General features: G+C 39.3%; 19 protein-coding genes across 31 annotated transcripts; 9 read left to right on the forward strand and 10 right to left on the reverse strand.

Annotated features, from left to right (window-relative positions):
- Window positions 1-3,909: 3,909 nt before the first annotated feature.
- Window positions 3,910-16,034, forward strand: RB195_009012 (uncharacterized protein; the record flags this gene model as incomplete). 4 transcript variants are annotated; one of them, XM_064195808.1, is made up of 19 exons in its annotated part: window positions 3,919-4,032; window positions 5,529-5,643; window positions 5,774-5,889; window positions 6,154-6,241; window positions 7,261-7,410; window positions 7,479-7,594; window positions 7,682-7,776; window positions 8,870-8,977; window positions 9,062-9,124; window positions 9,213-9,330; window positions 9,676-9,780; window positions 10,024-10,102; window positions 10,582-10,724; window positions 10,809-10,922; window positions 10,963-11,076; window positions 11,225-11,374; window positions 12,016-12,138; window positions 13,525-13,538; window positions 15,137-16,034. In XM_064195808.1, 19 exons carry the CDS (start codon window positions 3,919-3,921, stop codon window positions 16,032-16,034), a joined length of 2,823 nt encoding a protein of 940 aa, XP_064046951.1. The 4 variants fall into 4 exon arrangements, with proteins under 4 accessions (XP_064046950.1, XP_064046951.1, XP_064046952.1 ...); XM_064195807.1 differs by lacking the exon at window positions 10,963-11,076; XM_064195806.1 differs by lacking the exon at window positions 10,809-10,922.
- An 845-nt stretch (window positions 16,035-16,879) lies between these two features.
- On the reverse strand, window positions 16,880-27,815 carry RB195_009013 (uncharacterized protein; the record flags this gene model as incomplete). Its single annotated transcript, XM_064195809.1, has 12 exons — window positions 16,880-17,037; window positions 17,117-17,270; window positions 18,935-19,035; window positions 19,126-19,261; window positions 19,540-19,649; window positions 19,791-19,962; window positions 21,251-21,425; window positions 21,485-21,711; window positions 23,849-23,946; window positions 24,044-24,154; window positions 24,213-24,303; window positions 27,696-27,815. 12 exons carry the CDS (start codon window positions 27,813-27,815, stop codon window positions 16,880-16,882), a joined length of 1,653 nt encoding a protein of 550 aa, XP_064046954.1.
- A 780-nt stretch (window positions 27,816-28,595) lies between these two features.
- Window positions 28,596-42,513, forward strand: RB195_009014 (uncharacterized protein; the record flags this gene model as incomplete). Its single annotated transcript, XM_064195810.1, has 6 exons — window positions 28,596-28,618; window positions 37,994-38,044; window positions 38,329-38,449; window positions 38,588-38,689; window positions 41,319-41,556; window positions 42,476-42,513. The coding sequence occupies 6 exons, from the start codon at window positions 28,596-28,598 to the stop codon at window positions 42,511-42,513; spliced, it is 573 nt and encodes a 190-aa protein (XP_064046955.1).
- Window positions 42,514-44,145: 1,632 nt separating this feature from the next.
- RB195_009015 (uncharacterized protein) lies at window positions 44,146-49,673 on the reverse strand (the record flags this gene model as incomplete). The annotated part of the gene is made up of 4 exons (XM_064195811.1): window positions 44,146-44,245; window positions 44,374-44,459; window positions 45,876-45,960; window positions 49,657-49,673. The coding sequence occupies 4 exons, from the start codon at window positions 49,671-49,673 to the stop codon at window positions 44,146-44,148; spliced, it is 288 nt and encodes a 95-aa protein (XP_064046956.1).
- Window positions 49,674-50,516: 843 nt separating this feature from the next.
- Window positions 50,517-51,593, forward strand: RB195_009016 (uncharacterized protein; the record flags this gene model as incomplete). 3 transcript variants are annotated; one of them, XM_064195812.1, is made up of 2 exons in its annotated part: window positions 50,517-50,585; window positions 50,816-50,974. In XM_064195812.1, 2 exons carry the CDS (start codon window positions 50,517-50,519, stop codon window positions 50,972-50,974), a joined length of 228 nt encoding a protein of 75 aa, XP_064046957.1. The 3 variants fall into 3 exon arrangements, with proteins under 3 accessions (XP_064046957.1, XP_064046958.1, XP_064046959.1); XM_064195813.1 differs by lacking the exon at window positions 50,816-50,974 and adding an exon at window positions 50,645-50,812; XM_064195814.1 differs by lacking the exon at window positions 50,517-50,585 and adding an exon at window positions 51,120-51,593 and having other exon boundaries at window positions 50,816-50,929.
- RB195_009017 (uncharacterized protein) lies at window positions 51,286-51,996 on the forward strand (the record flags this gene model as incomplete). Of its 2 annotated transcripts, none has more annotated exons than XM_064195815.1 (1): window positions 51,286-51,996. In XM_064195815.1, the coding sequence occupies one exon, from the start codon at window positions 51,286-51,288 to the stop codon at window positions 51,994-51,996; it is 711 nt and encodes a 236-aa protein (XP_064046960.1). The 2 variants fall into 2 exon arrangements, with proteins under 2 accessions (XP_064046960.1, XP_064046961.1); XM_064195816.1 differs by having other exon boundaries at window positions 51,658-51,996.
- An 84-nt stretch (window positions 51,997-52,080) lies between these two features.
- RB195_009018 (uncharacterized protein) lies at window positions 52,081-52,902 on the forward strand (the record flags this gene model as incomplete). Its single annotated transcript, XM_064195817.1, has 1 exon — window positions 52,081-52,902. The coding sequence occupies one exon, from the start codon at window positions 52,081-52,083 to the stop codon at window positions 52,900-52,902; it is 822 nt and encodes a 273-aa protein (XP_064046962.1).
- A 21-nt stretch (window positions 52,903-52,923) lies between these two features.
- RB195_009019 (uncharacterized protein) lies at window positions 52,924-53,460 on the forward strand (the record flags this gene model as incomplete). 3 transcript variants are annotated; one of them, XM_064195819.1, is made up of 2 exons in its annotated part: window positions 52,927-53,306; window positions 53,381-53,444. In XM_064195819.1, 2 exons carry the CDS (start codon window positions 52,927-52,929, stop codon window positions 53,442-53,444), a joined length of 444 nt encoding a protein of 147 aa, XP_064046964.1. The 3 variants fall into 3 exon arrangements, with proteins under 3 accessions (XP_064046963.1, XP_064046964.1, XP_064046965.1); XM_064195820.1 differs by having other exon boundaries at window positions 52,924-53,460; XM_064195818.1 differs by having other exon boundaries at window positions 53,083-53,460.
- Window positions 53,461-54,721: 1,261 nt separating this feature from the next.
- On the reverse strand, window positions 54,722-55,135 carry RB195_009020 (uncharacterized protein; the record flags this gene model as incomplete). The annotated part of the gene is made up of 2 exons (XM_064195821.1): window positions 54,722-54,817; window positions 55,019-55,135. The coding sequence occupies 2 exons, from the start codon at window positions 55,133-55,135 to the stop codon at window positions 54,722-54,724; spliced, it is 213 nt and encodes a 70-aa protein (XP_064046966.1).
- Window positions 55,136-55,580: 445 nt separating this feature from the next.
- On the forward strand, window positions 55,581-55,880 carry RB195_009021 (uncharacterized protein; the record flags this gene model as incomplete). The annotated part of the gene is made up of 1 exon (XM_064195822.1): window positions 55,581-55,880. The coding sequence occupies one exon, from the start codon at window positions 55,581-55,583 to the stop codon at window positions 55,878-55,880; it is 300 nt and encodes a 99-aa protein (XP_064046967.1).
- Window positions 55,881-56,201: 321 nt separating this feature from the next.
- Window positions 56,202-57,934, reverse strand: RB195_009022 (uncharacterized protein; the record flags this gene model as incomplete). Its single annotated transcript, XM_064195823.1, has 5 exons — window positions 56,202-56,319; window positions 56,962-57,059; window positions 57,498-57,646; window positions 57,802-57,853; window positions 57,914-57,934. 5 exons carry the CDS (start codon window positions 57,932-57,934, stop codon window positions 56,202-56,204), a joined length of 438 nt encoding a protein of 145 aa, XP_064046968.1.
- Window positions 57,935-61,466: 3,532 nt separating this feature from the next.
- Window positions 61,467-68,818, reverse strand: RB195_009023 (uncharacterized protein; the record flags this gene model as incomplete). The annotated part of the gene is made up of 13 exons (XM_064195824.1): window positions 61,467-61,566; window positions 61,665-61,750; window positions 61,808-61,915; window positions 62,003-62,152; window positions 63,053-63,137; window positions 63,702-63,786; window positions 63,994-64,130; window positions 65,030-65,121; window positions 65,342-65,477; window positions 67,841-67,938; window positions 68,379-68,530; window positions 68,686-68,737; window positions 68,798-68,818. The coding sequence occupies 13 exons, from the start codon at window positions 68,816-68,818 to the stop codon at window positions 61,467-61,469; spliced, it is 1,302 nt and encodes a 433-aa protein (XP_064046969.1).
- A 6,827-nt stretch (window positions 68,819-75,645) lies between these two features.
- Window positions 75,646-80,006, forward strand: RB195_009024 (uncharacterized protein; the record flags this gene model as incomplete). Of its 2 annotated transcripts, XM_064195826.1 has the most annotated exons (7): window positions 75,646-75,718; window positions 76,743-76,794; window positions 77,382-77,502; window positions 77,909-78,010; window positions 79,075-79,158; window positions 79,244-79,291; window positions 79,969-79,980. In XM_064195826.1, 7 exons carry the CDS (start codon window positions 75,646-75,648, stop codon window positions 79,978-79,980), a joined length of 492 nt encoding a protein of 163 aa, XP_064046970.1. The 2 variants fall into 2 exon arrangements, with proteins under 2 accessions (XP_064046970.1, XP_064046971.1); XM_064195825.1 differs by lacking the exon at window positions 75,646-75,718 and adding an exon at window positions 76,640-76,661 and having other exon boundaries at window positions 79,075-79,291; window positions 79,969-80,006.
- A 76-nt stretch (window positions 80,007-80,082) lies between these two features.
- Window positions 80,083-84,589, forward strand: RB195_009025 (uncharacterized protein; the record flags this gene model as incomplete). 2 transcript variants are annotated; one of them, XM_064195827.1, is made up of 8 exons in its annotated part: window positions 80,083-80,183; window positions 82,263-82,344; window positions 82,568-82,637; window positions 82,945-82,993; window positions 83,172-83,292; window positions 83,404-83,505; window positions 83,605-83,851; window positions 84,546-84,589. In XM_064195827.1, the coding sequence occupies 8 exons, from the start codon at window positions 80,083-80,085 to the stop codon at window positions 84,587-84,589; spliced, it is 816 nt and encodes a 271-aa protein (XP_064046972.1). The 2 variants fall into 2 exon arrangements, with proteins under 2 accessions (XP_064046972.1, XP_064046973.1); XM_064195828.1 differs by lacking the exons at window positions 80,083-80,183; window positions 82,263-82,344 and adding exons at window positions 80,379-80,456; window positions 81,936-81,953.
- A 2,035-nt stretch (window positions 84,590-86,624) lies between these two features.
- Window positions 86,625-95,002, reverse strand: RB195_009026 (uncharacterized protein; the record flags this gene model as incomplete). The annotated part of the gene is made up of 20 exons (XM_064195829.1): window positions 86,625-86,696; window positions 87,397-87,591; window positions 87,672-87,809; window positions 87,895-88,093; window positions 88,178-88,269; window positions 88,725-88,862; window positions 88,917-89,043; window positions 89,323-89,441; window positions 89,533-89,703; window positions 89,830-89,958; window positions 90,059-90,173; window positions 90,616-90,773; window positions 90,850-91,018; window positions 91,077-91,130; window positions 91,659-91,765; window positions 92,175-92,297; window positions 92,356-92,418; window positions 92,515-92,631; window positions 92,688-92,779; window positions 94,963-95,002. The coding sequence occupies 20 exons, from the start codon at window positions 95,000-95,002 to the stop codon at window positions 86,625-86,627; spliced, it is 2,418 nt and encodes an 805-aa protein (XP_064046974.1).
- Window positions 95,003-114,960: 19,958 nt separating this feature from the next.
- Window positions 114,961-118,808, reverse strand: RB195_009027 (uncharacterized protein; the record flags this gene model as incomplete). Of its 2 annotated transcripts, XM_064195830.1 has the most annotated exons (3): window positions 114,961-115,047; window positions 116,383-116,904; window positions 116,994-118,808. In XM_064195830.1, the coding sequence occupies 3 exons, from the start codon at window positions 118,806-118,808 to the stop codon at window positions 114,961-114,963; spliced, it is 2,424 nt and encodes an 807-aa protein (XP_064046975.1). The 2 variants fall into 2 exon arrangements, with proteins under 2 accessions (XP_064046975.1, XP_064046976.1); XM_064195831.1 differs by lacking the exon at window positions 114,961-115,047 and having other exon boundaries at window positions 116,332-116,873; window positions 116,975-118,808.
- Window positions 118,809-123,484: 4,676 nt separating this feature from the next.
- On the reverse strand, window positions 123,485-123,874 carry RB195_009028 (uncharacterized protein; the record flags this gene model as incomplete). The annotated part of the gene is made up of 1 exon (XM_064195832.1): window positions 123,485-123,874. One exon carries the CDS (start codon window positions 123,872-123,874, stop codon window positions 123,485-123,487), a length of 390 nt encoding a protein of 129 aa, XP_064046977.1.
- Window positions 123,875-123,912: 38 nt separating this feature from the next.
- On the reverse strand, window positions 123,913-124,920 carry RB195_009029 (uncharacterized protein; the record flags this gene model as incomplete). The annotated part of the gene is made up of 1 exon (XM_064195833.1): window positions 123,913-124,920. The coding sequence occupies one exon, from the start codon at window positions 124,918-124,920 to the stop codon at window positions 123,913-123,915; it is 1,008 nt and encodes a 335-aa protein (XP_064046978.1).
- A 63-nt stretch (window positions 124,921-124,983) lies between these two features.
- Window positions 124,984-131,914, reverse strand: RB195_009030 (uncharacterized protein; the record flags this gene model as incomplete). Of its 2 annotated transcripts, XM_064195835.1 has the most annotated exons (5): window positions 124,984-125,397; window positions 125,482-125,795; window positions 126,653-126,723; window positions 127,262-127,421; window positions 131,845-131,914. In XM_064195835.1, the coding sequence occupies 5 exons, from the start codon at window positions 131,912-131,914 to the stop codon at window positions 124,984-124,986; spliced, it is 1,029 nt and encodes a 342-aa protein (XP_064046980.1). The 2 variants fall into 2 exon arrangements, with proteins under 2 accessions (XP_064046980.1, XP_064046979.1); XM_064195834.1 differs by lacking the exon at window positions 126,653-126,723 and having other exon boundaries at window positions 125,482-125,662.
- Between the last annotated feature and the right edge of the window lie 11,435 nt (window positions 131,915-143,349).

The following is a 143,349-nucleotide window of genomic DNA, read 5'->3' on the forward strand; positions in this document are numbered from 1 at the left end:
GTTATTTCTTGAAAAATACGAAGATACAGCATCTAGAAAGTACAGAGGTCACAAATAAAATCTTCTTTCAGGTAATTAGATTTGCTTTTCTTTCTAGTTCACTTGTAGTGAATTAATGCGCAAATTCAACAGTTTTTTTTTTCAAATCAATTCCATTTTCTTGGAGCAGGTGTAGCGCAGTCGGTTAGAGGTTCCGTTGTTTGCACGATCGATTGGAGGTTCGAATTCGCCATAGCGCTTCTACCAAATCTTTCATCCCTTCGGGGTCAATGAATTGGTCTAAGAACTGTCTGTGAGAATAAAAACACTGACTTGACCCATCGGCTAGGCCCAGCAAGCCATTGCATAGGCCAGTTACACGTTCGTAAACCTCAAATGGTTCTGAAATGAAGGGAACGTGGAGGCACATCCCAAGCGGAATGATTAACGCCAGGCACTTACACTTTACACTTTAATTCGATTTTTTATTCTTATCATAACGTTTTAAAATCCATTTTATGCTACAATTACAGTTATTTAAGTAAAGCACACCATCACCTACTTTTTCTTCAATTTCTTCGATTTTTAAAGTTTCTTCCAAAGTTTTTAGAATATTTTCCATTTCACTCGGTGAACTTTATCCTATAAGAAAGTATCTTCAGTTCATCGCACTAGAAACACTACGCTTCACATTATTAGAGTGGGCAGAGCTTAAGCATAACCGGTACGTTGATGTGTCGACGTTGTGTCACGTGGGCAGTCGCCGCAGGCAATGCCGTGTTAGTTACACCTATTTAGTGCTGGTTCCTCTCTAACTCTTCTTCCTGCTGTTTGTTTGTGTGTGCTTTTGATGTTGTCATTTTGTTGCTGGCTGTATAGTCAGAGCTTCACACCATATCCTTGGTTACGGTACCGTGAAGTTTGCTCGATCACTTTCTCTGATTTTCTTTCCCCCTTTCCGCGCATAGATATATCCTTCGTTATAGATGTGGGGATATAGTGTAGGTATGTCATTAGTTTCTTCGTAGAAAGAAAATCGACGAATAACGAAAAACGAAAAACGAACAAATATGACGAAAAACTACCAAAATTCGACATTGAAATTTCTTTAACGAGTTTTTGCCCGAGTTTTCTTTCAGTCTTAGCGCATTAACTTACTACGACTTACCAAATATGAATTATACTTTATTTTGGACGGTGTTGCACGACTCTACACGATCTCGACCAGTACTGCACGTTCCTAGATGATCTGGACCGGTACTGCACGATTCTATTCCTATCCAGACACGATTTGCATCGGATTCACAATTTTGCTTGCCGTTTTTATTTAGTACGTTGCAGGAATCAGCGCACAAGGTTCGGAGCGAGTAAGGTGATAAAAAATGAAGTGGAAACAAAAGTCACACATTTCACCGAAAATCTCTGCATTTGTTAAAAATATGATTAATTGTACAGAAACTGTGAATTGTGCTCTGTTGTGCTGATTGATAACTTCCACATCCATTCCAGAAAACTATGTGAAACTACAGTTAGGTGTAAAAAAAAATTCCTTGGTTTTTTCTTTGCTCACTTTATAATCGTGCCAAAGAAAAAAATTTGGGATGAGACTCTCTCCTCCATGAAGATATTCCCAGAAAAAAAATTAGGCAAAGAGAAACCAAGGAATTGTTTGTACTATGCTGTAGTTTAACTTTCTAAAATCCTAAAATCCTTTTGTTAATCCTAGAATGGATCGTCTAGGTAGAGGCAAAACGATCCATTTTTCAATTTTTTCCTCTATTTTATTTATTTTGCCTTTTTGTTACCGGATTCTGCTATCGCAGAGGAAATACTAGTATGATAAGGTGTGAAGTTTATTCTTGAATCGTATAAGAACAAAATTAGTTTCTTCTCTCCATACAACCACGCAAAGATTAACGTCATCGGAAAACATGGACATAGAAGAGGTCTCCTATTCTCTCGGTTTCCATTCTTAATGGAAACCACCAAGATGGGCAATTGCGAATTGTCGCCACAATCGCACATACATGCATGCATACATACACACACAGACAGACACAGACACACACACATACACATAGACGTCCTTGGATTCTCGGTCACCACACGGGAGAGCGCATTCTATTCGACAACCATCCGACTACCACTTCACATTGCTCCGCCGAAGAAATTCTATTTGAACGCTCTTCGATTGAATGTTTCTGCTAAGATGGATTTTTTTTCTCGTTATTCTGTTGTATTTTTGAGTGAGTTTGATCAATCCGTTATCATCCCAAATTAAACACGAATAAGTGGAACTACGTTTGATCATCCACAATATCCATAAGAGAATTATTTTGCGACGATAGGAGCAGTCAAATTCTAACCATGTAATGAATACATGTGTAAATAAGCAAAATAACGAGGTTTACCATCACTTTACTTTAACTTTTTTTACTTAGTAGTCTCTAGCATGAGCTAATAAAAATAACAAATAAATGAATCAACCCCCGGCTGATGTGAGTAAAACATGACGCCGTAAACCCTCTCCACCGTAAAAAAATTCTGTACAGATTATTGAGTAGGAGTTAAAATATTACGAATCTCTCTAAAATGAATGACTCAATACGTGGAGTATTGCAGCCTTCACCGCTTGAATTCAGGTTGATTTTTTTTTCTTCGTATAGGGCACTGTTATCAATGAAAGTGAAGTTTTTCTGAGGAAAAACTTACAACTATCTTTAATTGAGTAGTTATTGGCGGCAAATTTTTAACACAACGCCCAAGAATTATTTTGTATTAAGCAATAAAGCAAAAAAGCAACAAAGCATAGCAAAAACAAATTATACTAGTTACTTCAGCATTTACACTTTGCTGGGAAGCGATTTTACAAAGGGCATTCTACCTGCAAACTCTCCTCTTTTTCAAAGACAAGGCACGCCACTCGAGAGTTCCGTTCTTCAAGAGTGTTTTGGTTGTTTTTTGTGGAAATTTCCTCATAAGAATTACTGCAGTAGATATTTCTAAAATTTTATTAGATACTTTATTGGGCTGATTTTTATTGCTACGGTATCGTCCACCTTTATTCAAAATGTGTCATTTAGAAGGTTCTTTTCTTTTAGAGACTTTTTTTTAGAAGTTTAGTAAACGAAAGTATAAATCTATTAGCGTTTTCAACATTGCAAATTTAACTCAATAATCGATAAAACATCTCCAATCGATTTCACATAATAATTCCACTGTTACGTCTGCATGTTTTTTTTTTAAAAAAAAAAAAAAAAAAAAGCTTTGGTTTTTATTTACGTCTCCTATTTTTTTAGAGCTAGAGCGGGTGTAGCGCAGTCCGTTAGAGGTCCGTTGTTTGCGCAGTAAAGTCGATGGTTTGAAACCGCCTCAGTGCCAACCAAGTCTTTCATCCTTTCGAAGTCGACAAATCGTTAGCAGAATTGTCTGGAAGGATAAAACAACGATGTGACATACCGACTCGCACTCGCAAGTCATTGCATAGGCCAGTTACACGTTCGTAAACCTCAGACGATTCTGAATCGAGGTGAACGTGGTGGGCATTCGAAGCAGATTGATCAACGCCAGACCCTTTTTCCTTTATTTCTTATCGTAGTTACTGTACATGTTTCATGATTTAGCAAACAAAATCTAAAATTCGTTCCAAATAGGTTAGCGAGAACGGCTTTAATTCTGCACCTTTATTCTATTTCAAAAAATCATCGCAAGCTTTTTTTTTACGGACAGTACAGGTTTTTCATTTTATTCTCAGTGTCCTCCTACTTTTCTCCCTCTTTTTTTTTTCGTTGCTAACCGCCACGATTTCATGACCATGAACGACTTCAAGTTGTAGCATTTTTGTTTCAGATGTCTACATAACGGTCCATTCCCCGGCTTCTAAGCTGGGTTTCGTAGATAGCCTGCAATCGATCCGTCATTCTCACAAAAATGCTTCCGATGTACAAAAATAGGCGGAAATTACGGAAATTTCTCCACTATCTGCTATTCCTGCTTACATTTCTGTTGATATGGTGTACACTGACGATAATCATACTATATATACAGGATGCGGTTAGTTTTTTTCCTTGTTATATGATTTTTTCGGCCTCATCGGATCAATAATTATCTACAGTACTACATTTGCTTGCTGACAGTTTACAGTTTCTAAAAATACTTCCATATCAGCAAAATTTATTAATTTACTCTACAGTTTTGGCTAGCCCTTAAGTTCCACTCTGGGCTAACGTTAGGATGGTTTTGATTACACGAGCAAATTTTACTAATGTAGCAAACTGTAGTTGACTTGTACCAAATTTTTGGGAACCACAAAGCGGGATTTGAAAAAAAAAGATCCTCAAGTCATATTTTCAATTCTTTTGAAGCAAAATCTTACCTTTCTTTCATTCCTCCTAAAGTTTTTTTTCTTTTAAATATACTTTCTGGATTTAATTGAGCTCAGTACCAAAGATCTTTAGAATCTACCTATTCATGAAAAGTATTTGTGATGCTCCATTAGAGACCTGAGCGTATACATAGAGAAGCGTTCTAGCGTATCTCGTAAGAAATAAAGCAGTTCTCACGCCGTGTCTTACGACGATTAGGGAAAGATGAGCGGAACCACCCCTGATCCCGCAATCTATGACCCCATCTCTGGCTTTTCCTTTTCCCTCACCACGTCGGATTCGTCATATGCTGCCTTTAACGAAGAAACTGAACGCCTGATATTGTTTACAAAAAAAAAACAAAGCAAACTAGGTAGAACACAATAAATAATACAATAAATAATATAATAATAGGGAAGAGAAAGAGAAGGAAATGAGAATACACATACATGTTGTAGCCCTCTTTACACAATTTTTACTTCTTCAATTGAAAAGTCTTGGATTTTTGTGAAATGAAGAGCATTAGGCGGTTAACGGCAAATGTTTAAAGCAGAAGGCTATGCTGTTGGAATTGATTTGAAATGATTTTGCATAATACACCCATAATCGAACAGGGTACTAAAAATTATGTGAAAAATTTCCATTTATACGTAAATTCTTGCAAAAAATAACCAACTACAGTTCTTTCACTATTCTTCTTAATTCATTCATAAGTAATATAAGTAGATCAAAGTAGCCACAAGATTTCTAAAAATGATGTATTTTGGCTTTTTCAATATTAAGACAATTTTTATAGCTTACTGGCTAGTACTTAGTCATTTAGTACCACTAAGGATCTTAACAATTGAGCCGTCCATCCCAACAATTACCAAAAATGTCCCCGAGAACAGTTTTTCTTCCAACTGAGGAAAATTTTGTCCTTCAGGGGACACTTTCGAATTTAATTTTTCCAAAAAAAAAATTGAGTTGTAGAGTTGACCTACAAGTATAATATGCATGGTTACTATTATTCACAATGTACTAGTACTGTTAGTATCATTGCTATTATTGTCAGCATTATTATTATTATTATTATTATTATTATTATTATTATTATTATTATTATTATTATTATTATTATTATTATTATTATTATTATTATTATTATTATTATTCACAATGTATTTTCACTATTAGTTCCGTCAGGTGATCGAGCCCTCACCGCCGGTAGCAGAGCATCGAAACAGTAGAGCTGTGCAAGTAGTAGTCGGACATTACAACGGGAATTTACCGCAGGAGAAATTGAGAAATTTGACTAGCGGTCAGTTTTAAATTATTAAATCTTTCAGGCATTTCTTAGTTACTAATTACATAGGAATTTAAAGATTGACTCTATGTGAAGAAGTGCTCTAATGAGAAAATACAAACTCTATGAAATTAGCATTTTTAAGAGGAGATCAACGCTAACAACTATAACCCTATTCATGGTTGGGGTGAAGGTGGAAAAGCTGTTCGATTGACGAAGGAAGAGGAAATTCTTTCCGATGAAACATTCTCTATTAATCAGGTTGGTACAGTACACGAATTTCCGGCACAAGACCAATTTTACACATGTGCTAGGCGCAGAACGTTAAGAATAAGTGTTTATTTTTGAGATTTGATGCAGTTCATCTAAAAGTGTTTATCATTCCATGGTTATGAGGCGAATTCTCTAATTCATAAGTAATTTAATAAATTATAATTTTAATCCAATATTTGAAGTCCTTGGAAACTAAACAGAATGAACTTTTCTCATTCTTCCGAGAGATTTCGAACTGCTCTCCGATTTCAGTTCAGCATTTTCGTCAGTGATCGCATCGCTCTGAATAGAACATTGGGCGACTATCGGAAACCATCTTGTCGTACCAAGAAATACAGAAGTAAGTCACTGGATTCTTCTCTTTTCAACATTTTTTTCCAGAAAAAAAAATGTGTTGAACGAACGAATTCGATAAATCAATTCTTGAAAGCGTTTCCATTCTATGTATATGGTGTAGTTGGTTCAAAACGACATGAAGCACGGACAGCTGCGTAAGCGGCTGCGCTCGAAGCGTTGCGGTGGAGAATGCGGTTGGAATCGAGGTGGGACCATGACGAACTGCAGACATGGGTGACGGTAGCGAGGATCCTTACACGATCCCAACCGCTACGCTCTACTGCTCCGCTTCGAGCGCAGCCGCTTACGCAACTGTCCGTGCTTCATGTCGTTTTGACACAACTACACGCGCCTTTTGAATCCGTGCATAAACCACATGCTTGACGCGATATTTCACTTTTAAAAAGGCGAATCGCCTAATAGTCTTCATTCTAGGACCTTTTTCAATGTTTGGCTGCAAAATCCGGAGTAGGTACATAAGTAAGAGCCGTTAATACTGGAACGGTCTAAACGTTCTACAGCTTTATTATAATAAATGTCATTTTCCCTTCACAGCTTCTGTTTCACTAAGACTGAACCCTCCAAAAAATAATTTAGTTGCTTCAAATGCAGTGTGAAGGAACACTTTTCTTCGCGAAAAGTGAATTTTTGAAAAGAAGGATTTAAACTCTTTCATAAAGAACAGAGGAAATCGTTGAGATTGAATTAGGGTGTATTTTAGGCTTTAAAAAAGTTCTCTTCTCTTCAACTCCTAAAAAGATTGTGAGATATCGTTCCCTTTATGAGATGATCTAATACTTCCTCATTCGAAAATGAACTTATCCATCAAAATGAGAAAAAGTGAAACCAAGCAATCCACAGTCAAATAAGAACAAATCCAATAAATCAAAGGCAAAACGAGCAAGTGACTGAGAAACTTTTTCAAGTTTTCGGATTACGTATTCATTTGTGTTTCCTATATGTTTACTAATAAATGTAAACAATAAGAGTTTAACGTATATCACGTTATTAGTAAATTCTTAGATGTCACCGAATTACCCTCAACATCTGTAATTATCGTCTACCATAATGAAGCATATTCCACGCTTCTCCGCACGGTTCAAAGTGTCATCGATCGATCGCCGCGAATCCTTCTTGAAGAAGTCATCCTTGTTGACGATTTTTCGAACAGAAGTATGAGAAGTGTTTACAACAAATGTTTACAACTGGTTTGTCGTTTTTTACTAACGCTAAAATTTTAGCTTTTCTAAAATATCCTGTTCTGGATGAAGCTGTTCGTACCTATTCGGTGCCGGTGAAAATAATAAGAACCAAGGATCGTGTAGGATTAATCAGAGCGAGATTAATGGGAGCTCAGGTTTGTTTAGCATAACAATGAGTGTAAATTTTCCATTATCCCGTTATTTAAGTGTAAGAATAGTTCTTCGAGCTATTTTAATTCCAGGAAGCCACAGGAGATGTTCTCACGTTTCTTGATTCTCATTGTGAATGCACTGAAGGATGGTTAGAGCCGATGTTGGATAGGATAAAAGAAAACCGGTAAGTCTCGACGTCTTTTATTGTTTAATCCTGAGGGTTCAAGAAGGGAGGACTTGGAAATTGTTCATTTAGCGTTGTTTTTTTCTTCGTATTACCCATCAAATGCCCTCAATAAGCTTTCAAATTTGACTTACATCGGGCCACACCAGTCTATGTATCGTATCCTCAGTCGTAGTCCTTCTATCTGCGCATAGTTGTCGCCGGTTGCGTTCATCCGCGCTGACGCGACGCAATCTAGAGCGTGCTCTATAGCAACCTCTTATGGCCACCTGCGAGCAATCAATAACCGTTTCAGCTCGAGTTTTACGTCTAGTTACGCCACAAATCTGATTGCTTTGATCATACCATAACTTCAGGAAAAAGTTCTTGGCAGAAATTTCTCAGAATCATGTTGTTGTCGTTTTCGCGCTCTCTCTCCCTCTACAAATTCACAACTTTCCAGGCAATAAAATTGATTAGCTCCTTTTATCTTATTCTTATTTATCTTATCCTACTTTTTACGGAAAATTATTACTGTGTCAAAAGTTCTACTGTCTAAGAAGGTCTTAACAGCATCGAAAATACTCAAAGAGTTTCGTTTCTTCTTCTGAAAACGGTTTTCTGAAGGAAAAGCGACCTTTTGGGGATTTTCAGTGCTGTTTTCTTTCGATATATGTCTGAAAGAATTCGATTGAGCTGTCCATAATCGTGGAATAATCTACACCTGAAGCGTATTCAAGCGCTAGCGATGAACAGTCATTATTTCCAGTGAAAAAAATGCCGAATCCAACTAAATAAGCTGGAAAATTTTTAAAATATGAAGAACAGGATTTTTAGGAACATTTTTTTTAAACAGAGCGTAAAGCAGTTAAGCCCATGTTATTGATTTTAATCACTTCTAGGTGAAATCTCAATATCATCTGTGTACCTAGCACATGTTGTTATGAAAAATATTGTCGTTATAAGGCATTTATGTATATTTTCATTTTTTTTTCAAATGTAGTAAAATATAGCGTACGGTAATTTCCATTGAACATTTTGTTGTTTTTCACCAACACCATTTGCAAATCGGAATTAGAAAAACATGGAAAACTCGTTCTTTTCTTTTTTTAAGAAAAGCTGTCGTTTGCCCGGTTATCGACGTAATAAACGATCGCACCTTTCAATATCAAAAAGGTCTCGACATGTTCCGCGGTGGTTTTAACTGGAACCTACAATTCAGGTTAGAGCAGCGTAACAGTGAAGGGATTTGCTGGACACATTTAATTTTTCTTTCTTTCTTTTTTTTCGAATTCTGTGATTACAGATGGTACGCATTGCCAACCGAAATGGCTAAGAAGCGACTACAAGATCCAAGTTCTCCAATAGCGTATGTACTTTTCTGTGGTTTCTTCCTGGAGTTAATAATAACCAGCTGAAAAGAACCTTCCCTAATAGATCTCTTGACGTTCTTTCAGATCTCCAACAATGGCTGGCGGCCTGTTTAGTATAGATCGTCATTATTTTGAAGAACTAGGAACGTACGATCATGGAATGGATATATGGGGTGGTGAGAATCTGGAAATTTCATTCCGAGTGAGTGCATTCATCCTGTTCTATGCTATAATTTAACTGTATTTGTATAGTTGGAACTGGAAACGCTGGGAAAATGCGCCAACATGGCAAGGGATACGGTATTTAAAGATTTACTGCTGGCTGTTCTACATGTTTTTCTCCTTATTCTTGCTAGGATTTCTAATTGTCCAGAGACTAACGATATAAATAAAACGTTCGTAGTAATACGGCCCTTAGGAAGCTACGAGAAGAACACATATCAAAATTGCTAGCCATTTTTTTTTCTGTGAAAATCAAAATAACAAAACAATTATGTTTTTTTACAAAATTATTCCTGAATTTTTTGGAGCTACTGGGATTTTTCAGATATGGCAATGCGGTGGCAGAGTTGAGATTCTCCCCTGTTCACATGTGGGGCACATTTTTCGTCACGTTTCTCCGCATGATGTCCCGGGGAAATCCACAGGAAAGGTGAGCCTACTTGTATGTACTTGACGCCCGTTTCGTCGGATAGTCTAGTACACAGGAAAAAAATAGTGTAGAAAGTGAAGAGATGATGAGATGAATTATAAAATAGATAAAGATAACAAAATTTTAGAAAAAAAAAACAATGTAAAAAGTGGTACAATTGTGAAATGTTAAAGTTGTTTGTGACCACATGAAAAGTAAAGTCTTTACTATAATTTTTTTTACTATAAATCCATTGCTGCTCAGGTCCTTGATGGAAATATGATTCGAGTCGCTGAAGTATGGATGGACGAGTGGAAATATTTATTCTACAAATTAGCCCCACGTAAGCATGTATTTTTGATATTCAAATAAATTTCAACAGATGTATAGATCGCAAAAAATTATCATTGTGCGATAAGCACATGATACTATTTGTTATTCTTCGTGAAAATTGAGAAATTTAAGTTTACTCTCTAAGTATTTTAAGTATTTTTGCATTAAGTATTTTTAATTATTTTAAGTATTTTATTTAAGTATTTAGGTACATTAAGTATTTTTGCATTTGGAATTATAGGAATAAATGAATATTAAGTTGTTCAAATAATTTACTTTGAATTTTTTAAGCAATACTAGGACTAATTGAATTATTCTTGGATTTTGAGGGGTAAAATATCCAACGAGGATGAACCTCGTTAGTTTAACATCTTTCTTTCGATTTTTTGGTTTTTTTTTGCAATCCATATCTTCAACACAAAAAAAGAAAATGTTGTATGATGCTTTCAGAATCGTTCCAAGAACCTCATAGATATCTTTTTTTTTAAGAAACGGCAAAACTCCGTACATTAGTGGATATGAGTGAACGGATGGAACTCCGACGTCGATTGCAATGTAAGAGCTTCAAATGGTATCTAGCTAACGTCTTCACCGATCATCATATGCCTATGGACGGGGATTTTTTCGGCAGGGTATGATCTATGTATAGCACGTATTGTTGGTCTTCCTAAAGATTTTCCTAGATCTCTTAATATTTTTCCTAGAATTTTTTTTAGATTTATTTTACCGGTGAAGGAATCAATTCTACTTGCTTAGCATGGGCGCTTAACTCGTCCGGCATTAAAAAAAGCACCCAAAAGCCGTGTAGCGAAAAAGCAGACAAAACACAGGTGATACATCTCAACAGTACTTTATCCTTATTTTTTTCAGATCTCTGTAGGAAAAACGAAACCTTACTGTATAGTGAATCGACCTGGTGAACCTGGAACAAAGAAAAATCGCCTAAATATGTCTCCTTGCACGTTAGGATCCGATCATTGGCAGGTTGGTTGTGAACGTTTTGAGCGAAATCCTAGGGACCCCAACGTGCAGGGATCATATTTACGTGATATTCGCCGCACCCGTCATCTTTTTATTATTACTATTTCAATGTCATCATTCAATTAGCGATTTCAAAACATGAAAATTTTAGTTCTGGATATATACAGCAGAGGGACGACTGAAATCAGATGAACATATGTGTCTTTCGGCAAATCAGGTCATTCATACGAACGGTGAATGGGCTGTGCAGTTGAAGGAATGTGCTGGTTATGAAAACGAAGGTTGGGACTATAATCGACGGGTACGTTGACATTTTGTTATTTATTTATTTGTTTATTTATTTGTCTATCTATCTATTAACCGCACACGAAGGTGCACCGACACATCTTCATGAAGGAAACTACATATGTTAGCGTTCCTAAATTTCGAACAAATGAAAATCTCGAGTTAAGACAAAGAAAGAGCTCAGACAAGCATGAATAACGCATGAATGAATGAAAAAACAAATAAATAAATAAACGAATGGGAGGTGAGTGAGCGGATAAATGATACAGGTGAATGCATGCATAAATTAGTGAATGAATGGGTACTGGTGAATGTATGAATGAGTGATTGATCATGTGGATGAATGAACGAGCGAATGAATGAATAAGCGGATGATTGAATGAATGAATATATAAATAAATAAATAAATAAATAAATAAATAAATAAATAGAGAGCTAGCTTCTCCGATGTTTTAGGAACTAGAGCAGATGAGTGAGGGAACAAAAATTTAACTAATCTTAATTACGGATCATCACGCTATTACATATTTGTTTTTTTTTATGAGCATACGATGATTTATGATTTTATAGCATTTAGAAAATATAGGAGATAAATTTTCATCCGCCGACGGTTTCCTTTCCTTCTTCACTCTGTTTGCTGTAAACTTCTTTTTTCAGAGAAAAACCTTTAAACATCGTAAGAGCGGCATGTGTCTTACCCAAGGAGTCCTTGAGCTGGAAAAGCAGGATAATTTATCACCGCCAACTCTGTCATACTGTAGTCGCGGCGTCCAAGAACAGGTAGTTCATATTTGTTTTATTCTCATTTTAGACAAATACCGTAATCACTGAGCTTAGTTGGACTTCCTTTAAAAACAGCACATCCCTAAACATCTAGGGGCGTATAAATATATCGCTGTGTTCAAAAATCTTTAAAGGCATCACCCCACGAATCTGAGGTGGTGCAGATTTCAGGTGGAGTATTCGTATACGGGATGGGAGACTACGGAGAGGAAGGTGAATCCATCCATTTCTTCCTAATTGCCGTAAAAAACGGATCGGCGCCGCACAAGACTGGCGCGCTCCATCACCTTTGTAAAATGGTGCGCCAAACGAATGAGCTTTTCTGGGTTTTCGGATTAGGGAAATGGACGAAATGTCCTCTCCGTTCTCCCTCCTTTATCAATTTTGAATCTGCCCCCTTTGCTTTAAACATCGCAAGAGCGGTACGTGTCTTAACCAAAGAGTCTTTGAGCTGAAAAAGCAGGACAATTTATCACCGGCTGATCCAGGATGCATTTTCGGTTGGAGCAAGTCGAATTGGAGGAGGAAGTGGCTGAACCACAGAAAAGTAGTGGATTCCTGGGGATGCATCGCGCTCAGCCGACTGAACACATCTGATGCTGACTTTTCGTTTAATATTACAAATATTTTAATTCCAACCTAATTTATTTCGTACATTTCGCCCCAATATTTCATCCTGTTATCTTAACTTTTTATATAATTTGAGTGTGAGCAACATAACCTAGAGAGCAATTACGAGCACTTTTTGAAGCGCACGTTATGCAGCTGTCATCCTACTAATTACTAATTAAATTTTACTAATTTTTGTGAAAACCTCACCATAGCAAATTCATCTGGGTTGACGCGATGTGTCTGCTGCTCCTGTGGCATCAGCTTGCTTGAACACATTCCGAGTTGAGTACAAAAAACTTGGGGCTTCTTCTCGTCGGGCTAATGTTGTTCAAATAGTATTTTATTATTATGAGGATGTAGGATAAAGTTTCTGGCGTTGATCAATCCTCTTGGGATGTGCCCTCACGTTCAATTCAATTTAGAATAGTTTGAGGTTCACGAAAGTGTAACTGGTCTATACAATGACTTGCGGTGGCTAGCCGATGTCTTAAGTCAGAGTTTTTATCCCCCTGAACAAGTCTGGTACCAATTTATACACCGCTACACTACGCCCACTTTTATTTAATTATTAATTATCTATAATTATCTTTTTAAATTATCATTTATTAGTATTGATATTTGAGTGGTTGCTGAATTTTGTCCAGGAGGTAAAGGAAGATCGCTCATAGACTTAAAATTTGATATTTACTTGTAAATCTTTTAATTTATATCACAAAAAATGGTTATAATCATTGGAAGATATTCGTGTCTTCTATATGTTTTCATGCTTAGATGTGGTCATTGAAGTCGGTGGAGTGGAAGCCGGAACACTTATAAAGACATCATCAAGAGAATTTTTGTTGGACTTTTATATTGTACCTTCTTTTTTTGCACCTTTTTTTTGTTGTTTATACTTAAATATTTTAAGCAAATGCATAGCGTCTTTAATTGTCAGCTAGTACACAACGATTCTTTATCAACAGCATTAACTACTTGCCATTAAATGCAACTTTAAGTACCTAGCCATGGCTTGCCTTATTATCGTGGGTTTAATTTATCGGTGGTGTATCGATATATGTGATCATGTTCTTTTTTTTGTGTTGCGTGTCGAGCTATCAGAGATCCATAAATGCCTATCCGTGAAATCGTAAATTTCCCCTATCCTGACCTCTGATCGTTCATCCGAACATAACTTTGCCTTGAGGAATTGTGCCTTTGAGGGCTCAAATCAACTTTTGAAATTTCGCCACGTTCACGCTTTCATTCATTTGTTGCTGACGTTGTAAATTTCCCAAAGTTGTTTTGAATCCTTCAGTCACTCAGCCATAACACTGAACAATGTACTTGTAATTGTGATTTCTTTTTTCACCTTTTTTTCTTTTGCCTCCTTTTCCTTCCTTAATGTTGCCCATCCAACTACTTAGGCCCTTGGAAATGTTGACAGATCGAGTTGTAACCTGCTCTAGATCTGACCTCTGAAACGTTTTTTCGAATAGTCTTACTATGTTGATCTTCTTTTTTTCTCTTTTTTTTATCTGTTTTGGCAATTATTAGAGCATTATCTCAATTTATGGAAGATGTAGCAGCAGGCTACATAGAGAAACGCTTTATTCTGACGCCAACATTGACATTTGAACATCTAAATGTGAATAAATATTTTATTTGATAACTCCTCGCACATTGTTGGAAAAGATATCATCCAATCATGCAGTACCTGGTCGGAATTGCACTACTGCACTCCAGAGCTCCACAAAATTTCACAAATGATTTTGTACTTCCTAGTAACTTCCTGTTTTCCATGTTCGATTTGTTCTTTGATGGAAAATCGCTTTTGATGGTAATTTAAATTGTTTTCTTGGCCATACTTGACGATGCGTGAGCACAATTGAAACAGTACTACAACAACAGCATTCAGGACAATTGGTCCTCAACCAGTTAGACTAGATTATGAGATCAGAAAAGGTCAAGCCAGAAAAGGGAGCGGAAATACGAAATTTTTGAACAGACATGAAATATCTTCCAAGAAAATAATTGCTTTAGACTGAAAGAAGGCAGTAAAATATACATCTTCCTCGTATGCTGCGGCATTTTTCCTTATTTCTTTATGAAAAGTTTTCTTCACAACTTGTTCCACTATGCATCATAGCATCATTAAAGGGAAAGAGAAAATTTTAATTTTAAAGAACAGTTCGATTTCCCATATGACGTCGGAATTGGAAACATACAGGTTTTGTAACAATTAAAGGGAATTTTCCTACCATCATGTGAGGTCGGTTTTACATATTAACATTTTTTAAATTTTGAAGAGGGGCGGAAATCCGAAGTTTGTCGCTGGCTGAGTTCAGTTAAGAATAAAAGGAATAGTTACATGAAATATTGGAAGTTATTATAGTTGATATCATAGCAGCAATCAATTCTCCATTATTTTCATTATTATTATTATTATTATTATTATTTTCATTATTATTATTATTATTATTATTATTATTATTATTATTATTATTATTTTCATTATTATTATTATTATTATTATTATTATTATTATTATTATTATTATTATTATTATTTTCATTATTATTATTATTATTATTATTATTTTCATTATTATTATTATTATTATTATTATTATTATTATTATTATTATTATTATTATTATTATTTTCTTATTATTATTATTATTATTATTATTATTATTATTATTATTATTATTATTATTATTATTATTATTATTATTATTTTCATTATTATTATTATTATTATTATTATTTTCATTATTATTATTATTATTATTATTATTATTATTATTATTATTATTATTATTATTATTATTATTATTATTATTATTATTATTATTATTATTATTATTATTATTATTATTATTATTATTATTATTATTATTATTATTATTATTATTATTATTATTATTATTATTATTATTATTATTATTATTATTTTATTATTATTATTATTATTATTATTATTATTATTATTATTATTATTATTTTATTATTATTATTATTATTATTATTATTATTATTATTATTATTATTATTATTATTATTATTATTATTATTATTATTATTATTATTATTATTATTATTATTATTTTATTATTATTATTATTATTATTATTATTATTATTATTATTATTATTATTATTATTATTATTATTATTATTATTATTATTATTATTATTATTATTATTATTATTATTATTATTATTATTATTATTATTATTATTATTATTATTATTATTATTATTATTATTACTCATTTTTCCATTATTAAGAAATCCTAAATGAAATATGTAAGTCGTGTGCAAGAAATAACAGGGTCATCGTGGCCAGCTACGAAGATTGCTGCGTGGCGCAACGCGTCTGCCGGCTGTTATCGCACAAAGGATCGAGAGATCGATGCCGTCGCGATATGTTTGCATCCAAATGATGATTCCGAATAGCGTGAGCTGGCAGCTAAGATCGCTAAACGTCATAGTTACACTGATGGGTGCTAAATTAAATCTGTTACTTCCATTAAGGATCGAATAAATTTCGTGGATATTTCACTATGTATGTGCAAAAAGAGGGGACATTTAAGGGGGAACTTAAACATGAGACTTAAATAGGCACTTTTATTTAGGTACATTCGTAATTTTCCTACGAATTAAGGATTATTTTCGGAGTTTTTTTTTCAGTTCTAGCTTGGAAAAAATGAAAAAAAAGGGTTTTCTGATTTTTGATAACCAATTTTTAGCTAATTTTCTATGGTTTCGCTAATATTAGTGCAACTATAGCACAAAAATTGTTGTATTTTGTCAGGTGAACTCTATCGTCACACTTTCTCGAATATCAAAAAGAAAATATCTTTTTTTAAAAAGTCGATTTGAAATATTAAAAGGAAAAACTGTAGGGATTTTTGATACCAGTCCTACTTTTGACTTCAGAGGGAATGCGGATCAAGTTTTTGCACCGCAAAAAATTGTTTCTATTCGTTTTCGAAGTTGATTAACTAAAAATTGCTAAAAATTACACATTTATGATGGATCCACGAACTACAAACATTTAATCTAATATAGATGCCATAGCTGTCATTAAATTGGAATAAACAACACATTTTTTAATGTTGGCGCAATAAATTCTCGTAATGAGAATCAATCAATCAAAGGGAATGAGACCGAAGAATTCGAGGGATTCTGTTTAGCGTAACGTTTACGTAATTCGCTACGCTTTATTTTACCGCTACTTGTCTTCGGCAGTTCATTGCAGACTTCTACTCCTCCACGTAACTGCCTTGAAAACGACAATTTTTCTGCAAATTGTCAAAATTGGTTTTTTTCTCTTAAGATTAATTTCTGCACTTTATATTTCACAAGAAATATTTCACAAACCTTTGACAAGAGCTTGTATGCTCATTTTTGCAAGTTCCTCATCAACACCATCCTGTAGCACAACGAAAGCTTTCGGGACTTCACCACATTCTGGATGTTCGACTCCAATCACGCCAACTTCTTTCACCGATGGATGAGTAAGAATTATGTCCTCCTGAAGGCAGCTAGGTATCGTCTATATTGTCCAGTAATATACCTGTATCCATTAAAACAGAAAAATCAGAACAAGAACCTACATATATCCATTAGAACAGATGTTATAGATGATAAATAAGATATGGATAAAGTGAAACTACCTATATCCAGAGAAAAAGGAACCAGAAAAGAATTTTAAAAAGAAGAGGAAGATCCTATATCCATTAGAACAGAAGTTATGAACGATACATAGGATATGGATAAAGGGAAACAGGTCACGGGTAAAGTCCACGACGTTGATCGGTCCCTGTGAGGATGCGTCTACGCGTTCAATTTCAATCCAGAATTTTTTGAGGCCTATGTGGGTATGCAGCTTTGTAATGATCTCTAGCCAGTGTTTCAAGTCAGTGTTCTATCACCCTAGATATTTATCGACTCTAGAGGAAGAAAAGCTTGGTTGACATTAGGGCGGTTTCAAACCATCGATCGTACAGTCTAATATTCTATTTTGCAGATCGCACATTCTAATATTTCCTACTTTTTTTTCTAGAAACTTACCAAATCACACCAAACATTCCAAACTATACATTATCATGCTTTTGAATAAAACGTTGGGCTGAGCCGGGGATCGATCCCGGGACCTCTCGCACCCTAAGCGAGAATCATACCACTAGACCACTCAGCCATGATTAGAAGCCGGACGCATCATTTTTGATCCGAATCGTTAGTTCATTCGTGGATAGGACATCGGAACGGAAGCAGTTGTGAAATCTATTGGCAATAAACGCTCCGTTACTGAGTATATAGGGTATACAGGGATGTTTTTTTGAGTAGCTGCCAAAACTTCACAATCAATAACTCACCGTTCCGTAATCTTGACCTGGACAAAATATGGTTGGTTACCTTCGTTCGACGCCAACGGTGTTAGTACGTGAATAAATGAGTAAATAAATAAAATAACACCACTAATGACTCCCTTCAATATGACATCCGTCAATAATAACCAATTATTGACGTCAGGTACATTCTTCACTAAAACACTGAACGCCACTTTCAGGGATGCAATCCGAGGATTGAAAAAAACGTTCGAACGAACGCTATTTTCTACAAGGAGTTCGATTGGGGCGCCCCAGCCATGTTCACAAGCCGCATCTTTCGGGCCTTGTTTTACGCCGATTAGCAAGAAATGGACGGAACTACTCACTTCTCCATAATCCACGACCCCGTATACGAATACTCCACTTGAAATCCGTGGCACTTCAGATTCGTGGGGTGATGCCTTTAATGTGTTGAAAAAGACCATAAAGCATTCCCCTTCTTCATCAACCATTCTTTTTGCCTTCACCTACAGTTGAAAGACCCTCAGCAACTATTCATTAGTTTTGCTTGAGTAGACCGCTGAGACACTATTCATGGACCGCTCGCAGTTGGGTTTGGCGCGAGCACAAGCCTGACGCAATTCAACTAGGATCGCCGTAAAAAACGACGTTTTCCACGCCGTTCTTTTTATCACGAGCGGGAACCACTCTTGGTTATATATACTACCTGAACTCTAAGCTATACTACCTGAACTCTAAGCTTTCGCTGTGGCTTCCGCACCACGCCAGTTACGGTCCTCTTAGATTAACTGATTAATAATAAATAATAATAAAACTTAAATTGAGTTTCAATAAAACACATTACCAACTGTGACGGTGCTACTTGGACCCCGTTCACTTTAATGATGTCCTTGACTCGGCCAACCACATAGTAAAAACCGTACTCATCGTAGTATAAGATATCTCCTAGAAGAAAAAAATACTTTCAAATAGGAAACCCTATACCTTATCCTCCTGTTTTCCCTTTACAGATCTCTGCTGAAATTCTAAACATACCAGTTCTGTACCATCCATCCACAATAACATCTTCACCTTCGTAGTTCAAATATCCAAGCATAATCGAGGGAGATTTGATGTAAAGTTCTCCTGGTTTGTACGGGCCATCGACGACACGGCCACTTTCGTCTTTTAACTGAATCACACTGATCATTAGTTCCAGGAAGAGAAGGAGGAAAAAGATATCACCAACAACCAGAGCTATGTAGGTGAACTGACGAAAGAATAGTGCGAATAAAAAGACTATCAGAATTAGTTCCAGCGGGATTTTTTAAGGAAAGGAAATTGAAGTTCTCAATTCTTATGAGAAAGGTAAAAAGAGAAATTTTCCTGATATCTCTACTGAAAAAATGAAACAGAACATAAAATTACTTATATGTATATTTAATTATGTATCTCATCTTTGGTTCATACCATAGCTTCGAATCCCGGTATCAGCTTCCCACAACTGCCCAGATGTTTCTCGTCTGGTAGTCCAAGTGGACTGATGTGAGAAAGTACCACAGCTTCGGTCATACCGTAACCTGAACAACAGGCTAAAGAGGATTCTTGGACGGATCAGTTCACATTAGTAAAAAGAAATAGCAAATTTTTTGAAAATTCTTGAAAATAAAAGGATCTCCGAGTTAGTCTTGTAGCAATATTCCCTACTAAAGAAAATATACCCTGAATCAAATGATGAACTGAAGGGAATCGATCCAGAAACGTTTTGCACAGCTCTTTTCCGAGAGAGTTCGATCCGCAAAGCACAATTTTGAGTGAAGAGAGGTTGAAGCGTCCAGTATCGATGCGACAAAGGAATTGAATAATAGAAGGGACCACATTCAATGTATCCACCTGCAACAAAATCACACTTGGCTTCACTTAACAGGAATGAAATTAATTAGATTGGGAAAATGAATTGAACAAAATTCAAAAAAACCAATAAGATTAAATTCATAATAAAAAGTAAATTAGCATCTTTCTTGTGATGGTTAAAGTTGTTTTACTGCTATATTTCGATATTGACAATGACCGCAACTGCCAGTGACAATTTTATCGCCAATGGCTGTTAAAAGCATCACCCCACGAATCTGAGGTAGTACGGATTTTAGGTGGATTTTTTTTCTTATACGGCATAGTAGATTATGAGAAAGAGGGGTGATTCTGTCCATTTCTTCCTAATTGCCGTAAAAGACGGCCCGGAAGATCCGTTTCGAAGAGCGTTCCGGCGCGCTATTTTTTACAAGGAGTTCGATTGGAGCGTGACAGCCTTGTGCACGCACCACATCTTTCGCGCCATTTTTTACAGCAATTAGGAAGAAATGGACGGAATCACCCCCTCTCCATAATCCACTATGCCGTATACGAATACTCCACTTGAAATCCGCACCACCCCAGATTCGTGGGGTGATGCCTTTAAGCGAAGACATGAGAAATGCACCGATCCACAAATCATCGGCCATCCCAAAATTAGGAGAAACTACCGTTTTACTTTTTTTGTTCATTTTAAGTAGACAAGTCTGTTTGAGAAAAAGCGTCACGGAAATTTTCCTTGTTAGCATAGTCTTACTGTCGAAAGTAGACTTTGGACCCACCAATAAGTAAAAACCCAAGAACTCGCCAAAAAGAATCAGTGTAGTTGAAGTCAGAAGTTGCAATTCTCCCAACGAAACAAATTTTTACATTCAAACGAGAAGCAAAATGGAAGGATATCAAGGAGACTAATAAAGCAACTAATTTAAAAACTAAATTGAAGGAACTCTTTACAATGAATCGGAATTAAATTGAAGCAAATTTTTACATTCCATTATAAAATCCGCTCTTACGAGCTTTCATTTCGTTACTCCCACGGTGTTAGGAGTTGCTTCGTCCGAAAAATGGAAATTGATTCTCGAATTTTTGTAAAAAAAAAAACTTATTTAACTGTGATATATGAATCAGTGCAAACTCTCAAATTACTCTGGCTAGTAATTTCTAATTCTAATTCCAAAATTACTTACAATTACTTAAATTACAATTTACTCACAAATTTCTTATTCTGCAGAAACTCTTCAGATTTGAAACAACACACTTCACAAAGACGGATTTTACCTCAGCTTAATATTCGTATAGTAATATCCTTGAATAAGTTAGCTGAACTAACCTCATATTTTTCAATCATCTCTAACATTGGAATTGGATGAAAAGATTTCATTATTATGGTATGACATCCTTCCAAAAGGCAGTAAAGTAGCGCCCAAAATCCAGAAACATGGTAGAATGGAAGAACAGCTATCGTTTTCCGTCTGGTCTCAGGCAAAAGTTTATCGAACAAAGCCCTGTTTGAATAGATTTGAGGAGTTTCCCACATTAAAATACGTTTTAGATGTGAACGAACCTTTTCAGCATTGAGGTTGCCGCACTAAAATTGCGATGTGTCAGAAGCACACATCGTGGTGAGCCGCCGGTACCGCTAGAAAACGGCATCAACAGTACATCGTCAAAGAGTACGCTGAACTCGGACAGTTTCTTGATTGTTTTCGCATTTAATTCCGGCAAATCACGTGGTATTATAGGTGATTGTGGATATTCCTTGCTAACATCTGACGTGGAAAAAAGCAGTATCTGCAAAGATGGGTTTTTAGCGTTTGATTTGCTTTCACTTACTTAGCAAGTTGTTCTTATGACCTTAGGCATGCATTTCTCGCATCTTCGCTGAGGTAAGCCATGATGGAACGTAGTTCTGCTTAATATCCTCGATCTCCAGCGATAAATAGAATAAAAACGCTGATCCTTATCGTGCTAAGCTTAAAGGCATCACTCCACGAATCTGAGGTGGTGAGGATTTCAGGTGGAGTATCCATATACACGGTCATGGATTATGGAGACGGCGGTAGTTCCGCTCATCTCTACCTGCATCACTGTAAACAGCCGCCTCCAGAATGCTGTTTTGTACGACGCCATCTATTGCAACGCTCCACCCCTTGCGCCGCCTCCGCCCTACGATTCGTCGAAAATCGGTTCGGACTGCCCCTATAGGCAGTAAGGGACGCTGTGCGTGCAAGGGTGGCGCGTTGCAATAGAAGGCATCGTACAAAACAGCATTCAGGGGCCGGCTGCTCACAGTGATTCAGGGAGAGATGAGCGGAACCACGCCGATCTCCATAATCTACGGCCGCGTATACGGCACCTGAAATCCGTACCACCCAGAAATTCGTGGTATGCTGCCTTTAACGTCTCGCTCGAATACTTATGGACTTATCAGAAGTTCCGTTATCACCTCAATCCAAAGCTGTCGTTTTCGGCCATGTGGTTTTTTCTAATTCAGATCCAAAAGACTGCTCAGGCGAGGAATAGAGCAATCCGTTATTCTCTCCCCCTGTGACAGAAGAAACGAAGAAGACCGTCTCTGACAACGACGAAGGGAGAAAAATAATCTTTTCAGCTGCCGTACCATCGTGTTCATCTCCTTGTGAGGTTCTTCACTATAGTATACTTCAGGCTTGGCACCTAACTCAGAGGAACCCCGTACTGAACTGAGACTTTCATTACCAAGCGTAATTTTCTTCAAACGTAAAGAGTTTGCCAAAAACAAGTACGTAAACGTAATAGAATGTAACGTAAAGCAATGAATGTAATAATGGCTGCATCACGATCTTACTGCAGTGACCAAGGGAACAAAATTGGAAAGAAGTCTATGCCTCAACTTCAGATGAAGCCGGAAAATCTTGATGCACATCCTCACAAAATGTTGTATAGTACACCATTTTGTAAGAATCAGCATCAAGAGTACCGTATAGTATGGTCAAAACGATACGAAACACGGTGCAGTTACGTGAACGGCTGCGCTCGAAGCGTGAGAGTGAGAGGTGAGAGTAGCGGTTGGGATCGAGTGAGGACCCTTGCTGGCAGCATTATTCGCTACCGTTCGCGATTGTCCCACTTCGAATCCAACTGCAGTCTCTACAGCGCTGCTTCGGGGACATCCGCTCAAGCAACCGCGACGTACTTTTTCTCGTTTTGACCAATTTTCCCCATTCTGATTATTTTACTTTCTTCTGAAGACTAGAAAATTTTCGTGTTCCGATGCGAAAACATGAATCGTAACGGCTGCGTACAAAACGCCACCGTTTTCAGCCGCTTGAAGGTAACAGCGCGCACATCATTGCAGCGCACCTTGTAGCTGGCTTCCAGTCGAAGGGCAAAACTCAGAGGCGGTACCGCCGCACATATCAAGTGCACTGCAGACTCAAGCACGACGTAATGGAACGCTATAAATTCGTGAATGCGTGTTGTTTGTGCAGTAAGCAAATGAGTTGCACGCTGTGAAAGAGGAAGATGACGCCTAAAAAAAAGAGAGAAGTCTTATGCTTGGCTAGCAAAAGAGAATCACAACGAGAAAACTTCAAAAATAGTCTCCAGATGACAAATGATTGTGGGAAGGTTTCCAATGAAGGATAAAATACGCGGCGTTCATCACTCTCTATTGGGATACGCTCCTAAGCGTTCAACTTGAACTCAGGTTTATGCACGCACATTTGCAGCTTTACAATGACTTGCGGACACTAGCCGATGTGTCATGTCAGTGTTTTTAACCTCCTAGACAAGTCTGTTACCAATTTGTCGAACCCGGAGAGATGAAAGTCTTGGTTCACCCTAGGGCTGATTCAAACTTCCGATCGATTATAGCCAAAGTAGAACCTCGTACCGACTCCGCTACACCGCCCCACGATTTAAAATAATCAGAAAAATGTAAGTAAACCTTGTCAGCAGTAAAGATGTCCTTCAACTTCGACACGTGCTGCGCTTCGCATAGCACTGCATCGGCACCACATTTCTTCGCATAGTATCGTATTTCATCTGGAAAAAAATAAGCATTATTGCATCCTCCTTGCAAAAATTAGTATCTTTCACACGGCTTTTTTTCGAGACATCGAAGAATCTTTGGGATGCCTACCTGTGGAGGATTCCGGATTAATCCCGGATATACAACAACCAATCAGAGCGCCACCCAAGAAAATTATGGGGTACCATGACGAATTTGGAAGCATCATGAGAATTGTGTCGCCTGTAACGTGGGAATACGCAGTAATTTCGAATTTGAACATAGTTGTTATGAGACAAACCTTCACCGAAGTGAAGCGTGTCTAAGAAAGCTGCAACACGATGCGACAGTTCGTCGACTTCATAGAAGCTACGATTGACATTTTCATCAGTCTAAACATAAAGAATAAAATAATTGATGTTGACCGGCCGTCCTTTAGGGTTAACCATTCAGTTCAGAATTGCATAAACGCACTGTGCGACTTATACAATGACTTGTTGGGACCATTTTCTTACCACACCAAACGACTTTGTTGGCATATATATATATATATATATCGTAGCAATCAGTAGCTTTTTTGACATGACACGGTTTTGAACCATCGACCGCACAAACGTAACCTGGTGACCTTTTATCGTTGCACCGGCAGCACTCGGCAGTGCTGTTCATATTATTAAAAAGAGTAAACGATACGAGGTTAAGAAATCCATAATATCTGAGTGGAGCGAATGCAGTGTTCACCATTACTAGTAGCGATTCCTCATAGGATCATTTCCACAAAATAAAACATTGGAAAACGCTCAATTTCAAAGAAAAAAAACACGACTATTTAATTTTATGAAAAATTGACTATAATTTAATAATATTCGTTTTGTAATGTTTTATTTGTATTTTCGTATTTCTGAGAACATGGACAATTACTTATAAATTAGTCAGAACGTCCAACTAAGGCCGAATTTCAGACTTTTTGCGATAATCCCTTCTTGCCTTCAGTGATCAACAGAAATTTAGAGAAGAGACATTTTTTGTGAAGTTAGAATTATCTTTCTTCTATCGGTGCTTTCTTCCTTTTTCTTCTTTTTTCCTAAACACATTAGTTCTAAATCTGGAGAACATTTAAACTTGATTATACATATTTATATATTTCTTTAAAACATCCACACTTTGAGAATATTATTTAAAGTAGTGAGTTTTCTCCCTTTTTCCTCATTAATTAACACAGATTGATGTGATATCATGAAATGACATGAGCATCATTATCGAACCGATAAAGATAATGTCAGATCACGTAAACTGTTGGCTTCTATTTAAGCAGCCGTTTGCATAGGTGTTCCCACTTTCTGGAGAAAGCACGTCACCTACTTGGGGCAAACGTAGATACGCGGAGGAGACATAGAGGTGAGACGTAACACGTGCAGCGTCCATGGCTATGAAACGGTTCACAACGTCTCATTTACTTTCTGCCAAATCCACATGAATTAATTGCACGATACTACAGTACAACGGCACACCAATTACATGCAACCGGGTCCATCCCAACCGAATGTACCGCTTAGCGGGGCTGGCGCACCAATCCTAGTCCGTGAGACTCCTTCGGCACCACTTCTTACGTTTTTATACTATACATGACGCCTTGGGACCCGTCTCCTTCTCTTTTTCTTGACAAAAACTCTTGACTGACAAACACACACGTGACAGAATAAACCCGTTATTATGTACCATGATGCTTTGCAAATTTGGAAGTATACATTCACATAGAAGGATATTTGCACTCACCACCATACGACAGAAACCAACTTATCTTAACAATGACACCATACAAAGCCATATAAAATAGATCTAGGACAATAGTCCAATGGTAGAGTGCTCGCCTACCAAATGCGTACCAATGGTACGGTTCTCACAGTTATACAGTTTTGCTTCATTACGGAGTATTTTCGGGACACGCAGGCACACGGACAAAGCGTGTTGTCATATGACATGATTCTAGTAAACATTAACATCGCTATGTTAGTAAATGCTTGAATATTGGCTTTATTTATACATGTACGCGCGAAAACAGTTGAAACACATTTGAAACCTGCAGCTGATAGGTAACTAACACATTTGTGATAGGAGAGGGAAGTAAATGGAAGGATTGTGAGTTAAATGATGTACTTATATCATGCTGTATAATAACGCGCTTGGTCCGTGTGTTTGTTTGTTTGTTTGTTTGTTTGTTTGTTTGTTTGTGCATACATGTCACGAAAATACTCCATAATGATGCAAAACTCTGCACCGTTGAGGTCCTCAGCCACCGCCATGCACCTGAAAGGCCAGCAATCTGCCTGTTCACCATTTTCCAAAGCTATCTAACTAAGTCCTAAGTAGCTGTTGTCTTTGATGAGACAAATTACTTTCTCTCATATGTTCATAGTGGACGTAAACAAACTTTTATGTGAATGTTTACTTCCAAATTTTGAAACCATCATGTTGTATAGTAAAGGGCGTATTCTGTCACGTGTATGCGTCTGTGTATGTGTGTGTCTCAGTCAAGAAATCTCAAAAAAAAAAAAAGAGGGAGACGGATACGATGGTGTCGGTTTGGTGCGCTGGAGAATCAATGCGGTAAAATTGGGTAAGGCGGATTCTACAGCGTCGATTTCGTGCCCCGGAGCCAGATAGCTGTAAAATGGGGTGGGGTGGGTCCCTCAAGGTCGGAATGGTGCCAGGAAGAGAGTGGGGAGAGATGGGTTTCACTGCGTCCGTTATCTATTTCCCAGCATGTCTCCATGATGCTCTTGGGCTCTTAACATCTTTTCTTCAAAAAGAGGAAACACACGTGCGAACGGCTGATCAGATACAATGCCTAGAACCCAACAGTTTGTGCGATCTGACGTAGAACGTTATTTTTGTCACTACGATAGTGATATTCACGTCTTCATGTTAGCACATCATTTTTTGCTAATAGCTGAGAACGGGGGAAACTCAGACTTCGATCTATTTTTCCAAATTGTGAAAGTTTGAGAGAAACACAGATGTAAAATCAAGATTCATTGTTCTCCAAATATAGAACTGAGCATTTAGGGAGAACCTTTCATCTACATTTAAATTTCCAGATAAAAAAAATTGATAGAAAAAACAATTGTAATTTTACAAAAATGTCACCGGTGTTATTTCTTATTGATCGGCGAAAGCGAGCGACGCGAACAGGAAAAAACCTGAAGTCTGGCTTTAGCGGGACGTTCAGGCCGGTATATATATTTATTTATTTATAGAAAAAATAAGCACCCCTATGTAACGGTATTTATTGAGAAAATTTTTAAAATTTGAAACATTTACAGCGACCCAGAGACCGTTTACGTTAAAAAAAGTTTGCAAAAATTAACGTTGCAACCAGCAGAAACGGATTAGTTGCGAAAAGCCTGACTTTGTTTATTTATTCGTATAGCTATTTTTATATCCACACATATTTCAAATGAAACTATAGCTCTAAAAAAAGGATCAGAACAATAAGAATAGCTAGAAAAAGTTTTTGAAGATTATAAAAACAATCAAAATGACAAGGAAATGGAAATGGATCCACAAGTAGAGAAAAGAAAAGAGAGAAGAAAAATTACGATAATTCCTTGCTCGACGAGAAGGTTTAGAGCGATTTGTAGTTTTCCTTTACCATTCAGATTTCACGTACATGCATAAGGGCATACAATGTGATCCAACATAGGTAATATAAATATTTATATTGACCGTATAAATCACAAATTTGCTCATTTCTAGCCGAAAATGAATGGAGAAGAATATTCACCAGAGCTATTTGATTCCCATATTCACGACATTTGTCCAGAATTTGACGATGAAAGAGCACAGTAGGATAGTCGACCATATCAGCGCCCGCTGTGCATGTGCGAAATGCTTTGAATGACATGGCAGAAAAATTAGCTGCTATCTGAAAACAAATTCTCTGTCATGTTGCAAATTGAAGGCAATGCTTGCAAAATTTTCCTATGCTAGATTTTTTCTAGTAGTAGTCATTGTTCGGTATGTGGCTTGTAAGTTTCATAACACTAAAGACCTCATAGCAATCCATGAAGCATAGAGACTAATCCGTTTCACCGATAAACGAAGCGCTGATGAACCAAAAGAAAGTAACACAGAGAGTGAATCACATTTCCTCACTTTTGCGACTATGTAGGATTGTTTCATATGGTAATTCCATCCACTTTATGTGCCTTCAGTTTATCAAAAAGTGCTTTCTCACCTGAATTGACTAATATGGATAACTGTATACAATTTGGATTTTTTTGTTTCGTGTCCTGACTGAACTCTCCTACTGCAACTGACCAAATACCAGACATTACCTCGAACTTTGCCTTTGAGGGGAAGAGGACATTCACCTTCAAGAAGACTTTGTTAGACAGAACTGAATGGCACTGAAAAAAAAGTACTTAATGTCGCACTTTCTTCACCCAACCAGCTTCCTGTTGGTGTGCAAATCTAGCGTATAGTAGGGTCGAAAGGACGTGAGACACTGCAGTAACGTAAGCGGCTGCGCTTGAAGCGATGCGGTGGAGCACAGCGGTTAGGATACAGGAGGATCTTCATTAGCAACATCCATCACTGCAGTTGGCTATGCTCCCACGATTCGAACCGCGATTTCCACCACGCATCTTCGAGCGCAGCCGCTTACGCAACAGCACCGTGCTTCATGTCGTTTTGGCCCGACTATAGGTTAGTGATTATACATCAATCTTTTAGTTAGTGAGCTTTTTACTATGTTCATTTACTCAAGAACTTTTATCAGCTCATGCTGTTCACATGTTCGATTTTCGTTTTGATTTCATTTTTCATTGACTGCGAACATGCGCTTATCAACCTCTCTGTGTTTACGCTTTCTTTTTTTCTTATCATTGAACTTCATTTCTTCATGTTTTGCTTATACTTATTCATCCTATTCCTCATTGTTCTAATTCGTTTCCTTTTTCACGCGTATTGTTTCTGTTCACGTCTCGCGTCCACTTTTCCATGTTTTTCTGCTGCAAACCCTTACTATTGATTATCGATATCGCGTCTGGATCCACTCAGCGCACTCCTCGCAGTTCTTCCTCCTCCAACTCCACTACTGAACGCTTCAAAGATCCATTGAAAAGTTGTGACTTATTCCAAAATATTGAAGGTCCCACTTGTTTACATGCCATCCTCAACCTCGTTCTTTCTTCCATATCAGTGGTGTCAAAATTCTGCTCCCTTTTCCCACTTCTGATCATAGTTTTGTTCTGTCATTCATATTCGACTTTAGCACCGAAGAATTCCTCTACGTACCCTTGCTAGTTATGTACACTACTCCAAATCAAAGAAACGTACTCCTGTATGAACTGGCAGAAAGTCTTCGACAATTATCACTCGTTGCAGAAATGTATCACCGTTTTTGCCTGGTGATGTACAACAGTTTGGCTAAAATTTCGTCCAGTTGGAGTTTAGTAAGAATTCTCCAGCGTCTTATCCTTTGCGTATACGGAGCCTATTTGATCTAAAGAATCGACCCTTCTATCAGCTCGATAGCCCTTTGAACAACACCCTCTGTAGAAAACGCTACGGTGATCTTGACTATCATAAGAAAAAAATAGCTTCCATATCGTATGATGCGTTTTAATAAACTGCGTTTGTCTAGAACATTTTGAAAATGTTTCATAACTTTCTTGCTAAAAGAATTAAACAAGCACAGAAACTGCCTGTCTGAGGACCGACAATGTAATTTTGACTAAATCGGGTCTCAAAAAGCTATCGCGCTCGCTGAATTCTTTGTTTGTGATTATTCACTAAGTTTGGATGACAGCTGTCACAATCTTCAACTGTTAACTACTGTTTTACCTGGTTTTCACATTGCTTAAAGATCTTTTGACTTTGTTATCCATCCAAATGAAGTTCTTAACATTCTCAAGCGTTTAAATCCTTCTTTCTCATGTCTCATTGGTAGAATACTGATAAGCAGAAAGTTAGAGAGGGAGAGAGAGGAAGAGCGTTAGAATTGCTTCCTACAATGGCATTCTCTAACTAGTTTATCAAAAATGTAATGTTTTGTGTTTCCTGCTTTCCAGCTCATATTTTCGCTTATCTTCAGTAAAGTTCTAAATATTTGGAAAGAGGCCATTAGTACCGCAATTTCCAAGGAAACAATTCTAATGCTTTCCCTCTCTCTCTCCCTCTCTAACTTTCTGCTTATCAGTATTCTACCAATTCTAGCGCTTACTCTCCACAAGCGAAGTTTTAGGAACTGTAATCAACGAAGGTCAAGTGAGTGACTTTCAAAAAGAGATGTCATTCCTTTCGAGTAACACTGCTTCCAATCTGGGTCCTCCACTACTCTATCGTTTGCTTCAGTTCGCGATTGGATGACCGAAATAAACAAAGGGAAATCAGTTGATCTAATATTATTCTATCTGAAGCGTTTGACATGGTAAACCACAAAAAGCTGATCTTCAAACTCAAAAGCTATGGAATTCGTGGACAGCCGCTCAACTGTTTGAAATCGTATCTTCAAGAACGACACATGACTGCAGAGGTAGTTATTCCAAGCGTTATGCATTGTGAACCAAAGTTCTGCAGCGATTTTTTTTACTCTCATGATTTCTCTTCCTGACATACCTTCGCAACTATCTAAAAACCCATCCTGACATGAAAGTTCGAATATTTGCAGGCGACATCAAAATACACATTTCGTATCGATCTAACGAACAAACTTCCGGTAATACGGTTTCCCAAATAATCAAGAGAATATCCTCATAATCAAGAAAATGGGATTTGCCTTTAAATCTTTCCACAACAATGGCGTTGCATTTCGAAGAAGCCCCTCCTATCCCCTTGTTATGTGATTCAACTACTGTTCAACATCACAAGCACGTTCAAGATCTTGGGGTAATAACTGATAAATCGTTCAACTTCTCCAATCATTCTGACTTGGTCACCAAAAAAGGTGGACGATGGATACTCTGGCCTACTAATATTTTTTACAATCCATATGTTTTGCCACATCTACAATTCACCTCGCCATTCTTGAGTCCGTTCCTGAGGAGGGGTATCAAAAAGATGGAAAAAGTACAACAAATTTTTACTAGGGTGGTTTACTATCGATGCTTTTCCGATCCGGGTCACCCTGAAACACTACCTTACCATGAACCTTGCGATCTGAATTTAAAGAGTTTGAAGTGCAGTGGAGTAGTCGGCGATTTAGTTTTGGGTTTTCGTATTTTACGCATTGAAGCTAAGCTGAAGGCGAGCAAGCACTGGATTCTCTGACCAACATGCGGAAGAAGTATCTTCATATTGCACTACTCTAAACTCACGCGAAGAATCTCGTCTATGTTCAACTCCGTTTTCTGCAGAGCTGCACGTTGTCTTAGTTTACTTCCTGCTGCAGTTATCTTTAGCCCAAATTCGAAGATATTCGGAAAAAAGGCTATCGAAATTAAATGACTTGACTTATTTGACTTAATCGGCGAGCTGATTTCATCGCCTGACGCGATGACCCGCATCTTCGCCGAAGTGTGCCGTCCTTGAACACAGCTCTGCCCAACCTTCTCGATCTTCTGCGAGTTTGCAGAGAATCAATCCATTCGTTATTCGTTCCATTCTTAATATTGTAGGTATGAACGAAGCCTCAGGTTCATTTTTTTAAGAGATCGCAAGCAAATTACTTCTCTAACAACGACCACAATAGGCATTGGTTGGTCCGTCTTCGTAGCTCACAGTTCTAGCTTCTTTCTTCTTTCTGTTTTCCTTTATGACAGTTTGTAACTGGAATTCTGCCTTGATAAGGACCTTTCCTTTTTTTCAAGCTCGTTCCCATAATTGGTCCTCATACTCTTCTCTAGTGGAGGTTAGCCTTTTAAGAGTAGTAAAGTTACTAAGCTCTTCTGCTTGAGGTCCACCACCCATGAATCCAAACGAGCTCGTCAGTTCTGGATTAAGTTGGTCCCCTAAACCCTGACTACCGTTTATTTGTAGCATTCTGGATTCGGAAAAAAGGTCTCACGTAAAGATTTCTTAACTTCTGTAGCACGAGAATGACCTGCCAACCCATCACGTAATGTGTTATGAAGAGCCAACCTTACTGTATATAACTTTTGGCGAAAATTTAGTGAGCTCTGCTGTTTCTTTTTTCTGTTTCCTATTTTCCATTTAATGGGACACTTAGGTGCGTTTTCAAATATAAAAGTTAAAGTTAAGGCTTCTGGCGTTAATCAGTCCGCTTGGGATGCGCCCCCACGTTCATATCAAATCAGAATCGTTTGAGGTTTACGAATGTGTAACTGGCCTCCACAATGACTTGCGGTGGCTAGCCGAGGTGTCAAGTCAGTGTTTTTATCCTCCCGGACAAGTCTGGTACCAATTTGTCGATCCCGGAGGGATGAAAGGCTTGGTTGGCACTGAGGCGGTTTCAAACCTCCGATCGATCGTGCAGGAGGCTCTAACCGCTACACCACATCCGCCCCCGTTTTCAAATATATATATTATAAATTACAGCCGACTCAAGAGGACTTGGAGCTCGGTGCAGTTGCAGAGGCGGCTGCGCACGAAGCAGGGCTGTAGGGCTGGCGGCGGGGACCGAAATGGAACTATTGCTAGACTCACTCAGACTATAGTGATAATTATAATGTTAAAGAACAATCAAACAAGTGTACTGTAGCATAGGTTGACAAGAAATTGTCGAGAAGAGACTTTATGTGTGCCTCTTCTCAGGCAAGGAAAGCAACTTTCTTCAGTCAGAGTCAGTCAAAACGTCTTGGTCGTGATCTGCATGCTGCGTTCCAATGCGCTTGTGACGGATCTACAGTAGACGTCTGCACGGAGAAAACCTCTTTCTCTTTTAACTCTGTGCTAATCCCAATGGCCACGATGTTAAGCTGTTAATCACCTGCTAGCAGATAGAAACTACGCCGTCTTGTACGTAATCGAATGCGCAGCGTTGGACGTCATCAGGTGAATCCTTTTAGGCGGACTATGGTTATCGACTATGTGCATCAAATTTTCAGAAGTTGAACTGAATTATCTTGCGAATATTCGACGAAAGACAATTTGCAAAAAAAAATGCGAACGCATCCCGTTGTAATAAATAGACGTGACTCACTGGGTGATCATTTTGTCATCAATACATTAAAACGACGGCCACGTGAGCAACGCAAGATCCCATCAGTCATATCTTTGCGGTGATGGTATTCTTTTCGTTCTATATTTTTATTTCCAATATTCTTTGAGTGTTTCAGTGAAAAAAAATCATACCCTAATCCCTTAAAAAAACCATTATCTCTCTATTTTCATACGTGCATAAATATGGAAGTATGGAAATATGGAGAGCACTAGATACCTAGCATCATGTGATTGCACTTTAACGCTGTTCATCATCGTTTTACATTTAATTTTTTTCCACATAGGTGCGGTTCCTAGTGTGTCTGATGAAATCCATCTCTAAAACCCAAAATCTAGCAATGCGGGCCAGAGTGTAAAGTGATTGATCAATAACAATTTAAATTTTCTTCCATTTGTTTCCACGTTTCATTATGGATGCGCTTACGCATTCGAGTTCAATCCATAGTGAAGTAGCCGTATTTGGATATGTCTCTCCAAAGTTCCTTTTCAGATTCTTTTAAATTTTTGAAACATAACGAAAAAAAGAAGCCACTGGCTGTCGGGTGCTTTTGAGAGGACTCTTACGGTTTCTTCTGCTTGCTTGGCAAATATTTTTGTGCGAATATTTTGATTATTACTATGATTATAATTTACTATGCTCTTCCGTTTTTAGTTCTTAGGAAAACGTCACAAAAATATAATCAATTGAAATCCTCTATATGGAACACTGCAGTATTCATTAGAGCTGGATAGACGTGAGGTTACCGCACATAGTCAGGTAGACGAAAAATTATGCACTTTTCTCCTGGAATAATTTTATGAAACTCAAAAATCATCGTGGTTCGATGAACATCAAGAAATTTTTGAATAGCTGAGCATTATGGGATGAATACACAACAGCAAATTTAAACCTCCCAGTCAATTCAGCTCCAATCCCGCTCACCCTAACTTACCAACAATTCGGAAATTTTTTTTCTTTGATCATCATAACACTTTACGATTGTGCGCAATCGTATAACTATTCCTGATTTCGTGTTCATGATCGTGATCCCTGGAGGTGATCCGTCATTTAGAACTTTCTATGAATGTCCGTGTTTCTGTCGATAGATATAATGTTTCAGTGGAAAGAGTTTTTGTTACCCAACATGCATTTATGTAGCGTTCTCGTTTAGTGCGATGAGCTCTGCGATGCCAGCACCGCTATCGATCGCCATTCATTACAGCTTCTTGCTGCGATGGCTAACACACCACTTTTTTCTTTTCTTTTTTTTCCTGTAGACTCCATCTCTTCTTTGAACTTAAGGACTAGAGCGGACCTATCTGTCGATGATGAGAATCGGCTGGATCGAGGACAATCATCCAAGTATAATGCGGTCATTTGAATCGGTGAATGGCTAGTATTAACTGGTTCGAATTCGAACGCATTCCTAGTCCAAAAAAACTCTTCGACCGACTTGCTTTGCTCCTCTGTCAATGTGGAATCGCACCGCGACCCCTCTACTGCTGAATAATTGCCTTCATTCTGTCCCACCGGAGCTATCCATGCGTGCTCTCGGTTTCTTCCCTCCATATTTTCTTCTTTCCGTGTTTACTCTCTTTTTCTTCACGTTCCTCGTAGGGAAACTACATTTGCATAGGGAATTTCGTACGTTTTCGTGTCTCCTCATGGCTGCTAATTAATTCATTAATGTGATGTTATTAATTTGGATCAATTCTCGTACTTTCTCTTGTATTTCAAAGTGTTACTAACCAACACCAAAGATTTGGTGCAGCCCGTACCAGACCGTTCCACCCGTCGTCTTCGAATTCTCATTTTTTGCCTTTGTACTTTTTCCCCAGTCCTTGGACTTTTTCTCCAGCCCTTGCACTTTTTCTCCAGTCCTTGCACTTTTTGCTGGCTTTAAATAGCCCTCTCATTTATGCTTTTCATTTTCTTCGTACCCCCTATACTTCCTACAAACTACACTTCAATTCTACGTCAAATTACTCAAAGAGAACAACCAAGAAATTTTAGATTTAGAGTAGTAATAGTTAAAGTTAGTAGAATTAGTTAGGAGGGAAATAGGAGATCTTGAAATCTCCCTAGCAATGTCCTTCCAAGCGACAAAAATCCAATATATGGTGTTTTCGATTTCAAGTCCTATCAATTATATGGATTCTGGAACCCAAAAAACCTTCAACAATCCTTCATACCGTCTATGGGATGACTCATTTCGCGGTGAATGCGCAAAGTAAAACCCAAATTTTGCGCAACCTGAAATTAATAGTTTTCTGGGAACATATTAAATTTTCTCGAAATATTGCCTAAGCTCTTTTCATAGCTGTAGAGATGCAGCTGTCTCGAAAAAAAATATGATTTATGGTGATAAGATCACTAATGGGTGATCCCTGGGGGTACAGTTATTTCCAAATCGATAAGTGGGCATTTTCCAACTTTAGCAACCGTCTACATACGTTGATCATATTGGACAAATGCGCCACTTATCCAAAATGTTTGCTCTGAATGCTTGAATACTCGGATAAAATCATATCTATTTTGAATTGAACGTAAAATCCCTCCCAGCGAGCAGCAATTCCGGAAGGGAACGATCGATCCTCTTTCCCTTGTCAGTAATTGAAATTTTGTTCCATACTTTGTATTCTAGTGATTCGAAGAGAATTGTTGTTAAATATTATTAAGCTTTCACTTAGACTTCATTTAGAGCACTTTAGAGTCTAAGCATCAGTCTAACTTGTCCAAAATCATCTTCCTCATTCACGTATACTTATTACCTCAAATCTTTTTCCAATCAAGTCGATCTAAACTTTTGTATTACATGATAAAGGAAGATTAGGGAAGTGACTTTCATGATTTGGTACGAATTTTCTACAGTATTCTGAAATACCCATTTTCGTAGCGCTATTGCGCTATCTTATCGAACTCTCTCGGAGAATTATGAGATTAATAATAGTAGTAGTGGTGATAACAATTTTTTGCTATTGTCGACAAAAAATTGTTTGCGCTCATAATTATTTGAATTTGTGAAGGTCCTGTGTTTGTTTAATGCAATACTGAGAGCAAACTACCTTTAGAAACAAAATATCACTAAATATTCTACAATATGAGGAAAATGCTTTTTTGTTACGGAGTAACGCAATGGTAAATTGTCACCGTTATGTCCGCGCGGTCAAAGGTACAAAACCGCCTTAGGCCAATCAAGCCTTCTGCTGCTTACTGGTCGATAAATTAGTGCTGCATTTTTCTAGAAGGACAAAAAAAACTAACCTGATAAATCTTATTTATTTCCCGGCAGATTTTTCTACTATTTTCTCCCGCATTCGTGTTCGCTGACCTCAAACGATTCTGAATTGAAGTCGAACGTGTTGGTGAACCTTAAAGGAATAGATCTACGCCAATCATTCGAGCCTTTGTCCTTATCTTTACACCTTATTAATTTCATCTAAGTTTAGCTGCAGCGGAGGAAAAAAGGAGTTCATTTATGTGGAGAAAGAAATTATTTTAGCATCAAAATTTCGCAATTTTTTTCCTGCACCTGCACGAATTATTTACGGTGCAGCTGTACGGATGAACTCATTTTGCACTTCGTCGATGACGCTTTTTCGACGAGAAACAAATCGTTCGTGAATTGAACGCTGCCACGTCGAGCGATGAGCAAAAAGTGGTCTGGTAGAGGACACACGGCGTACCAGTGATGCGGCCTTAGTTTCGTCTTCTGATTTTGTCCCTGTACTACTGTAGCTGAACTGAACGCTAGCGTGATCCATCTGTTGATTGTTGAATAAACCCGATAAGAAATCAATGCAGAAATGCTTAGGCTCCTTTCTATGTACAGGAATCGAACTCACAGATTTTTTAGAGCTTTTCAAACGCACCGCCATCTGTACGTACGACAGAAGCCAATCGTTTTTCACAGTTCCTTTTGTATAGGTTAGAAAACATCATCTGCATTTTCATTTCATCTATTTTTACATAATTGAAAGTCAAATTTTTCAAAACCTTTGGGAATTTCTCTCAGAAATGCTTGATCCACTGATGTGACCATCATTTGTTTTCTTTTTCATTTTGCATCTCCGGAACTTCATGCCCTCATACGTAGAATATACATATATCAGGCTGAGTCATAAATTACTTCCGTTTTGTTTCTTCTCTTTCTCTAACTTTCTTTAACTTTCTCTAACTTCTCTTTTTCTCTAAGTGGCGGCAAACAGCTGACTTCTCTTTTTCTCTAACTGGCGGAAAAAGTCTCTTCTAACTTTCTCGTTTTTTTCCACGTGGATTTTGTTCCAATATTGGCCAAACTCAAATCATCGTCATCGAAATCCGGACGGCAACCTCTCCTTGGTTCATCTTTCAAAGACTCTTTCAAAGCACTACGTATTTTTTTGAGCAGTACCGACACCATTATTATCTTATGTTTAAATTCCCAAAGCATCAACTGTCGTAAGTGTACTTTTTTATTCTTCAATTTTCAAGTTGAACAAGAAAAAAATTAAACATAACTTGCGCAACAGTAGATTGCTTTTTAAAGGTTAACTGAAGTTCTGCTTTAGTCGCGATAACAAAAATCCCTTGTTTGGATAACCCATTCTGTGCGTAAACAATAACATTAAGTACCATGTACCTAGGCGAAAGTTATTTATGACTCAACCTAAAAAAAATTTAAATTGTCAACACCCCATCCACAAACTCCAATGGTATGCTTCCCCTTTGGTGACCAGAATCCGAGGGAAATCGCTATTTGAATGAATAGAGGAAGAGATGGAATTCTCCTTGCTTTCCTTAGGCTCACAGTTACAATCAATTTCCAATAAGGTATCAGATATCTGTACTTCAAGAGAGGCGAGAAGAAAAATAAGATTATCCTTGTCATGCCGTTAATTTTTGCTAGATTTTCCCTAGATTTCAGTTCGTTTTCGATAGAATTACAATCAGAAACAATGTTGATAGTTCAGTAACTCAGTAAAATGGTAACCATTCAGATTATTCTCCCACAAAATGTCCACCGATGAGCATCTTCCTCCATTCTTAAGGTTCGTCTCTCTCATCTTTCCATTAAAACTTTTTGCTGTATATACGATTATTTTACAAGCGAATTATAAATATTACAAAGTTATTACTAATTAAACAATTATTATATTTATAATATATTACAAACAATTATTACAAATATAAAAATTATTAGAAGCAATTACAAATATTACACATCCTTGAAGTAACAAAAGAAAAATGATTGCTATTTTTGAATTATTTTTGGAATTTTTGAATTTCTTGAAATGTCACCGCTTATGATTATGATGCTTATGATTTGTTTCAGAAATGTCAGCGAAGAGGCTCGTAAAGAGTTCTACGAAATTGCTCATGATAAAAAAACACCTCTCGTAGAACTCAGAAAACATATGGAAGAATGGGCTAAGAAGCAGGGAGATGCTGTTGTAGTAAGTAAAATTCTGCTATAACCCTTCTGATTTTACTTTTCCTATGAAAGTACACAATACTTGATAAGTGGAGCAAATAAAAGTGTTTTCCTCCTTTGAAAATACCTAAATAATAGCAAATTGTGAAAAATTTTTCAGGTCGAAATGCATAATTTTGAAACAAGCAAAAGACAACATCAGATAGCGACACACAAGAAAGTAAACGTTGTAATCGGTCAGCTTACACGTGCACATAATGAGGTGAGATTAACAACTTACATGTTTTAGGAATTAGAATGAAAAAAAATTTAAAATTCATATCCACAAGAGCGTACTCGTACTCTTGCATATCGCCATATGGAAAGTTTCGAGAACATTCTACAGAGTTCTTTCACTTGCCGGAGCATTTGATTCATTTCTGGAAAATCCTATATTTTCAAATTGTTGATGGAGTGCTTTACGTGCAACCTGATATTGCTTTAAAATAACATGACAAACCTTCCTCAATTTTGGTATGGCAACTATCCAGTCACACTCATAGCAATAACTATTAATACTACTTTTTTCTTTTTTGAGCTCTGGCCAAGATTGGTATTATATTTATTAACAGCTAGCGTTTCAGCGTTTCGCCTTCGTCAGAGCCTGAAAAAATCTAAGCCATTAGTGACTTATTCTCTCAAGCGCCTTATCACCTATAGAAAGCATCCAAACGGTAGGCAAACTCAAACAGCAACACATTGGCTAGTGCTTACCTCATTAGCTAGACTTGGTAACGCAAAAGACCACCACATACATTCCACAAGTACGAGTCACAAGGGTTTTTTATAGGGACCTGACGGCCCGCATCGTAGATCAAACCCCACGCAGATTTTGATATGGGACTAGTTCGTTTGTGATCGCAATGCGCTCATTCTTCCTGCTCATTTTTGAACTTTTGGCAGTGATCTAAAATGCCTCTAGTGTTCTGCGTGCTATGAGCCTACGTATTCAACATGCCAAGATTAAAGGACAGTCGAACATGGGCAATTCTCTTAGTACTACTATTCCATTACTACTGTGACCAAGAAGTTTAAATTGGGGGGGGGGGGGGGGGGGGGTTGATTCTGTCCGTTTCTTCCTAATTGCCGTAAAGAACGTCCGGGAAGATGCAGCCCGTGCAAAAGGCGCTCCAGTCGAACTCTGTGTAGAAAATAGCGCGCCAGAACGCTCGAAGTCGTATCTTCAGGGCCGTTTTTTTCCGGCAATTATGAAGAAATAGACGGAATCACCCTTCTCTGTCCATAATCTACGGCTCCGTATAAACATAACTCACCTGAAACCCACACCACACCAGATTCGTGGAGTGATACCTTTAAAAATCATTTCTTATGTTGGCATAACTTTTATTGACATCTGTGTTGAATTTCATGACAGAACTAGCTGTCAGTTGTTAATGACTTAAACTTGTTGATTGACGTTTACCCCGAAAAGTCTTCGCCTGCTCCATCTCACACAACTTTAGTTGTTCGTGACTTTCTCTACAAAAATTCCACCTGTATTTTCCCAAAGTCGCCCTATTCAACTGAATCGGCTAAGTCTCACTTTTGGCTGTTCCCAAAACTCAAAAACCCACTTCGTGGTCATCGTTTTGAGTCGATTAAGGAGATAAAAGCGACATCGAAGAAAGCGCTGATGAGTATCCCTGAAATCGAGTATAACAAATATTTCTAAGGTTGGAAGAAGCGTTGGTGTAAGTGTATTGCTCCCAAAGGGGAGTACTTTTAAAGAGATCAAATAAATTTTGAAGTATACCGTTCTTGTTTCGTTTAAAGAGTCTTGCTATTTTTTGATAACTGTACTCTTTTGCGGTCTACCAGTTACCTTATACTGATTATGAGGACTTACTACTAACATAAGTTGAAAAAAGAATGAACTAAGTAGTTTGACTTCATCTTCTAAAAAATATGGAAGGTAGCCGACCTCCCGATGTCGTTTACCGCTGCGAGAGCGTTCACCACATTTACTTGATACTATTATTATCGTGGTACCGTTCACAAAGGCAGTGAGTGCGAGAGAAAGTAAGAATTTTTCATGTCTTAAATATCTCCATATGAATAAATAGGCGAAGAAAACCAATGAACTGCTGTTAAAAAATTGCTAAAAAAAAATAATTTGGTCTATCGACCAAAGCGAACGAATTCGAAGAGAGCTGCAGTTCTCAATATATGACAGAAAATTAAACATATTTTAAGCGTTTGACCATAACTTTGATTAATTTTAATTTTAATTTTTTTTTAATTTTCTTGTCAGACACTGTTCTCCATTTTATATGCTATGGTCCTTGACGCGATCCATCAATGAGCTTATGTACCGTTTTCCACTTTGCATACTCAAAGACAACGTCAAGTGAGTAAAGAGTTGCCTCGTCGGGTGAATTGATGCTTTAGACGTTTCTGATGATTCTGACTACCATATACATCGGTATTGTTTTGCATCCTCTCCTTAACGTTTGCAAACTGCGTCCGGAACTCATATCTTCTACCAGAGTAAGTCCAACGTCAGAAATTTTCCTCAACTCTTTTTTCAATCACCTTCGATGATGTACATATTTAACCTCAGATCAGTTGAAAGTCCCAAAAAATTATTTTTCAAGTCCTCATTTCTTATGGGAGGCATCAAAAACGTTGTTTAGATGAAATTTTCTGTTTTTTGCAGCAAATTGTGCTTTCTTTCATCCTAGAATATGTTTTCATAGCGAATCTGCGAAACCTAGACCAGAAAGTAGAGCAGCAAAAGAAAACAATAATTTCAAATGCACTATCTACTATCAAAATTACTTCTTTTTTTTTAAAGAGAAATGACTTCTCTAGCGTTTACAGAAAAAAAAAACTGTAGTTTCTCTTAATTTTAGGTGCACAAGATTATCACAAACGACTCATTGTCCAAGGAAGAAATGTTCGAGAAACTTCGAGCTATCGATATCGATCCAGCGACAGGCCCATCACTAAGAAGTATTATACTGACTGTTGCACATCTTCACGATAAACATCACCAGCATCATCATCATCACCATTCGCACCACACTTCACACGAATACGAATACGAAGGCATGGGACCACTTGCAACGATTCTGGTACACGATGAATCACGTGAGTTCTTCTTAAAGGCACCCCATTAATCTGGGGTGGTGCGGATCTCAGGTGGAGTATTCGTATACGGCATAGTAGATTATAGAGAGGGAGTGATTCCGTCCATTTCTTCCTAATTGCTGTAAAAAAAATGGCCCGAAAGATGTGGCGCGTGCACAAGGCTGTCACGCTCCAATCGAACTCCTTGTAGAAAATAGTGCGCCGGAACACTCGAAGTCGTATCTTCCGGGCCGTTTTTTACGGCAGTTAGGAAGAAATGGACGGAATCACCCTTCTCTCCATAATCTACGATCTCGTATACTAATACTTCGCCTGAAATCCGTACAACCTCAGATTCGTGGGGTGATCCCTTTAAAATATGTACATCTCACGTGAGGAGTTACAGATTGACGACGTTCTTTTGTTTTTTTTTTTAGTTTTTAAAGCTTTTTTCCGTGGAATGTGAAGCACAGCGTAATTTTTGATCTCTTGCAGACGACCACCTTAAGATGTATTCCACCCTCTTGAAGTATTTTTATTATCTATCTTTCGTGGTAGTTTGGTAGTTAATCTACCTTTTTCGCACAATAGTACATGAATAGGATGAAGTTTCTAACGTAATTAACCCCACATTGTCTCCTATCCGCGCATGGTATTTTTTCAACTTGATGACCCTAAAAAGCGAACAAAGAGGTAACTGACCGCTGTAGAAATTATGAGCTAAAAGTCATTGTGTGCTATCTTCCATAAAAGTGTCACAGCTTAGAAAGATATGCAACCAAGAGTCTCAACGTATATGAAAATAACCAAGATTTTATTTGATTTGTTTAACATTTCTTTATTCGCCGTAAACTAAACGCGCAATTGAAACCTGAGTTACTCTAATTGTTCCATGAGGACCTCTTCTAAGACAAATGTCAAATTGCTGTCTTTTTTTCAGTGCAAATTGGACCAGCAGAACAGCAAGAGACTGCATGAATGCCAAACAAACATACCATGATTTCCGCCTTTTGTATTTCTTACATTTTCCTCACATTATTGCTGCACGAAGTTTTTATTCGCTTTATGTTGTCCGAAGTTACGTTAATAAATTTATTTTGTTTCTTTTTTGTTTTATTCCATAACAGTTACGAATTTAGAAAGAAAAACACGTGTCAGGTACATTTAATAGAATATCCGATGACTCACTCTTGGATACGCTGAGTACTATGTCAACTGAAACCAGCTATTCCAAACAGAAAATGACTGGATAGATCATAGCACGATCATAATGGAAGGCAATGTATTGTTAGAATTGCTGGAACTCCTCAGAATCAGTTTCGAGTATGTGATTTTCGAATAATGAGGAAAAAGCGAGAAACAAATTGTGAACAAGAACCGATGATTATTCAGTTTGAACGCAAAAACTGTTACCGATCATTGAACTACGTATCTGTAATCGGAATCAGTCCGGGAAATAAACAGCTAGCACGGATAATTTATTATTAATCGTGCTATTTTCAAATGTTCAACCACTAATAAACACACCACATATAAGAACCAGGAAAAAGAGAGAAAAAAAAAGATGCGCAAAATCAAAAGCTTTAGAAATTTTCCTCTGATGTGTTACAACTGGGCTCTGCTATTTAATGTCCATCATCTGTAATTTACCGTAACCTCATAACTATGTGGTCCCTCTTTCCGCCTTAGTAAAGGAAGTTGGGTAGGTGTAAATTTAACTCAACCATATCATCAACATTCAACAATTACCCGTCCTCACTGAGGGGCACCAAAAATGGCTTCTTTTCGCATCGACAAAGAGGTCGAATTGTTAGTTAAGGGCATTACCCCAAGAAACTGAGGTGATACGGATTTCAGGTGGAGTATTCGTATGCGTTATAGTAGTCCATGAACAGGAGGGTGATTCCGTCCATTTCATCCTAATTGCCGTAAAAAAAACCGCTTGGAAGATGCGACACGTGCATACGGCTGTCGCGCTCCAATCGAACTCCCTGTGGAAAGTAACGTGCCGGGACGCTTGAGGCCGTATCTTCAGGGCCATTTTTTACGGCAGTTAGGAAGAAATGGACGGAATCACCCTTCTCTCCATAATCTAATATCCGTATACGAACACTTCTACTGAAATCCGTCCCACCTCATATTCGTGGGGTGATGTCTTTAATTAATAAGGGCTTTCCAAAGCAGTTTTGTTAGCTAAAAGAGATGAAGAGCCTTGCGTATTAATCTGCTTGGGATGCGCCAACGAGATTGACTGTAGTTTGGGATCGTTAAGGTTTATGAGAGTACGTTGGCTTATACAATGACTTGGGACCAGTCGATGTATCAAGTCAGCCCTTTTATCCGTTGACTAGTACTATGACAGTGGAACTTCTTGGCAACTGCTCACGTTAGCTGCCTCATTAGCGAAACAACATAAAACTCATTACATCTCTTACTATTATGATGCACGATCTCCGAGCACTGAATTGAAGCCAATTTCTTCGGTTCACTTTAGAAGTGTGTGATCTGCTTTGTGAAAAAATTCATATGTGGACATGGTCCTTTTGCATTGTATGTGCAGTGTTCACAAAAAAAATTCGTGTTACATTAAAATATTCATTACGCAAATCCTTACAAGATTTTGCAAGGACCATCAGATGTGTTACAGGCTCCCAAACAACCACTGCACACTCTGCCAGGTTGGTATATCTGCTGATTGAGTATGTTGCCTCTGAAAATAGTTTTTTCATAAGAGCTGTTACTCAGCAATGAAGATAATTCCGTAAATACTAGGATTTCTATGCTGCGAAGAAGCGAAGAAATCCTAGTATTTACGGAAACCTAAGAAGTGGAACTTACGCAGGATTATAACGGCAGACAAGGACCGATGACCGATCGCATGTGTTTATTGCACAGCCAATCTGCACACTTTTTGCCCATGCCATCTAAGCAAGATTTATCTTAGAAGTAGACAGCTCTTTCGGCAGCCAACCAGCTCTTACCTGAGTGAAAGCTTTCTGATCGATCGTTTTATCCCTCAGGTTTTGTGTGAACGTCACTCCCCCATTAATCCCATCGGCGTTAATTTGATTCCACCAGTTTTCTGTGGCCTCAAATTCATTTTTCAATTACAAAATTTGCATTTGACTTCTTCTAGATACCGTATTTTGTTACTGAAATGCTAGATTAAGCGTACCTCCTTAAAGGCTGCAACTGGATCAGCATGCGGAGTGGAGTAAACGTATATATTTTCGCCGTGACCAGACCGATCACTTTCTGATGATTTCATTTGAGGACAAGTGCTCGCATAATTCATTGCTTCCGTTTCAAGATTGCATTCGTATACCTTAAATACTCGTTAAAGAATAATTCGTATCGGTACAGCGTTAAATCTGTTGTTAGGAGGAAAAACGTCCTTATGAGAACATTTGTATCGTTACTCTCGGGATCCTACATCCATTGATAACTCTTCCTAAACAACAAAAAAGCAAACGTCAAAAGGAGGCAGCCATCAGAACGATTTTGACGTGATTTGAAACATACAGCGAAAACGTAGAGTTCGCTTGCAGAACCCAGCACGATTCCCGTCATATTTTATTGATCGTCGTGAAAAAACGGGAACCGATTTAGATCCTACGAGGTACGTTAGAACTCGTCTCTATGTACACGTTTCAGTTTCCTTAGCATTTCTATTCATTGATTTCTCTTGAATAGGCTCTCGAGAAAACATTATTGATTACCGACCGCTCGCACGTGGAAGTGGCGCATGCACCAGAATCACCCGTTGCAGGTGAGACATTGTCTTCCATGCCGTTCTTACGACGGTTAGGAAAAGTTGAGCGGAACCGCGCTGGTTTTCGCATTCTTCTGTCCGAACAGTACACCTTCACTTCGGGTTCCGCACAACGTCAAAATCGTGACACCCTCCCTTTAAAGGCATCACTCCACGAATCTGAGGTGGTACGGATTTCAGGTGGTGTATTCGTATACGGGATGGGAAACTATGGAGAGGGGGGTGATTCCGTCCATTTCTTCTTTCATGGCTTTGGAGCACTATTTTCTACAGGGAGTTCGACTAGAGCGCGCCAGGCTTGTGCGGCGCCGCATCTTTCGGGCCGTTTTTTACGGCAGTTAGGAAGAAATGGACAGAATCACCCCCCTCTTCATAGTCTCCCATCCCGTATACGAATATTCCTCTTGAAATCTGCACCACCTCAGATTCGTGGGGTGATGCCTTTAATGTGGAGATGAGAAAACTGCAAAAGAAAAAAGACAGTCAGAGGAAAAAAAAAAGCAAGAGGAACAAAGACTAGAGGAATGAAATAGAGTGTGAGTATGAGAACGTAAAAAATAGACCTCACCATTGCAGGCATGTAGGAAGCCGCGGATAAATTTCGGTTTTTTGGATTCATGCCGTTTCGTACCAAACCCCTTGCAAGGAGACTTCTGAAAAACCTCTTTTGTTCATTCTAAAAGTTTCTACTATTGCCATGAGTACGATAGTAGAGTATGGTCGCTTTTAGAACCGAGACCCAGAGCTAACAAGATTATGGAAAGTTCTCTGACATCGAATAGAGGACTTTTACGCTGTTGCAGAAAGAACATGGAAAGCTACGATTACCCATAATTGCATGTCTCTTTTACTGCACCTTAGATTTTACTGTAACTAATTGGAAGTTGTAAAGCTATGCTTAGAAGTTCCTCTGCGAACTTTTGTGAACAATAACCTTTGTGTTCCTATTAGCATTTCTGTAGCCCAAACAAGCCTTTCATCCCTCCGGGGTCGATAAAATGATGTGAAAGTAGGTTAAAACACTGACTTCATACATCATATATCACCCAGAGGCATTGTGTAAATCGATTAATGATTGGATCCCATTCATAAGTCTCAACCGATACAAAATCAAATGTATTGGAGCGTCCCAAAGAGATTGATCAGCGCCAATCATTCGGTCCTTTTTTTTACTTTTTTTTTCTTTGCTTCTGTTAGACGGCAACGAACCTTTTATTATTGTGGGTCTCAAGCACCGCTGTCCTTGCCTGGTCCGTCATTGCATCATTTTTGCACATAGTACTCGTTCCTCCTCCTAAAAAGAACGTTACTTACTTCTTACTTCTCTAACGTACTTACGTATTACGTTGTAATGCAAACCCTGAGAGTCGAGTAAGGTTTAGATTATTGCCAGTTCTTTTTCTATTTGAACCAAACAACGAATCCGTACTTTCTCAAGTTTCGAATGATCTACTGGTTTTGCTTTAGAAATTCCAGCGAATTAAAAAGAAAAGAAGTAAGGTACCAGCAGACCTGGTAGTGGAGGCGTTCCTGTAAACTTGCACAGTCCATCAGCAGTTACACATGTGGAACCGCTATAGGTAGTACACTCCTTATTTTTGGTGCATTTATTGCCTTGTTCATAAAGAGCATTTCCTCGGAATCCGCCTCTTAAAAATAGTTAATCAGGTCACCGTAACAGAATTCAGTTACATGAGGAGAAAATCGGAGAATTTGGAAGATGCTTTCTTTCATTGTACAGGTAATTTCTCCATAAATACACTTACGCCGCAAAGACGTTATCCGAATAAGTTTCTTTAAGTAATAAAAGAGAAAGATCCAGAGTTATATCTTCGCGTTCTGATCATTGGCAAGCCGGCTTTCTAGGCGTTCTAACTGATGACATGCACCAATTTTGTTTAAGTTACGTTTTCATCAAGTGAATCTTTTAGGAGAAACTTTCGGCGTTTTTATGCACCAAGGGATCAAAACATATATATATATATATATATATATATATATATATATATATATATATATATATATATATATATATATATATATATATATATATATATATATATATATATATATATATATATATATATATATATATATATATATATATATATATATATATATATATATATATAGCTAGTGTGATAATATGCGTATACGTAATATGTATACGTATATGTGTATATATACATATACATACACGTATACATATGCATATACGTATATATGTATATATACATATGTATGCATATTTATATGTATACATATACATATACATATACATATGTGTATATGTATATGTATATGTATATATACATATGTACACGTATACATGTACAGTCCATCAGCAGTTATATACCAGTCTGAATGTCCGGCTAAAGCCGGACTTCAGACTTTCGGTGATTTTAGCTTCGCTCCCCTCCACTGATCAATGGAAGTTAATAGCAGTGGTGTTTTCTGTTAAATTAGATGTGTTTTTCAAACAACGCTTTCCTTCTTTTCTTTATATTATAAATTAAGGCGAAAGATTACGGAGTTTTCCTTCTAAGCGCGTCAATTCTACATTTGGAGAATATTCGACCATCAGCTACAAACACTCCCTCGATGCCAGAATAATATAGATACAATTTGAAAGCATTACTCGAAATATGGGTACACCTCCTGATTTCTCCCAATAGTTATCACAGAATGATGTTTTAACATTAAATGACGTGAAAGACATTATCCTACTGATAAAGATAACGTTCCACGTCAGATCACATAAACATCTTGCTACTATTTAAGCAGCCATTTGCATGCATGTTTCCACTTTCTGAGAACGGCATCCTACAAACTTGAGTCAAAAGAAGAAGGAAATAGGCACACAGAGGAGTCATAAAGGTGAAGAGCAAAGCGTCAGGTGGTTACGGCTATGAAACTGCTGCAACCATTTACCTTTTGCGTCATGCACACTATGTTATTGCGCTCCAATGACCGGGTCCACCGACGCCGGTGGACCCGTCGCACCCTCTTCTAGAGGTATCTGGCGCCAGCGCACCAATCTGGCGCCGGTGGACCCGTCGCACCACCTTCTATAGGTATCTGCCGCCGGTAGACCCGTCGCACCCCTTCTATGGGTATCTGGCGCCGGAGCACCAATCCGACACCGCAGGAGCCGTCGCACCCTCTTTTTCGAATTTCGTGACACACAGACAAACACACACACACACACACACACACACGCACGCACGCACGCACACACACACACACGCACACGCACGCACACACACACACACGCACACGCACGCACGCACACACACACACACACACGGACTAAGCTCGTTATTATATCATGATATGTGTAACTTGTATGATAATACAAGTTATACATATACATGTATGTATATACATATACGTATATATGTATATGTATATACATATATATTAATATATATATATATATAAATATAGATATATATGGAGCGGGTGAAGTGTAGCGGTCAGAGGTTTCGCTACCTGCACGTTCGATCGGAGTTTCGAATCCGCCCTAGTGCTCACCAATCCTTTCATCCCTACGGCGTCGATAAATTAGCACCAGGCTTGTCCGCCGTAGGGCATAAAAACACTGACATGACACATCGGCTAGCCAAGCAAGTCATTGTATAGGCCAGTCACACGTTCGAAACCCCAAACGATTCCTAATTGACGTGGTGGCGCATCGTAAGCGAATTTATTAACGCCAGACACTTTATCCTTTATATATATATATATTTATTTATATTTATATACGTATCTTAAGGCTAGGAAGAATTGGGCTGTGGTCTGAGTCGAAAGGGACGTCCCAAGCAGCTCTGAACTTTCGGATATCTGACTGAGGAATGTTCCTCGCCAGAACGTGGTCGAGCTGAAGTTTAAGAGTCCTCATCTTCCGCTTGCGCTGCTCTTCAGGCGTTAAAAGGGTTGACCCGTGCCACGTGAGCTGATGGCGTCGATGATTTTTCTTAAACGTGGAAGTGATGATGAGACCGTCTGCTCACATAAGTCGACCAGACGGTCACCGTTGTCCGAGTGAGCCCCGCTGGATAATACCATTTCCCTAGCACATCGGATTGCTGTTCGAGTTCCATCTTCGCATTTACATCGATCCCAACAATAACCACCTGTTGGCTGGGTATTTTAGACACCAACGCATTGATTTCATTGTAGAAGGCATTCTTACTGTTGCCCTCAGTAGTCTCCATAGGTGCGTGAGCATCGATCCAGAGTCTACTTCTTCTGCGATCCCGCAGTCGTACAAAGAGGCATCTAGACGACGTTGAGCCAAATTCCTCCACCATCTTGTTGTTCCTCACAGCTATCGCTCATCCACCTACTTTGTTCTCATCAGCATCGCTGCAGTATGTGGTGTAATTTTCGATGCTTATGATGGGCCGATCTCTAATGCATGTTTCCTGCAGTGCAGCAGAGGGCACACAGAGGTATCGCAAAAGCCTAGAAAGGGTGTGTGAGTTCACTCAACAATGTTCGGCAGTTCAGTGGGACGAAACGAATGGTTGTTGCCGAAGATTCGATGCTCCTTTCACGCAGTTGACGTTTCAGCTTACGGGATTTGCAATGTGCTGAACGACAGCACCTTTATGTAATGTATGGGAATCTTTTGATATACAACAGTGCGGGTAATGTAGTTCGTACGATCCCAATGCATACACTCGAACGCCTGATTGCGTTTAGTTAAAGCAGAGCCACCAGGAGCACTCAGTCTCGTATACTCGGCCCCGTATATATATATATATATATATATTGGTATATGTATATATATATTGGTATATATATATATATATATATATATATATATATATATATATATATATATATATATATATATATGGGGTCACGTATACGAGTCTGATTGCTACCTGCACGAGGTGGCCCTGCTTTAACTAAACGCAATCAGGCGTTCGAGTGTACGCATTGGGAACGTACGAGCTATATAACCTGCACTGTTATATGGCGAAAGCTTCCCATACATTGCAAAAAGGTGCTGTCGCCCAGCACACCGCCAAAGCCCATAACCTGAAAGGTCAACTGCCTGAAGGGAGCATGGAATCTTTGGCAACAACCATTTGTTTTCACGCTGAACTGCCGAACACTATCGAGTGAACTCCAACAAGCCGCTCTATCCAGACTTCTGCGATATCTCTGTGTGCCTTTTGCTGCACTGCAGGAAACACGCATGAGAGATCGGCCCGTCGTCAGCATCGAAAATTACACCATATACTGCGGCGATGCTGATGAGAACAAAGTAGGTGGCTGCGCGATAGCTGTGAGGAACGATTACAAGATTACGATTACCTGGTGGAGGAATTTGGCTCAACGTCGTCTAGATGCGCCTTTTTACGACTGCGGGATCGCGGAGGGCGTATACTCTGGATCATAAGTGCTCACGCATCTACGGAAACCGCTGAGGGCAACAGTAAGGACGCCTTCTATGATGAACTCAATGCGTTGACGTCTAAAATACTAAGTTAGCAGATGGTCATTGTCGGAATCGACGCAAATGCGAAGATGGGACTTGAACAGCAATCCGATGTGCTAGGAATATGGTACTATGCAGCGGAGCGCACGTCGGACAACGGTGACCGTGTGGTCGACTTGCGAACAGACGGGCCTCATCATCGCTTTCACGTTTAAGAGGAATTATCGACGCCATCAGCTTACGTGGTAGGGGTCAACCCTTTTAACGCCTGAAGAGCAGCGCAAACGGAAGATACACATATACGAAGATACGAAAAGAGACGAAGATACAGAAGAGACACTTAAACTTCAGCTCAACTAGGTTCTGGCGAGGAACATTCCTCAGTCAGATATCCAAAAATCTAGAGCTGTTTGGGACGTCGCGTTCGACTCTGACCACTGTCCAGTTCTTCTCGGCTTCAAGATACGGCTCCACAAGAGAAAGCGAGGAGTTCAACCGAAAATCGACATGGCAGGTCTGAAAGACGATGAATGCAGAAGAAAATTCCGCCAAAGTGTGTCTATTCATGTTGGAGTACGGACCAGGAAGAAGCTTAGCGATGCGGATTCCTTCACAAAGTGCATCCAGGACGCTGCAAGGGAAACGCTCCCGGTTCTATTGCCGCGGAAGAAGTTTGCCTTTGCATCTGCGGAAACAAAATCCACATACAATTTTGTATGTGTCGCGCGCAGCGCTGGTGACTTCAACCAGGAAATGCGTCTTAGAAGGAAGCTGCGTCGTCAACTGCAACAAGACCGCGATAACGAGTGGACGTCAAGAGCGATGGGAGTTTGAGAAGGCGTGGGAGGACAAGAACCAGCGGAAAGCCTATGCTCTACTAAAACAGTATAGCGGCAAAATGAAAAGATGTTCCCCTGTCCTCAACACTGCCAATGGGGTAGCTGTCGGTGAAGCAACCCTTCCAATTTGGAAGGAACACTTCAAGACCTTGCTGAACTGGCTAGCACCGTCAGCTCCTGAACTCGAACACGTTCATAGACCGACATATGCGGTTAATGAGGAGCCACCGACCGAGTCGGAGGTCCTGGTCTGTATTCAGAAAATGAAGAATGGAAAATCTGGTGGAGAGGACGGGATTAGCGCAGAAATGCTAAAATATCTTCCTGCGTCTGGGATTCGTGAGATGACAAAGTCCATCCGTTCAATATGGATAAACGAAAGGATACCTGATTCGTGAAAACACGCTATCATAATTCCCCTCCACAAGAAGTTATCCGTCACGGACCCCAGGAATTATTGAGGAATCTCTTTGCTGCGTGTTATGTACAAGGTATTGGAGTGCATTATCCTGGACCGACTCATTAAACATCGCGAAGAAACAACGCGCGACGAGCAAGTTGGCTTTCTTCCTGGCCGATCTACGATTGACCAGGTGTTCATCGTCAGGAGAGCCATCGAAATCTGGCAGCGGTATTCGAAGCCAATGCAACTAGCGTTTGTGGACTTTGAAGCCGCGTTCGACTCTCCTCACCGAGGCCGTCTTCTCAACGCGCTGAGCGTCGATGGAGTACCAGGAAAGTTCGTTCGCTTGCTTGATGACATGAATCAACGAACAACTGCTGCAGTTCGAACACCAGCCGGATGTACAACACCGTTTGAAGTGGTAACTGGAGCAAGACAAGGGGCAGTAGCAGGACCTTTCCTGTTCAATTTCGCAATCGACGATATTATGCCAAGAACAGTCGACAAGTGTCCTGCCGACATTGTCTTAGCACCATCTGGGTGCCCCTTGACAAACGTCGAGTACGCCGACAATGTTGTTATATTCGCTGAAAGCAGTACGAAACTTCAACATGTTGTCAACCTTGTATCGAAGCTGGCTGCAGCCTATGGACTACGCCTACGCCCTGATAAGTGCAAGCAGATGTGGATCTCTTCGAGACCACGAACGGGAATCAGGGTGGACGGACAACCGATAGAACTCGTCGATGAGTTCTGTTACCTAGGCTGTACGCTGAAGAACAATGGCAGCTACGAGAGAGATGTTCAGCAAAGGTGCGCTAAGGCCACTTCTGCATTTAACTCCTTAACGAAATACCTGTGGTCGACCCCCATCACCAACGAAGTCAAGTTGCGAGTCTAGCTATCCGCAATTCGCCCCATCATGATGTACGGATCGGAGACTTGGGCAGCACCATCAACGGTTATAGAGAGGCTTGACTGTACGGAACGAAAGCTGCTTAGACGGCTACTTGGCTACTTTTGGCCTAGGGTAAGTCACAATGAAGATCTTTACGCAGAGAACGATGTGGTATACCGGCGGATGACGCGTGGAAGACATCAACATCTTGCACCGCCTTCGAAAGTGGCTAAAGTAAATCGTCTTCGCTTCCTTGGTCATATATTAAGGAGACCGGCAGATCGCCTTGTTCAACGAGTTCTGAGGAGTTCGTTGGGTTCGAGCTGGAAGAAGCCACCTGGCCGAAAACGGAAGTTCTGGAATGAGGCGGTGAAAGAGGACCTGAGGACACTCGGCGTGGATAGGCGGTTCAGGCGAGACATATGGTTTCGCAGAGTATGGAATAGCGACGAATGGATTGATTCTGTGCAAACTCTCGCAGAAGATCGAGAAGGTTGGGCAGAGCTGTGTTCAAGGACGGCACACCTCGGCGAAGATGCGGGTAATCGCGTCAGGCGATGACATCAGCCCGCCGATTAAGTCAAGTAAGTCATATATATATATATATATATATATATATATATATATATATATATATATATATATATATATATATATATATATGACTTACTTGACTTAATCGGCGGGCTATATATATATATTGGTGTTCGTTTCTCTCGCCTTCACCGATCAATAAGAAATAACAGTAGCGGCATTTTGGTAAAACTAGAATTACTTTTTCTGTCAACGCTTTCTTCATTTTTTTTGAATTTAAGCATAGATGAAAGATTTTACGGCTTTTCCTTAAACACTCAGTTCTATATTTGGAGAACAATCAAACTTGATTTTACATCTATGTTCCTCTCAAACCTCCACAATTTGCAAACATTATTGGAAGTATGAGTTTTTTTTTCGTTCTTAACTATTAGCAAAGAACGATATAACATGAAGACGTGAATATCACTATCGTAGTGATAAAAATAACGTTCTACGTCAGATCCCGCAAACAGTTGGCTACTATGTATTGCATTTAAACAGTCGTTCGCATGTGCGTTTTCTTTTTTTTTAAAGAAAGGATGTTAGCAGCATCAAGAGACATGCTGAGAAGTAGATATCCGAAGGAACCGGAGAAACGCATTCTACCGCGTTGGGACTCCCGCGCACCAATCCGACGGAACCCATTTCTCCCCACTCTATAACCTCCTGGCACCACTCCAACCCCGTGGGACCCGTCCCACCCATTTTTACAGCTATCTAGCTCCGGTGCACGAATTCGACGCCGTAGGAGCCGTCTTACCCAATTTTACCGCGTTGGGGCTCCAGCGCACCAAAGGGACGCCATAGTATCCGTCTCCCTCTCGTTTTGAGATTTCTTGACTGAGACACACACATACGCAGGCGCACACACGTGACAAGATACGCCCGTTATTATACAGGATGATAGTTTGCAAATTTGGAAGTGTACATTCGCATAAAAGTTAACTTACCCTCACTAACATATGAGAGAAACTAACTTGCCTTAACCCAACACAGATGGATGTATACGATTGGATAATGGATAAAAGGTAGAGTGTTCGCCTATCAGGTGAATGGCGATGGTTCGGCACCTCACTGGTGTACAGTTTTGCATCATTGTGGAGTATTTTCGTGACGCACAGACAAACACACACGGACTAAGCGCCTTATTATATAGCATGATATATATATATATATATATATATATAGTGTATATAAAGCGAAAATCAAAAGCATAATAATAATAAAAACTAACTGATAAAAACACTTACACAAGGTTGTATATACACGATATGTGCGCTTCTTGATTCTGGTTATATTGCTTATAAGCGCAACCGAATCTTAGTGTTTTTGCATATGCCATCTAAAAAGCAGTCACATATATTTCGGGGAGAAGTTTTATAAAGATTCATTACTGTGCTTAAAAAGTCTTCTTCTGAGCGTTTCCAAAATAATATAAACGCCTTAAGGTAACAAGCAAAACGATCTTGAGGAAATCTCACTATAAACGATATATTATAGATTGGTAGATCCGCAATGCTACTTACACCGCAATGCTACTTACATTTGCAAATGTATAAAGTCGATCATCATCGTAATTCGTAAAGTTTCTAAGTCCATAGTGTTTGACTGGTCCAGTCCAAATCTCAACAGCAGCTTTTATAAGATTTCCCAAGTGCATTCAATGAAGCGCTTCTGAAAATGATTTTGAGTTTACAATTTCAGAGTATAGTGGAATTCAATGAGCATAGCGCGATTTGACGTCGTTACATCTTGTTACAGCAGAAAATTGCTACAGAAACAATAATTTAAATGTACAGAATAAAAAATGAGAGAAAAATCTCTTTCGTGGCTTCAGATACATGACGTGACTATGATAATCCGAATGGTATGGATTGAGAACATGACTCGTGGAGACACGCTCTACCTCTTCTCCTAGTTATCCACCGATAAACAAATTACCTTTCACCTTGATCGATCTACAATTGACCGGGTGCTTATTGTCATCAGACTGAGTGAAGTATGGCCGCAGCAGGTGAAGCTTATAGAATTACCTGCCCTGGCTCTGGAAGCTGCTTTTGGCTCTCCTAATCGATTGGACACTCATATTAAAGCGCATTGCACACATGGTTTTCCGGTTGGTTTGTCTCAACGAGGACATTAATCGGAGAACTACTACTTTTCGCACATCAACTGGATGTGCTTCACCGTTTGAAGTGGCCACAAGAGAAAGAGAACGAACTGTCGCTGCCGGTCCTGTTCAACGTTGCCGTCGGCGATATCATGCGAAGAACAGCTGGGCGGACTTCATTTATGTGGTTCTGGCACCATTTGGACGTCATTTTATTGACGTCGAGTGCGTAGATCTAGCACACTCGTTTCAGGCAGGTGGAACTGCAATATTTTGTCGATTTTGTTTCGACTAACTGCAACTTACAGTTTACGAATCGGGCCTGATAAATGTAACTGGATGTTGATCTGGTATGTGTGATTAGATCCACTAGACCCTCATCGAGAATCAGGGAGATCCCACAATTCGTGGACAAATCCTATTATTCCAACTGTATGCTGGGAAATGACAGTAACTGCGAGAAAGATAACAACAACAAAGATGCGCTAAGGATAGCCTGGCATTCAGTTTCTTGACGCTATTCACCTATTCCCTATTCTCCCTATCATAATGTTCGTATCAGAGACGTGGGAAGACGTGCTACTTATGATGAGTAAAACGCTCGACTTCATGTAGACTAGGCGGATGCTTCGCTACTTTCTGCCAATGGTATACCATAACGAACAACTTTGTGCAGAAGTGGATGTTGTGTAGCGGCGGATATCATGCGGATAGCATCAACATCTTGTCTCGCCCTTCAAAGTAGCTGCAAACCGCAGAAAACCGCCTTCGCTTCTTGGTCATGTTATAAGGACACTATCAGATCGCCTATCCAGGGTAGTCTTGAGAATGCTCTCAGACCTAGATTGTAGAGGGCTATAAGAATGTAAAGGCTTAGAGAAGTTCAGAAAAGACGCATCGCTTCACAGAGCATGGAACAGCGTCAGGTGGGCAGATTCTGTGAGTGGCAAAAGATCCAACAAGAAGAGCCCAATTATGCATAAGAATGACTCACGTAGACAAAGATGCGGACAAAAGTTACGCCGTAACATCCTCCAACCATTTTAGTCAAACAAGTCATGCAAAGGTCCAGCGAGGGGAGGCGGTGAGGGGATCTGCAGCGACTGTACGGTCAATTGTTCAAAACTGCTCTTGGCTAATTAAGGTTTTCATCTTTTCGATGACGACAAATTAGTATCACCTTAGTCTGCGAGGATAAAACATTGACTTGACAGATCGGATTGCCCTTCAAGACATTGTACAGGACAGACACGCGTTCATAAACCTTAAATGACTGATTTGCAAACGCTCTGGCTCATCCTAAGCGGACTGCTTAACAAGAATTACTTTAAGCATGGCTGTGTCTCCTCTAAAAGCAAGCGTAATGTTTCGCTTACGTAAGAATGTTCTGTCCGTATTGACTCGTGAGTGTCGCGCTTCCAGTACATTTGTCAAGTTCAGCTTGAAGCATCTTTTCCATTCGACAGATGTATTTCTGAAGTAACAGTTGAGCAGGTGGAAATTTTGGTTCTGAAGCAACGTTCTCAAGTAATGAAGACGGGTTTCACTTGTCTTCTATTATTCCTCTATCTCCCTAGTTTATTCTTAATATGTCGTCAGGAAATAGTTTTCTATGTAAGATGAACAGCACAGATCGTTTACTGGTTGGATTTCCGCCTCTGAAGAGATTCTGTCGGTTATTTGATTGAATTTCGAGCAAAATACTGCTTTGAAATAACGTATTTCTCATACAGAATAGTGCTACTATCCCTGAAGAAATTTGCAATTGAGTGGTTTCTCTCCGTTACTCTAGATATTTGAAAAATGTAAGTGATAACAAGGAATTTTTTAGGTAGTTTTAGGTTTGCCAAACATATGTCATATCTCATAGTAGCGATAGCAGTTTCTTTCAGTCCTAACACTAAGAATTTACCAGTTGATACATATTCTTCGCTGATGGCAGCTTTCCATCCTTACTGTCTTGTTTACCGTCGGCAATATTTTTTCTGAGGTCGTTGTGTGCATCCAGAAGGGCCTGTCTTTCATCGTTAGTGAAAGCCGCAAATTGAGCCCCATCGCATACTGTGAAATGCTTAACATTAGAAAACTTTTCTACTGGAGTTTATTGCAGAACTTCAGTCGACCAAATAATAAGTCTTTACGCAACATGGATCCGTTTATATAATACTAATACAATGCATTAGGAACTTATGAAGCTTATGAACTTTGTAACTTACTGTTTCCGGCAAAGACATAGAAAGAGTTGAGCAGAAATGGTAGGAACAACAGCTAAAAGATCTTTTTTTATTAAAGTTATCTTCCACAACTCAAAAGACAAAGGTGACTTACACTGATGTACGCTGGTTGCATTCTAGAACAATTGCGAAGAATTCCCTCCACATTTATGTTCCGCTCCTATTGACTTTGCTGCACTACGCATTACAGTCGACGGAACAAAGAAATGATATCTCACAAAAACAGATCATTCCAGGCAATATTTGTCAAATTCGTATGTACTCTATGATGCAGTCATACACACAATTCTTAATCTAAACGGAAATCAATTCTCATTCGAAATTTTCTAAATGGAAGGTAGCTAAAATAGGTAGGTAGAATAGCTGGTTTCTTTTATTTACACAAAATTCAGTAATTTGCAAAGGTTCTCCAACGCCGCCTAAAAGTTGGTGCTTAGACAAAATCACTGAGGAATAAGATTAATTCAAACTAAATTATAAAATTATTCTATCCACTTCTAGTGTCATGCAAAAAAATCATTTTAGAAGACGAACACTAAGGGACACATTTTGATAGTGTATTTATGTTTTCTTGTTATGAAAACAAGGTTTAGGTTAAACTTTTTTTATGACACCGTTAGGGTGCCACAAAAATGATAAGCATGATGGAAATAAGTATGAAATAAAGTGTACGATATTAGCGCACGAGAAAGAAATATCTGCTAGGAAGGCTTCGGAAGCATTCTGGATTTCCGTCAGGAATCCGTCCATGAATAACAAAAATGAGTGCTTATCAATTACCAATGACTTCTTGCCGTTCGTAACACTCTGTGAGCTATAAGATTGCCCCACATGCAGTTCCTTAACGTTATCCAGACACCAGTACTTAAGGATACTGCACAGTGCGTAGATCTCATTCGCCTTGGTGACAACCTTTAAGAACGCGGTGGTTTACCAACCCCGCTAGTCGGTGAAACTGGTCAGCTGTTTTCCTTTTAAGGTCTTGCGTGGTGTACTTGGAACAATATCGGGGGTTAGCGAGGGGGAGAGGAGGAGTTTGATGGGATATGCATGGTATCAAAGACCTCGAACCATTTTCAGGCCTTTGAAAAAGACGAGTTTGTCGAAACTTCAGGCCAATAAAAAAGTTTCACCTAAACCTCGTTGGCATAACAAGAAAACATAAAAACGAGTTTAGCTTATTCCGAGATTCCAGAACATCATGAGATCGTGCACCACTTTCTTTTTAGTCGAGAACCAAAGTAAGCATTGAAGAAAAATCTGTTGTTCTGAACTATATTTTCGCTAGCAAGTAGAAAACATCGTGGATTCTTCTATCGGTAGCCCTCCTATAGGAACATGGCGATGAACTTGGTCGCTAAGGATAAACTGTCATCTTCGGCGAAGATTCGCCCAGATAGTGGTGAAATGCCAGCAGCAACATAACCATAGTCTTAATAAGTATAGAAAGCAAATGACTAACATGAATAAACGTTCTGCACCAGTAATTAGATTTCTTCACTCGACGCTATGTAGCATTAAAGTAAACCTATGCAACTATTTAAGGGAATATAGGAAGAATTTTGATCGTTTACGCTGAATAGTCAACTAAACAAATGATCGATGACGTTCGAAACTCATGTTGAACTAACCGCTCCGAAAGCGAACAGTATTTTTAATTTTGCACCTATTATCTGAAGCTTTCCTGTGAACCTCTCTCAATAAACCCTTTATGTAGTGGCTGCAAGCATTTTTGCTCCCTATCGTCTCATTAATCTGTAAGACGACTGATAGAGTTGATTTGTTCAGGTGAATTACGTATTCACTGCTGGTGGTCTGCATGCAGTGAATCCGGACTTCAAAAAAGCTTTAGTTAGTTTAGCTCGTTTAGACAGGAGATCTTCTTTTCCTCTTTTGAAGCAGAGATACGTCACTGCGCACAGAGTCTGTGAAAACGACGGTATGCCTCTTTGTCTGTGTCATTTACTGAAAAAGAAAAGAGTACTGCTAGATAGCTCTCCTCGAGCAATTTCTGAAAACATGTTCCTTTTCAGAAATTTATTTCTAAAGGACGGAATACGGCAGCAAAAAATCATTATTTACAAACATTTAAATTACATTTGAAGATTGCTCTCGCTGTATCCTTGTCGTGCACATATACCCAAACTTCTTATATTTCTTATATTCTTATACCCAAACCCAAAATCTTTAAAAATAAACACCTCAAAACTTCAAGCGGAGCAGTTTTGGACTGCTGGAACGATTGTTACGACCAATGCCGCGAGATTATTGCGAAACTCGAGCCGGGTCAAAACGGCAAGGGTTAGGATCGAAGCGGTGCACCGACGTGAGTATCTAGGGGGGAGGAGACCATTGGTAGCACCTTACTCATCACTCCATATCGAAGGCGAAGGTCACATCTCAAACTCTGCAGCTACCTAGATCGCACTGATTCGAGCGCAGACCTTACCTACACGCTTACGCGTGTAGGTAAGGTCTGCGCTCGAACTTCCGAACCTCGAACTCCTGAGTCCACGAACTTCCGAAAGCCGTTTTCGACATCATCTTAGTTTTGGAAGATTTCACCTCTTAGGCAGATGTCCAGATGTTTGAAAAAGCGATAGTCGGTTGGTGAAGTTCGGGTGAATATGGTGGCTGAGGAAGTGTATCGTAGCCTAACTTGTTCAACTTCAGTAGCGTCACCTTTGAAATGTGTGGTCAGGCATTGTCGTGTAGGGCTATTTCTTTTCACCAAACCCAGGCGAAAAGGTTAGAGTTTCCGGTGCATTTCGTCCGGTTCTCTGCAATACTTCTCTGCGGTGATGGTCTCGCCAGGTTTCATGAATCTGTAGTGGATTACACCTGTAGTACATCACCCATCATCACACAGTCACCATGGTCTTTTTCGGGTAAAATATACCACACTCATTCGCATTCGCACTACACTTCACACGAATACGAATACGAGGGCATGGGACCACTTGCAACGATCCTGGCACACGGTGAATCACGTGAGTTTTTCTAAATATTTACATTTCACGTGAGGGTTTACAGATGACAACACATCAAGACCTTTTTTTGTTTTTTTTTTAATTTTTGAAGCTTTTTTTCTGTGGGACGTGAGACCACAGCGCTATTTTTATCTCTTTTGATCTCTTGCAGACGACCACCTTGAGATGTATTGTACGTTGTCATAGTATTTTTATTATCTTTCTTGTGGTGGTTTGATAACTTCTCTATCCTTTCTTGCTTATTGTTGAGTAAATAGGATGAAGCTGCTAACGTCCATAACTCTACATTGCCCCCTATCCAGCACGATGCAGCCAGAGTCGTATTGTTGTCAACGCATTGGATAATACGAAAGAAGAACCAGAAACATTGTAAGAGTGCCCTAAGAATAACATAGTTGGTGGATTATTATCCCGTATTTCATTGTTGTTATTATTATTTATTTATTATTAAAACAACTTAAAATTCATTACATCTACTACGATCATGATACATGATCTCCGAGCACTGAACTGAAGCCAATTTCTTCAGTTCGCTTTAGAAGTGTGTGATCTGCTTTGTGGAAAAAATCCATATGTTGACATAATCCTTTTGCATTATATGTGCAGTTTCCACAAAAATTTCGTTTTGCATTGAACTATTCATTGTAATCCAAATTCTCACAAGATTTTGCAAAGACCATCAGATGTGCTACAGGCTCCCAAACAACCACTACACACTCTGCCAGGCTGATATATCTGCTGATTGAGTGTGTTGCCTCTGCAAATTGATCTTCATGAGAGCTGTTGTTCAGCAATGAAGAGAATTTCGTAAATACTAGAATTTCTATGCTGCGAAACCTAAGAAGTGGAACTTACGCAGGATTATAACGGCAGACAAGGACCGATGATCGATCGCATGTGTTTATTGCACAACCAATCTGCACACTTTTTGCCCATGCCATCTAAGCAAGATTGATCTTAGAAGTAGACAGCCCTTTCGGCAGCCAACCAGCTCTTACCTGAGTGAAAGCTTTCTGATCGATCGTTTTATCCCTCAGGTTTTGTGTGAACGTCACTCCCCCATTAATTCCATCGGCGTTAATTTGATTCCACCAGTTTTCTGTGGCCTCAAATTCTTTTCAATTATTAAGATTTGTATTTTGAGTTCTGCTAAATACTGTAAGTGTGTTCCTGCAATACTAAATTGAGCTCACCTCCTTAAAGGCTACAACTGGATCAGCATGCGGAGTGGAGTAAACGTATATATTTTCGCCGTGACCAGACCGATCACTTTCTGATGATTTCGTTTGAGGACAAGTGCTCGCATAATTCATTGCTTCCGTTTCAAGATTGCATTCGTACACCTTAAATGCCCTCTAAATTATGATACGTCTCCTGAAATATATAACAGGAATGAAGAAAATCCATGCAAAATAAGGAAGGGAGCGAAAATCTCTCGAAATTGGGAATAAGCCGGTCAGCATTAAATCTGTTAGGAGAGAAAACGTCCTCATAAGACTACTGTGTCGTTGCTCTGGGGATCCGGCATGCATGAACAACTCTCCTCGAGAAACGAAGAAGCAAGCACCATAAGAAAGATTGTCTGGTTCATTCTCATTAACAATTACACTTCTCAATTGTCCGCATTTATTGGTTTTAATATCTCAACATCTCAATTTTTATCAGTTAGGGGCAGCGTATCAACAATTTTGACGAGCTATGAAATACGCAGCGAAAGTGCAGAGGTCGAGTATTATATTGCGGAACCCAGCGTGTTACAGCTCCTCTTTCCTTAATCGTCGTGAAAACCGATGTGGGACCGTTTTGGATCCTACGAGGTACGTTACGCGTCTCTACATTTGCGTTCCTGTTCCCTCAGCAGCCTATGATTTGATTTCATTTGAATAGGCTGGTGAGGAAACATCATTGATCTTCGACCGCTCGCCCTTGAGTGCGGCGCGTGCAGAACGGTGGGTCGTTTCAGTGTAAAGTGAAGTCGTTGTAAAAGGACCTTCTTCCATACCGACTTTTAGGACGGTTAGGAAAAGTTAGGTGGAACCACACTCGGTTTCCCAATCTACTACCCAAACTACGCTTTTGCTGTAGGTTCTGCACGACGTCAAAATCGTGGTACCTCCCTTACATCCAGAGAAGAGAAGTCTACCACAGAAGAAACAGAGTTAGACGAAAAAAAAACCAAGAGGAATGAAGACTATAAGACTGGGATAGAGTGTGGGCATAAGAACTTGAAAAGTGGAGCTCACCATTGCAGGCATGTAGGTAGCTGCGGATAAATTTCTGTTTGTTGGATTCTTGCCATTTCGCACCAAACCTCTGGCAAGGAGACTTCTGAAAAATTCATCAACCTTTTTTGTTCATTTTTTGTTCATTCTGGAAGTTTCTAATATTACCATGAATACCATAATTGAGTACGGCCACTTTTAAAACCGAAAACTAAAGCTCACATGATTAGAGGCAGTTCTTTGATTTCATAGGGTAGAAGACTTTTTATACTGTTACAAAAGAACGTGGAAAGCTACGACTATCGATTGTTGCATGTCTTTTTTGATTGCACTTTAAATCTTAACTTATCTTAACTTTAAACCTTAATTTAACTAACTGGAAATTGTAGCGTTGAATGTTTCTAAAGGTTGCTAAGAAGTTGCGATGCGAGCGGCGTCGGAAACAACCGGAGGCCAAACAAACAATTTATCCCTCTAAGGCCGATGAACTGATGTGAAAGGCGATCAAAATACTAAATTCATACATCGTCTAGCCCCTAAAGTATAGACAGTATGCCTATCATAAATCTCAACCGATGCTAAATCGAATGTATGTTAGCTTCTCAAAGGAAATGATAAGCCCCAATCACTCGGTCCATTTTTTCTTTGCTTCTGTTGGACGGCAACAAACCTTCTATTATTGTGGGCCTCAAGCACCGCTGTCCTTGCCTGGTCTGTCATTGCATCATTTTTGCACATAGTACTCGTTCCTCCGCCTAAGAAGAACGATGAAGTACGTATTTCTACTTACATGTTACGTTGTACTGCAAACTCCGAGAGTCGTGTAAGGTTTAGATTATTATTAGATTACTAGTTCCTTTTCTCTCTAAATCCCTACCTTCACAGGTCTCAGATGATCTACTTGCTTTGCGTTAGAAAGGTCAACTAATTAAAAAGAAAACAAGTAAGGTATCTCAGCGGACCTGGTCGTGGAGGTGTTCCTGTAAACTTGCACAGTCCATCAGCAGTTACACATGTGGAACCGCTATAGGTGGTACAATCCTTATTTTTGCTGCATTTATTGCCTTGTTCATAAAGAGCATTCCCTCGGAATCCGCCTCTTAAAAATAGTTCATCAGGTAACCGTAATAGAATTTAGTTACATGAGGAGAAAATTTGAGAATTTGGAAGATACTTCTTCCATTGTACAGGTATCCGCAAAAACATCATCCCATGTATACGTTTTTTAGCAGTGAATGAGAAAGATCCAGAGTTATATCTTTCTGATCTATGGCAAATCAGGTTTCTAGGCGTCCAAAGCGATGACATGCATCCAATTTTGTTTAACCTTTATTTTAATCAAATGGATCTTTTAAGAGAAACTTTCAGCGTTTGAATTTCCATGCCAAAAGTGTACTACGGTCACCTGCGTTTTAAGTGTGAATTTCCAGAAGGTTGGTATTGTAGAAAAAAATTTACAACATTTTTCACATGGACAAGACAAGATATAACGGGATGTTGCGATGAAATCGAACAAAAAAAAACGACAAGAAATTTGAGAGACTGAAATTGACAAGTCTGGAGTCTTTCTCCTTGAGAAAGGTCATATCGGATGCGTCAAATTTCTGCTATTTTCGAGAATACTTCAGAAGAGCCTGTGATATTAAAAATGTAAGAAATAAGTGAGTTTTTGTTAGTTTTGGCGAAAAGCTTAAAAATAAGTGACTTTATACGAGAAATTTAAAAATTAAGTGATTTTTACTATCAGAGTTTGACTTTTCTTTGTTTCTCCATTTCGCTTCCTCATAACGTAAAGTTATTGGAGTATCTAGTTCATTGGGTTATTGGAGTATCTCATGTTAACGAACAGTTATTGGAGTTTCTAGTTTTGGCGGCGTATATTTTTGAGAAGTCGATGAAAAGTTCCGCTTAAAAAAACTGGAATTCTTCTTGACATAATAAAAATTAAAACCAACGACATAATAATAATAATAAATACTAGAGATCAAAAACACTTACATAAGGTTGTATATGCACGATATGTGCGCTTCTTGAGGCTGGTTACACTGTTTATAAGCGCAACCGAATCTTAGAGTTTTTGCATATGCCATCTAAAAAGTAGTAATTACTGTGCTTAAAAAGTCTTCCTCTGAGAGCTTTCAAAAATAATATAAAGGCTTCAAGGTAACAAGCAAAACGTTCTTGAGGAGAATAATGAAGTAGATTAGAGTAGAAATAGTAGTAGTAGATTAATGAAATAGAATAATAGATAGATAGGTAGCTCTTCATATCTGCATATGTATGCTATCCTTACACCGAAATGTTACTTACATTTGCAAATGTATAAAGTCGATCATCATCATAATTCGTAATGTTTTTAAGTCCATAGTGTTTAAGTGGACCAGTCCAAATCTCGATAGCAGCTTTTATAAGCTCCGCTTTCGCAAGTCCATTCAATGAAGCGCTTCTGAAAATGATTTTGAGTTTAAAACTCCAGAATATACTGGATTTCAATGAGCTTAGTGTGGTGTGACTTTGTTACATCTTGTGACAGCAGAAGATTACGATATAGACAGTAATTTAAATGTCTGAAATAAAAAAGAGAGAAAAATACCTTTCTTAGCTTCTCGTTCATGACGTGACTATGATAATACGAATGGTATGGATTGAGGAAAGCATACATGACTCCTGGAGACATGCTCTACCTCTTTTCCATGTTATCCACCGATGAACACACTATTTTTCACCTTGATCGATCTCGTAACTTAGGCTGCCTTGGTCAACGCTTAGTTTTTGCATTGCAAGAAGGTCAACAAAATGAGAATCAATTACTTCAATAAGTTGATTGTTGACGACCTGACAAGAACATCTTGATCAGCAGTTCAAGATCTCACAAGCGTTAGCTGGAGTCTGATCCAAATCTCGTTCTCTGCAACTTAAGGCAGATCGACTACTCGGAAGCTGTCTAAGAGGACTAAGGCAAAATGCAGTGGGTGCAACAACTTCTGCTGTTTAGATTGTGTCCAAACAACTCATAATTGTTGATTGTTGTGATGAATGTTGCTGGTAATTCTTTGTAGTTGTTGGTGAAATTGAAGTAAATATAAATATAAATAAAACTTGAGTGGCATTGACCAACCATTCATTGAACTTGAATTCAATGAATAGTTGGTCAATGCCAACATAGGATACTTCTAAGTTTAAACTGATTATTTGAACAGAAAACAAAACAATCGCGCACATTTTGACTGAAATAATCTATTGTCGCACACCATTGAGCGACATTGTCGTGAACGTGTTATACCTCCTCTACAAGTTATCCATCGATGAGCCATGATCAATCTACAATTGAGAGGGTGCTTATTGTCATTAGACTGACTGAAGTATGGTCAGGGCATGCGAAGCTTATGGGGTTAGCTGTCCTGGACCCGGAAGGGTCTAATAATCGAGGCGCTTATTTCAAAACGCTTCGGACCCATGGTATTCCATTAACGTTCGTCTGGCTGAACGAGGTTACGAATCGAAGAACTCTACTGTTCGAACACCGGCTGGATGTGCTTCACTGTTTGAAGTGGTCACTAGTGATTGAAAACAGGCTGTCGCTCCGCTCTTCCTTTTCAACTTTGCCGTCGACAACATCATGTGAAGAACAGCTGCATAGAGTCTTTTTGATGTGGTCCTAGCACTATTTGGACCCCATTTAGAGTTCACGAATCGGGTCTGATGAATATAACTGGATGTGGGTCTAGTTAATGTAACTAGATCCGCTAGACCCTCAACGGGAATCAGGGAGAATGGACAACTCGTGGACGAATCCTGTTGCCTGAATTGTATGCTGGGAAACGACAGTAGCTGCGAGAAATATATTCAACAAAGATGCGCTGGTGATAGTTTGGCATTCAGTTCCTTGACGCCTTGACTGTGGTCGACTGTCATCTTCAACGAAGTCGAGCTACAAATTCACCAACTCGCTATTCCCTCTATCACAATGTACGTATCGGAGACGTGGCCACCTATGATGAGTAAAAACCTCTAGTTCGTATAGACGAGACTGACAAGACCTATGCTTCCCTACTTCCTGGAAATGGATGTTGTGTAGTGGCGGATACCACGAGGAAAGCATCAACATCTTGTCCTGCCCTCTAGAGTAGCTGCAGAAAACCGCCTTCGCTTTTTGGTCTGAACTTTTTGGTCATATTGTGACAATACCATCAGATCGCTCCAGGGTTGCCTTGAGAATGTTTTCAGACCTAAACCGGAAAGGACAATAAGAACTTAAAGAAACTTCTAAACGGAAGTGGTACAGCAAGATTTGAAGAAGCTTGGCATCGATGGGCAGTTCAGAAAAGACGCATCGCTTCACAGAGCATGGAACAGCGTCAGATGGGCAGATTCTGTGCGAATTGTGGCAAAAGATCCAACAAAATTAGCCCAATTAAGTACAAGCGTGACTCACGTAGACAAGGATGCGGACAAACGTTACGCCGTAACATCCTCCAACCATTTAAGTCAAACACGTCATGCAAAGGTTTAACGAGGGGAGGCGGTGAGGGGATCTGCAGCGACTGCACGGTCAATTGTTCAAAACTGCTCTTGGCTTATCAAGGTTTTCATCTCTTCGATGACGACAAATTAGTATCACCTTAGTCTGCGAGGATAAAACATTGACTTGACACATCGGCTTGCCCATCACGACATTGTGCAGGGCAGACACGCATTCGTAAACCATAAACGACCGTGAATTGTAGGCGATCCTAAGCGGACTGCCTAACAGGAAGTACCTTAAGTATGATGGGTCTCCTCTAGGAACAAGCGTAATGTTTTGCTTACGTAAGAATGTTCTGTCCGTACTGGCTCGTGAGTGTCGCACTTCCAGTACATTTGTCAAGTTCAGCTTGAAGTATCGTTTCCATTCGACAGCTGTATTTCTGAAGTAACAGTTCAACAGGTGAAAATTTTGGTTCTGAAGCAACGTTTTCAAGTAATGAGGACAGGTTTCACTTCTTTTCTAGTATTCCTTTTTCTCCCTAGTTTATGCTTAATATGTCGTCAGGAAATGGTTTTCTATAATATTATGAAAGCACAGATCGTTCACTAATTTGGATTTTCTCCTTTGAAGAGATTCTGCCGTTTATTTGATTGAATTTTGAGCAAAATACTGCTTTGAAATAACTATAATTTCCCATACAGAAAACTGCTATGATCCCGAAAGGATTTTGGAATTGAGTGATTTCTCTCCGTTACTTTAGATATTTGAAAAATGTAAAAAGTAACTAGAAACTTTTCACGGTCTTTAGGTTTGTCAAACATATGTCATATCCCGTGATAGCAATGATAGTTTCTCTCAGCACTAACACTAGGAATTTACCAATTGATACATATTCTTTGCTGATGGCAGTTTTCCATTCTTACTGTCTTGTTTACCGTCGGCAATGTTTTTCCTGAGGTTGTTATGTGCATCCAGAAGGGCCTGTCTTTGTGCGTTGTCGAATGCGGCCGCAAATTGAGCCCCATCGCATACTGTGAAATGCTTAACATTAGAAAACTTTTCTACTGGAGTTTATTGCAGAAGTTCAGTCGACCAAATAATAAGTCTTTACGCAACATGGATCCGTTTATATAATACTAATACAATGCATTAGGAACTTATGAAGCTTATGAACTTTGTAACTTACTGTCTCCGGCAAAGACATAGAAAGAGTTGAGCAGAAGTGGTAGAAACAACAGCTAAAAGATCTTTTTTTACTAAAGTTATCTTCCACAACTCAAAAGAAAAAGGTGACTTACACTGATGTACGCTGCTTGCATTCTGGAACAACTGCGAAGGATTCCCTCCTCATTTATGTCCTACTCCTATTGACTCTGTTGCACTACGCATTACAGTCGACGGAACAAAGAAATGATATCTCACAAAAACGGAACATCATTCAATGTTCAATTCATCATCAATCAGACAATGTTTGTCAAATTCGTATGTGCTCTATGATGCAGTCATCATCCACACAGTTCTAAATCTGAATCTAAACCAATTTTAATTTTGAATTCTCTAGATGAGAGAAAAAAATAACTGGTTTCTTTTATTTGCACAAAATTCAATAATTTGCAAAAGTTCTCCTAGAAATTGGTGTCTAGGCAAAATTAGTAAAGAATAAGGATTAAGTCAAACCAAATTATGAAATTATTCTGTCAAGTTCACAAAAAATTGTTTCAAAGGACAAGCGCTTTGGAACACATTTTTCCCTAAAGTATCTGAACTCTGTCTCAAACCTCCAACAACCAACCTAACATGAATAAACGTTCTGCACCAGCAATTAGATTTCTTCACTCGACGCTATGCAGCATTAAAGTAAACCTAAGCAGCTATTTAAGGGTATATAGGTAGAATTTTGATCGTTTACGCTGAAGAGTCAACTAAAGAAATGATCGATAACGTTCGAAACTCATGTTGAACTAACCGCTTCGAAAGCGAACAGTATTTTTAATTTTGCACCTATTATCTAAAACTTTCCTGTGCATCTCTCTATAAACCTTTTATGTAGTGCCTGCAAGCGTTGTTGCTCCCTATCGTCTCATTAAAGGCATCACCCCACGAATGTGAGGTTGTACGGATTTCAGGGGAAGTATTCGTATACGGGATCGTAAATTATGGAGAGAAAGGTGATTCCGTCCATTTCTTCCTAATTGCCGTGAAAAACGGTTCGGAAGAAACGACTTCGAGCGTTCTGGCACACTATTTTCTACAGGGAGTACGACTGGAGCGCGCTAGCCTTGTGCTGCGCCGCATCTTCCGGCCGTTTTTTTACGGCAATTGGGAAAAAGCGGACGGAATCACCCTCCCCTCCATAATCTACTATCATTTATAAGAATGCTCCACCTGGAATCCGTACCACCTCAGATTCGTGGAGTGATGCCTTTAATCTGCAGTACGACTGATAGATTTGATTTGTTCAGCTGAATTACGTTTTCACTCGTGGTCGTCTGCCTGCAGTGAATCTGGCCTTCAAAAAACCTCCGGTTAGTTTTGCTCATACAGACAGATGTTCTTCTTTTCCTCTTTTGAAGCCGAGATACACAGCTGCGCACAGAGTCTTTGAAAACGATATGCCTCTTGTCATTTGGATAGCTCTCATCGAACTGTTTCTGAACACATGTTCTTTTTTTTGGAAATTTGTTTCTAAAAAACGGAATACAGCAGCAAAAATCGTCATTTACAAACACTTAAACTACATTTACAGTTTGCCTTCGCTATATCCTTGTGGTACACGAATACCCAGACTTTAAAGAAAAAACTTCGAAAATAAGCACCTCAAAACTTCAACTGGAACAGTTCTGGACTGCTGGAACAATTGTTACAACCAATGCCGCGAGATTATTACAAAAGTCGGGCCGGGTTAATCATCAGTTGCATAATTGGCTAGGCTCGAAGCGGTGTACCGACGTGAATAGTATCTAGGGGGGGGGGGGGGGCTTCGGTAGTTTGATGCAAAAATAATGCACGTTTTCAAGCATCCACTTCGGAACGCTATGACTTGTCTCAAAACTAACGTTATTATTCGAAATAAGAACCATTGCAGTTCACGCATCTTTGACAATGAGGCATATTTTTGCTTATTCTCTGAGCATAAAACTCCGAGTTTTTGTAGTCCATGAACTCCCGGAGGTCGTTTTCGACATCACCTAAGTTTTGGAAGATTTCACCTCCTAGGCAGATGTCCAGATGTTTGAAAAAGCGATAGCCGGTTGGTGAAGTTCGGGTGAATATGGTGGCTGAGAAAGTGTCTCGTAGCCTAACTTGTTCAACTTCAGTAGCCTCACCTTTGAAATGTGTGGTCAGGCATTGTCGTGTAGGGTTATTTCTTTTCACCAAACCTCGGCGAAAAGGTTAGAGTTTCCGGTCCATTTCGTCCGGTTCTCTGCAATACTTCTCTGCGGTGATGGTCTCGCCAGGTTTCATGAAGCTGCAGTGGATTACACCTGTAGTACATCACCACATAGTCACCACGGTCTTCTTTGGATTTGAAGGATCCATTTCTCATCGCTCGTAACAAAACAATCGAGAAATTGATCGTTCTTGTTGAGTAACAGAAGCGTTGAGCAGAAAAACGGCCGTTTCTTTGGGACTCGCTCAGTTCATGCGGCAACCAATTGTTCAACTTTTCACCTTTCCTATTTTTTCCAAATAGCATAGGGCAGTTGAATGGTCAACGCCTAGTTCTTGGACAACCTCTTGTGTTGTATCAAGCAGATCATTCTGATAATTGCCTTCAAGTGATCATCAGCTTCAGAAGGGTGGCGTGACATTCCTTACTTTCGACACTCAAATCGTCACGACGAAACTTCTGAAACCAACCCTATACCGTGGATGAGGCGCTGCTTTCCTCACCGCAAAGAGTGTTGATATTCCGAGCTGTCTCCGCTGCTAACTAGCTCTCCTTGAACTCGTTAAAGAAGATTTGGTGGAAATCTTCCCTGCACATGAAGATAAGACAGCGAAAAACGCGCACTATTTTCGCACCAATCGAGTAGATTTCGGGATCCGGCTTCGCTTTCGCTAGTCTCTCCCTAATCGTCGTGAAAAAAAGACGAGGGAAACGCCGATTTTTAACGGCGGTTTCAGTTTCAACGCGCCACCCTTGTGCACGCGCCGCAACCAAGTGCGAACGGTCGAAAATCAGTGATGTCTTCTCGTCAGCCAATCCAAGTAAAACCAATGAATAGGCTGCCAAGGGGACTGGAACTTGTGCATAGAGGTACTTTCTAACGTACCTCGTTATAACAAAGAGGTTTTCTCACGACGATCAAGGAGAATTGAACGGAACCACCTCAGATTCCTCAATCTACAACCCCTTCTCCAGCTTTTCTAGCGGACTTTACCCCCATCCCCATCCCATTCCCATTACGTCAGATTCGTGGTAGGCTGCCTTTAAGGCAAGATTTAAGTTTCAGGCAAAATGTATTAAATTTTCAACGCTTATCCTGGGCATCAGCAGGTAAAAAAAAACACTTCAGACGTGCCATGATCCTGTTTTTTGCCCGTTTATGCTCCCAGTCTACTAGAATCTTTTTAATGGCATCAAACGTGTGCCATGTCGGTCTCATCGCTTCGTCCAAATAATACTAGATATTTTAGGCTATCTTATTATTAGATATGACATTTGTTGCTCCAGTGTCAACCAAGCCTTTCATTCCTCCAAGGTCCATAAATGGGTACCAGACCAATCTGGGAGAATAAAAACACCGACTTAATTATCGGCTGGCAATCTCAAGTTGTTGTATAGGCCAACACGCTTTCCAAAACCCCAACGATTACGAATTCCAGTAAAACGCGTTGGTGCATCCTAAGTGGATTGATACGCCACTGACTTTACATTTTCATCTCTTTATTATTAGATATTTTAGGTTTAGATTTTAAAAAAATATTTGACAAAAATATAGTCGACGTAAAACGTGTTGTAAGATGTCGGAACAACCCATCTTTGATGAAAGCGTGCACTGAGCTCTCTAGACAACATGCGAAAAACTTCCCGATGTTTTTTTCCTTTTGTTTCTCATTATTTTTCTTCTTTTTTTTTTCTTTTAACAGTGCAGAACTACATAGTCTTATTGAATCCTTTTCCCATTAGTTTCATTGTTTATTCTGCTTCCGATAGGCTTTCAAGATTCCAGTTTGTGGAAATTTAAATTCTATCCTATTTTTTAGAGTTGTGCATGAACTCAATCCTCTTTTGCTGCAATCAGAATCATAATAAAATCTGAAAATCCGTATCCATAGTCTGAAAATCTTTTCTGATGTACATATCTAAGGAAAAATCTCATGAATGTAAAATGTCGCCTGGTTGGTTGGACTAGTACCTCGGATGCTCCTGATATTCCAAATTCTCGATTTACAAGCGATGTTTTGCGTCCTTGCTCTGAAATTTCTAAACTACGTATCGAACCGGATGTTCTACTGGAGATAGCATCATCCTAGACGCTATTAATCACCTTTTGTCAGATGCATATTTCATTTCTAGTCGACCAATTTTTCTAGGAATTCTTTTCCGATTGTACTTGCTTTTACAAAGCTCATCGAAAACGTTATCTTGTTAAGATTTTTTTTCGCTTTTTGCAGCGATCAGAGCGTGCTTCCTTTCATTTTTCATGTGTTTTCATAATCAGGGCGGAGAAACTGCAGTAAAAATTATGTTTAGCAGTGCAGATACGTAATAAACTTGGTTGCACATTTTTTTTACTGTGAATACCACTAACGTTGAGAATGTTGATTCTTGAAGAAAAAAAAATGATTTTTCTAGAGTTTACACAAGATCAGGAGATTTCGCCTAATTTTGCAGCTAAAAAGGAAATGTTTGAGATTATTACAAACTGCACATTGTCCGAATAGGAAATGTTCGAGAAAGTTCGAATTATTGATATCGATTCGTCCATCACTACGAAATGTAGGACTAACCGTTGCACATTTCCATTAATTCGCACTGCACTCTACCCACATATAAAGGCATGGGACCACTCCCAATGATTCTGGGACATGGTGAATCACGTGAGTTCGTTCTGAATTTTACGCAAGGTATCATAGAAGATGTTTCTTTTATTTTCCGCTGAATTAAGACCAAAGCGTTATTTTTTGATCTCTTGCATGCGACCTCCCGTGAACTGTCTTCTCTCTATATGTAGCAACACTATTTCATGACTGTCCTTTTTTCATTGGATTTCGTCTTTTCTTTCATACATGATTCATATAATTCATATAAGCATATATTCATATATTCATATAAGCAGGATTGCATACGCAGTTACGCACTGTCCCTCGCAACCTACATATTTTTTTTCAAAAAATTTTCATCTACTTATTCAACAATGCAATAAGAAACCCGAAACTTCACAGAAGTTTTTAACAACTACATAGTTTGTGGATTAGTGTCTCGGATCTCTGTATCGACTTTTCTCAACTTTATAATCTTACAAAAGAAGCAAAGATATCATTAACACCTGCATAGATTTTAAACATAACATTAATATACAGTATTCACAGAGATCAATCGTAGCTGTAAAGATATGTAGGGGAAAGCATTGACATAGTTGAGAAAATCAAGGCTTTATTCGAGACAACCAAGCATTACGACTTAACGTATAAATGTATAAATGTTTAAAGATGTTACGGTAAAACATTGTACGCCGCAGGGTAACCGCCGACACAAAATCACAACACCCTGTCGATATTTTCGTCTGTGTTTGTTTTTAGGGTCTAACAAACGGGAAAGTGCATTTATAGTGAGGATCTCGTGCGTTTTTTTTTTGTGTCAAAGTGCGCTTGTACTGTGTCTGAAAGACTCATAGCAACACAACCCGTACCAGGCGCTAGTCGTTTCCCTTGCATTCCACCACTAGCTGCTACTTTCTTTTGTTGCCTCTCATTTTTTTTAGCCAGGCAGTTCTGAAATTTTTCGCCTGGATTATCGTTTCTATGAACAAAATTTTCTACCCCTTAAAGGCAGTGTACTATGAATCTGACGTGGTCAGGGAATCCTCGGGAAAAGCTAGAGATGATGTTATAGATAGCGAGATCAGGGGAAGTTCTCCTCATCTCTTCTTGATCGTCGTAAGAAACGGTGTATGTAGGTACCACTTTGGTTAATACGAGAAACGTTAGAACGCTTCTCTTCGCACACGTTCCGGTCCTCAGCAGCCTACTCATTGGTTGCATTTGAATAGTCCAGTGAGAAGACATCGCTGATCTTCGACAGCTCGCACGAGGATGCGACGCGTACACAAGGGTGGTGCGTTGCAACTGAAGTCGTCTTTTAAAAACTTCCGTCTTCCACGCCGTTTCTTACGACGATCAGTGAAAGATGAGCGGAACCACACCTGATCCAATCCAGCAATCTACAACCCTAACCCTAGATTTTCCCGTGGATTCTTCCACCATGTCAGATTCGTGGTATGCTGCCGTCAGAAAACCGCAAATGTTGGAATGTCTTGATATCGATTGAAAACAACCGCGCCTCATACCTCACTCAGTCATTGATTCATCCACTAGGTATGACTCAGACCACATCCCCGTTGTTTCTCTTGTTTCCCTCGTTTCGCATTCGAATGTGGTCTGTTATCAGCTTAGATATGTACATTATATACATTATATTATCTGTTTACATTCTTTCTCTCGGTAAGGTCATCTTTCAAAGACACAATAATAATAGTAATAATAATAATAATCGGGCCATTCTATTTTAAATTTTGTTTCAGTAATACTCGCTACCTTGTTAACGCTTTAAAAATGTGTCTGCTTAAGCTCATAGTTTGAATCATCCTTTGAATAATTTTTTCGATAAATGCGTTTTTGGAAAACGTTATTCTGTTAGTTGGAACTAGAGAACTGCGCATACCGTACACAAAGCCACACTTAATTAAACTAAAGATTTTGTGTGTGTAATAGTGTGCTTGCGAGGTTTTTAGATGGAACTTCTAATTTGCCTGACGTTTCGGCTTTTTATGGCTCAAAGCTTTTGTGATAGCACTTTTAAATGTTGTTTCCAAGCTACGCACTTTCGCTTCCGTGAAATATCATAAATACGGTGTCTTCAAGTTCTTCGGTGCATTTTTTCAGGCATTTCGACCGGAAAGTGACGTATTGATTACATATGCTGCGAAACCAAATTCTACGTGCATCTTCTCCTTTCTTCACGTGCCCTTTAATCCAAGTGAAACAGTCATGTGAGTTCTTTTTTTTGTCCATTATCCTTAGCACTAATAAATTTCCGACATACTATCACCACTATCTCATAATCCTAGATGATTCTCCATGAATATTTCCGCTTCTGACTCTTTTTACCCTTGTTTATTGTCTGTTTTGCAGTTCTAATATACCCCTCTCGAATTTTTGTTCATGCGCTATAAGTCTAGAGATAAGAAAGAAGCCCATCAGGTTCCCGTTGGACGAGTTGTCGCACTTCCATTTTTCACAACCATGTTAACTGAAATTAGTTCATTGATGACCAATAAGCATAGCTACAAAACTACAAGCCTACAATTAAAGGCAACACTCCATGAATCTGAGGTGGTATGGATTCCAGGTGGAGTATTCGTATGCGGTATGGTAGATTATGGAAAGGGGTGTGATTCCGTCCATTTGTTCCTAATTGCCGTAAAAAAAAGATACGGCGCCGCACAGGGCTGGCGCGCTCCAGTCGTACTCCTTGTGGAAAAAAGTGCGCCAGAACGCCCGAAGCCGTATCGTCCGGGCCGTTTTTTACGGCAATTAGGAAGAAATGGACGGAATCGCTCTCCTCCCCATAATCTACTATCCCGTATACGAATACTCCACCTGAAATCCGTACCACCTCAGATTCGTGGAGTGATGCCTTTAAGGTATACATTCAGGGATGAGTACGAGTCCCACACGTCATGACATATTGAGCAATATATTTGTCTTCTTAGCACTACAAATACTAATTTAATGCATGGATTGTAGACTAAGTTGATCAAAAGGTCTGCAGTCATTGATCAAAAATTGTGATCAAAAATTTTTGATCATCGTGCTACCTCCTATTGCACTTTCAACGAATCCACAGCAAAAGCATAGATGATGGGACCGTTGGGGTGGAAGGCCAAGTTTTCTGCGTAGCCGTTTACGCGATGCTGTGCTATAACTCAGAAGGTTTCGATTTTACTGCATATGTCTACATCTGCTTAATGGATGTGATAAGATCAATTTCTGCTGTATACAGTATCGCTTCAGATTGTACTCATCAAAAAGCGACGAATGAGGAGCATCTTCCATCATTTTTAAGGTTTGGTCATTCATTTTTTAGTGAGAACTTCTGTTCCTATGCATACATGTACGCGGTCCGAACCAGCGTTTTCGTACCGCGGATTACTCTTTTTGGGACCACCCTACGCTACCGTGATGGTCCTGTTTTCGAAACCCATCCATCGCTGATCGAAGCAATAACCACAGCTAGGGGATCTTACATCAGACATCAAGTTAAATTTTGACTTAATGTTAATATGTGATTGATTTTAAATGATTGATTCTGAATTGATTTTAATATGTTTTTTATTTGACTGTATTTTCAAAAAGAATTTTCAGATTTTCAGCGAATCAGTCATAGTTATCTCTGCATTTGGATTTAACCTTGAGAACTGTTTGTGACGTCACTGTGTTGCTTTATATTCGTTTACTAGACTCTAGCAGTAAAAGTACACAGTAAAAGCACTAAGTGCAATTATTTGCTTATTATTTGTAATTTGTTTTATAATTTGCTAAGTGATTATTTGCGAAGATCAAAAAAAATTGCTGACTGAACCTCCCTAGCCGGATGTGTCACCAGAAAACATTAACGTTATTGAAATCACATCGTAGAAAAAGAATTTTCAGAAACGTTACCAAGGAAAGTCGCGACGAGTTCTTTGAAATTGTTCAGAATCGGAAAATTCCACGTCGTGAACTCAAAGAAAACGTCAAAAAATGGGCACAGAAACAGGAGAAATCTGTTCTGGTTAGCGAGACTTCGTAGATTCAGTGATAACTTTTCTCCTCTTTTTCCTTCACAACATCGTATAGCACCGGTGATTTTTCTTTCTTTCGAACGCTTTTTTTGCTTTTTTGCATCTCATGTTTTTCGTGAAAAAGTACCGGGAATGAGATTGAGAAAATCGCCTTTATTTCGTTGCAGTCTGCCATTTCACCGACATTCTCCTTGAAGTAAAAAAAAAAGTTTCAAAATCTGTGCGTTTTATATGATTTTCTTTCATAAATCAGTGCAAAATCTAAAAGTAATCAGGTAGAAACGAATTAAATGCTCGTAAATTCCAAGTGAGAGTCCGGATTTTGCGCTATACTAATACGCAATAAAATGATAGGTTAAGTAAGCGCATAGTACTGAACCTAGGAACTTTTTTCAGGAAGAGATGCACAAATTCGACGCCAGCCAACGAGCACGTTTCGCCGAAGTACACAAGAAAGTGAACTTAGTGATCAATCAACTTCCAAAAGCACATGAAGAGGTAAAAATGGTGTGATTTCTCAAAGAGACTTGATTAAAAATTGATAATCGTAGTTATCTACACTATGTGTTAAAATTTCACTGGATTTGATTGAATTTAGACAGAATACTGGATTTTTTTTAAATATTTTCAATCTCCTCCGTAGAAAAATACTATTAAATTACTATGTTGGAGCTTAAACAGAATGGTTTTCTACGTCGTCATTGCAAGCCACAGTTTAAACAGCTGTGACAGTTGTTAGTACAACGTGCGGTGAAATAAACGATATGGAAGAATACGGTGTTGTTCCTTCCGTGAAAATGGCTTGCGTAGAGTTCGAAAGAGACCTCAGAACTTCTGCAAATTCTGATTTGATTTCAAAAGCAAGCTCCTCACAGAGCAAAAGGCTTTCTTCATAAGTTCAGTATCGAGTAAACCGCTGGCAAGTGTGGTGTTAATGTTGAGTTGGGAAATTTTACATATTCATACCATAAATAAAAAGGATAAAGGATAAAGTCACTGGTGAATCAATCCACTCAGGATGCGCCAACGCGTTTTACTGGAATTCGTAATCGTTGAGGTTTTGGAACGCGTGTTGGCGTATACAATAGCTTGCAGGAGCCAGCCGATGATCAACTCAGTGTCCTTATTATCCCAGACAAGTCTCGTACCAATTTATCGACCCCGGAGGGATGGAAGGCTTGGTTTGCACTAGGGCGGTTTCGAACCCTCGACCGTGTGGCTACACGGACCTCTAACCGACTGCACCACACCCGCCCCATCCCATAAATGAAGCGGAATTCATTCTTCTTTTATTTCATTCGAAATTCAGATACACAAGAAATTACTCCATGTATTCTAGAACGTACTTTCGTTCGTTCTTTAAAAACTTCATCCACATTTCTGATATTTGTGATTTCAATGTCTTTTTTCCCTAATTCGCCTCTAAGCTTCGAATTTATGCTGCATTATTTTTGGGATGGCTGTTCAATCCATGTTTCTGTCATTGTCATCCTGAATGGAGTTCTCGGAATTAATCCCAATAGGGTTTTGAAGAAAAAAAATGTGAATCTCTGCAATTTTAGGTCCACAAAATTGTTACGAACGACTCTTTATCGAAGGAGGAAATGTTCGAGAAATTCCGGGCTATCGATGTTGATCCTGTAGTGGTAGCTACACTTTATGGCATTGTTGGAGCTTTTGCACAATCTAAGGAAAAATCTCACCACGGTTCATTCGTATACGAAGGTTTAGGACCACTTACGGTGTTGCTGGAAAGGATTAAGGAAGGCGACAATATGTGTGAGTTTTCTTCCCACATTCAATTAAAATATAGTGCGAGGATAATATACTGAGGGCAGATGAAAATAAGATTATATTACGGTGGTTCTACGCAACACAATTAATAAATATCAGTCGAAAACGATGGTATCGAACCGATTTTCGAAACTTTGAGCATTGTCAGACGCCTTTCAGCTTCAAACCGTACGGCTTATTTAGAATTCTGAGGTTATCGGTGCCTAACTTGTACTCGGACTTTCTAATCACTAAGGGAAGGAAATGATGATGGAATGGGAAGTTCACAATTTCAGAAAAAAAACATAGTTCAATTTCTAATATTTTTACCTAGACACTAATGGCTGTTTTAGATGAATTTTCAAAGATGGACAGTAATTATTGACATGTTCTAGGAAATATTTTTCTCCCCAAGCGTTCAATGATAAAGACCTCAATTTCTAGTTTCGGAGTTCTTTTTTTCAGTCTGTAATTCTTCAAAATTTTGCCAATTTACATTATGCTCCTAGTGCTCACAAATTTAGGGCAAGGTATTTTCAAAAACAAATTACTTTCATTACTATTATAAAGCTCGTATTTGCTTATTGATTATTTTGAATCATTCGTTCTAAACCATATCGAGGATGATATTGCTAACTTGTAAACAACACGATGATCATTCTTTTTATTTCTTTTTATTCCAGTGCCCAATGTAGCAGAGAAAAAGAAAAACACGAAATGATGCGTGGGCGACTACTTTGATGCATTTTCCAATGATTTGTGTGTGTGTGTGTGTGTGCTTTTTTTTGTTATACATAATGAATCTATTTAATAAAATTCTCGTGTTATTATGGCTCCGAATAAAGGCTTTTATGATATTTGGAAACGCTTGTGAAACAAATCGTGATATGGGCTACAGGTTTGTATCTACACATAGATGAAGGCCTTTTAAAATAGTGGTAAAATTGGCCTTCAAAGATAGAAACGAGATCTGTCGAAAAGCCGCGCATCATTACGGAGCACTATCATTATCATATGAAGTAATACTTATTCGTGAAAAAAAGAAATGAAATGGTTGTGCCCAGAGCAGAATGATCCCACTTTCCAGGAAAAGATGGTTAATGGCCTGGATTACAAATATGAACTTCCCTCTAACTGTCGCTTAAAGGCATCACCCCACGAATCTGAGGCGGTACGGATTTCAGGTGGAGTATTCGTATACGGGATAGTAGATTATGGGGAGAAGAGCGATTCCGTCCATTTCTTCCTAATTGCCGTAAAAAACGGCCCGGAAGATACGGCTTCAGGCGTTTTGGCGCACTATTTTCTACAGGGAGTTCGACTGGAGCGCGCCAGCCTTGTGCGGTACCGCATCTTGCGGGCCGTTTTTTTTACGGCAATTAGCATGAAATGGACGGAATCATCCACCTCTCCATAATCTACGATCCCGTATACGAATACTCCACCTGTAATCCATACCACCTCAGATTCGTGGGGTGAAATTTCACCTTACAACGCGCTACTCCTGCATACGCGCATGAGTAATTGAGCGAGTAAACGATAACCAAGAGGTTTTCTCAGCGGCCCATTCAAGTGAAACCAACGAATAGGCTGCTGAGGGAAGTGTGTGTACACCTACATTTTTCAAAATTGTATCTTAATAGAGTGGTCCCAACATCGTCAATTTCGTACGCTACCCTCGAAGGTATCAAGAAAGTGACGCAGTTGGGAAACTTGTGGGAAAATATAGACTTCGAAGTGTAGGTTACGAATACGAACGTGGCATAAAGGCAGCGTCCCACGAATTTGACGTGGTGCGCATCCCATGGCAAAATCGTAGGGTAGTAGATTGCTGATATCAGGCTCCACTCCTCTTTTCCTAACCTATAAAAAAAGCCATGAGAATCGTTTTATTTCCTACGAAGTACGTAAGAACTCCATGTACATGTTCCGATCCCCTCAGCAGCCCATTCATTAGTTTTACTTGAATAGGCTACTGAGAAGATATCATTGATCTTCGACTGCTCGGACGAGGAGCGTGTACCCCGTCAATGACGTTTTCTTCTGATGATTAGGGAAAGATGAGCGAAACAACTCTGGGTCCCGCAATCGCTGGATTCTTCCGAAATCTACGTTTTCATTGTGGATTCCGCACCACGTCAAAATCTTGATACACTGCTTTTAATTCACCTTATCGTCTTGAAATAAGGCATTTGGAATGGCGTTCGTTCCAATGAGGTAAGTTAGGGCGCGCTACCTTAGTGTACGCCTTCACTTACTATTGGTGGTTGAAAATCAGTGAAAACGCCTCACCAGGCCACTCATTGTTCCGGAACCGTTTTTTTTAGTGTTTTTTCGTCACTCCATGTTGTTGTTTGCGTTTTTTTTTCGCCCTTCCGTTATATGGTGAATTACTTTATGGTTTTTTGTTAAGGATATTGTTAGAGGTGTTCTGACGCTGCTCGACAGACGTTTTCTTTGTGATTCCTCTACTTCCTATCACTTTGTCGTTGTTTCTTTACACCGTTGTTTCTGTGTCCTTTCTAGAAAACGTTTTTTTTTCTAGGTTTTGCTGTTATCGGATCACCATACGGTGAGTCCGCGCTGTTGATAGGAAAGGTCCCAACTGGAAATGGGGCTCTCCTGAAAACAGTCCTTCCCTATCTTCTAGTTAGGATTGCTTGCTCAGGTTTGTTGAAAGTTACTTGGCAGAAATGGCCTATTATAGGTTTTTGCTAAGAACCAGAAGAGATTTTAAAAAATTGACCTTCCAATGAACATTTTGCCAGTAGCGATGATAGGGTCAACTCAGAGGGCATTGCCCTCCATTGGCAATAGGTATCACCTCAAACGGTGTATTCAGGGCACGATAATTAAGCGTTTGACCTCATTCTAAATGTATTTAGGTACAACAGCGGGCGTCTGACCAATTTGTCTTTCTTGTAACCTTACTTCATGCTAGGCACGCCATTTTGAAACAACCATTGTTATCTTCAAGGTATAACTCTGTATTAAGTGTTTCGAGAACTTTCACTGACTGTAGCCTTATCGGAATGATTAGCGCAAAATATTTCACACAGGTTCTAAAGGGCTTTAGTTCTCAGTTTAAAAACAGCTCCGATTTTTTTATGCTTGAATTAGGAAGAAGGAGGAGAGTAGCGGTTCCAGGACTATAATTTTCCTTCATTGGTTTTCTGGAACCCCCTTTCTATCCCCTTTCTCTTGATGTGCACACAAAGCTTCTTTACGATTGATTATATCAAACAACTTCATTCAATTCGGTTTATTTTTAAGTACTTTCAGATGTACGCATTAAAACTTCTTGTTGCAATCACTGTTCTTACATCAGGATTCGAATTCCACGAACATAAACGTGAGATTTTTCTGAGTATTTAAAAAAAAATAAATCCACTATTAATTTTTGTGGACTCATTGCACTGATAGGCGCAAAGAAACCAAATAAACGAAAATTATGCCTAAAGAACAATTCATTGTAGTTTTGGGAGAGCAAGAGGATCCAAAAGGGATAATCCTTTCACACTAACACAACACAACTAACAACATTTCGCATTAAGTCATTCCCTGGATAATGAATTAGAAATTCATGTATTGGAAAGGAAAAAATTTCAGAAGAAAGACCAGATTTAGAATAAAATGAAATGAATGAGTATGTTTTTCAGGTCACCTTCATTCTGGAATGCACATCAGAGAGCTTCCGTCATTTTTGAGGTTTGTTTATTCCTACTAGTAATGATGAGTAAGTTGTTGTTTTTGTTCGTTTGTTGTGTTCGTTTGTTATGTTTGTTTGCTATTCTGAAAAAAAAACAAATGAAAGAACTCAGCTACTTTTAGTAGTGTAATATTTCTCAGGACATTAGATTATTAATGACACCGAACAAATTTCCAGAAATGTTAGCAACGAGACTCGCAATGAATTTTTCGGAATTGTTCGTAATCGAACGATTCCACGACGAGAAATCAGAGAACGCGCAGAACAATGGGCACAGAAACAGGAGTACTCGGTTATGGTAAGTGGCTCTTCGTCTACATTTCAGCTATTGTTTCTATGAGAAAAATAGTAGTGTAACAATATTTTGTAATAATAATTTGTTAATCTAAAATAAAAAAGAGCATTCTAGGAAGAGTTCCACAAATTCGACGCCAATAGGACTGCACGGTTCACGGAGATCCACAAGAAAGTAGATGTTGTGATCAGTGAACTACCGAGTGCACATGAAGAGGTGGGAATGACGAAAGTTGTTTGTGAAAGTAGGAAAAAATGGAAAAGAAAAAAGGAGATCTATAATAAATAATAGGATTAAATAAATGTGACGTTTCAGGTTCACAAAATCCTCACAAATGATTCACTGTCCAGGGATCAAGTGATCGAGAAACTTCGAAATCTTAAGATTGATCCTGTCGTTGGAAGATCATTACGTGGTATAATGTTCGCGGTTGTTCATCCGCGAAAGCCAGGAAATGGGAAACATCATCACTTTCACAAGAATATTTCCAACTCGTTCATCTATGAAGGTTCTGGACCACTTTCTGCAGTGCTGGAACATGCGGGAAGAAGCGATGAAGCGAGTAAGTTGTTGATCTACGTATAGCTAATACTACGGGAAGGGAAGCGACAGACCAGGACATAGAACAGAAAAAGCGGACCCAACTTTTTATTCTTTGACCGCTGGTAGACGCCAGCAATCCATATAAACATATATTTACATTTCTTTCTTATTAAAAAAAGTCGTGGAAAAGTTGCGAATTTCTTGGGAAATCCTTCATGTTCTAGCTGAAGGCAGTAGTAATACATGAATTCATTGTAGATCCCAAGTCCGAAGTCTTTTTATCATAGAACCAGAAAAATAAAAAAAAAACAAACAAAAAATGAACACTTGTTACTATTTCATCGTTTATAACATTGAAAATTGATTATTTAGAGGAGATTTAAGTGAAACGTGGAGTCGTTTTTTGTGATGTAATATAAATTTGACCTATTAGAAACATTTCTGTACTATTTCTTTCTGAATTTTAAGTTTGATCCTAAGCGACGAGGTTTTCTTTTTTTCTTTTTATTTTTTACAAAAAATTCTTCCAACTTTTATTGCCCATGATTTTATCGAGAAGAGAATGTAAAATCCAGTCGTACCTATTTGGAGTTCATTCATTTTTTATGCTTGCGAAAAAAGACGAATTCATATAAACGTTTCAAATATGTGTAAAGGTTAACATTAGGTCTGATGTTTTTAGCGTATAACATTAAATTCCTTTTCTAATTTAGTACCGATTGGGGCAGAGGATCAGGAACAACCGGACTTCGCTTAGAACGTCAGCACAGCAACGCCATAAGCTTTCATTGTATTCATGTTTCATTTCTTATTTATTCCTTTTTTATGTCTGTTTTGTATTAAATAGCGGGAATAAACTCGGTTTGAATAAATTCTGTTATTGAAGTTTATTGAAGTGAAACGTGAAGGACTCTCCTATCCAGGTAGAATAGGCAGATCATCATCAACCACCTCATACCTGTCTTAAAAGCACCTAACTTTTGCATCTTAGGTTTTCCCGTGAAAAGACAGAAGGTTTCAGTTTAATCGTTAGTTTGTAAATATCCAGTAGAAATATAGAACACCTCGTACAAGGGTACTAAGTTCAGGAACACCACACTGACTAATTCATTTGACGAAACAACTTCTTACGTCCGTTTGGTGGAATAAAAAAACACGTAGCATAGGAGAAACATAAACGTAAAAAGGAGTAAAAGGTTACTTCGCCAGGCAAACTGACTAGTTTTTTGTTTTGATGTCTAATTTGTGGAAGTGTAGAATCAAATTAATGTACAATACGAAAATGTCACTTATGTGATATCCTCCTAAGGATTTAGAAAAACTAATTTGTGTTCTATACGCAATGATCACTTATATGCGAACGCTTCCAGCGCAACAGCCAGGTAAAATATTATACGGTCAAACCGGTAAAATATTTGACATCTGACCAAGACCAACACCTTTTTTTCAGAGTAAAAAGTGAAAACTCTAAATTATCTCTATCACGGCTCCTCAGTGAATGGAGAGAAAACGACGCTTGCTACGATTTATTCGTAGTTGAAATTTCTATCCAGAAACGGAGGGCATATCAGGGACACCCGTCTGTAAACCTCTGCACTTAGAAACATCGACGCACCATCATCGCATCGTTGCACTATTCCTTCTTTTTTCATCGTTTTAATGCTGATAATTGAATTAAAGGATGCAGAGTAACAGGAAATTCTGAAAAAAAAAGAGAAAACAGGATCCTAACTACAGATCGTACACAAGAAGAAAAACCAACCACATTTTATACTGATCGCTTGTATAATATAATGTAAATAAATCCATTTTTATTAAATTCTGCGATCGTTATAAAGCTCAACAACGCCTTAAACACTTGTTGAATATATTGTAGAAAATACATCTGGGTGCGGGTCATGGGGTATTCCACGCCCTACGTCGACGACCAGTGTGCACTAATCCTTCTAAAGAGAAGGTGAATTAACACTAACAGATTATTGTACAAACATAAAAGAGCAACAACTAAAACGAACAACAACATAAGGAGCTGTGCCAACCCTTTGAGAAAATAGCTAGTTGTGTTTATACCTCCAAGGAAGGAATCATTTCCAAAAAAACATAAACACAACAGCAACGACGAACTCACGAGTAACCGGATTAATGATCAACGATAAGAGAACTGTTCATAATAGGTAGGGGAAGTATTCGGTCGCAGCGCACAGCGTTGTAAAACCAGAAACGATTAGATAGGAAGGAATATTTCGGAAAGAGAATAAAATAGAAAACACTGCCGCTAGTCGTTTCTGACTTTACCTTCGGTATTTATAGTCTATGCTAAACTTTGATTAACTCTGACAAAAGAAGTGTGAAAAAGACAATTTCGCATCTAAAACGCAGCTTATACTGACAAGTGACTGACAAATAGAAACAAAAACTAAACTGCGCAATCGTATAATACAGCCTGTAGATAAAAAAAAACGAACAGGTAAAAAAAAACAATATGTATTTTTACTGTTTAAAACAATACACCTGAAAATAAATAGAAGGAGACCAGATTGGAGATATGAACGGGCGCAGACTGATCGATGGGAAAACCTCATACTCTACAATATTCGTGAAAGGATCATAAAATGGGACAGAACAATACTAAGGGTACGGGTACGATAGGGGAGATATAAGAGCGAAACGTTGGCAAAGCAGCATGAAACACGTATTAGTATGATCTAGCGATTACTAAGGCAAAGTACAAATGAAGAGAAATCAGCGTAATCATTAAGAAGTAATTCATCGTCAAAGCCTTTCATTGTTCACTAGTCCTCTGAATCGATGAGAAGAGCGAATTTGTTATTGTTCAATGTTTTTCCTCCTTTCGAAGTCTCTTTCTGCAAAAACATATCAAACATCGTCGTGGCCAAGAAATGTGGTAAATTCTAAGAAAGAAGAAAGCTTACGAATATTGTGGCAAGGATAGTAAGAGTGAGAGTGATCCCAAGAAGGAAACTAAAGAAGTTCACTATTTCCCATTATAACAACTTATCCTATTACATGTTTATTGGCTTTTCAAATCGTGGGTTTCTAATTTTCACCAATGTATCATCATCAGTTATTTGAACTTCATGAACTACTAGGAAATTTTCGAAATATTATCAAAATAGATATCTTTGCCCGTTTGACATGACGGTAAAATGAACAAAAAAGACTTATCAACGGCAACCAAGTGGAAAAAGACCTAGAATTAAAACTAAGATAAACTAAAAAGAATGTCGAACAAGTGTCAAATAAATCTCATCCAAACAGTAGAGTCGACATTGAGGTAAAAAAAAAATTGAGTGGAAAAATCCACTGGTGGCTAAAAAACGAGATAGTCGAGTCACTTTCGTGGAACCCTCATAACTCTTCTAGTAAAACTGATATATATATATATATATATATATATATATAAAAATTGGCAGACAATCAGACACTGAGTCTAGTTAGTGACAATCTAGTGGGCGCATTTGAGTCGACTATTATTAACGAAAGTGATTATTTCCCAGACAAAGCCAGAGGATTGGAATAGTTTCTGTAGGAAAAGAAAAAAACCTTATTAGTCTTCTTCTTCTCCTTCTTTTTGTCTTGAACCGAGGTTGAAGACGATGATGTTGTTGGAGCGACTACCGAGGAAGGTGTCTTTGCGTTTTCTTTCTTTGCGGGAGCAGTTGTTGGCTTATCTTCATTCTTCTCTGGTTTCTCGGGTCGATCTACTCGTTCTAACCGTTCTTCAGAGGTCTTTAATGACTAAAACAAATAACCGATTTAACTGAATCCCTAATCTTTCCACGAATTGAAAAGGCAGCAAGTAAAAAAGAAATTCATGCCTCTTTTCGAAGCTCCATGTCAGACGCATCTTCCTCACGAGACGTTCGTGGAGTCCTATCCTTGCGAAAGCCGCCTCGGTTTTTCCGTAGAGTCCCTGTCCTGCTTCCACGCAACGACGCATGCGAGCCATGATGTTCCTAGAGGATGGCAAAAGAAATGTATATAAGGAACGATGCAAAATGAAGAATCAAAACGTATTTAGTCAATTAATTGTATTCGCACTTTACGCTCGGCTCGATCCGGCCTCTCCTCAGTAGACAGTTTTTGCTCGATGGATTCATTTTCTAGCTCAACAGGTTTATTACCGCCACTAGGGATCGTTGCAGGCTTCTCCACTCCAGAAAAACTACTTCGCCTATCGTTAGGTCCACCACCACGATGATAGCCGCGTCCACTACGACCACCCCGGCCACCTCGACCTCTGAAAAAATAAAACTTCAATCTCACCTTCATAGTAGTGCAGGAATCATATCTAAATATCTCAGAGAGGTAACAATTAATTTACCTTTGTGGTGCAACAGCATCTCGGATCTCACCGATTGTGGCGCTTTTCTGAAGAGGTGCAGCAGCACACTTGCTACGGTACACAATGCGTTGCTAAAAAAGGACTATCATATGGTTAAAAGCATCACCCCAGGTGGTACGGGTTTCGGGCGGATAATGGCTATACTAAATCATAGATTGTGGGGCAGAGGTTCATTTCGTTCATCTCTCCCTGTATCAGTGTAAGCTTGTGCCTCGCCCCGCCTGCGATTCATCCGAATTGGTTTTCAACGAAGCGTAGGCGAGGGCGAGGGGCAATGGTTGCGCATTGCAACAGAAGCCGTCGTAAGAACTAGCGTTCCGGGGTCGCCCGTTTACACTAATACAGGAAGAGATGAACGGAATCACCCTCTTTCCCACAATCTACGACTCGCATAGGCATTACCCGCCTGAACATCCCATCATTACCACCCCAGATTCGTGGAATGATGCATTTAAGTAAGGAAGAGAATAGAAAGGCTTAAATTCTTAACTAAGACTAAAATATAAAAGGAAGATTACGGCAGTACCTTTCCAGCTGGACGTGGCAACGTCTCAGTCCCACTGCTACTCATCGAGTCATTGGGACGACGGCGATCAGAAACTGAGTTGCGTCTCATAGTTGGTGGCAGTGCATCTCCTGATGAAACGACCGCTGAAGATGTATTCTGAAAACCTCTCTATATAATCCTGAGGGGAAACAAACATAGAATATACCAAACCTCGTTCGTTGTTTCCTGTGACTTCTCCGATTCATTTGTAATAGAAGTTTGTAATGGGGCTTTCGCGTGCACAGGATCGAGTGGTGGGCTTGCGTCCGTAGCATCGGCTGACTCACGGCGCATGATTCTTCAAAATATCCTCCATTATTGAAGTGAAATCATGAAAACGAACTAGCACTTGATTTGCAAACAGATGAAACCAGAAAGAACTAAAGAACAGTGAAAGGACATCGCAGACGCACTTAATGAGACCCGAGAAAAGCTATCAAAATGAAACAAAAAAAAAGTATGAAGAATAAAAAACATTGACAAGCCTAGAGTCCCAATGTGTAAGGAAAGGTTTGTAATGAAAAGAATACAAGTAGTGGAGTAATGATAATTAAGAGATATTAATATGTGTAATCACCTGTAGCCTCCCGGTGCAACACCGCCATCGTATCTCTGCTGTGGATGATACTGACCAGTATTTGGATGGGGTTGTTGAGAATGTTGTTGTATATTGTGGGATGTTTGGTACGGAACGTACTGAAGTAAAAAAAAATTGAGAAAAGAATATCTCAGATACAATTAAAGGAACCTCTCGAGTTCAGAGAAATGTTATTAGAATTAAACAAACCGGGGCATGAGGAGGAAGACCTTGTCGCGATGGTGCGTGATGATACTGATGATGCGTGTTATGGTGTGCAACGTGACCATGATGGGCGGCGTATTGGTGAGGATGATGGATTGGTGGGGGATTATCATTATGTTCAGCCGCAGCAGCCAGACGTGCTGCTTCTGCTTCCTCCTGAGAAAGATGCAGTCACCAAAGAACAGTAACAACCAAGATTATCTGTTAACGTTTTTAAAAAACCAAAAAAATGCAAAGGATACATTTTTTTAAAAATCAACAAAACACAAAACTAAACCGTACCTTGTATTTCTGCTCCTCTAGCAGCCGTTCTCTTTCTTGCTTCGCTTCTATTTCTCGAAGTCGTTCTGAAGTATCGACTGGCTTAGCTTCACCAAATATGTCTTTATTGGTGAGCTTCTTCGGAACTACCTTAAAAAATCAAACAAAAGAATTGAGCAATCAACTCAAAGCAAGAAAATACACAATAAAGACTAACTAAACAAGTAAGATAAGATACGGCAAGACTTACTCTTGCAGGCTGGTTATCTACATCTTCAGTGCTCGTACTCAACCGAGATGATGTTCTAGACAGTTCCATTCTACGTCTTTCAGCATCAAACGCCGTAGACTCCGTGCGAGAGCGTCTACAAAAACGAACTATCATTTGCATCGAAAAATCATGATAGAAACATCATGATCTCGCTGATACAGGCACGAATTTCGGAAAGATAAAAGTTACACGACTGTTCAATCAGTACGAAATACACATTTTATAGTTTTCCTTGTTTGCTGCTGAGAACATAAGTAATCTCTGCTTTGCACAAGGCCAATTGTTTATATAACGAGACAAAACTCCAACAAATGTTTTTGTAAAACACGCAGAAGTTTTCATTAAAAATTTTCAGTATAATATAAACGATTTCATTTGCTGTGAAACGTTTAATGAGACCTTCCAGACGGCAATAGATTGTTACTGTACATTTGGTTTGTTGAAATTTTCACCTTTGCAATAGTAAAAAAAGCGATTAAGATAACGACTGTGCGAAGAAATGAAAAAACAAAAAAAAATAAATGTTATGAACTCACGCAATAGGCGCTGGCTTGTCTCTTTCGTCATGATGGTAGCTGTCGCTTCGCTGTAATTCTTGGCTTCCATAGTAATTTCCTCGTCCTCCGCTGTAGCCGCCACGTCCTTGCACACCGCGTGGTCGAGGCGGATAACCGCCACCATTGTACTGATGATTCTGCAAAGTTCAAATGGTTAATAAAAACGAAATACCAAATGCAAAGCTGAAAAAGGATGAGCAGAGCTAAACACACATAATATGGGCCACCACCCCGATAAGGTTGGCTTCCCGAAACGTAACGTCCCATGTTGTTGTATTCGTCGTAGGCGTTGAAGTACTTTCCCCGAGGGAACGTTCCACCCATAGGACCGCGATACTGATTACTGTTGCGATAGTCGTTCGAGGAGTTGAAAGAACGATTTCTGAAGTATTCCAAAATTACTCCGAGAGCAGTATGGGAGAACCTGCCAAATAACTTACCCCCTGTCGTAATTCCTTGCATCGTTACTGTAAAGACTAGACTGGCTATTGTACCTAAAAAAGATAGTGATAAGTGGAATTACGAGGATAGATAATGCGCGTAGCTTCTGAAAGAAATAAATTGTGATAAGCATAAAAAAGTTATTGAAGAAGTTTCTCATCTAAACAGTTTAACAAACGGCTCCAACTTGAGATAGTTAGACAAACGCATTTGTAGATCAAGATTAAAAGAACACACGAAAGAGGAACTAAGAGATACGTTCTATGGTGATGGGAAAAAAAATGATCAAAACTAACTTTTTCTCAAGTTCTACTTGAGAAATGCATAGATTTTTGGGCGAATATCATCAGTGCCCTAAACCAAAGAGGAAACTCGGTCAGGGTATCTATGGGTTTTTAACGAACTGCTATTATGCAAAATTTAAAAAATTAAAACTCTATTCATAAAAAGCCAGTAGCGCTACGAATAATACCTTTAAAAAAGTCTGGCGACAAGAAAGAGATTATATGAACATATGACCACAACTAGATTTGCTACGGAGCACAGAAATAATTAGGAATTCAGAGAGAAAATTCACTGACCTGCTGCTTTCGCGGCTGTAAGGAGGTGGCTCGTGGCTGTACTGGCGATTTTGAAAGTCATGCTGAATTGGTCTTTCGCGAACTCTATCTTCTCGAATCTCGTATACCTGAAAAAATGCTAAATGAATTTGTTTTGAACAGGATGTATGCCTATTATGGAAAATAAATAGCGCAACACAAATCTTTGAATATACGTTGCAATATTCAGGAACAGAAAAGATATCATAATCTTTAATTGTGTCTCAAATTAGTGCAAATGTTTCTTTTCGAACTGCACTGTTTCATGCATGCAAAAAAAAAGCACTTGGAAAAGTTCACCACAGTTGTTACAAGGCGAATGTGAATAACGAGAAATAAGAATGAACAATGATAACATATGTGCGCATATACTAAAGTAAATAAAGAGAAACATCAACCTGTAAAACACATTGGGAACCAAAAATTTCAAAGGAAACATATGAAATAAAGAAGCAATAAGAAATAATGAACCATAGAGAATGGAAGATTCATACTTACTCTCAGAGTTCGACCTCTGAATTGTTGTCCATCAAGTTCTTTCGCACGCTTCAGTCCTTCGATTGTGAATAAGTCAATTCTTGCTGCACACCGACGATCGGGTAAAAATGCGATGTCGCGTACCTCAAACGTAAACGTTACGATGAGTAACCAACAACTTAGGTCAGTTATAGCAACTTACAATGCTATCACCACCAAAATGGTAGAAAAGTTCCTCGTTTGTGCAGGCGGGCAAATTTGTTACCTTAAAACTATGATTCATCTAAATGAGCAATGAAAACATTCACATAATATTTCATTAATATTAGAATGAATCTGATAGTCCCACAATTATGCATACCTGGACTGCAAAATACTGTTGTTCCGGCTGCTTTCGAACTGCAGCGTCGTTTTCCTCTACACTTTGTTCCTGTGTTTCAACATCTTCTTTTTTTTCGCTTTGAGGCAAAGTTTGAACCTGATTAACTATCGTTCATCATATGTACATCTTCCTCTAAATTTTGAGCAAAATACCTGCTCTTCGGCCATGATTTCGGCCCAGGCACCCATGGCGCCCATATCCATATCGCTCATCGAAGGTGGATTCGAAAACGCTACCTCAGCACCTGCAATTACTCAGGAAAAATGCTGATAATAAACTATTTCCTGATAGAAACAATCAGCTGTTTCTATCAAGCTCAATAAGTTCATTCCTCCAAATTACTTCTACCTTTTTACTGAATCGAAAATTCCCTAACTAGAATGAACCGTAAAGGAAGCGCATCACGAAGCTAATGATCTCGGGCTCCCTGTGCAGAAATACAGAGTTCGAGGTGTAGATCACGGTATAAGTTTGGCCCCGCTCAATTTCCTTAGTCGTCCTGAAAAACGGCGCTTGCTCCCACGAGGTACGTGAAAACGCATCATCCCAGTGCACTTACAGCATCCACGAGCGAGCCGTAGAAAGTCAATGTGCTTTCCTCAATAGATTTCAAAAGAAATCAATGAATGGGCTGCAGAGGGAAATTGGGATGTGCGCAGGAGTCTAACGTACCTCGCAGGAACTAGTGCAGTTCCCGCGCCATATTTTTCAGGACGGTTAGGGGGAACTGAGCACAGCTGCGCTCGTACCCGAGAACTACACACTGAACTCTATATCTGCCCACATTAAACATAGTCACCTTCCTGATACGGTGCCTTTAAGTCATTCATCTCGAATGTCATTGTCAAACGCTTACCACCATCAAGTTTTTATTATCGCTCTGTAGAAGGGTTATGCTGCCCGCGAGGCTGTGAACTCTGCGAGCAGACTTAGTACTTCAAAAAAAAAAAAAAAAAAAAACAACGATGAGGATCTTACAGGTACAACGACATTCCTTTGAAATATCCTATTAAAAACTGATGTTATATATCCCAAAGAAATATAAAAAAAAAGATACAATTTTATTTATGATGGCATCATCAGAAACATAAATCATTGGTGAAAGCATTGGAGAGAAACAGTAGCGTAGTGTTACGAATTCCACAGGAGAGATCCTCCCCCATGTGGAATTCGCAACACTACACTACTTTTCACATTTATTCACCACAAACCATTCATATTGATTGTGTACTATTAACAATAGTGTTTTTAATTGAAAACCACTGCTCGGCGTGCGCAACAGTTATAAATACTCATTATCAAGGCTTTTTTTCTGGCATTCGCATTCTGTTCACGCAACAGCCAGAACTCAAAATGTTACAGAAGTAGAATATAGGAAATTATTATACGTTTCTGTATTTTGCAGACTACGTAGTGAACAAGCAGGAAAATTTTCTCGCACAATTATTATGTGTTATTTTACTTCGAACTATTTGCAATTTTGTGAATCGACTTAGTAATAAAATAAAGCGAAGAGACTCAAAGTGGACTTGGTGTTTCTTGAAATAACGTGAAATGCTGTGTTAGCAATGTTTCAACTAAAAAAGAAAACGGTTTCATTTCGTTGCGTAGAAGCCTCGTGTTTCAGCCCACAATCCCAGAATCAGATTGTGTGCAAGATTTGAGTCAATTTGCGCCACAATACTTCTCGAAATGCTTGTCTAGAAGAGCGGCGATACTTCTTCGTGAGTTTACACAACTGGTGGTCCAATCAACTAAATCCCGTGATGGAATTTTGTTTCAATGCCTATACTAGGTCCATTTTTGGAAACCTTAGTTATTTTTACTTACTCAATTAGAGAACCTGTTTCCTTTCGCTTTTTCAGCATGTGAAGAGTGTTGTGCACGCCAATTTTGAACTGAATTAACTTCTATAACCTGTCTGGAACTTTCAAGCAACTACTGCAGACTGCTGAAAAACACGTCGGCTGTACGTGTGAGTGAGCGAGCTCCTCCTTTCGCCTTTTTTTTGCAGGGCTGCATGGGTCTTGAGACGCTCGCAAAAGGGTATAAAATCCTCTGTTCTAAGCGCAGCACTGATGAACAGCCCAAAGCGACTGAATCCTAGAGTTATTTGAGCCTAGAGGGCATTTATTCCTCCCTGTTATTCTTCTTATTCATTTGAACTACTCTTTGAAAACATGGAAGTTCATGATAACTTGAACACAAACGTTACATGATCTGCTTCTAGCGCTCAGGTACATGATACCTGAGCGCTAGAAGCAGATCATGATAAAATAACCTAAAACGTTAACAAACAGTTCGATCAGAAACGCTTTTGCATGAATACACCTATATAAAAAGCTAGTTCATAAAGAAAAAGAGAATAGTCAAGGTTATTAATTAAAGAAGAATGCTCTCAATGAAAGGAATAACTTTAAGCCAAACCTCCTCCACCTCCAGAGTCTGATGGATTATTCACAGACATGATCGTGAATCGTCAACAGCTTGAAATCGTCTGTAATCAAGAAGCCATTACTAATAAGACATATAATATAACAAACTACAACAATACAGCGAATAAACAGAATGAAATGAAAATGCCATTTTGAAAATGCAATGGTAGGAAAATGTGGCGTCTGTAAACATACTCTTCAACTAACGAAACATAGGAAAAATGTAAAAAAAAAAGGCACCGTAGAAGGAATAAGAAGATGGAACGAACCGGTAGCCGCTCGGCTGAGCACTAATATTCCAAATGACCAAAATGAATGATACACTTAAGCAAATACGATAACGTTATTAACTTTATGATCATTTTTGTAAACACAGAGATTTATTATCATCATCTGTACGAGAAGAACAGAGCATAAAGAAAACAAAAATAAATCTCCATCAGGTTATGAGCCATCTGAAAAACACAGATAATGATGTGTAACAGAATAAAGCGGCCAAAACCACCAAAAAACAAAACCACTGACACAAATTCATTCATCATGTTGTTCATCAGAAAGCGATGAGCAAAAACGCGTGCACCAGTGATTCATTGATGAAGTGTAGTTAGAAAATTTCCAGAAAGGAAAGCAATGAAGCTTATTTTCAGCTGTGAAGCGATTATTTTGAAAGCGTGTGATAAATTTATACTCGTATATATTACGGAGAATCGGTTGACACGGATTCGAAATGACCATGTCGATGATCGGGAACAAAAGTGAAGGAATCGACGCCAAATAACATTTGAAGATCAATGAGAGAATCAATGAGATCAATGGACATAAGCTCAATATTTTAGCGTAAAATCAACAAAAGATCACAATTTAAAAGTGTTTTGAAGAAAAACTCAGCAATTTAAAATCGATTAGATCAATTTAAATCTCGACTTGAAAGTAAACCTTAAAAAAACTTCCAATATTTAGAATGGGCATTACAGATCTCACAATTATTTAGAATAAAATATTTAGAAAAGCTATTTTCAGTAAGAAAAGAAATTATATGGCTCCTCGTAAACGTCAATTCCTTCGCTAACTTCTGATAAATGTCAGATCATAATGAGTGCAGTAGTAGCCACTCAGCAAACAGGACCCTCGCTGCACATGCATAATTTTAGAAATGACGGCACACTCCAAAAATATGTATATTTAGTTTTTCATTTATATTGGACAACATCATCTATGCCAACATAAAAAAGGGTTGCATTAGGGAGAAAGTCAACCACTGGATCAAGAAAGACTAATTCATGTATCTATAAGAAAACAAACTTACTGCAAACAAGCTGTTAGGTTCCTTCCTTATTTCGATCAGAATAAAATTCTGTAGAAGCATGACAATGGCAGAGGAGTCGGATATGTTAGAAATAAGTGCGTGAATCACAAATGGCGGAACAACTAATTCAAAAAGAAAAATTAGTTTCTCACTGATTGTGACAGTTGTTTGCTATCACAAAGGATAATGCTGCAAAGCAACGCTCGTTCAAATGATGACACGTTTAGAAGAAAAGTTACTCTAAAAAAAGAGTAAAAAAGTGAAAAGTAAAACATTATGATAAACAGATGATGCAAAGAATGAAACAGTGGGAGGTGATAGCTGGTACATGAATTGAACGAGCTTATTGGGTTGGAGTAAATTGAATACAGGAACACAATGAAATTCCACTGTTTCTGCAGAGCAGAATAAACTAAGCAGACCCACAGAAGCTGATTATACATTATAATCAACTTGAGAGTTCAAACATATTTAAATCTCTAGAATTAATCCTTCTCTAGAATAGGAGATACTCTTTTCACTGCCTGGCTGCTTATTTGTGTCGCATCACCAAAAATGCTCGTATCTGAGCTTCTGTAACGATTCCAATTGATAGGCAGCTTAAAACAATCGGTTACCCCATGATGGGGTCTCACTGAAAAGTTAAAATGCAACCGAAACGTTTAGAAAAAGAGAAAAAAATAATAAACAGATGAAAAAAATGATTGGTAACACGTAACTGAATTCATAGTGAACGAGTTGACAGCGCAAGCGTGCAAGTGCGTGAGTGAAAGTTTTTGTTAGTTCGGATCTGATTGAAGATCGATACGCACGGATCGCGGCCACACTCTTTAGATTTGTTTGAATCAATCCTGATGGAATGTGGATCTTTCGGGAAGCTGTTTTGACAGGATTTTGTTTTCATAACAAAAGATTCGGCAATGAAGGACAACTACAGTGGAAGTAATGGTGAGAACAAACTTACGCTAGAGTAGAAAATGATGCTCCTATCAGATAATTAAGTGGAATAATCAATCTTACTTTCAATGTTGCCTGAGGAACGAAGTAGACAGGAAAGAAAATATAATTTAAAGAATTACAGATACATATATTTTGAATTTTAAAAAAGCGTGTTGCACTTCTAAGCCAATAACATTTTATGTACATGTTTCTGTAGCTCCGGTACACCTTTTTCTAAGAAATGAATAGCAACAGGACAAAAAAACAGAGGAGATACTGTTTAGGCAAGATGACAATTATCAGAAGTGGTGTGGATTTAAAAAAAGAATTATATGTACCTCTTTCACACATAAGATAAAACAAAGGATTGGAACTCTAGCTACGGAGAAAAAACAGCAATTTAGAATACAATAACACAAAGAATAAGATGTGACGTATCAGGGAATAATTGAAGAGTAAATTCGAAATGAGAACATACACAAATAAATTAGACTATCGTGAAAACGTCAAACTATATCAGAATTGAATCCGCAGAACTTTCACTAGCTATTTTACATACCACATTTAGACAATGAAAGACACCAAAATACTTCCAATAATTTCAGTAATAATCATCAGCAAAAGCTACATCAAAACAGAAAAAAAAGGAAATTCATAGTGGATAAAGAGTGCAGCAAAGCGTGGCATGGATAATCCTCGAAATCCTTCCAAATGCAAAACAAAAACGACGGCGTGTTCTAGTTCGACTTAGAAAATCAAAAATATACAGAATGAATGAAAAATGAACTAAATTGTTGAGATACCTGAAAGTCACGCTGAAACAAAACTGAACAGATTAAGAGGTTGTACTTGAATTGAAAGCTCAGCAATTTGAAAAGAGCAAAAATCTTGTAGCAAAATTTGCAAAAAAAGTGCAATCAAAATGGGAAGATATCCTTGAAATTTCAATAATCGTAGGCAATTACCAAGTTAGACCAACTATTCAAGAAAAGAAAAAAAATCTGACGATGAGTGAAGAGAAGAATGTTACGGATGGGATGAATGTGCGCTTCAACGCGAATCCCACTAGTGTTATTGTATTTTATGAACTGTATTCGAAATTAAATGAAATCAGGCGGGAAAAAAATCGATTGTTTGATTTCCACTCGTTAACTGGCTAGGATGGAAAGAACTTTTTTCTTTTAGAAAATAACAAAATCACCAACCAATGATGAAAATTTTTCTCCTTTTTTTTGAATGACACATCACGCACGAAGATATTATGTCCTCCGTGAAGAGTCGAGATCGATATTGTCTGGCAGAAAAGTCTTAGCAAGGAGATTCACCGAGTTATTGCATAGGAGAAATATGTCATGACATCGTAATCAAAAACTAGTGATAGTTTGAATGGAAATAAGAGAAGAGAAGAGCGGAAGAAAAATAAAGGATGGATGCACATAATGAAAGGGAGAAAATACACTTAAATCTAATCTGAAATGAATAAAATTAGCTAGGAAACCTAGTGATTTCGGTTCTGTGCGTTCGCCATCTAGTCATGTTCAGCAGTAATAGTGAAAAGTCGTGACGAAAACAAATGGTTACGGCAAAGCCAGGAGAAAAAACCATAGATCGATCAAATGACGCATGCATATGTCGTAGATTTCTGGGTGTTCGACGATGAATGAGTCATATGAGGATGAGCCGAAGTCTTAAACGAGTACATTTGATCCACATGGAAACGATACAAACGAAGTCAATTCGATGAGAATCAAAACTCTTACGATGCAGCCTCAACCAGCGACGGAGTTGAGCGACAAGCGCACCGCAAGGCCGCGACGCGAGCATAGCAGCGGCGGAGAGTGTGTGAAGCGTGGAGACGCAGACCGGCGCCCCGATGATGGGCGCCGCCGCCGCCGCCGCCGCCGCCGCCGCCGCCGCCGCCGCCGGCGAGGGTCATTCACTCCTCCGTCACTCCGACATGGACGCGACCCGGAGGAAAGAAAGGATCGGCTGGTTTCGAATCGTGTCTCTAACCAGGCTGGAACAACAACAACAACAACAACAACTGATACAATCCGAAGACTGCGGCTGTACAATGGACTCGCGCACTTTTTTGCTGGAGGAGTTTCATGTTCACTTAACGATGACAACCTGCCATCAACGGAAACCGATCGCTTCGTTTTTTCAGCGGCATATTCGACGACTTTGGCATTTTCGGTAAATGTCTGCAAGTTCCTTGCTGTGATAAGTTCTTTGCAACGATGTAAAATAGCTCTCTCGTTCTCTCCATCAATTCCATAGAGTTCGTTACGAATACCACACCACATTCGATTACTCATCCATCGGTAGAACGGTTGTAGAAATAATCGCTTATCATCGATGACTCGATCGTTTTCATGGCGGTGCCATCGTCATTTTCGTATTTCGTCGATACGTCACCTTCCTTACCAACTCGGGAAATAATTGCTTCAAATGACTGTTTTGAAAACGTTATGTACAGTAAGAAACTCATAACTTTAACCACACTTCTTTCACATCAAACCTGCAGTTTACTGCAGGATTTCAGAGGGGCAAACGTGCCAATTTTCTTCGTCGTTCATCTTTTTTTATGGCATTGGGTAAACTAAGGGTGATATTATTTATTGACCTAGCTCTTTATTTCATTTATTGATTACGCACTTCCTTGTGACAAAGAAGAAAGGAAAGATTTCCAGAGATCTTGGAGTTTCACCCGACCTGATCCAGACTTCTTCCTTTTGATTCCCGTTTTTGATCCTTTATGTTTGCCAATATCGTCGAGTGCTTGTCTTTTGTTATTGAAATTTTGTTTTATTACCGAACTTTTAGGTTTCTGAGGGGCTACACCTTCTTATAACGAGTTCCTTCGCCGACAAAAACCTGGTAGAGTTGGATCAAAACGACATAAAGTACGCGGCGGTTGCGCAGGCAGCTGCGCTCGAAGCGGCGTGGTACAACTGGCGGTTGGGATCGGGGTGGGACCTACGCAAACTGCAATGATGAGTGTTTTAAAGGCATCACCCCACGAATCTGAGGTGGTGCAGATTTCGGGTGGAGTATTCGTATACGGGATGGGAGACTACGATGAGGGAGGTGATTCCGTCCATTTCTTGCTAATTGCCGTAAAAAACGGCCCGGAAGATGCGGCGCCGCACATGGCTGGCGCGCTCCAATCGGACCTCTTGTGCAAAATGGTGCGTTAAAGCGAATGAAGCCGTATCTTCCGGGCCGTTTTCTACGGCAATTAGCAAGAAATGGACGGAATCACCTCCCTCTTCGTAGTCTCCCATCCTGTTTACGAATACTCCACCTGAAATCTGCACCACCTCAGATTCGTGGGGTGATGCCTTTAAACAAGTTTTCGCCTCGATTCTAACCGATATACTCCTTACTGCTTCGAGAGTAGCCGCTTACGCTACTGCATGGAGATTTATGTCGTTTTGATCCAACAGTACAGGTCTACAGTATACCACTGAACCACTGTTACGAACTTTTTTAGTCATATAAGAAGAGCGTTGTTCATTCCTAGCAACTGAGCATCCGGTTAGCTATTGGGTGCAGTATTGTACCTCTTAGATATTGACTACCCAAACAGCTTTTAGCACATGTATATGAGAAAGGGGACAATCCAGTTCTTTTCACTTTTTTCCGCACGACTGGTTAGCACAGCTAGCATTATTTAGAGGGCTACAATAAGCCTGTACTATCTGCGCTTTTCGCGACGACCACAACTCTTAAACGCATCACTCCACGAATCTGAGGTGGTATGGATTTCAGGTGGAGTATTCGTGCACGGGATCGTGGATTATGGAGAGGGGGGTGATTCCGTCCATTTCTTTTCGTTTCGTAAAAAAACGGTCCGAAAGATGCGGCGCGTGCAGAAGGCTGGCGCGCTCCAATCCAACTCCTTGTAGAAAATAGAGCTCCGAAACGCCCGAAGCCGTATTTTCCGGGCCGTTTTTTACGACAATTAGGAAGTAATGGACAGAATCACCCTTCCCTCCATAATCTACGATCCCGTATACATACGAATACTCCACCTGAAACCCGTACCACCTCAGATTCGTGGGGTTATGCCTTTAAACGAAGAGTTCGAGGGAATACTAGATGTTTGGTTCCTGTTAATGGTAGACAGACAGACAGACAGACAGGAATCCATAGAATTGACTGTATAAAATTGCGTGCAATGGATTTCATCAGAATCACAGAGTGATTTCACCACTAATCCACCCTATGTGGTGTCATTTCGTCATAATTATGGGGTAAAAATTGGCCGCTTGCGCAAAATGAGACCTGTAATTCCAATAATCATAAGTGATATTTTGTGTTTTCGTTTCCATTCCTGAAAAATGGGCCGATGTAGCCCAGTCGACAAGAGGTTCTGCTCGGTCTCGGATCGAATCCGATCTAGTGCAATGGTTCAGAATTGAAGTGAATGTGGTGGTCTATCCCAAGCGGATTGGATAACGCCAGACCATTTATCCACTTTATCTTGAATACTACGTCTCGAACTCTACGCAATATGTAATGGAAAGAATAATGAATAGGAAATCCTCGTGACGCTGCGCGACGATAATCAATATACATGTTCTGCACTGGCGTTCTTTAATGAAGAACAAATAGATTTAATTAACGCTATAATTACATGCGTTTATAGTAGTGGAAGTAGTTCGTAGTAGGTTAAAGAGTATGAAACCTAAACCATTACATGTTGTATAGTGGAGATGCTGTATCTTATTAAGGATATCTATATCGATTCGAAATTTGAATTATCGTCGTCCTTAAAGCATTACATGTTAGTATTTGTATACGGGATGGAAGACTACGGAGAGGGGTGATTCGTGATTTCTTGATTGCCGTAAAAAACGGCCCGAAGATGCGGTGCCGCACAGACTGGCGCGCTATCGAACCTCTTGTACAAAATGGTGCGCCAAAAGAATGAAGCCTTATCTTCCGGGTCCTTTTTTAGATTGGAATTGAATCCCCCCTTTCCTTAATGTGACTTAGATGTTTTCCTGCGCATACAACTTCACTTTACTCGGCATCGTTTTTCCAGAAGTAATCGTATATCAAAACCTCATTCTCTACAGTTAACTTGCTATTGCTGATAGCTCTTTAGGTTTACTAGAAAAAGCCTATTGAACCATACAGTCACAGAATGTTCGCGGACTGTAATTGTCTCAGAATGTTATTTTCACTGTTGGTTTAGTGCGAGTCTTTGCAGATTTTCCAAGCACCTCGAAAGTAGTGAACCTGTAATACATTCTAGTCTCCACGAAGTAACCCTTTAAACTGTTGTTGTCATGGTAATGTGAAATTCGAAAGAACTGGCACTTATGACTGAAAAAAAACAGTGGAACCGTAATTGGAACAGCATTATTAACATACCTATCGCGAATGATGGAAATTTCTCGGAAATGTATCGGAAGTGCAAGATATACCCATAATAGGAAAGTTATTTATGAGAACTTATAGATGGAAAAAGAAGTTCAGGAAAAACCTTGCTGCATCTGGGAAACATTTCCGCCCCAGAGAAATTCCATAGCTTTATTTAAATCCAAATTCCGTCAGTTTCTTCAAGGCAGCATAACACGAAATTGAAGATGTAGGGACCAGTTCATGAAAAGTCAGGGTTTTGAGTGTGGAATACGAGCGTGAGATCAATTCCCCTTAATTGTCCTGAAAAATGACCCTCTGCGAAATTTTCCTACGGCACACCTAACATTCAGCTTGCCGACTACATATACGAGCGCAGGCATACGCGCCACGTCTGCCAGCAATGCGGAAGGGTTTGCGCCCGCATACGTGACGCGTTGTCACGTGCCTCGTAGGGAAATATGATCGACGAGGCCGTTTCTCACACCGTTCTTCAGAAACATAATCACACGCACACTCGTTATCTTCATTTCTGACCTCATCTTTCCATGGAGTAATCTCAACATCGTCGTTTCTTGGTTTCTTTGAGAGATCGGTGTGTACCACATGGATTAATAAATCTCAACCCACATTTTTTTCTAGGATTCTTCTGACAATAACGATTAGTTTTCTGAGATCCTATTTATTCTAATAGTTTTGATAATCAAATTTCAACAATTTCTGCTCTGCTAATAGAACCGAACCGAACCTTGCAGAGCCCCATATTAAACGTGAACGGACAGAGAAAACTGGTTTTGTTGAATTGAGGAAGTTTTTTTGATCGAACGATGGACCGAACCATTTCGCTTGTTTTTGATTTCCGCTCAAAACTTATTTTTATACGTTCAACGTGCTAACGAGCAACCTTCAACTGGCTGTTCATTGGGGTACTCCGCTGTCGGGCGCGACCTCTCGTCGAGACATTGTTTAAATGAAAGAGTGTAATTTTTCTGCATCTCTGTTTGCATTCGCATGTGTCCGCTGGGTGGTATCCACCTTTGAGAACGAATGGGTCGCATGCAAATCCATCCTTACCCTTACCGTTACTATAACAGTCAAAATATTCTACTATTAAGCGGGATAAACTCACTTTTCCATCGTGTTCTTCCATTCGAACTTTTTTGTCATGCGATTCCGTTACAGCTTTAATGTTCTCGAAACAAAAATATATGAGCATTAAACCATATGTGTCGGTTTGTATTCAACTATTTGTTCATACAATGTCGCTAATACAATACGTGAAGACTCATTTTCGTGGTGCAAAAAAAACAACAACAGATGATGCTCTATTTCTCTAGAGCTCAACACTTGACATTGTAGTCATCGTGGTCTCCTCGTTGAGATAGTGCATCACACATTTTTCTCTTCGTTTCAACTCTAGAACAACGGATCCACCACTGCGTTTCCCGCATGAGACGCGTAGCTACAGTTTCCCAGGACAATGGATTTATTGCGACTACATGTGTGGGATTTCGCAGCTAAACGAAAGAAGTCGGTGAATAGGAGACTCGGTGCTTAGAGATCTGCTACGGATACAACTGTTTCCTCGTGGTTCCCGATTCAGGATGTGATGGGAGTTCCGGATCTCCTGATATGTTGAACGGCAGTTGAACGAGAGTATGCGGGTTGCCTCCAGGTGGCATTTAGAGGATAAGCTTGGAACAAAAACGACCTTGCACCTGCCCTGAGATTGAATGGATGGACTCCTCATCTCTGTTGTGCCACAATTTTCTCATACTTTCCTTATGGACACTTTCATATATAGGGATCCGTGTATGGTGATTTCTAGTCATCAGTACCCAACGAGGATAATACAACTTCTCGATTCTTAAATGGAAGCAAGAGCCAAGATTGTCAACAAACTTTTGACAATCGAAAAGTTGCAATCTTCAGATCAGATTCAAGGAAAGTCGAACTTTCACGCTTCTGAGGATAATACAGTCGAATTGAGGTGATTGTGACTCTATGTGATACCCTAGAGTATACAAAAAATTGAGTAGTAGATGATGTGATGTTACAGCTAAACGAAAAGGGTCAGGAATTTGGGAACAGACAGATTTGTGCAGATTTTAATCTGCACTACAGTCATTCAGAAGCCTCGACCTGCACTCAAGTGACAAAGAGGAAACAGGCTCCGATTCATCATCCTACGAGCATACTTTGCTCTGTCCAGTCGGGAAAGAAATATATGTTTTTGGCAATATACAGTACTTCTACATTCTTTTCGAGGTTCTGGATGAAAGTTGCTTACATCCAGAATTTTGAAAAGGATGTCAAAGTATTGTATACTGACTGAAGTCGTATATAATTCCCTTCAGCGTCACATGATCATAATCTTCAGTAATAACACGCTAACGTTCAAAGTCAAAGTTGACGTGTGGTGGATCGCTTGAGGAAGCTCAGCTCAAGATGCGCCGACTATGATGAAATGAACAAAAGAAGAGATTTTCCAGAGCTTCCCATGACATCCAAGAGCACGTATGGAAACCTTTGTTGCTAAAAAAAAATCCTGCTCTGTACAAAATTCGTCGGCATCCTACCCTATAGTCGAGTCAAAACGACATGAAACACGGAAACAAACACAAACAAACAAAAATAAATAATGAGTATGCAGAATAAAATACTCTGCTTTTTCTTCATTTATGGCTATTAGTAGTGTTGGTAATGTCTGGCAAAAATCTGATTTAGATGGGTTGTGAGAAGTTCTTTGAATTTGTTTGCTAGAAGCTGCTGCTGCAGCTGAGAACTCTTCATCCTTGCACTCAATGTGAAAAACATTAGTCCACATTTGCTCCGTGCTGCTGTTTTTAATTCGCTTCCTCAGTGTCTGAGGCTTAACCCGCTCAGCGATGTATGGAGTTGAGGAGGACTCTTCGTTATTTGCACTTGTTCGCATGGATACCCTTCTAGTCATGGACGTCATTGCTGATTTCTTTCGTTGTACACTTTGAAGGGAAGCTTCGTATCATATTCAGGAGAACTCGTCCTTAGATGTTCAAAGGTTAGTGGCTTTCTTCAACGAGCTTTAAAAAAACCCAAAATGGAAAAACCAACGGAACACTGAACAAGGGAGTTTCATTTTGAAAAAAGAAAAGTTCATTAAAGTTACATGAAATGAAATAACGTTGGTTATGGATTGAACTATGCTTCCTGTGGCATCCAAAAGTGCTATTCAACCACGCAAAATGAAACGAAAATGTTTAAAATGCATAGAATTTAACAGAACCTACATACGTTCTCGAACCGATGACTAATCGATGAAAAAACGATGCTCGACGATTCCTAGAATGATTCATAGGACATGCAGTAGAAAAAAAAACCCTTTCAAAATCGTACTTAAGTTTTCCCGGCGACCTTTGGAATCTTTTCTTGTTGGGGATTCTAAATTCTAACATCTCCTGCCACATCTATACCTCCCTCTAAAATATGAATGTGGGCAATAAAAGTACAAGATAGTTAACCTGAATAGAAATCTTTATTTGCATATTTCCAGCTACTTACTACATAGTTTTTATGAAATTTAATGGAATATTCTAGATTAAATTTGCTTTTATTTTACAGAGCTCATCGCTTTTATAGTATTTCCCTTTAACTCATGAGTTTTTTTCTCTTTTTTTTCTCCCGCGGACGTTATAGTTTTCTTGGTGTGAAGTTCCAGGAACATATCTCCTTTCAATGTTTGTTCTTTGATTGGCTATTTTTTTTGAAGAGAACGCTTGAGAAGAGGCCAATTCACAGGAAATGTGTATGTGAAGCAATCTTCCACGGAATTTCAGGGAATTTCATTGCGTTACCTCCTGTTCGCTTCTTTCTTCAGCTGTACAAAAATCGATTGCACATACGAATAGATCATTAAAATATTCAGTTAATTAATAGTTTCGGCTGCTTTTAGGAGTTTTTCTGTGAGGATTCAGCGGATATGACAGGCGGAAACACAAATGAAACATATTCTATGCGTTGTCTTATTACAACTTTCAGGTGTTGGCCCTTCCTACGTACATATCTGTTTGTCGCTTGTTCACAGTGTAACAAGCGCTTGTTCGGTCGTGATGCTATCTCGACCACTCGATCATTCGACCAAAGTCAGGAGTTGTAGTTTCACAGGAGCGCGAACAATGTGTCCAGAATAAAACGTGGACGAAACGGAACGCTCGGTTAACCTCCAGTTGCGTCTTTTTTATTATGTGACCGCATAGTATTATACCTCAGCGCAGTAGAATCAAGCGATCACACCGCTGTTACATCCGGCGAATGTATCAACACGAAACGACTGCGTAATGCAGGCTTAATAGTTCTTGGTCTAGATCCTGAAAATCAATCTTTGGCAGACGTTTGATTGTTGATCGGGACTTTCTAATAACGCTAGAGGATGTCGTTTCTTTTCTGAGATTCCATAGAAAAAGATTAGACCCGTGGAACATTCTTCTACGTTATTTTTCGTGATCGTTCTACTTTTCTGCGGTAACGTTTCAGCGATCACATCGGTATTAAGTTGGTCCAATAATCTTGCAGGATTCACAGTATTCGTGAAAATTTTGGTTAAATTCCGTTCAACCTTCATATAGACAGACAAACCGACAGACAAGAAGATATGTAGGAAGACAGATGGGCGAACAGGGGCCCACACAGTGCATACATTATGGGAGCTCTTTCATGGACTGGAATCGTAGAAGTACAGGAGTTGGAAATTAATGGATGTCTGTTTCCCTTCTACGCTTAGACGAAAACGAAGAATGGGAATCGCAATGTGAACAGCGTGGATAAGGAGAATTCACTCCGTAGTTAGGGAAGTATCAATGAGGTAACAAGGAAGAGCTAGCTATTTATATCTCGAGGCTTAGACGATAAGAAGATCACGTTCACTTCGATTAATAAAACAACCTTGAGGACCATTAGATAACCGTCTCCTCTTCACTACTATGTACGTAATCGACGTATCGCCGTCTTTCTGAGGAAATCTCCTCTATTGAGCATTCCCGTAGGCTTGAGTTAGCGTTTTCGAGCACTCGAGCACGCTAAACAACGCTCAATAAGTGCATCAGCTTGACAATGAGCCGAGCTGCTTCACGGAGCACAGAGCATGCGCGTTATACTCCACCAGCTATCCGAAAATTCCCAGTAGAGCACCGCGACACAGATGTTTCTTCAAAGTTTTTTTTTTGACATTTTCACAAACATATTATCCAGTGCAATAAATATAAACAAACAAAGAAAGGGATACATATGTAGTAAATTTAGGCCCTCCGGAAGCGCAATTAGATCCCTCGAAATGAGGAACTGCCGAGCGGTGAATATTTGAGAACTTGTTTTCGATATTGTTTAAGGAATACAAGGATTCAAGGATGTGCTCAAAAGAACGACTAGAACGAGAACGAATCCGATGGATGACTAGTCCTCTATTCTAAACATTTGCCAGCGATAATTGGTTTTATTTTTTTTTCAAATAAATTTTACTCGAAAAATATTTCCTCCGTAGGGCTCTGAACAGTTTCTAAAGATTTCGCATAATCAAAACATGGAAATCTAACAACAATCCCATAGAAGTTTTTTCAATGTTACACAAATTTATCCATTCTTAAAAGTTCTCAGGATACGAGTCTTATTGCTGCCCGGCTCACTATGCCTCTACTTGTATTAAACGTGATTTGAGATAGTATAGATTTTCATATCCATATTTTAGTATTTGAGTTTCATCATAGAAGAAAAAAAGGAGGAGATAAATTTGTCCTTCAATTCTATGAAAGTTTGATCTTATCTCGCTTTTCCATTTTTCTTTTTTTATTACTGTAATTTTTCTTTTTTTAAATTTTTATTCAAATTCAAAAACAGCAACGTCCCAGTGTATTTGCACCATTTGGTCGCATTCCTGCAATTATGGAACAAAATTTCTGTTAGTGTGGAGTTTGAATTGCATCTTCGGTGACATTCTAGCAGTGTAAGAATCACATTAAATTTCATTTCCTATCGAAATAAAATGCAAAGATGATAAAACGTAGCATTTAAGACAACATTAAAGAAATAACTGCAGAACGAGAGGACTCTAAAATGATCAGCGATGTCCAGAATGAACTTGCAAGAATGTATAAAACAACTTTTCGGGCCACCCGTTGAGCAGATGGGGTTAGATCTTCCCGATGTCGAATCAAAACCGTCAGCAGTCTGAAGAAATTGAAATAAGAACAGTGCTTTGCCCGCCCAGTCAGTCGATCAATGGTCCACTATAGAATTTTCTAGAAATAAAACTATATTTTGCGCTACCAATAAGTTTTTAAAAGGTGAAAAAGAGATGTGGGTCAGACACATCAGTATCAATGATTATACAAGTACTATAATTACTTATTATTAGCATTTCTCGACATTGTTTTGCGCGAATAATCGCATCTTATACTGAAAGCATTAAAAGTCTACAAGTTGTAACTGAGCAGCGTCCAACATTATCGTAGAAGTAAAATTGGGAAAGAAAATCCTATCATTACGAATGCACATAATTTTCTTCCGAATTTTTAGAGGCAGCATACCACGAATCTGAGGTGGTGCGGATTTCAGGTGGAATATTCGTATACGGGATAGTAGATTATGGAGAGGAGGGTGATTCCGTCCATTTCTTCCTAATTGCCGTAAAAAGCTACCCGGAAGATGCGGCCCCGCACAAGGGTGACGCGCTCCAATCGAACTCCTTGTGGAAGGTAGTGCGCCAGAACGCCTGAAGCCGTATCTTCCAGGCCATTTTTTGCGGCAATTAGGAAGAAAATGACGGAATACTCCACTTGAAATCGGCATCACCTCAGATTCGTAGAATGATGCCTTTAAGTGCATTTACAAGGTGAGTAGCTAATTCCAGCGTTGAACCAGAAAAAGTTTTTTTTTGATGATTTTTGGTTTCTGCGCACTTCACGATTGCCATCTCTATGTTGCGTTCCGTTGTGCTTCCGACGAACCTAAATAGCTGGCGACTGTACACTGGGACCCTCTTTTAACTTTCCCTATTCGAATCACCAACTGAGCTGCAATGGATCAGACCCGTCAGGGACTGCAATGATACGTTCAAAGCTACGTAAGTGCGATTGCAGTGGGACCGTCCAGAGTCCGATTCTATTATAGCCGCTAAATTAGGGATCAGAGATCGGGATCATCAGGACCTACTTTAGTGGTCGTGTATTTGTGTACATCCATGATCGTCACCGTTGATTAGCCCCAATAGTCAAGTTCAATCAAATTCTATGCGATAGAAAAGAAAAAGAAACTCAATAATTGTTTAGTGCAATGTTCGGCCCCTTCTTATCCTTCTTCCGCTTTTTCTTAGCGCTCCCTACAACGCTATCGAATGAACTGCTCGGTCAGGTCGTTCAAATATGGTCTAAATGATTTTTACACATAGTATAGCTTGGAATCCCTTTTGTGCGATGTGCAGTGAAAACTAGTGGCCCTCAGCAACACCTTAACAGATCACGGTTCAATTACCCAAGTTCTAAGGTCCCATTCTTCTTCGGATGAGGATTCGCCTCGGGCAATTTGTAGACATAGAATATACTATATCATGCAAGACATACGATATTAAACAACACACAGAATATTATATAGTAGCAGATAGTTTGATTATTTTTGAAAAAATTGAATTGCCAATGAGGAATCCGTTTATGTCTGAATGATTCCGAGTATTGAAGGGGATATTGCCGAAACATTAGCCAACAAGTTCATTTAACAACCTCGTGTACAACTTATCAAACTATATTCAACTATGCCGAGGTTCATTGAAAGTCGAACGTTTCAACTGATTCCGAGTATTATCCGTACGCACTAATCCAGTATTTCTTCTAGTCTAAGATCATCAGAGTATTAGCAATTATCTAGATTGGTCAGTAATAAAACCGATGCTTAGTGCAGAGAGAGAGAGGAGGGGGAGTTCTATTTTTTGTTTTTGTTTTGAATAAAATTCTTCAATGAATGGACGCAAGATCTACTTGAGAACTGTAGACGTTGAAATTCTTCTTCTTCCAAACGGCTAATTATATGCTCTGAACAATTCAACACGATACTTTCTGGATCGTATACATCTGTTAAAATTTGCCTGAAATTAGTTCTGCGTCCGGGTAAATACGTCTAGTGTAGCCGAACATTCCCTGACCGTGCTCGAAGCTGAATCCGTTCACTACTGGGGGGAGGGGAAATCGATCGGTCATCGATTACGGCAGAGCAAAGCGCAAAGAGGGAGCGGAGAGTGTGCGTTGCAGCTGCGCGTGACGCGTTCACCCGGCTGAACACATTCTGGATGCTAACACAGAACAGATAACGATAACGCCTCGATGCTTTGTTTCTTTGTTTGTTTATATATGGGCAATTAACGTCAACGCGCTCAAGAACAAACTTGAACGGCACGCTTATAACATGCGTCGATGACAAAATTTCCGCACTTTCAATGTTGTTTGCTTTCTTTGCAGCACCACGTTCATTGCTTTAAAGGCAAAGGGACCATAAACCTCAACCGTTCCCGAATTATTGAAACATCTAAGTTTCTAGTTAACTGAGTAAGTAAATGAAAGCATTACTGTAACTGTTCACCATGAAATGGTTTAAATTGTGTTTAAATGGCAAGGTATTTCGCATCTGACTAGAATCCCTAGAAGGCTTTATTTACAATTCACATATTATTAACGAATACACTCGAAGATGCAGTGTGGAAATGAGAGAGGAGATCATGGAGATCAACCACCTTTGAGTGGAGTAACGATTCTGTGTAAAATTCTGATGAAACGTCTTCCTGTGTATATATCTGCATCGGTTGGGTTTCAGCCAGATCAGCTCGCCCAAGGATGTGTTAGGGTGAAAACAGCCGGAATTAAGGTCATTAAGGCGCGTACCTCCCACCTAACAAACACTAAAACCTATTTGTTTTTAGAGCGAGGATAGCTAATCATATAGAAATATAAATTTTCTAACTGCGATCCTTGCTTAACGTTGTGATAAGGGATTGAAAAATGGCGTTGGAAAGCGAAACTTTACTGCGCGATGGTAGCAGCCACAAATTCAGTGTTTATGTTGGACCGGGCACAAAACAACCTCAAGAACACACCGCTGATTTAATCTCGAATCCAGACCATTCAAGAATGTATTAATTAAGAAACAGGAGATTTCAGTTTTATACAGATGTACGTTATCAAACATCGTGGCCTTGTGGCCTAATGGATAAGGCGTCGGACTTCGGATCCGAAGATTGCAGGTTCGAGTCCTGCCAGGGTCGAAACTTTTGCGCTTCCATCTACCACCAACATTTCGGGAACAAATTTCATTGCAAAGGAAGTGAGCTCTACTTGATTACTGTAGCATACACAAGAGAGAGCTGATTTCTCAGAAAGAAATCCTAAAGTTGAGTTGTTATTGTCCTTATAGTGGTGAAAACGACTTTCCATCGCGGATTCCATACAATGTGTTCAAATTTATTTTATTACTTTGCTTATTTTATTGTTGACATAATTAGACAATTGAGCTGACAGTATTAAGTATAAACCATACAATATTTTTTTAAAAAATTTAAACTTGAAAATTAAAATAAATTTCAAAAATAAAATTAGATTGAACAATTTTTCAGAAAAAAAAGAATGCTCAATTGTCAATTAGATTTGACTCACATATACTCAAGCAATTTTTAAATTATAAAAAAATCTAGGCTAGACAATTTTCAAATTATAAAAAAAAATCTGGGCTAGGATTTGCTATATAATGCGCGAGTACCTACTTTTCGTGCAGTTCTTTAGCGAATATAATTTTTCTCTGTTCTTTATTTCTTCGGATTCGGAATCCACATTGCCCTGAATTTACCTCGTAACTGTTTTTCATCCCCTATTCTCAATGTTTAGAAGTGTCTAAAGTACTCTTTTGTAGGATAAATTTCTGACAGCAAAAGTTCGTTTTTCTCTATTGCCGGGAAAGTTTCACATCAGTAGTCACAAACGTAGAATCCCTACAAAGAGTCACTGATCGGGAATAAATACTAGATTTAGATGAAATGCGAGTAGAGCGCCTCATCCAGTAAAAAAATTTTTGGTTTTCATTTGTCACAATTAGATCACAGGTAGAAGATCGAGAGGGTCATCATTACTATATGTACATTTGACCTTCGTGAGACACCTCACTTTTGTATTGACATTGGAAATAATTTATTTTTATAATTTATATATATTATTTATTTTATTTTTCTCTTTATTTTATTATTTTATTTTTTTATATATTTTTATTTTGTCTGACTAAAGTACATATAAATGGGTTCTTGAATGAGAATTGAGGTCAATCTGCATAATGAGAGGTATTTTTTTCATTTATCTTGTTTTGGTAGCTGATACTTTGTGCTCTTAAGGTGATTCAAGTTTGAAATACAAGCTTACATAGATTCTATGGAACACAGATAAAATCTAGTGCATAAATCTACTAATATTTTAGTTCTGCTTATATTTTGATAACTCCATACGTTTTATAATAGATTCCTGACTTTCCTTTCTAATTTTGGGTGGATTTGATTTCAAAATTATCCGCGCCAGAATCATACACGGAACTTAGCCCTGCTCATTCCTTTTGTTATTCTTTTCTGTTTTTTCACTATGTATTCACTCTATTCGCTTATATTTTTCCTCGTTGCATCCTTTTTAGGACGTCATTGAGCGAAATAAACAAATAAATAAATAAATAAATAAATAAACCTTTTGATTTCCGTTATTGATCCAGTGCTAGCCGGTTGTTTGTAGGCGCATGTCATAGCGTCATTGTTGTCGAGTAATGGCAATTTATTACGGCATCTTTGTTTGTTCGGCGAGGGAAAAAAATCGCTTTGCTCAATTTCAGTAAACAAGGAAAACGGCTGCCGTGCACATATATATGTACGGGGAAGGGAAAAATCTCGTAGTTCAGATGTGGTGACAATTACATATGTCGGCCCCAGTATTGCGTGCTAGTCGTAGTTCTTCAGGAATGTCGAGAACGAAACAAAGGGAGCAGAAATATGACGACTATAAAAAGTTTTCGCTGCGAAAAACTGCATCGCTACATGTTATTTTCCGTCACATCTCAGGGGAAAACTGGATTAAAATGATTGCAAGAAGAAAGCCATTTAGCGATTGCATCATTAGCAAATTCAAGAATACATATTTGTAACTTTATAAATCTTAACAGTAAGCTATTTTTCAGAGGAAAAAATGTCCATCGATTGAAGTTCGTCTTTGCATCCATTTTCGAGATTGCACTTACTGTTATTTTCGTCTCAGCTACAGAGTAACAGAAAGAATGACTCAAACAAGTTGCCATTGCTAATTCAGGATCAACTTTTTCCTAACGAATTTCTAGCAGATATAGAAAGACCGGTTGTAATGTAGAGGTTCCGCTTCCTGCACGATCGATCGGAGGTTCGAATCCGCACTAGTGCTCACCAAACCTTTCATCCCTCCGGGGTCGATAGATTGGTACCAGACTTGTATGGGAGGATAAAAACACTGACTTGACACATCGGCCAGCCACCGCAAGTCATTGTGCAGGCCAGATACACGTTCGTAAACCTCAAACGATTCTGAATTGAAGTGAACGTGGGGGCGCATCCCAAGCGGATTGATTGACGTCAGAAACTTTATTCTTTATAGAAAGACCAGAAGTCATCCTCATCCATGCACGCTCTTTCACTGTTCAATCAGTGGACACACGACGTAGTCATAGCATCATAAATCGACAGCTATGCAAGTATTAGTTCTTTAGAGGCAGCGTTTAGAAAAACTTTGGGGTTGGACTGCTTTCAAGCGAATGCATATAGGGTTACGATATACTTTTCAGGAATGGCAGCAAAAATGCAGAAGATCCACTGGAAACCAACATCCATCAAAAGTTCCCTGCAAATGCTTCCTTCAAGTCGATAACTTATGGACATGAAGCACGGTGCAGTTGCGTAAGCTGCGCTGTGTGCTCGGAGCGGTGCGGTGGAGCTAGCGGTTGGAATCGAAATGGGACCATCGTGTACTGCAGCAATGAACGATGTTAGCTGCGGTCCTCCTCGATCGTAATCCGCGCGGTTTGGGTGCTCTGGGGTCTTGGTGGTTATTTACTATTCACAACAGTGCGCTCAATAAGCATCAAAACCGCAGAGCGACCAAATCGCTCCCCCGCGCGGTTCTGAACTCTGCGGGCAGCCTTACGCAAGTGCACCGTGCTTCATGTCGTTTTGACTCTACTATATTTTTCTGGTCAGTTATAAATGTGGAACAAGAGCCAAGATTGCTGACATTTTTTATTTCGAGTAACGTTTTTGCATCGTTGGCTTCGACAGAGCCTAGATAGTCAGAACATGTGCAGCATATCCTCTCAAACTCTTAGTCCCATACATTTCAAGGCATCATTCCATTGGATATTAAACCCAGGAACCAAACGAACCCAAATCGTTGCGCTTACCTAAGTAGTTCAACATTACAATGTCAAAATTCAAAGAAAATCGTATTTGCGACTTGACCTTAAAAAATGTACGTACTTAAAGCGGCCGGTATTCAGAAGCATATGGTTTTGTGGGGAGCCGGTCCTTGGCAGTAGGTTTCGAACTTTTTTACAAGAAAGCACACTAATGACAACAAGCTCTATCTGGCTTGCAATAAATTAACGCAAAAATAATATCGAATAATATCGTTACACTTTATCGCAAGATGTTGGAATAAATTAACGCATCCAGAATTTCCAGATGTTCCGCACAACGAGTTGTCTGAAGACGTACCCATGTATTCCTCATCCGCTCCTACAACCCATTCTTTACAGAGAGGGAAAAACCCTGGAAGGGATACTGTCAAAGCTTTTTTCGCTACTTGTTTTTTCCTTTTGTTTTTGTTTTTTAGCGGATGCACGTGGATCGAAAAAAATAGGCATTTAGCAACATCCAATCTCACCCGGATACAAAACATAAGTTTTTGCGTAACATCACCTTAATTTTTTTGACTTTTTTTGAAATGTAGTGTGGCGGAAATAGTGGATTTGTAATGGAATGGCTCGTGCTCACCGATAAATGCTAGCTGAGCCCAATCGTATTTCTTTAAGGGCCCCATTCATTCCGTCAAACGAATGGGATTGATGTTTTTGGGGCCTAATGGACACACAACTCAGATGCTGGGGTTCACTAAGTAATTTGTTGGAATCTGTGACAGTCTCAGGGAGTGTTGCATGAAAACCACGAAAAAAAACTGACATTAAAGCAAGCAGCATTTGACACGAAAACCCAAAAATCTCTTTAACAACCGTTAAATTAAAGGTTCATTGCCCTTGTAGTCAAGAGTCCCACACAGATCAGACGTCCAAGGTTAAAGGCATCACCCCACGAATCTGAGGTAGTAAGGATTTCAGGTGGAGTATTCGTATACAGGATGGGAGACTACGGAGAGGGGGGTGATTCCGTCCATTTCTTCCTAATTGCCGTAGAAAACGGCCCGGAAAATACGGCTTCATTCGCTTTAGCGCACCGTTTTGTACAAGAGGTTCGATTGGAGCGCGCCAGCCTTGTGCGTCGCCGCATCTTCCGGGCCGTTTTTTACGGCAATTTGAAAGAAATGGACGGAATCATACCCCTCTCCATGATCTACTATCCCGTGTACAAATACTTCATGTGAAATCCGCACCACCTCAGATTCGTGGTATTCTGTCTTTAAACCTGAAGGTTTTGCCCGCAAAGGGGAAGTACGATCATAGAACGTTCAATTAAAAGGATGATAATAGGAATGTCTCAACTGCGCGTTCAATGACGCTCACCGCGTTTTCTTCCTGCTTGCGAAATGCCCAGGTTTCCGAAGCATAGGTCAAAGCAGGAAGTACGGTGGTGTTGAAGAGGTGAGCACGGAGCCGGGTGTTCCTGGTCTTCTTCACTACATCCTCGATGCTCTTGTACGCTCCCCAAGCCGCTCGTCTCCTCCTGCCCAGCTCGGGGGTCAGGTCGTTCATCATGTTCAGTTCCCGACCCAGATAAACGTAGCTGGTGCATTCGGATATGTTCGTTCCGTTGAGCGTGAATGGGGCATCCGAGACCCATCCGTTCCGCATGAACATCGTCTTTTGTAGATTCAGCTGAAGACCGATGCATCCACATGTTTCGTCGAATTCGGTCAGCATTCGTTCCGCTTGGCTGATGCTAGGTGTTACCAGTACGATGTCATCAGCAAAGCGCAAATGGTGTAGCTGCCGACCATCAACCTTCACTCCCATGTCGTCCCATTCCAACTTTCGCATTGCGTTCTCGAGGGTGGCTGTGAATATTTTGGGTGAAATTGTATCACCCTGTCGGACCCCCTCTTCACGTCAATGACGATGTTCTTGTAGAATGGCGAAATTCCGGTCGTGAAGTTACTGTACAACTCTCGAAGTACCTTTATATATTGAGTAGGGACGCCTTGGTTGTCCAAGGCTTCCACGACCGCTTCCGTCTCAACCGAGTCGAAAGCCTTCTTTAAGTCGATGAAGGTGAGACAGAGCGGCATCTTGTACTCTCGTGATACCTCGATGAGTTTCGAAACAGTGTGAATGTGGTCAATCGTGCTGAATCCTTTTCGAAACCCTGCTTGCTCGCATGGCTGTCCTTCATCCAAGACTTTTTCAATCCTATTAAGGATTACTCTTGTAAAGAGCTTGTAGATGACGGACAGTAGGCAGATTGGGCGATAGTTGCCGATGTCATGTGGATCTCCCTTTTTATACAACAACACGGTCTTGCTGGTCTTCCACTGTTTAGGAACCTTGCATCCCGACAGATAACGTGTAAAGAGCCTCGCCAGGGTGTTGATGAGTACTGACGGAAGGCTCTTCAGGTGTTCTGGTCTTATTCTGTCGGGACCGGGTGCCGTACGATTTCTTACCGACATGATAGCATGTCGTATTTCGGACGGGAGAACCTCTGGAATGACGTGTCCATCTTCCCTCAGATGGTGAGGAGGCAAGTGGACATGGCTGTCGAAGAGATCAGAGTAGAAGTCGTAGATGATTTTCTCCATCCCCCTTCTCGATGCAATGGCTGTTCCCTTTGGGTTCCGGAGAGCAGTCATCCTCGTCTTGCGACTGGCGAAGTCTCGACGGGCATAGCGGATGCTTTTCCCCGCCTCTGCAGCTTCAGCCAGCACTTCTGCTCTTCTCTCTTTAAGGTCTTCCTTTATCGCCTCTCGGCAAAGCCTTGCGAGCTCGGACGTGAGTTCTTGGTTCCCTGCGGCTCGTGCTGCTCCACGCTGGCGTATCAGCTCAAGAGTTTCAAGAGACAGACGCCTCTTGGTGGTTTTAAAACTCTCAGCCTTCTTCGCGCAGTCGTGAAGGTGTTCGACAAGCCGGTCATATTCCTCGTCGATGTTGTCCATTGCAGAATCTTCCCAAAAGCCGGCTAGCGTAGCGAAGAGATCCCAGTTGATGGTAGTCCTGGGATTTCTCTCTCTGAACTTGGCGGCTTTCTCTGCTCTCCTTGTGAAGGAAACTCTTCCTCGGAGGAGGCGATGGTCCAATCCCGTATAGAACTTTGGTACAACACCGACGTCCGTCAGGCAGAACCTTTTATTGACGATGATGTGGTCTATTTCATTACGGTACCCTCCACCGGGTGACTCCCACGTCCAGCGTAAAGAAGAGGGCTTCTGAAATTGCGAGTTCCCATGGATGGTCTTAGTCGTCATGATGAACTCGGAGAGCCTCTCTCCCTGGTCATTCCATTGTAGGCCGTGGGTCCCGATGTGAAGTTCCTCCGGCGTTCTTCTTGGGCCAACCTTAGCGTTGAAATCGCCAACTATGACCTTGTAGAAGGCATGATCTTCTTGGTAGAACTTCTCCAGGTCCATATAGAAAGCTTCGACTTCTTCTTCTTCGTAGCTTGATGTTGGAGCGTAAACGACGAAGATAGTCAAAGCTGGTATTGGGCCACATCTTCTCATCCGCAGACGTCCGATTCGGGTCGTAAGTTGTTCAAAAGAGTCGATGTTCTTTGCCATACTCGTGTTGACGAGGACGCCAACTCCACCAACACCTCTACTGTCGCATGTTCCTAAGAACAGTTCTTCTCCAGTTTCATATACTGCGTTGAGAGGGTGACGTCGTCTCGTCTCGGTCAGTCCGATGACGTCGTACTTGATCTTCTTGGCTTGCATCATCAGATCTTCGATGGCTGCTTCCGATGTAAGCGTACGTGCGTTATAAGTACAGATCGCCATCCTAGTCCTTTTCCGTTTTGGTAGCCTACATGACTCCTGAGCCTCGTTCCTTCATTCGCTTTAGCGCACCGTTTTGTACAAGAGGTTCGATTAGAGCGCGCCAGCCTTGTGCACGCACACATCTTCCGGGCCGTTTTTTACGGCAATTTGAAAGAAATGGACGGAATCACACCCCTCTCCATGATCTACTATCCCGTGTACAAATACTCCATGTGAAATCCGCACCACCTCAGATTCGTGGTATTCTGTCTTTAAACCTGAAGGTTTTGCCCGCAAAGGGGAAGTACGATCATAGAACGTTCAATTAAAAGGATGATAATAGGAATGTCTCGGTTTACGCAAGTAAAGTAAAAGACGGGACACGAAATTCAGTCCGCAAGTCATCAGTCGAAGATCAGAGTCACTGCCGCATACAGATTCGGACTGTTTGCTACTGATGAATCCGCCGGAGACGAATTTTCGGCTACAAATTATTTGCGATGTTTTTTGCTAATGGAAGTGAAATTAGGTGGATCGGAGAAGCAACGGTGGACTTTGGATCATGGAGCCATGAACGACTAAGCTACCATGCAATGCAAAACACAGGAATAAAATCGGCAAAATGTTCAAAAAAACCATTACAAGTAAAATGCTTCACATAACAGAATATCTTGCAATGAATAGCAACTTTTATCTTCTTTGATGTGTCCTTGAATGAGTTCCCCATTCCTTCTTAAGCTTTACGTCTTGCACTCAAAAATGAATTTTATCCGCCGGGCTTTAGTTTGCACTTTACCGGATATCCTAGAAAGAAATTGTAGTGTTCATACTGATTGCGTCGTCAAGGTGCATTCATATCGGTTTGTGAAGTACCGGAACTAGTTACTACAAGTAACTGAACGATTATCTCCGATAACGACTAGTTTTTTCTCTGTTTTTTTTTTTAAATGGAAACCTCTGGTTTAAGTGATTCGCAGCATCCGATACACACCTAGTATTGCGAGGGATTTTTAACTAGCGCTGAAGATCAGATATCCGGCTCAGCTCGAGCAAACATTCGACTTTCTCACTGAGAAAAAGCTCTTCAGCTTTGTTACGCTGGATTACGCCTTTTCGAAATATTCGAATATCTCGAATATTCGAATGTTTCGAAAAGAATCATCCACTTGAGTTTCCAAATTTATTATTTTTTGTTTGTAATTCTCAATGGCGTGTCAAAAGGATGTGAGAAGAATGAATACAAATGAATACAGATAATACAGCAAGAAGAAGAGAATGAGCAGTTATTAGCTCCGTGTATGATTTCGGCACAAGGATAATTCAGTAAGTAAACGATCCAAAACTAGTAAGTTAGATATTAAACCCTGAGGAATTCTTAAAAGTGTAAGGAGGCTATAGAAATTAGCCACACCCATTCCACAAATTCTCAATATTTTGAATTAATCGCAAAGCAAAATACTTGGGAAATTGTATAAAATGTTATAAATAGTCATGATCTATTACTGTGCCACAGTGATAATGTTCCTTTCAGACAACCATACCTGGTACGACTAGCCAACCAGTTCCGTTTCCAGCTCTTTCATTTATGGTCCCAAAAAGAACATTGTTTGGAGATTGCTTTGAGTATACTAGAAGAGAACATGGAATTTTTCTAGAACTTCTAAACATTCAATACAATTTTGGTTGCTCTATGACTAAATTTTAGATATCCAGTCTCCAAAATCGTTTTCAAATGGTACGCTTTCAAAAATTCTGCCACAATTTTGATTTCAGTTTTTAGGTCAACTATCATCATTTTCTGCTCCAAATACAACACCGCTACTAACTTCTGTCCAAAAATGTGTTGTCGACGGATTAATCTCTCGCAAAACCTTCGGAATTTTTGGGAGTGGACAAAATTAAATTTTGGAAATAACATACGAGAGCAAATGAGCTGCTGATTTCAAATATACCTCAAAACCCTGATAACTACTTCATAACAGTAGTAACTATTTCATAGTGCTAGTTCATTACTCTAGTACCAATTTATCGACCTCGGAGTTATGATAGGCTTGGTTAGCTCCAGAACGGTCCCAAACCATTGGCGATGCAGCCGCGGCGGAGCCTTCTACCAATGCGCTATGCATCCGCCTTGTTGTTTCACTTTTGTAATGAGAATTAACAATGAATGATTTAATATATAAGTTATGCACAACGATAAAAGGTCAAGGAAAAAAATGAAGCCACTGCCAGCGTATCAATCCACTTTGGATGCATTTGTAATCGTTGAGGTTTTGTAACCCGTGTTAGTCTATCCAATGACTTACGAAGGTCAGCCGATGTGTCAAGTCAGTGTTTTTATCCTTCCAGACAAGCATGGTACCAATTTATCGACTCCGGAGGGATGAAAGGCTTGGTTGGCAATGTGGCTGTTTCGAACCATGGACCGTGTATCTACAGCGGACCTCTAACCGACTGCGCCACTCCCGCCCATTCACAACAATAACGTAAAGAATATAGGAAGGAAGATAAAGATGAGTAAATTGAAGATAAATTAAGTGTGCAACATGAATAAAGGATGTACAGCGCGGTGACATTTACTATTAAGCTTATTGTAAGCATGGAGAGGACGTAGACGTTTTGGAATCTTTGTAAAAAAAAGTGTATTTTTTCCACAAGAGATTCCGAAAATGATGGATCTGTTTTTTGGGTGTATATGTGATGTTTACAATGTGTACTGAGGAATCATTCAGCCAAGTAAAAGTTTAGACATAGACCATCTCCTGGATGCAATCATGACGTTTAGAGAACTCCACGTGAAGATCACTCCTTTTTCGCCACAGAACCTATGGATCCGCGAGATAGCGATCATTGTTAACAGCCTGGCTACGTAGAAGCTCTGATTTACAACTTACTTCAATAATCAAATATTACTTATCACTGAGTGTTTTGTCAAGGGATTTTGCAATAGTTTATCGTACGAGTTTAAAAATTTCTGCAGTAAATATCAGTGGCATTCAAAACGTGAGCCCATTTCATATTGGCAGAATCTTAAAAACCGTGGAAAACGAATTTTATCCCTAAATGGTGGAATGTGTTCGAGTATTCATGTACGTATTCCGAATATACGGATGAAATGGGCTCCTTATTTACAAAGAGATACATAAGTGTTCACAATCATCAACATCTAAAAGATACGGCAGAGATGGCTGTTTCGAGTGGAATTCGCCAACAAAACAGTGAAAGAAACAAGAAGAAGTTTGAGCATTTCAGTTATTTGTGATTATCAATACTTGGCAGTACTTCTCGCAGTATGCCTAATATGAGGAGTCCATATAAAAAAAAGGTTCATACATATTCACTTCCTAAAATATCGATTTTTCACAGTTGCAAAGGTGAAACAACAACAGAGGCTATACGTATCAGGTTTATGGAGATCGCAAGAAAATGTTTTGGGCCGACTATAAACGAGAGAACACAATAAGAACATTGTAAAAAGAAAAACCTAACAAATCGGGCTGAGGCGCTATCGGCGGAGTTTCTCGAGTTCGGAGGCTTGAGCATGTCTGACGAGACCCGGATGGCGCGGATTCACATTCAGATTTCGATAGGTGCGGACTTCCGCGGTTGGTGCATCGGCGAAGCCCTGAAAACTGCGCCATTGTTTAGCTGAGTCGGCGAGATCAGCAAGTAGAGAGTTGTCGGAGTAGATAGAGATTGTGAACGCATGCCTTTTCAGCCCCCGATATGGGAGGGAAAGTCATTCAGAGGGTGGTTGTGCCAACGAGGTTGTTTCGCTACGTGTATGATGTCGCATGAGTTTTTCTGTGGCTGCTTCTGCTGGCTGCTCGGGTCTTCGTTGTTCACGAAAAGTTTTCAACGGTGCATGTTGTGTAGCCGAACTGCTAAAAGGAGATTGCTCTGAGCAGAGCGATCCAGAGAAAGGCAACACACCATGCAACCAACGCTAGACACGAAGATCAGAATATTTAGTGGTCCCTGTTCCTCTTCTAATAACAAAAAGGAGTTAATTCGCAGTTATACTAAACTCTACTGGCTGAATTTCTTGCTCTACGCTTCACTTTCTTGTTAGGGTTATCGTTTTTTCTTTCTAACAAAGGAAGTAAACGATTCCGCCGAGACCGATTAAGATTAAGACAAATGAGGGATCATTGGAAAAATAAGGTACTAGCTAGGAATTAGTTACTAGAAACAAAGAAAAGCAACTAAACCGCACACTAGGTCAAGGTCAGTAACTAGCGTTTTCTGGATAAGTACAAAAGAGAAAACGTAGAGGAGTGTTTAAAGCAGTTTCAGAAAAATCTTCTAGAGTTCAGAAATATCTCGACGTTCATTAACGCGGCAATCGCAGAATTTTTTTTAGTGTTGAGTTCCTTTTTTCACTACTGCAGACACTGTTTGGATTGTAGTTCTCAAGAATGGAAGCGAAACTTTCAGAAATCCAGAAGATCATCGTGGATGATCTAAATAACAATATCTGGTACTTAGATAATTAGATACTTAGATGGGCAGCCTTCACTGGACGTGCGGGCCCCAGCATCTCTTCCACTCGTTTCGTTTCCTCGCCGTTGTCATTCAAGATGTTCTCAAGTTTCGTGAGTGACGTTGACAAGGTCCTTGAGCCGTATTCAGCAGAGCTCTCAGCTGGTCTATCCGTGTAGCGAACACGTCACCCATCATCTCGTTGGCGGTCTCCCTCAAGGACGTTTAGCATCTCTTGGGATCCACTCTAGCGTTCTTTTAGTCCATCTATCGTCGATTCTTTTCATGATGTGACCGGCCCATCTATATTTTGCTTTCGATACATATTCCGCTGGGTCGCGAAGACGGGACATTCCTCTTAAGTCGGAGCTGCGAAGACCGGCTAGATGTTGTGTGCGCCGGTTAAACTTCAGAAAGCATCTCTCAAGGACTCTGTGGGTAGTAAGTAGCTTTCTAGACGTGGCAGCGGTGTCTGCCCACGTCTCTGCTGCGAAACAGAGCGCTGGAAGAATTGTCGAGTCGAAAAGATGGGCACGAAGATCTTGGTCCGTCAGTTGGTCCGCAGCTTCCCTGGCGGCTGCGAATGCTGCCCATGTTGCTCTCATTCTTCTATTCAGTTCTTTCTTCAAGTCGTTTTCCATGTTCATAGAACGCCCGAGGTATACGTATGAGAAAGAAGACACGAAGTTTCCACGATTTGGGAGCCTTCATGTTGTACTCCTCTGTCCTCGCAGTAGGCGTTCTTCATGAACTGTGTCTTCTTTCTGTTTATTCGCAGTCCTATTCTCTTCTCTGTTTCGTTCAATTCGTTGAGCATGATTTCTGCTTCATTGGTACTGCTCGAAAAGAGAACGATGTCGTCCGCGAAACGAAGGTTCGAGAGGAATCTTCCGTCAACACGTATGCCCCTTTCTTCCCAGAAAAGTGATTTCATTATCCATTGCAATGCAGCTGTGAACAGCCTCGGCGATTTAGTATCGCCTTGTCGTACCTGTATCTTCGTGGTGCATCGATCGTAGCAATTAGCTAGTGTCCTCAAATACGAAGCGTCCACACCTTGACCGACCAGCGCTGACAGTATTGCATTCGTCTCTACGCTGTCGAAGGCTTTCTCACAGTCAACGAAGGTTAGAACGAGGGGCAGGCGGTATTCCCGGCGAACCTCTATAACCCTCGACACGGTCTGGATGTGGTCCAAGCAGCTGAACCCTTGACCGAATCCAGCTTGTTCTTGAGGCTGGGCTTCATCCAGCGTCCTAGGTATGCGCGTGAGGATGATCTTGGTGAATGCTTTGTATAACACGCTCAGCAAGCATATCAGACGGTAGTTCCGAAGGTCCTCTCGGTCACCTTTCTTATGGATAAGAACAGTTCGCGAGGTCTTCCACTGGTCTGGGATCCTTTCTTTCTGAAGGTAGGATGTCATGTGTGCTGTTAGGATTACATGAAGGGGATGGCCACCAGCCAGTAGAAAGTCTGCTGATATAAGATCAGGTCCGAGGGCTGTACCAGGTTCCATGCTCTTGATAGCGACTCGTACTGCCGAAAGGAGAATCCGTGGTGGGGCTTCACCAGCGGGGATGATTGGGCTTGACACAGGAGTTGATGAACGGAAAAGGCTCGAGGAGAACCTCTCCGTAATGATTTCCATCTCACGACGAGAAGTCGTGCGATGCAGGCCCCCTCTTCGCTCAGCAAGGCTGCTAGCGGAATATTATATTCGCGGAGATCCCTGCTTTAGACTCGTTCTTCTTTGTGGTGCTTCCGGAATCTTCTTCTGCCCGTATTTCAAAAGATCCTCCTGCAACGCTTTTCTGCAGCTAATGTTTGCTACTAACCGCTCAATGTGCGATGCATTCGGATCAAGCCTCAAACCCCTTCCTCTTTCCAACAATTCCTTAGTCTTCGAAATTCGATCCAAGTTTGTCGTGCGCGGCTTCGAGGCAGGTTCAGCACAGGCTCGTAACCCTCTGAGCAGCAGCATCGCAGTCCATGTTTGGGTCCTCATCGATGTGCCAGTCACCTTGGGACTGACACATCGATGAGGATGTCCTCGAATACGCAATCGTCGTAGACGACTTCTTTTCTCCTTCGTTGCCGATAGCAGATATTCTTTTCCATCGTGCGGCTAAGTCGTATTTTCGCACGAAAAAGACGGTGATCAGAACCACTACAAAAGAGTGGTACTACTGAGACGTCTAGTAGACCCCACCTCCGGTTGGTGAGTATGTGGTCGATCTCCGCACGAGTCGCGCCATTGGGCGATTCCCATGTCCACCGACGATGATCTTTTCAAGAAAAGAGAGTTCTCATGAAATAGGCGAGCGGCGGACAACAGCCCGCCGAGACGATTGCCATTTTCATTCCTGTCCTCTAGTCCAAATCTCCCAATCCTGTATTCCTCTTCTGTGGCCTTTCCTAGTTTTACGTTGAAGTCTCCGGCAACAAATTTGTAGAAGGATTTTTCGTTGCGGATTACTTCCTCCAGCTCCCCGTGAAACGCGTCCAATTCAGAATCATCAGCTGCTGATGTTGGTGAGTAATACCCGTTACAAGAAGAAATGCGTTAAAAGCATCACCCCACGAATCTGAGATGGAACAGATTTCAGGTGGAGTATTCGTATGCGGGATAGTAGATTACGGAGAGGTGGGTGATTCCGTCCATTTCTTGCTAATTGGCGTAAAAAAACGCGGCCCAGAAGATGATGCGTGTGCGCAAGGCTGGCGCGTTCCAATCGAACTCGTTTCAGAAAGTAGCGCGCCGAAACCTCCGAAGCCATATCTTCCGAACCGTTTTCTACGGCAATTACGAAGAAATGAACGGAAACACCCCCTCTCCTTAATCAACGATCCTGAATATGAATACTCCATCTGAAATCCGTACCACCTCAGATTCGTGGGGTGATGCCTTTAATGATGATGAAAGCATTCGTTTTCCGTCGTACTATTACTATTTGTTCGGATTAATTCGCTCAGGGGAACGCTATGAAGTGATAGTTCGTTAAAATTGGAAATGAACCGTTTCTTGCAAGAAACAAACAGATCCAGTGCTAGAGCGGTCAGGTATATATGTCCAATGTGTGAAGCCTTTGCTGACAAATCTTTATTGGACAGGAATATATCCAAGCCATGCCCACATATCAGCCAGGCTGTTCACTTGGATAAATTACATTGAACGCGCTATCAAGAATCCAGGGGATCAGTTAATCGAACCGAACAACTCTTTACACCCGTTAAATTGATTAACTAAAAGCTTGCTAAGCAGATTGGTAAAAAAAAGTCACTCAAGATAGTGATGAAACCAGTCTTTACTCAGTCTTCAGTTTCAGTCGCCACTGTTACGCGTGTAAAGAGTTGCCTCGTAGGGCAAACTGAGATCTCACTGAGTTGAGCATTTGTAGGGGATATTTCGCGTTTTTGCAGGCATCGTTGGGAACTGCTCGCCATACCAAACCTAGAAGTACGGAGAACCAAACATCGAAAATGATTTTTTTTTCAAATATTTCAGAAACAAAAAGTGCATGAAGTGGATTGAGTTTCATTCTTAACAATTCTATGACCCTAGTAATAAATAATCTCAGCAAAAGCATGGTTACTTTTTTCCTAGAAATATGTAATCTAGTTCCAGAAGAGCAAACGATCCGACAGCATTTCAATATAGAAATCGGTAATTACTCTTGGAGATTTCTTGAAAACGCTGTGGTTTCTAAGGACGTAGTTGATTTCTATTCATCCAGTTCTTTTTCTCCAACAGCTGATACTCACATGAAACGAAGCACTGGTCTTACTTTGCTAAATTTCTGATCCTCTTGAAATTCCTAATATGTAGTCGAATATATAGAAGAACATGGACGTGAATAGATAGTGCGTTATAGCGGAGAAGATGCGGATAACTCATGATACATGCGAGGTCAAAAAAAAAATTGTGACGAACACAAAAAAATGTTGAAAGTGCACACTGAAATTGACTACACAACAAGGAGCGCACTTACCTCTCAGCCTGATATTTTCGACAGCCAAGAATACATACGAAGAGAATAATGCCGACAACTAACAGGACGACAATCACCAATAAAGCGATCACTATCCGATAAATACTGTTCACTGTATTCTCTATTCTCTTCGTTGTGTCATAGTTGTCATAGATAAGTCCTAAAATGAGTATATATATGTGCAACATCAATACCACCCATCTCTGTAAAAAAAAATGTTTGCAAACGAAGAAATGGGAATCTGATGCTACTCCAACATCTATACTCGAAAATTTCACATCCTGTCTCGGCGGAGTGTTGGTGCGTTGAGTTTAAAGCTCTATGTTCGTCTTTTGAAGACTTTTCAAATAAAAAGGCACATGTATCGTTATTGGGACGAAATTGGAGATGAAATGGAACTAGATTTCATCGCTTCAAAATTACCACTGCATTGAGTGAGACGCACGGTGTTGCTAAGTTTCGCAGACCGATACCCGTTGAACGCAGCGCATAACCGAATTTATTTTACTGTTTTATTGTTTTCTCATGTAAGTCCTAAAGAAGTTCTTGAGAATTTACTCATTTCAGGAGGCGAACGTACTGTCTAAGCACGAAAAATTATTTGTTACAATTATTGGGAGTATCAAAACAAACCTTTCCAATGAAATAAATGACTCTCTTCAAAGTGTCTACATAATTTAACCAATGTTGAGGTTTGGGCACTTCATCCCCACCTGTAAGTAACGATAGAGGAACAAGTTGTCCTTTTATTCTTTTCGCTATACACAAGGCAGGCAGCTAACTTTTATCCTTAATACACAAGTACATTTAGAGGGTTAGAAGTATAAGTAGAAAATCATGGGCAACCTCGCCCACTTGTTCCCTCGGGCGCCTTGTATGATGCAGCGCTAGCGTTGGAGCGGTTCTGCAGCTGTGGTTCGGGTACAACAGTCCCCATTTCCAAAAAATACGCTCGGGAACATTATCGTCCCGATCGCACTGTACTAGTGCCTTAGACCTTGCCCTCAACTCAGGCGACTCTCCGCTACGAGGTGCCGTACTGAACTAGCGAACCGACTGACTGACTCCTGACTGTGAGCGAGCTCCTTACATAGCGAGCTTCCCGCGTGATATCACGTGGTTGCCGCATTACTGGCGCGCACATGATTGCCCAGTACAATTCGGACTCAAACAACCTATAGCAACAGCATGCAACAAAAACGTAACATTCTATATAAACCACCACGGTACTGGGACTAGTATTCTAGTACCTAAAGATATAGGGACCAAGAGTATTGCGATATCGGTATAGTTCTAAGACCTAAAAGGACAAAAGAATAAATTATCCTAAATTTCCTTCCTATACCCCACACTTCCACGCTACTCTACAAGAAATATTTCAGCCAACTACTGTTTTTGCTTAATTTACTTCATAAAACCGGTAATTATTATTTGTCATTCAGAGTTTCTGTCATTTTCGTTATAAACTGATAGAAATTGTCCACCACTTCCTTAGTTCTAAATATCGTTATCGCTTTCAATTTCGTGGATCGCTGGTGAGCGAGCAATTGGCGCAAGCTATAGGTGTGTCAATATGCTAAGCTTGTTGTACTTAGGGAGGAGGGCGGAAATGTGGAAGAGAGGGCAGCCGCGCAATAACCTACGCAAACAAGAAGCGAATAGTCTTGTGATAACCTATTTTTCGTCGCGAAGTTAAAGTTAAAGTTTAAAGTTTCTGGCGTTAATCAATCCGCTTGGGGTTCGCCCCCACGCTCACTTCACGGTATGAAGCATCAATGTCTTTTTAACAGTTTCTCTTTATAAACGTACTAGTTAAGAGCACAATTGTTTCTGGAAGAATTCTGACAAAGGTAAGGTTTTTTTTAAAGAACAGCATCATAGGGAGTCATCGCACAAAAGTTGGCGAAAGCTGTAGAATTACCACCTATGGCCATGGAAAAAGCTAATTTAATATCCATTTTTTAAAGCAAAGATCACGACAAGATCCTTTCCTTGAGAAAGAACACATCTTCCTGCGCTTAACTTTTTCCCGATCCACTCAGTTCTACGCTCCATTCCCCGAAAAGCTTTCCAAGAAGTGGAAACGTCAGCGCCATTGTTTGTACGCTTTTGCACCTGCACAAAAAGTGCACCTCTGTTTATGTTTCGGATTTTTTTCTAAGAAAAAGAAACATTAAACCATTTCAAGAGTTGATGTTAGTTAATAGTGCTCATATACGGGGTCCAATTAAAAGTTTTTCCAAAAAAATCTCTAAATCAGATTATGATCTCATCACAAATAAGTTTTATGGATTCAACGTTGAACATGAACAGTTTCCATAACGATTACTCTAACAAAACACTCTGTAATGGTCCCACTAGGGATTTTTTTAAAGGACCTAATGTCAAAATCAAATATAGACAGCACTACAAGTCAAAATAAGTGTCTGGATTCTTTTTGTAACGTAATTTATACCATCAGCAACAAAGAATTTACAATTATATCATTTGTTATATTATATCGGTGATTATAAAAATATTTATCATGTAATATTTATATCGTATATTTAGTTGTCAAAGTATTTTTCATAATATTTATCAATAATATATATTAGTTGTGGTCCCTTTCAGCTTCTCAGTTTCTGCTTCATTGCTGCAGAAATCTTCTGACACCATCGGACAGGTTTTTGTGGTTAAGCTACAAGTCATGCATGCACTGTTTCCTTCTTGGTCCGCGAAGAATCTACGGCTCCGAAGATTTTTGACTTTCTAGATTCACTTGTATTCATTTTTCGTGATAAAAAAATGTTCTAGCATCGCGCTGAGCATTCATCGCGGATGAGTTTCGGCTCCAGGTACATCTTTAAAGGGATCACCTCACGAATCTGGTGTGGTATGGATTTCCGTTGGAGTATACCTATGTGGGGTCGTAAATTATGAATACGGGGGTGTTTCCGCTGATCTCTCCCTGTATCACTGTGAACAGACAGCTTCGGCTTCCCTACAACGTCCTCTATCGCAATACGCCACCTTTTCTCCCCGCCCCCGCTCGCGATTCGTGCGAATGAGTTTTTCAACTTTTTCGGTGTTTTTTTCATAATGGTCAAAAATTTCTCAAACCGCGACGAAAATAACGTCTGGCGGTGTGCACATGCACAAAATAGTGCTAAATAGCTATATAAATTTAGAACAAAAGTGCAGATGTCTACAAAATCACCCCTCACCCCTAATTCCATACGTATAGAGGGCAATCTCATCGTTCCCTTCGGTATAAAACATTGTTTTGGAAGCATTTTTCAAGCAGCATAACGAAAGCAAAATAACTGCACCCAAATCCAGAAAAACAAACAAAATGAACTTGGGGATATCAGTTCAACCGACGAAGCATCTCATTACGCTGGTAGTCTAATAGTCTTGTGACACGCAATAAAGACCATGTAAATGGTTTTTCAAGCAAATGGGGTTTGCTATGAAATTCGCGTGCTTTGCGTCACCTTGAACGATTCTATTTCATCTGAGGCGACGGGGAAAAAAAACGACGAAAAGAGTTGCTACGCAGAGGAAACTGATGCTTCTGAGGCTTTTTAGTCTTTAGAATCCTTACAGATTTGCTCTTCTGACACCATCTATACGCTCTGCCTCCTACAAAATACATGATAAACTCCAATTTTTACCTCCTTTTTCTACTCTAGTTTCATTTTTCTTTCTTATTTCTTGTTTATTTATTTTCTAAACTGTGATTGTGGAAATTCCAAGAAGAAGAATTTATTTGAAATAGCCTGTGAAGAAAATTCTTAGATTCTGATGTCGTGTGATATCGACCTTAAAGGTATCACTCCACGAATCTGAGGTGATACGGATTTCAGGTGGAGTATTCGTATACGGGATAGCAGATTATGGAGAGGAGGGTGATTCCGTCCATTTCTTTCTAATTGCCGTAAAAACGGCCCGGAAGATACGGCTTCGACCGTTCTGGCTCGCCATTTTTTACAACGAGTTCGATTGGAGCGCGCCAGCCCTGTGCGGCGCCGCATCTTCAGGGCTTTTTTTACGGCAATTAGGAAGAGATGGATGGAATCACCCCCCTCTCCATAATCTACGATCCCGTATACGAATACTCCACCTGAAATCCGTACCACCTCAGATTCGTGGCTGATGCCTTTGAGGATTACAAAACCACGCGGGTTGTAGGGAAACAATCTAGGAGAATTTTTCTTTATTCCAAATATAATTCTTTGCAGCTGCTCCCTTTTATTCACAAACTAACGTCGCTGACTAAACGAACCCGCAAAACTAACATTTTGAATCGAATAAACAAAACAGCTAGGGGGGTTTCAAGTTAGGCGAGTTGGTGGCGTTTCGCAAAACGCGCAAAGCCGTAAACAATCGAAACGAAGTTCGCACGGCTCAATTCACAGATGAAATCCTATACGAGTAAGGACTAAACGGGAATCTGGCTAGATATTATGGATTAAACTGCGTTTTGTACAGCTTTGATCAAAAACAGTTTCTTCTTTCAAGCTGTTATTTTTTTTGTTTTAAAAGTATATTCCAGAAATATGGAATACATTCATTGTGCACAATTCCGGAAACATAACACTTACCAAGCAATCCATTCAGAATTGCTTTCTGCTCCTCACGTAGCGAGGCGCTATAGGGGTCGATCCGCGTCATTACCTCACTTCATCACCTGAATTCGGTCGAATTGAATGTGGACTGAAAAAGATAATATGCACAGAAAAAGACGTTACGTTAAAGCAACGATAGAAATCAGTTGGTAAAGAAATCATTTCCGCTCCCTGAATATGCAATAAAGAAGGAAAAAAAGAGAAAAAGAATGTGAAATAAGGAAAAGGAACTACGAATCAGTAATGAATGGAGGAAAGGCTTCATGAACTCATTAAACCGTATAGTGAAATCGCTTCAACATAACGTAATTGATAAATAAAGCGGAAATTCCAGCGTAAAGTTTTGTTCGCTTCTAAAACGAAACGCCACGACACCAATAAAGAAATGAAACAACACATGAGCATATGGTAAACAAATTCCATGACGATTAATCATTTATATGAACGGATTGGCGCCGCACAACAAATTCTGATCAAACTCTTCAAAAGAAGGGGAAAAAACAGTGTAGAGAACGTAGAGAGCATGAAGAGACCTGAGTCGTGGAAATATCGACAGATTGTTTTCTATTGAGCATGCTTACACTGGCTAAGTGCAGCAAATATTTACCATTGCTATGAGATTGTCGTTGCAGCTTCGATTACTCATCTTGTCTCTTGCATGTAGAGGAATTTTTCAGTATTTATAGATGGAGACATTTCAGAATGTGGATGTGGGACGCGAGCACGCGGGAAAAAAACATGCTCGACTGACAAGAAAATGGAAAAAATTCCGTAGCCGGAGAAAGAAAAATCGTCGAGGGACGAGCGTAGCCGTCACAGCGCTAAGCTCGTGTCTAGATGAACAGTTTTTTTTAGGATGAGCATTTCATCCAGAAAGAAAAGTCGGTATCTCGGCATCGGGGTCATTTAAACTTCCCACTATTTTTTTTACTATGCTCAGTCACATGCTAAAAGATGTAGAAAGGATAGATGTGAAAAAAAATGCAAACAAATATAGTAAATACGTAGAGGAAAGATAGAAAAGAGAACAAAGATTAAAGATGAAGTCCGTTTACCATTCCAACCTAGGTAATCTAGCACTTAACACTTAGCGAGATCCTGAGTGGAAAGTTAAAAATTCAAGAAAGTGTGCAAGTGGTTAAAGTCTATGTAAATTGTAGACGTTAATGATATCCATTCAAATCAGCCATCAGAACACCCTCCTACACCGGAGTGGGAGGTCGTCGGAGTCGTAAGAAAATGCACCGGCAGTTCGGCGGCAAGCCGACAGGCACACCGGCTCACCAACGCTGAACCGGTCTGCGGAGCAGGAAGCACTAATATTTTAGGATTTTTAAAAGAAAAAATAATAAAGAAATACCGTTCTTCTTGAAATGAAGTTTTTTAAGCACAAAACTTCAGGATAGCAGTGTATCTGTCCAATTCCTGGTAATAAAGATACAAAACAACTTGTTTAATTTAAACCTACAGCTAGTCCAAAATAAAATCCGACTACTTGAAATATTTTTCATGAAACAAAGCGAATCATACGTTTAAAAGGCTCGATATACGAATGAATCCTGAGAAATTTTCCTTGAAATATCTTCAATGTAAAAGGGATAGGAGATTGAAGGTGAGAGCAACACTGAGTGATTCCAAACCACCGCATTCTCGGGTCCAAATGGCTGCCCCTTTCAGATTCCCATGGTTTGGAACTTCCAATTTCAAAATGTTAAATAGTAATTTTCTAATATTAATCGTAATTGTAAAATCTTAAGTCTTAAACTTTTTACTAATCAATCCTAATTAATCAATTATTGATTATTAATTTAAATTCACCAACAATCTTAAGTTGAAATGTTGTCTCTAGTAGGTAAATTAAAGAATAAAGAAATCTCAAGTAAAATCTTAAGTTAAAATTATTTGGACATGTTTTCCTTGTCGCAGAGATGTCGGCTGAAAATTCTCTCTCAACCTGCATAGGTACACAATCGATCACATTAGAGAGTTGAGGCATTTATAGACGATAAAAAAACATATTTCAGAGCGTGCATGAAGAGATATGTGAATGCAAAGTGCAAAGACACGCAAAAGAAGTTGAATTATAAGATATTTGGCACAAATTGAATAGAAAAAAGTTCTTGAAACACTTAGTGAGGCTGTCTTCATTTTTCCATCTTATTATGATCGATTAACTCTCACTCTTAATGAGCTCATCAACAGTTTTACTATCCAGAAAATTATACTGGTAAACAGACACGGCAAGAGTAATGGGTCTGCACACGATTCTCTTCTATTGCAGGATTTAGCTAAGAAAGAAGTAGAAATGAAGAGAGAAATGCTCTCTAGTCAAATAAAGGTGAGCAAAGTTGCTCATTACATACTAATAGAAACTTCGAAGAAAATTTCAAATATTTCATATTTATTGACCTCCTAGATTTTCTTTAGCGCTTTATCATAATTGATATTAGACATTTTGAAGGATTAAATACAGTTAATGTCCCACTTTTTTCACAAGCATTCTAGATGATTTCTATTAGATTTCTTTCTTTTTTCTTTTTTTTAGATTTCTAGATTCTGTAATACATGCTGTAAAATATTCTATAGAGAAGCACCCATAAATGTAAGCATATCTAAATATTAGTAATGTTAATAATATTGCCGCAGTATCGTTTAGAGTAAGGGCAAGTGTAGCGCAGTCGATAAGAGGTTCCGTTGACTACAAGACCGATCGGCGGTTCGAATCCTCCCTAGCGCCAACCAATCCTTTCGTCCCTCCGGGGTCCAAATTAGTACCAGACTTGTCCGAGAGGATAAAAGCGCTGACTTGACACATCGGTTAGCCACCGCAAGTCATTGTATGAGCAACTTACACGTTCGTAAAGCTCAAACCATCCTGAGTTGAAGTGAACGTGGGGGCGCGGGTCCCAAGCGGATTGATTAACGCCAGACACTTTATCCTTTATCCCTTTTATTATGTAAATTGTAAATAAATAAAGTCTTCCAAAAATTCTGATCATATGCGAAATACCTTACCATTTCGACAAACATTTAAAGCATTTTTCGATTAGTAGTTACAGTAATGCTTCCATTTACTTACTCACTTAACTGGATAATTAGATGGTTCAGTGATTTAAAAATGGTTGAGGTTTGCGGTCTCTTTGCTTTTAACGCAATGAATATGGAAAAACTAAATTCTTGCAACAAATTTACACACCAAGTTTCTTATTTTTCTTCTCACAACGACTTCCTAAGGTGAAAAATACACCGCCTAGAAAACTCAAGAAAAAAAAAGAAACAGTAAACATCTCTTAAAAATTGCTGCTGAGGAGAAGAAGGATTAAAATTATGTTTTTGAGAAAAAATGCAACATTCCAAATACCCAAGGCCTATTAGCAAAAAGAAGCGAGTCCAAATAAGGGCGGTACAGCATGGATGAGAAGTGAAATTGACTTCCTCACTTGATTCGTCAATGTGACATCCTCTAAGAGGTCATTGTACTAGAATAAAATTCTAGTACTATGATGTGGAGGGAACGTTCAGAGAATTACACGATTGTGACTCCTGAAAACTTATAGCCCTCTATTTCTCGTAAAAACGAAAGGCGTACAAATCATTCAATTAAACATTCAAACATATATGTCCATGTTACATCCACGGAATATATGTGTCAAATAGAGAACTCATCCAATTTGTATCAAATTTGTTTCAGTTTCCTTCGATTTTATCTACCACCACAAAGTTTTGTTCTACGTATAAAAATAGTCAGGGTTCCTTAGAGAAAAAGCAAATTTAAGCTTGCTGAATAGCACAGGTGACTGTCAAACGTCAAAGTGAAGAAGTCAGAAAAAGGTAAGACGTGGAAGCGTTAAGCACTAAAGAGAAGCATTCAGAAATGGAAACTTTTCAAGAGAAAAAAAAAAACGAAAAGCATGAACTAATGAAGAAGAAGCTTTGTTTGCAGAACAGCATACAAATGAAAGTTTCCCTAATGAGGGCCTGAAATGGAATGAGAACTTTCAGCGCTCAAACAGAAGTACTTGAATAGGGTTGAACTTCCTTTACGTCAATATTTTTCATTTTCAGAACGATTTTTGCACGCTTTCGAAGGAGTACACGAGAGACGTTGAGGGACCGTAACTAGTGATGTTGGTGTCTGTGCAGAGGAAAACTCAAATTCGGACGTAGATTACGAATTCGAGCATGGTCTTGCTCAATTTTTCCTAACTGTCCTGAAAAACAGCGTGGGAAATAGTTTTCCCGTACGAAGTTCCCTACGATGCACGTTATAACACGTCACCCAGTATGCGCCCAACGTTTACGAGCGATCTATCGATATCGATCAATGGGGTTCTCCTTGCTACCTGTTCAAGTAAAATCAATGGATAGGCTACTAAGGAAATACGCGTATTGAAAGAGGTAGCGTTAAAAAGTAACATGGTAGGAAAATTTGCACTCAGAGGACGTTTCCCACTCCGTTTTTCAGGACAATTCGGGGGGATTGAGCATCAGTTCGCTCATACAAATAATCCACAACATCACTCCGATTTTTTCGTGAAGAGATCGCAACATCATTTTTAATTTTCTGGTATGCTGCCTTCAACTAAAATCCTACTACCTCATTACTTAATGTGATTGTTCTGCATGAAGCGATTCAATTTATGCTTCAAACAGCGGAGAAGCAATGAGGTGGAATAAGCGGACCACAAGGGACAAAGACCCTTCTTAGCATGGATGCGCTGAAATACTTACATAGCACCAAGTAGAGCTAACTATATACAGATTATCGGAGAGACAAGAGATTTAACAGCTAACCGTTTTCAAATTAAGGGTAGTTTTGCTTATTTTTTTATTGTTTTTCCTGCAAAATATTTGCATAGAAAGATCAATTCTTCCGTTCACTTAATTGTTTTTCATTTATTCATTCGTTCTTTTTTCATTTATTTGTTCTTCATTCCTTTTTAACCAAAAAATGTGTCAACAATCAAATAATGCTAACATAGTGATGAAAAATCTATCATAGTATAGCAGAATACCTTAAAACAGTTACATTCGGTCACTTCACATGGTGAACGATCAAAACCTACGTACTCCTTATATCGAAACTGAAGAAAGTACTAATGTAAGCCTTTGTCCTTCTTTTCCAATCTTTTATTTTCCTATTCCAGCTTAGAAATGAACTGCGGGAGGTCAAATCCCATGTACTTCATCTGTGGAAATTGAACTTGTACACAAGTACACATATGTGAAAATCTTCTTCCTTCTTTTCCAATCTTTTATTTTCCTACCTCAGCATAGGATTGAAGTGCAGGAGGTTTAGCTTGGCGACTTTGCCCAAATGAAACTGTTCGTGACATAAAATTATTCTTTTCTTTGTTTTATTGTTAATTCTAAAATTCTCATTACTCTAAAGTATTTAGCAAGCTTTATTTCTTCATCTTTTCAAAGCTATTTTAGTAAGATGAATTTAATTTTAAATTGCTTATGATGAGGTTTTGGAGCGAAAGTTTCGTACTTATGAGGTATTAGTTGTAATTATGAGCTTTACTTTAGTCAAACAAAAAAAGAAATGAGATGGGAACGCTCTGCAATGTAGTTAACATCCAAGATCGCAAACTGCTATAAAAGAAAGAAATAAAAAACAAAAATGAACAAAGAATTTAAAATAAGGCAGATACTGGGATAAGAACGAACCGATTCGCTTCATATACACAGATACATAGCAAGTGGAAGGACAGCCCAAACCTCATAGACTCATAACCTCACCATTACCTATGACTCGTAGTTAGTGTGAAGGATTTATTTAACAAAGAAAGGGGTTAAAAAGCACAGATACGGAAGTACAAACAGAGAACTAAAAGGCAAAGTTCTCAAAATGGTCAACGTCCAAAAAATGACTATCACAGATAAATGGTAAAATTTTGAATATTAAAAATTAGAAGCAGAAGCCAGGTAAATAAAGTCTTCATCAAAAAGCGGCACACATGTAGCGAACATTAAAAAAGTCGCATGACTTAGATTGCGATATTATTGTCGAGTACCCTTCCGTATTCCAATTTATTTCCTTCTATAAAAAAAAAGATGAAAGGGAAAATTTGTGACGTTGAGTCCTTTGTGCCTGTATTTAGAGTTTAGAATAAAACGTTCCAGAATTTTCAAGCAACAAAGACGAGTCTATCCCTCCAATTCAGAAATAAGAGGTCCTAGTTTGTGCGGCTAGGGGCTTTTTCCGCTCTTACGGCACTGCGCGGTTTCTTGTCACCAGCCATGGATCAAAAGAAAAGTTATCAATATTAAAAGTGAGAAACTATCATGCGGAAACAAAACAAGAAAAAAAAAAGAAGCAGATGAATGAAGGTGTTGAGGATGTAAAGAGTTGTATCGTTGAGTAGACTGAAACATAGGGGCGCTGCTGGGGAGCCGTATTCGAAAACCATTTTTTGCAAGGATCGATGGTTGATTGAAAAGAACGTCTTCATTAGGAACACTTTTTTGTAGATACACTACTGTTCACTACATATAACAGTTAAAGTAAGGATCTAATGCTTTTAAAGAAAAAAAAAGAGTCCCATAAATTCTTGCGATCGGTGGCGATCAAAGGAAGGAACGTATAGGGGCCGTGAGCAAAAACAAACCGTACTAGAAAGCTTAAAAGGGGAGAATTTTGGGAGGGAGCGGATAGAACAAAATATTGAAATGAACAAAACATTGAAACATTGAAAAGCTCGAAGTAGAAGTGCAAAAATACCAATAAAAGAAGGGATTTTGAACAAAAAGGCAGCATATTTTATATATTTTAATTTTATTTTTTTTGGCTTTATCATTTATTTTTTTAAATATTATATATCATTTTTCATATTGTACAGTTCTCAGATATTATTGAGAACACTTGAGGTCAGTTTACCTCTAAAAGAAGCGTTTGAATGAATTTGAGAAGGCTAAGGTTCATTTCTGCACTTTCAGGGATCCCATCCCATTATTCTGGTCATGAACGGTCATGAACGACGATAGATCAGGTCACCTCAAATGTTAACGGAAGCGTCGAACAGGTGGGCTTTGCAATAAAACGTAATGATGAACGTCCGGGCTGAATCTGTCACACACACTCATTATTCCAACGATTCCACTTGAAATAATTCACATTCCAGGGCCTAAAATTGATGTGGACGAAAAAATAATTGGGAATGGATAGTGAAAAGAGGAAGATACGGAAGAATTAGCCGCATGGGTAATGTTTTCTCTTTACTTTTTACCCTTTTATAACTACTACACAGAAAAATTGATAACAACAAAGTTAAGGTAAATTTTAGTGACTTCATAATGCTTCCAACACCATCTTTTTTAAATGTGTCATTTATATAGTCACTATGCTCAATGATGCGAAAGAAAGAACAAAAAAAAAGAGGGAAAAGAGAAGAAACTGCATGCCCTTTAGAAAAACAGCAGGAGAGAACCATGGGTTAGTTTTGTGCACGATTAAATACAGTATGATTTTAGTGTGCTAGCCCTAAGGTTCTGTTTAAAGTTTGGCAGTTTTTACAAGACTAAAATCAAAAAGGTAAAATCGTAAATAAATGTATAAATGAAAAATCAATTCATCCACTTATTTTTACGACCAAAAGCTTCCTTTTTGTTTTTGAACCCACATCTGGAAAATTATTTATGAAAACAATGGGAAAAGGTAGTGAAAAGGAAGAAATAAAGGAAAGACAAAGTGTGACGAAGTAAGACGAAGTCACTGCGAAAATATTGTGAATCAATGACGCCTTGAAATAAATTTCCTGCGTCTGCGTCTCCATGATGTCATATGAGCGCACATAAGAGATTATTTGAAACAAAAAAGACTCAATCAGTAATTTCTGCACCCAAATCATGTGAATTAATTCAAAAACGGGTTTAATTGGCTCTAGCAACGAAAACCAGTGAAGAGGTATCACAAGCGTGTATACCAAAAAATGACGTTCAAAAAATAATTCAAGATAAAATATTCAAAATTATCATCAGTTATTGTCATTAATTATTAAAAATAATGGTTAAAATGGAATATAATATAAGATTTGAACATAAAGGAGTTTGATAATGTTCACTGAGATCTCGAACAACGCAGTTCATGAACTGGAGACTTTTTAGCTCCGTTAGTTCGACTTAGAAAGTGAGACTAAGGATTGGAGACGAGGACTAACAACGAAAGCTGAAAAAGAATATGCAACGACTGGAGCAGTTTTGTTGAGGATTTCCCTACCATGAAATGCGATCGGCTTTTGTAATGATCCGAAACACTGATCGTCTTAGAAATCGCTTATTACAGATTTAAAAAAGTAAATAAAATCATTTAAATGAAAATGTATGTAGGAGGAAATTATTCCAATACAACAGCTGCCTTACAATATAAAATAAAGATGGGATTTCAGTAATTCTTAGACAGCCCTGTTAGTGATCTTATACTCTCGAAGAAACCCATAGAGAATTTTCCTTTTTTTCCCTTTTTCAAATTATTAAATTTTCAAATTTTCCTCTCGAATTTCCAAATTCACTACGCTGTGACCGCTCAGTGCAGTGCTGGCACATACAATAAATCACTCCATCAATGAGCTAAACTCACTTTAATGGAGTTTTTTGTTTGCAAAAAAATTTGATTTCTCCAACATTTACACAATTTTTAAATCTGCAGACTTTTTGCCACCGGCTTATAAAGTTTGTTGCGTTCTAAAAGCACCAGAACAAAGAATAGAAAGAGAAAGAAATTGCACTAAAATCGAACGAAACTCAAAGAAATTCAAGGCACTTCCTTTTCAAATGTTTGTTGGATTTTTTTTTCGAGTATGATTGAAAAAAATTAACGAATATTTGGATGTTTGAATGATAGGCTTTACAAGCACATGGAAAAATCTTCCGAGTGAAACATCATCATACGTATTGTCGTTATTCAACTTTCCCCTACGGTGTAAAGGGAATAAAAAATTGAAAAAAATGATGTGAGAATGACGTACATTTCTGAGAAATGTAAGATTAAGATTCAGCTAAACACCTAAAAATTCTAAAAAGTCTTGATGTTGATTAATCGCTTCTGGACCATCAATCGCCTATGCGTTCGACTTCATTTCGGAAGTACACAGCTGAAAGGCATCACTCCACGAATCTGGGGTGGTGCGGATTTCAGGTGAAGTATTCGTATACGGGATAGTAGATTATGAAGAAGGGCGTGATTCCGTCCATTTCTTCCTAGTTGCCGTAAAAAATGGGCCGGAAGATGAGGCGCGTGCACAAGGCTGGCGCGCTCTAGTCGAACTCGTTGTGGAAAATAAGCCGCATCTCCCGGGCCGCTTTTTTACGCAAATTAGGAAGAAATGGATGGAATCATCCCCCTCTCCATAATCTACTATCTCGTATACGAATACTCCACTTGAAATCCGTACCACCCCCAGATACGTGGGGTGCTGCCTTTATTACACGGTACGCGAAGTATAGAATGACTAGAGGCAAGCAAATGTGCGACAAGTCAGTGCGCTCATCCTCAACAAATTCGATACCAATCTATCGACCATGATGATTGATGAACGGTTTGGTTGGCCTCGGACAGTCTTGAACCATCGGACGTACAAGCACAGCCGAATCTCCTATGATGGCGCTACGCCAGCGATTAGTGCAAGAAATAAAATAGCAGATATAAACTCTAGTAAAAAAAATTGACAGAATAAAAAAACTTAGCTATGAGATCTAGCAAAGAGAAACGTTTTATGGAAATTAGGGATCCGAAGCCGTCCATATTTTATAGTTCCACTGAATTTATTTTAGTTTTAGCACAGTACAAACTACCCACTAAATATCGGTAAATTTTGGTTAAATATTTCTAGGTTTTCACCGTTATCTAGGTTGTTTTCTCTCGAATAACATTCTGAAAAAATGAAAAAAATCTCTTGACAATGATTACTTATATGAAGAAGGATTTTGAGAAAAGTTTTGAAAACGGGCATGTGACTTGTAAAGAGTAATATCAAGCAATGAATAAAAAAATGTAGAAATGTAGTTCGAGGAAAATATTAACAATGGTTCGTGATTAAGTATGGTGAAAATCAATAAATAACTATGTAAATAATGTAAACATAAAAGCAGTTCAAGGAAAAATCAGAAGGCGCGGTGCAAAACGAATACCACAGCGCATAGGATTGGAAATTTTTAAGGACTGGTAATTTTCAAGGATTTACGCAATATATTATATCGATATGCACTTGAAAAATTGAAAAAAAAAATCTCTTGGCAACGATTACTTATATGAAAAGGGATTCTGAGTAGTACTATGAGAATTGGAAAATAACTTCAATAGTTTGTTACCAATGTAGAATCGTGCATACTTCTTGTCGAGATAATTCCAATTTCTTGAAAAAAAAAACACATATCCTTGAATAATTTCTAATGTGTTCTAATCGGAAAAAACTGTTCATTGAGCGTTTGCAAAGCGAGCGAAGCGTTCAACATTTCGCTTTCGCTAAGCGTTTACACGTACTATGTACTCGGTCAGCAAAACGATACGTTGCCAAAAAAAATTATGTCCTCATTAGGTGTGTGCGACTGTGAAAATGTGCGCCCCGAAATATGACATTAAAGAGGTTCTCGACGTCGAGTCCGAAAGATATATATGTGCAATAGACCGTGGGAATATCCGGGAGGTAAGGGTGGAGGTGGAGGAGGGTGATAAGGGTAGCGTGGCACTCTAATCGACGCTTCACAACACAACGAAATATGAGACGACGAAAAATTCTAACGAGTAAAATTAGTGCACGGATTCACTAATCGAAGTGCATGTGAAGTAGTACTAATTGGTTTTTTTTGTCTTGCTGTTGTTTTTTTTTCCAAGAAATATTACTTCTCTTAAAATTTCAAATAGATCCGCTGAAATCGAGACTGAGGTATCAGATTACAACTTATCGCATCACTTTCTTAAAACTAAAAGTAATTGACCTATTTTTTTCTCTAAGAAGAGAAAAACAGTGAAGATAAAAAGAGGAAGAAAAGGAAGGGAGAGGTATCGCTTTTCCTTTGTCGTTCGTTAATATCCTCTTTCCTTTCTTCGTCAAAAAAAAAAAACGAGAGCAGATCCTAGAAAGAATGAGATGATGGAGTAGGAGTGACGCAATGTGGAAATCTATTAGTTCGTAGTAGAGATAAGAAATGTGCAAAAAACGTGAGAGTATTAGTAAAAGGTCAAAATGGAAATAAATTTCTAATAAATAACGTCAAATAAATAACAATAATATGTAGAAATAAGCAAGGTAAAGTCAAAGAAAGCAGCACCATGCCTTTGTTTTTGATAATAAGAAAAGCTGAAACGGACAAACACATTTTCTTACTCGGGATATCCCTTATTTTTGTCCATTTACAATTACATTTCTATTCTATTTCAAAATTATTTGTTTAGTGAGTGTGATTTTCTTCCCCTCATCTTGGAAATTCACCGATATTTTCTGAAAAATCTTCACGAGATCTACGGTGTTCCCAAATCCA

This window comes from Necator americanus, chromosome III (assembly GCF_031761385.1).
Source record: "Necator americanus strain Aroian chromosome III, whole genome shotgun sequence".
Taxonomy (NCBI): domain Eukaryota; kingdom Metazoa; phylum Nematoda; class Chromadorea; order Rhabditida; family Ancylostomatidae; genus Necator; species Necator americanus.